This window comes from Mustela lutreola, chromosome 11 (assembly GCF_030435805.1).
Source record: "Mustela lutreola isolate mMusLut2 chromosome 11, mMusLut2.pri, whole genome shotgun sequence".
Taxonomy (NCBI): domain Eukaryota; kingdom Metazoa; phylum Chordata; class Mammalia; order Carnivora; family Mustelidae; genus Mustela; species Mustela lutreola.
The window spans coordinates 101,990,762-102,130,317 of NC_081300.1; the positions used below are offsets into that span (position 1 = coordinate 101,990,762).

At 61.6% G+C, this 139,556-nt stretch overlaps 1 protein-coding gene and 2 long non-coding RNA genes across 6 annotated transcripts; all 3 read right to left on the minus strand.

The window, feature by feature from the left end:
* Positions 1 to 3,391: 3,391 nt before the first annotated feature.
* On the minus strand, positions 3,392 to 74,389 carry GALNT9 (polypeptide N-acetylgalactosaminyltransferase 9). 3 transcript variants are annotated; one of them, XM_059139977.1, is made up of 11 exons: positions 74,008 to 74,389; positions 52,435 to 52,615; positions 38,486 to 38,652; positions 37,050 to 37,224; positions 33,175 to 33,372; positions 27,224 to 27,341; positions 12,373 to 12,558; positions 9,550 to 9,687; positions 8,316 to 8,411; positions 6,175 to 6,342; positions 3,392 to 4,335 (listed from the first exon to the last, which is right to left on the minus strand). In XM_059139977.1, the coding sequence occupies exons 1-11, from the start codon at positions 74,246 to 74,248 to the stop codon at positions 4,189 to 4,191; spliced, it is 1,815 nt and encodes a 604-aa protein (XP_058995960.1). In that variant the 5' UTR covers positions 74,249 to 74,389; the 3' UTR covers positions 3,392 to 4,188. The 3 variants fall into 3 exon arrangements, with proteins under 3 accessions (XP_058995960.1, XP_058995961.1, XP_058995963.1); XM_059139978.1 differs by lacking the exon at positions 74,008 to 74,389 and adding an exon at positions 59,888 to 59,944; XM_059139980.1 differs by lacking the exon at positions 52,435 to 52,615 and having other exon boundaries at positions 74,008 to 74,110.
* Positions 74,390 to 88,634: 14,245 nt separating this feature from the next.
* Positions 88,635 to 93,642, minus strand: LOC131811700 (uncharacterized). The gene is made up of 3 exons (XR_009346077.1): positions 93,418 to 93,642; positions 93,173 to 93,280; positions 88,635 to 90,398 (listed from the first exon to the last, which is right to left on the minus strand). It is a non-coding gene; the product is annotated as an uncharacterized LOC131811700 (long non-coding RNA).
* Positions 93,643 to 126,876: 33,234 nt separating this feature from the next.
* Positions 126,877 to 131,867, minus strand: LOC131811638 (uncharacterized). Of its 2 annotated transcripts, none has more exons than XR_009346030.1 (4): positions 131,366 to 131,867; positions 130,651 to 130,719; positions 128,152 to 128,549; positions 126,877 to 127,562 (listed from the first exon to the last, which is right to left on the minus strand). It is a non-coding gene; the product is annotated as an uncharacterized LOC131811638 (long non-coding RNA). The 2 variants fall into 2 exon arrangements; XR_009346031.1 differs by having other exon boundaries at positions 128,219 to 128,549; positions 131,366 to 131,863.
* Between the last annotated feature and the right edge of the window lie 7,689 nt (positions 131,868 to 139,556).

The window sequence follows — 139,556 nt, forward strand, 5'->3', positions numbered from 1 at the left end:
GCCCGGTGGTGCCCAGGGCTAAGCTCCCCCGGCCCCTGCCTCCCACCACCCTGCCCCCCGGCATCCTTCTGGGCTGTGCCTGGGGTGACGGTTCAGCCCTGCTGTCCGCCAGTGCCCAGAGCGCGCTGGGGCAGGACCCAAACATCCCGGGCCCCTCCCTGGGCCTGGAGCTGGGTCAGGGACCCCAGCACTGCCTGGGCACCAGGGGGCCTGCGGAGGAGGCTGCAAGCCCAATGCGCCTGCCCCCCCACCCCCCTGCCCCCCATCGCCCCATCCCCCCATCCCATTTCCTTGTCCTGAGGCCACTGCGGGGGAGGGGGGAGCATCCAGGGCTCCAAGCAGTCTTCTTCATCCCAGTGAATCTAGGGTCTGGGGCCAGCCCCAGCCAGGCTCTCCCCTCCCCTCCCCCTGCCCCTCCCCTCCCCCGCCCCCCTACTCCTCCCGCTCCCCGGCACCCTCCCCTCCACTCCCTTGCCCTGCTGCATGCTCCCCCCAACCTGCTCCCCCGCCCACTCCCCTGCCCTTCTCTTGGGGACCCCACCCTTGGGCCAGACCCCTGCTTCCCACGGAGTCCACGCGCTCCGTGGGTCTCAACCGTAAATGGAGATTCATGGGAGCCACGAGCATTTTCACGAGACACAATTAAGTTCTGATGTGCATTATCTGCGTCGAGAGCAAGGAAGCCATGTCTGTGCGCTCCGGCCTCTCATCAGAAGCCGCTGCCCGGCCGCAGCCCGGCCCGAGCCCGCCGGTCATCAGGTCCGGTTACCAGTGAACCGTTCTAAACGAACACATGGATTTTTCTGAATTCGTGGCAGAGCCCGTTTGTAATTGCTTTAGCAGAAGAAGAGGACCTGCTATTAAGTATCATTAAGTTCTACTTGCTTCTATCTCTGCAGTTCGAACATGACTGTCGCTCAGAAAGGGAGAAAACGATGCTGGGCAGCCAGGCTGGGTGCAGGGGCACCGGTCTGGGATGCAGCGGAACCGAGACGCGCCCCTGGACCTCCCCGGGGAGAGGGCGGGCCTGCCGCCCGGCCAGCTCGGTCCTCCGAGCCTCTGCTTCCCCGCCTGTAAAATGGACACGCGAGTTCTCAGCACTACTTAGGGTCATTTCAAGCAGGAAGTGGGGCTGCAGTTTTAAACCCATTTCTCCTCTCTCCTTCCTCCTTCCCCCTCTTCCTCCGCCTCCTTCCCAGAATGCTCTCCGGCCCTTCCCGGCAGGTTGGGAGAGGAGGCTGCCTGGCCGGAGGCCTTCTCTGTCTGCGCCGCCTGTGTCGCGGGGCTGGGGAGAGTCTGTGGGGCGCGGGCTGGGACGCCAGCAGAGGGGTGCTGGTGGCTGTCCCTCTCTGCAACCCCGGCCTGGTGTGTGGCGCGGACCGCTCCCACTGACGAGTGTTTCCACCGACGACCCTGGCCGGCCACCAGCCCGCCACCTGGGGCGCGCCCTCACCTGCGCCTCGGGACACGCAAATCACGGCAAGAGGGAAGTCAATGATGGGTTTCGAGGGTTGCTTGTCTTTGTTTTCAGTGGAGTTTATTGAATGGTAGGTTTGCATCATTTACTTTGGGTAATAGCTGCATTTCACAACCGGTTCACAAAACTCCTGAAAATGTAAAAATTGACTCTGCCAGGTGGGTCTGGTCCGGCTTGCAGACACGCCTAGAGGTGACAGGGAGGTCAGAGGGTTTGAGGGGCTGCGTTCACCTCAGGTCAGCCCACGGACCATGGTGGTGGGGCCCCAGCGGCGTGCGTGTCACCGTGAAGTTAGGACAGACGGGGACCTGCACGGATGGGGACGCCCACCTGCCACGGCCCGCCACGCGGTGACCACAAAACCGGGCAGGGACGTGTCGACAGCGCGACCTGGCGGGAGCTGCTTTGGCGGGATGGGCCTCTGGATTGAGTTATGCCCCTGGATTCCCGGGTGGTTCTTCTGGAAAAGGGCTGCTCCCGAGGCAGTCAGGGCTGGAGGAGCTCCGTGACACCGACCGTGCCTCGTGAAGAAGGTCGCTTTGTCCGTCGTGGTCGACAGAGCCCTCCGCTCCCCCAGCCGCCCCCCAGGGACCCGCGTCCCCAGAGCTGGGTGCCGGCCAGGACCCGACAGCCACCAGGCTTCCAGGACGTGCTTGTCTCCCAGAAGGACGGGAGGTTTGTGGAGAGGCCCCCGTCTTCTGTGAGGCTGCAGGGCCACAACCGGTGGCTTGGATGGGACTGTCCGTTTGCCTAACGAATCGTGGCACCGTGAGTTTTATACTTTGAGCGGCGACATTGTCCTATTTTAAACCACGGGCAACCTGCTTCACGTGCCAATGGCTGTGACGTGTCTCACCTTCACTTGGAAACTCCTGGATTGTTGTGTCCTCGGGTCTTCGGTGAGAGATGGACTCTGGCCAGCTGTTTGCCTCCACGTGAAATAGAGCAGGGCTTTGGGGGGACTTGGGTTGGAGCTGGGAGAGTTCTCTGGGGAGAAGCTGGGCCTGGTCAGGGCTTCCCCAGCGGCAGGAAGCAGGGGAAGAGGGGCTGGTGAGAGAGGGTGCCCAGGGGGCAGGGTGCAGGGGGAGGGGTCTCGGATGAGGGACAGTGAGGTGCAGACTGTCTCTGCGAGGCCAGAGAACGGCGAATGCATGACCCACACACCTCTCTGACCCCAAGAGTAGGTCAGAGCCCGCACCTTCCCCAGAGACTCTGACCCTGGGAGAGGAAGGGCAGCTGCGGCCCCAGGTCTGAGATCCCCGGCACCCCCAGAATGCCCTCGTCTTCGGAAAGAGCCACGGTGTGGGTGACGGTTGTGATGTTTTCCCTTGGGGAGGCAGCCGGGTGCCCTGCCCCCCCCCCCCCCGGAAAGTGGGCGGCCTGGCCCCAGCAGGACGACGAGAGGGGAGTCCCACATGCCCTCGGCGTGAAGCCCTCTTGTCCAGTCACCCTGGCAGCTGGCTCCAGACGACTCGACAAGAACGGGGAGTCACAGATGGGGCCACAGGTTCTCCCCTGGGTGACCCCTGAAGGGCATCGGGGACCCACACTGGGGGGACTGGGCGGTTTGGCTTGCGGAAGCTTGGCATCTGTCTGGGTGAGCCAGGTCAGCCTGGAGGTCCTGCTGCTGGACAGCCCAGGACTTCCACCCAGAGTTAGGGAGCAGCGAGGTGCCACAGGCCTCGGGGTACAGCCAGTAGGGGGTGCTGGTCCTATCAGGGAGCAGCTAGTGTCGGCGCACACGGAGTCTGATGGGGGACGGGGACAGGGCCCTGCAGTGTTCACTGCAATCATGGAGCATGGTCCTGCCCAGAGATGACGGTCCTGTCATCTCGGAGCCCCGGGACAGCCTCTGTGCTCCTGCCCTGGAGCAACAAGGCTGTGCCTGCCAATGCATGAACACGTGTGTGTGGCTATGTGCCAATAAAACTTTATTTAGAAAAACAGGCGCAGGGCCGTGGGTCATCATTGGCTGAGCCCTGCCTCAGAGCAACGAGGGAAGGCTCCTGGCCCCGGGCGAGACACTGCAACAGGGGCCCCGACCCCGGTTGACCCAGCAGCTGGGACTCCTGCGGACGGGACGAGCTCTGTCCCATTAGCTCTGCGCTGCGCTGGACCGAAGCAGCACAGTCTCCTTGTCTCCCCAGCCGGGGGCTTCGTGGGGACCACGGTGCCACGGCTCCCGGCTCCTGCTCCCCAGCCTCGGCGAGAGCACTGCTCTGCTCTCCTGGGTCTTGCCCTAGATGACCAGAAGAGGGAAGGGGCCACAGTTCTGCCTGGAGCGGACGGGAGCTCAGCCGCCCTCTGAGTTCACGGGGGTCATTTCCGTGAGGGGGGAATGGACAGGGGGCTTCAGCACATGCACAGTTGGCCGTCCCGGCGGCCTGGACAGGAATACTGTAGAAAAGGCACGTGATTTAGAGCTGGAGTTGGCTTCAGGGTCTGTGCTCCTGGAGGGGTGGCCAGTCCCTGGCCTCTGCCTCCGGAGTGCACAGGGAGGTCCCCGCTGTCCCAGGGTCATGGCCTGCGGGCAGCCGAGGCGAGGTCCCGGCCGGGGATGGGCAGGGCATGGCCGGGGCCCTTTGGGTTCCGGTGGCGCGGCAGGCGGGAGGGGCCTGAGTCCCAACACCCGGCCCAGCCGGGGAGCCCGCCGCCTTCCCCAGGTGCTCAGGGTCTGCGTCAGGGAGGGGTGTGGGGTGGAGGGCTGGGGGTCAGTGCCGCCCGTGCTTGATCCAGTTCCTGATGGTCCACTTCTGCCCCGAACACCTCTGTACCACCAGCCGCAGCCCGAAGTTGGCGTCCTTGGACATTTCGACCTCCAGGCACCTGCCGGTATCCCGGCTCACGATGGGGCCGCTCTGCAGGGAGGTGCCCCAAGTCAGCATGGACCCCCAGGGCTCCCGTCCTGAGAGCATCTCGGGAGCGGGGGTGATGACAAGCCTCACGCAGGTCACTGCACGACCGTCACCCGAGACGCGGGGGATGGTCCTCATTCCTCTGTCCCCTTCTGGTTCTTTTGTTTCCCTCTAGTTCCTCTGCCTCCTGGCCCTCAGTCCCCTCCTGGCCCTCTGTCTCCTCCTGTCCGTCTGTCCTCAGGCATCTCCATCCCATTACCCATGTCACCTGCCTTGTTCCTGGGGAGTGACTAACACAAGGGAGATGGGGCCCCTCAGATGGAGGCTCCCCCAGGTGCTTCCCGCCGACTGTCATGTCCAATTTGCCCCCTGGTCACCCCTGCAGACCCCCTGGTCCCCCAGACTCTGGCCCAAGCCTGAGAACCCCAGGACGGTACACTATACACTCTCCATTCTTTTTCAAACAGGTCCTTCTCGCTGTCTCGACCCCAGCCGGGCCTCCTGGGGACCTCTGACCCTTACAGGCTGTGCCTGCATCCATGACAGCTCATTCCACAGCCTCTCCTGCAGCCAGAAACCCCCAGACCCCAACATGGAGGGCAGGGTCGCCCGACAGTGTTTATCTGTCATGAGTCTGCTTGGTGGGACCAATGGCAGAGAGTGTGTGGGGATGAAATTGGGGGACAGAGACAGACATGTCTCCCAGAAGACACCTGCTGCCCATGGCGGGGAAGGCAGGAGCTCAGGGCGTGGGCCGGATGGTCGGGGGAGACTGGAAGGGGCTCCCTCGGTCTCAGAGTCCCAAGAGCCTTGCAACAGAGTACCATGGGCAGAGAGTTCTAGACAAGCAGGTCAGACACACCGAGTCCACACCCCAAACCCGGCAATGTGACCTTAGGGTCTGAGCAGCCGTGACTGGACAATGAGGTCACACCGGAGCAGGTGGCCCTCCTCCCCTGTGGTTGTCCTCGCCAGGGGAGACATGTGGAGACAGGGAGGGGACGCAGCAGGGGGCGGGAGGAGGGACTGGGCCTGGGGAGGCCAGAGAGGCAGAAGGGTAGACACCGGGCTTCACATGGAACTCCGGCTGCGTGAAGACGGCGGGAGCGTGCGTGTCTGCGGTCCTGTGCTGCAGCAGCCCCGTGAGGCAGCGGGCATTTCGGACCCAAGTGGGCTTGAGGGAGAGGGGTCGGGTGCTGCTCAGGGCTGGAGGGAGATGGGGGCTCCAGGCGAGGTCATGCGAGGACGTGTCCTTGGCTGACCTGGGGGGGGGGTTCACACGGGAGGCCATACCACGGAGCTTGAGCCGGTGGAGGCGACGTCCGGTCACCCAGAGAAGGGTGTGTGGTCCGGGGGGGGGGGGCGCCGTGCGGTGGGGGGGGGGGCTGAGGGAGGACAGAGGGCAGGAGGGGCTGCGGAGGGGCCGCCGGCAGGAAGGCCAGACGCACAGAAGGACAAGCAGGAGGCCGCCCACCGGCAGCCCAGAGCCAGCGGGGCTGGGAGGCGCAGGAGGCCCCCTCCCTGGGCGCGGGCGGCACCCTAGGGATCAGGGTGCGGTTCCCACGCAGACGCCCCCACCTGCCACAGGGGCCGCTGGAGTCTCTGCTCTGGGGCTGGATCTGCTCACCCCTCGTGCCCACAGCCCCAGGGCCCGGCAGGGGCTGGTTCCAGCGGAGCTCCGCCGGCAGCCGCTACGAGGCCGTCTGGGGGTCGCCCACACCCTGTGCCTTCCATCTAAACCCCGTCCCCGGGGGCCCGAGGAGGCAGGAGCGTGGGGCCGCCCCAGCGCTGTGACTGGACCGGCGGGCCCCTCCCCACGGCGGGCCCCGCAGCCCCGCTGACCTGGGTGAAGTCCCACAGCCGCTGCGCGGGCCGGGCCACGTCCTCGCACTTCTTCAGGGCGGGCGCGCGGGTCCTGCCGTCGTCCACCAGGCACTTGGAGTCGGGCAGGAAGGCGGTGGAGCCCAGGGGGCCCAGCTGCAGCAGCCCCTCCGCGCTGTACCGCACCAGCTGGGAGAGGACGTGGGCGGCCCAGGGTCAGGGAACGGAGGGGGGGGGGGCACCCCCGGCCGCCAGCCCGGGCTCCGGAGCTTCCTTGGGGAGGCCCAGGCCCAGGGGGAGTGGGGAGGGCGCACAGGGAGCCCACCTGCGGACGCCCCCCCAGACCGCCCTGCTCCCCCGGCCCCTGCCTTCCCCGAGGGTCCCCCAGCAGCACTGCCTTAACCTCCTTTCCAGAACTTTCCTCGGACCCCAGTTGCTGGAGAGAGAATTTCACACCCCCCTAGGGTGCTCCCTCACACAACCACGAGGTAAGCACTTATTTCCATGAGGGGAGCAGCCCCAAGTCCACGCATGCCTGGGTCCTACTTCACGTTTGCAAAACACCATGGGAAGGGCAAGCGAATGCTCAGGAAGAAAACCGGCCCTAGAGGTCCTGCCACTCCAGCTGCGCGGCCTGGGGCAAGCCACGTGACCCCTCCCTGCCTGGCAGCAGGCGGTCCCGAGGGCACCTGCCCGGCGGTGATGGTGGGGATCCAGGAGACATGACCCAGAGGTGCTCAAGAGTAGTGTGGGCTTGTCCGCAAGCAGGTGTTGCCTCACCCCTGCCCCTCCTGTCCCTCCTCTTCCCTCCGTCCAAGCACGTGCGCACACACACGTGTGCACACACGCCCGTGCGGCCAGTGTGTGCACGGCGGCTCCCCACCGAAGGCTGGGTGTTCCCACACAAGCCGCCACGCTGCCTCCCACCCTGCATGCCCCGCGGTGGGGACTTGGGCCCCGCAGGAAGGCTGGGGGTCCGCCGTCTCCCTGGATCTCTGTGGGGAGCGTGGGAGCAGCGAAGCGCCGCCGACTCCCGAGGCTGCGCGTCTGGCTCTCCTGGGGTGCACGCCCTCAGAACCGGGCGGCCTGCGCGGAGGCCACGTGGGGAGGGTCTGAGGCCGCCCGAGCTGAGGGCCAGCGCGCTCGCCGGCCGGGGGAGCGCAGGTCAGGGCTGCTGGAGCCGAGACTGCACACGTGAGAGCCCTGTGCAGAGGGGGTCTCCCAGGGCACGTGGTGTGCGGCATCTCTCCTCGGGCTGCGGGACCCTGGGGGAACCTCCGTCTGCCGGGTCACCTCCTGCGACTGCTTGCTGGTGTGTTCAGAGGACCCGGCGGGACGGGGCCTCTCGTGTGGGCTGCGGCCCTGGAATCGTGCATGGCCTCTGACAAGCCTGGTGGATTTCCTCCCAGAGGCCACGTTTGACTGCGATGGGCGATGGGTGATTCTGTCTTTGTCAATGCGGAAGCCGCCCAGCCGGGGTCCTGGGGCGAGGCGCGGGACGTGGGGGCGCACCCTCCGCCCCAGCCTCACAGGCTAAGTGCTCATGCCCGAGATGCACCGCCAGGCGGGCGGTGTGGACGGGGCAGCTCCTCGATGCCCGGGCCTGGCACAGGTCCCCGCGGGTTTCCGCTGGAGGGACGTGCGTGAGTGAGGCTCAGACCCTCAGAGTGCTTGGGGCTGAGCGAAGATCACTTGGGGAAAGCCCTCTGGGGCTTAATTGAAATGACACCAGCGCTCCTTCTGGAGAAGTTCTGTCTTTACCAGCCGGGATTCGCGGGGACCAGAGTCCTAATCTGCCCCCTGGGCCATCTGGTTCTCTAGGAGGCCTGGCGTCTGGACGTGGGTGTAGACCTTTCTAAAGCCCCCATCCCCGGGGAGGACCTCAGCGGTAAGAACCAGGGCTGACCCTTCTTCTAGGCAGCGCTTCTGGTTCCGTCCACAGGGTGGCAAACGTGTTCTTCCCACACGACCCACTGTGACCTACACGACAGCCCTGACGGCTTTTCACCCCAGCTGCTGGACTGGACAGAGGCAAGCAATGTGCCGTGCCTGCCCGAGGCCTGCCGGGCCCCAGAAGCCCTGCTCTTAGTCCCCCCGGGGCGGGGCCTGCCCGAGGGTCCCCACGGCACCCCGAGAGCCCACTCACAGCCTGCCGCGCCTACCTGGGAGGACATCCCGTGGCAGGGGTAGAGGATAGCGCGGTCATCGTCTTCCGCTCCCTGGTCCAGGCAGTAGCCGCTGGCTTTGCTGTTTCTCACCTACAGCCAGAAACCGAGGGAGAAACCCCATGGTGGGGGTTCCCCAAGGTCAGGGCAAGGCCACCCCATCCCCATTCAGGGACAGAGGGCCCAGCTGGGCGGCCGGCGCCTCAGGAAGGTGTGCGCTGTAGTCCCGGCCAGCCAGGACTGTCCACCCCGGGACCCCGTTCACTCAGCCTCCCGCTGAGCGCTAGCCCGGGGCCGGCGTGCTCGCATCGGGGCTGGGCTCCCCAGACAGCTGGAGCCCCGAGGGAAGGGAGGCCGCCCCCCCATAGCACAGACCAGGGTGACAATGTGTGTGGGGGGCACAGCACCCTCTTGCCAGCTTCAAAGAGACCTGTGTGTGTAGTCGTGCACGCGAGGGGGGCGTGACGTGCGCGTGTCTGTGCGGCTGCTGTCTCCGCGTCCGCGTGTGCGTGCTGTTTGCACTTACAAGCACGCACTGTGCCTTCCAAACACAACAGTTCACGTGAGTGTGTCGGTGTGTCTGGTAAAGGAGCACATGCTCACGCGGCAGCCGGTCTGGACGAGGGTGTCTGCACGTCTCTGTGGGCCCAGGCAGGTGGGCTTGTGCACGAGTGAGCTCTATCAGAAACCATGCACACGGGGCGCCTGGGTGGCTCAGTGGGTCAAGCCTCTGCCTTCGGCTCAGGTCATGATCCCAGGGGCCTGGGATCGAGTCCCGCATCGGGCTCTCTGCTCAGCAGGGAGCCTGCTTCTCCTCATCTCTCTCTCTGTCTGTCTCTCTGCCTATTTGTGATCTTTCTCTCTGTCAAATAAATAAATAAAATATTAAAAAAAAAAAGAAAGAAACCATGCACACGCAGAGTTTCACGTGAACGTGCACTTGTACACATGTGTACAGACTCTAGTGTATGTATACGGATCCATGTGTGCACGTGTGAACATGTGGGCACACTCATGCGTGGATTTGCGCACACCTATGTGCGAATGCGCGTACGTATCTCTGCATCTACTAGCGTGTGCTTCTGTGTGCACGTACACGGGTGGGTCTGGGCTCATCCTCTGCTAGGCACCAGGTATGAATGAATGTGCCACACCTATGCCTGCTGCCATCCTATGCCCAGGAACCCTTATGTGGGTGCGGGTCGTGGGGCCCTCCCGGCGGAGGCGGTACCTCTCCGTACGTGAGGGTGTCGTTGTAGGTCCTCATCTCCGGGTACACGTTCTCCAGGTACCACTTGAAGCTGCGGCATTTCAGCCGCTGGCGCAGGGCCAGCCGCTCAGACACGTCCCCGAAGTCCACCCCTGGGTTCTGTGAGCGGAAGTGAGGCAGGAAGGGAGTTGGTGTGGAGAAGTGCCCACGACCCAGGTCTCTGCTCAAGATGGGGGAGCCCCAGGCCCTGAAAGCAGCCCACCCCTCAGGGTGTCATTGGGGCGGCCTCCTGCCTCCTCGCTCCAGGGACCCTTGGAAGTCCGGGCAAGGGTGCTCCGGGTGCTCCGGCGGGGAAGGGCCTGCTTCTCCAGCCTGCTGGCCGTGCCCCAACCCAGACAGATTGTCCCTGGCTGTGGGCTGGCTTGTCCACAACCTGCAGACTCCAAACAAAAGACTTGCCCTTGGCCCTCCCCAGGGCAGGGAAGGTGGTGACCTCCAAAGTCTTGGAGCATCCCGCGTGGTTAGACTGTGGTTGTCTACTGGGGTCTGGGTCTGAGAGCCCCGGCTGCAGGGTGATGTATGGGGGGCTTTGGGCCGTGGTGGGCTCTCCGCTTGACTTCTTCAGGGGCTAGAGACTAAGGCCAGCCCTGTGGGAAGCTGGCCATGTGTGCATGGAGAAACAGAGGCTCGGTGGGCGTCCCTGGTTGGCGACATGCTGTGCACAGTGTCACACGGCATCACTGTGAGTGGTAAGTGCTGTCTGTCCAACCCCCGGGAGTCTGTATCCCTCACTCAAGAACCCGTAACCCTGAGCACAACAGCTTTGCTGAGTTCTGGGTCCTTCTAGCCCAACACTGAAACTGAGGTGGTCTTGGGGCCCCTGAGGAGGTGGCAGGCACCAAGTCCTTTGCGGGTGTGAGTGGGCTTAAGCAAGCGCCTTCCCCTGGCCAGTAGGCCCGGGGCAACCCTATTAGCCGTGGAAGGCGTGCTGCCCTGGGGGGCCCCCTCCCTCATCTGTGTGGTGGGCGTGGCCACAGAGGAGCCCCTCCCAGCCTCCCCTCGAGTGTCGGGTGAGCCGTGGGTGTGGAGGGCCCCCAGAGGGCCCTGAGAATGTGATGTGGGAGCGCGTCTGCTGGGTTCTGGCTCCGAGCCGGTGGCCCCTCCCCCACATGAGGCCTGCACCCGGGTTCCCTTTTGAGTAGTAATGGGCACATTTTGGAATCAGTCCCCTTGGTGAACAATGAGGCTTTACGAGAGATGGTGAGCCCTCCTGTGTCTGATACACGTGCGCGTGTTTCCATCCAGTCCTCATCGGCCAGAAACTGCCGCGTGAGGGGCCCGTGCGGAAGGAGGTCAGGCTTGAGCAGCCGCTGGTCCCTCCTCAGGGGGACGGTGTGAGCCGGCGGCCCAGCCTGGCGCCCTGGCAGCCTCAGCCAAACGCTGGGCACGCCCCGCCGGGGGTGTGGTGAGCCGGCTTAGGAGGCGCAGAGAGAAAAGCACAGAACAGACATGAGGGCTGTTTCTGTGACTTCTGTACGTGTCTGAGGCTCCGCATGTCGACAGGTGAGCGCACGGGCACAGACGCGCAGGTGTGCGCAGGGTCTGACAAGGTGAGCTCTTACTGGGGCTGACCCAGAAGTCAGTTCCAGCACGGGCGCAGCGGGGTAGCTGGAGCCTGGCACCCGCCCGTCCCCGGGAAGCAGCATGTGCGTGAGGGCTGGTGGCGGAGTGGGTGCGGGGGGGGCACCCCACATAAGGGGCCTGCCCTCATTACTATCATGGGGGCGGGGAGCCCATCTTTTAGGTTCCCAAGAAAAACCAGAATACGGGCTGTCTTTGGGAAATCAGTTGATCACCAAGTAAAGCAAAAGCCCAAACAGCAACCCCTAACTAGGTGTGGCTCGAAACTGCATGGACCAAAACCAAAGGCACAGGGAGCACCCCTGGCGTCTGCGGCAGGTGGGGGGGTCTACCGACGGTGGCCATGCACACCTTGGAATGCGAGTGGGTCACAGAACAAAAGAAGCGAGGACGCAGAGACCGACCCTGAGGACCCGGGGCTCAGCGAAGACGCTGGACACAATAGGGGCGACGCTGTAGGGATCCGTCTATGGGCCGCGTCCAGAACGGGCACATCCAAAGACAGAGCAGGCTGCTGGCTGCTGAGGCCTGGGAGTGGGCGAACCGGGAGCTAGCCGCTCCTTGCACACAGCCGCTCTTTCTGGGGTGGTCTTTGGAACAAGGTAATGTCCACGGCTGTCCGGCTCGCGCGTGCTCAGTGTTAGGGACCACGCGCTTTGAAAAGGCCCAAGTGGCAGACTTTCTTTCACATGTATTGGCCGCAAAACCCAAGGAGACCCCCGCACCGCCTGCGGGCTGACCGTGGGGCAGGTGGGGCTGCGCGAGGCCCCAGGACCGGCTGCGTGGGGGACGCGCTCCCTCGCCCACACATTTGTGGGTGCGTTTCTAGGTGGATGGGGGCAGCACCAAGTGCAGCGAGCTGGGAAGAGCCAACCCTCACTTCCAGCCATCGGCAGTGCCTTGTTCCAGGGCAAACATTCACCAAAAATTGTGGGGCACCTAACGGCTGGGCCCACAGTCCGGGAGCCCTAGACCGGGCCCACTCCCGGCAGGGGCACGGGGGGACCCCAGGCTGCCTGCCATGCGCCTGCTCTCTGGCGGGCTCAGCTGTGCCCAGGCCCCAACTCCTCCAGCTCTCGGAGCCCGCTCTGGGCGCCTTGGCCCCGCCCTCTCTCCCCAGCCCCACCCCCTGCCCTAGGCCCCACCCTCTCTCCCCAGCCCCGCCCCTCTCCCCTCTGCCCCGCCCCCTCCTGCCCAGCGTACTGTCATAGGGATGTTCCAGGCCATGTACACGTGGGACTTGAAGCTGTCCATCCACACCTCGGCTGCCCGCAGGGCGTTGCGCTTGGCATAGTAGTCGATGTCATTGTTGTAGGGCTTCTTGGTGCGCTCGATGTGGGCCACGCGGGAGCAGGGCAGCACCTCCATACTCCCGCCACACTGCCACACCTGTAGGGGGAGACCAGGGCGGCTGGGTGGCCCACGTCCCTGCTCACAGGCCCCGGGACACGGGTTCCAGAAGGCGCCAGCCTGGGCTTGTTCCAAGGAAGACGGTCCAAGAGGGGCTGTCCAGGGCCTCAGGCTAAGCGCCCCAGAGCCTGGGCAAAGGGCTGCCACCCCGCTGGGTTTCCTACCCAATTCCACCCCCCACCCCAGCCCCAGGCCTGCTCAGTGCACGGGCCTGGTCCCAGGGGGCTTCCACACCAGCAGCTGCCCCCTGCCAAACAAACTGCAGTCTAGTTTGAAAAGAGTGCGTCAGCCTCGCCACCCACCGCGATGCAGCACACACCACAGAACCCTGCCTCAAGCACCCTTACAGCTGCTCCCTCGACTGCAGAACCCCCTGAAGAGCCTCACCCGTGATGGCCTCGACGCGTGCCCTCATCTGTCTTGTCTCAGCGCGCTGCCTGGCCTTCCTGATGCCTTTCCAGGCTGCCTCTCCTCACCACAGAGCCCTGTCCTTGTTCAGGCACAAGGACAGCGGACCCCCGCCTCATCCCTCGCCTGACGTCACCTTCAGGAAGTGGAGGAAGGAGGGGGAACCCCACAGCTGAGGACGGGGGCTCTGATGTCACCCACAGCCGGACCACGTCACGTCTGGGCAGGTCGGATGCCCTGCATGTCGGGGGCAGACTATGGCATCCTCACGGTCTGGGCTCCCAGAGGCAGGAATTCCCAGCACGCAGTCACCACCATCTCTCCCTGCTGGGCTCCCAGCCTGCCCGCACCGCCCCTCTGCAGCCCGTGCAGAGCCCAGGGCACAGCTCCTTCACGATGCTGGTGCAGACCCTGCCCCTGGGACAAGGGCGTGGGCTCAAGTTTGCTTCTTTGTGTTGAGCGAGGGGATGAGAGGCCGGCCCTGTGTCCTGCTTCCACAGCCTGGTGCCAGGAGGACGTGGAGGGGGCACTTAAACCACTTCTGCTCACACGCCTCCGGCTGGACTGCCAGGACGCTGGGAACACAGGTGCACATGCGGTGAGCCAGGACTCTTCCAGAAGGCCGGCATGGAGGTGCAGGGACAGTGCCGTGCTTCCCGCACGCTCCTACGGCGGCCGCCGCCTCCCTCCATCTCTGGAGGGACCGCCACGCCCCCGCTGCTGTTCCTGCCGCTGGCCCTGTGCTCCCGGGGCTCCCGGGGCTCTCCAGCCTCACCGCTCTCTCTCCCTCCCCATGGCTCCAGGGCTTGTGCCCCTGCTGTGCCCTCTGGGGGCATGCCCTCCCTTGATTTCTGTGCCAGGCTGCCCACAAGGCTTTGCTCAGATGCCGCCCTTCGTGGCACCCTCTGCACCCTCTGAAGCTGCAGCCCCGCGGGGCTCCTGGCTCCCCTGGTCTGTCCTTCCCACTAATGTGTGAGCTTCAGGACCACCCCACCTGCCACTCTCAGAACACAACTTGTACCACGGCCGGGGCTCAGGGAACGGTTGTTCAATGAACGGTCGGGATGGCTGGACGGGCCTTGCCGCATCTGGCTCCGTGGCTTCAAGCTTTAGTCACGTGAGGACGGCTCATGTGGGCTCTGTGGGGAGTTCAGGGCCCTTCTGCTCCCCACAACTTTGTTGGGTGAAACTGGCCTCGGAGGGCGGGAAGGGTGCCGTGGCAGGGCGCTGTGTGGCCCCCGAGCCAGGACACCGTGTGCAGGAAGAGAGTAGGTGAGCTCTGGCTGGGGATTCTGGGCATGACCCCGCGGGCAACTTCTGGGGGGCAGGAGGTCGGGTAGGGTCGGTGGGGGCATTTCTATGTGGAGGTTCGGGGTCCTGGCTCCAGACCCTGACTCAAGCTGCATGTTCCTGTCCCCCCTGTGGCTAGAGGGGACCTGCCAGACCGTTCTGGCCTTTGAGATAAGGCGGGGCTTTTAGGGAGGCTATGGTTTGTGGACGAGAGGTCCAGGGGGTGGCAGCCGTCTTGTGGCCATGAGGCAGCCCACATGAGGCTCGTGGTCTAGACACCAAGGATGGCCAACGGAAAGCTAGAGCCTATCAGCTGTGAGCTCTGTGAGAGGCCTGGATCCCCACCCCGTCCGGCCTCCGCAGGGGTTTTCTGTCCCTGCGTTCCCGACACAGGAGGCTGGGCGAGGACGTGCTGCTGGGAGGTGCCGTGGGGGTTAATGTCGTTCTCATTACCGAGGTACTGTGGGTCATGAGACGGGTCCAAGGTCACACGGCAGCTTCATGGGTGGAGGGGAGACAGGGAGCCAGAACTATTGCATGACCCCCAAAGCTGCCTCTTCACCCAGAACGGAGGGGCAGAGTCGCAGGGGCTGGATGTGACCGTCACACCCATCTCGCGCCCCAACCACTAATTACGTCAATCAGCTTGCTTAATTGGCACCCAAACAGAAACCGCAAACACGAGGGGAGGACCAGGTGTCAGGGCTGCCACAGCTGCTTGGGGGGGGGGCGCCCTCGACACCCCCAGATCAGAGCTCCTCCAACGTCGAGCCCGTGTCTGATGGAGGGTTCCAGAGCTGTCCTCCGCCCTTGCAGACGAGGACTTTTACTGCTTCAAAGCCCGGAAACTGTGAGGGGTCAGCACAGATGCCAGGTAACGGGGCTCAGATGGGCCCTGCTGCCACCGCCGGGTGGTGTGAGCCCACAGGGCTGGGACGGAGCCCACGGGGGCCTGGCCGTCGCGGTGCCCGCACATCGGGACACAGGCAACACCTGAAGCGAGGTGCCCTGTCTCCTGCTTGGTTCTCTGTTCTCTCCGCGCCCCTATGATGAAAATGACACTTTCGTGGAGGGCCCCGCTATCTGAAGGCCAGGGCTTCCTGCGCCGGCGCGGAATGGGCAGACGGGCACCGCGGCGTGGCTCTGCCCTGGCCTGTAGGGCGCTGGGAGGAGGCTGTGCCCGCCGTGAGATGTTTTCCGGACCCCGACTTCCTTTAATTTGCACGCGGCCGCCCCACAGCCAGGAGCATGGCACCCACTGCTCAGTGATCCTGCACTTCTCAGGGAGCCCTGCCCGTCCTCACCTGCCCTGAGCTGACCTGAGAAGGGACACCTCGGCCCAAGCTCACAGAGCGGGGCGTCTGGAGAGCTGCAGTCGGCCAGCTGGGGACAGGAGCCCCAGACGTTGCTAGCCGTCAGAATCTGTGGGAGGAATTCAGTATCCTGTAGTCCAAGCCTCACCCTTGACCGGCCACTCAGGCACACCCACACTCACACCCACACTCACACGCACACACGTGTACACTCACCCCTCCCGGCCCTTCCTGTGTCTGTCTCAGCCCCAGCGGGAGCAGCCCTCCTGCCCCTCAGAGTGGACACCCAGGAGGCCACCGGGGCCTCTGCATTCTCCGGGCGGCATGGGAGCCCTGGGCCCCGCTCACCGGCCTCCGGGAACAGAGGCCGCCCTACGTAACAGCACAGCGGTGGCGGGGAGGCTGGAGCTAGGGGGTCGGGGCCTCCTTGGAGACTTGTGACTCTCGAGGCCTTCCGAGCTGGCCCTGTGCAGCATCGCTGTGGTCTCAGCAGGGGGCGGGGCAGTAGGGGTCCCGACGCCCCCGCCCCTGACTCACAGTGGCCCCCACAGGCCTCACCACCTCTCCGGGAAGACCTGATTGGAAATGCTGGTCACAGGCAACCAGCTCTGGCCAAACTAAACTCCTAGGGGTACAGTGGGAGGGGGTTCACGGAAGGGGGGTCCAGGGGAAGAGCAGTTGGTGTTGAAGCTGGGTGGGGGGCAGAGCAGCTCCTGGATACTCAGAGCAGCCTGGGCCTGAGAGCAGCACCGTCGGTCAGGCCCCCGGGTCTCCTCCATCAGGATCTGCCCTGTGACCTTGCAGAAAGCAGTGGGAAGGGGTCCAGCCCATGGAGATTACACTTGGGAGGAAATGCCACACAAAGGCACTGGGGTTTGTAGACCCAGCTGGGCCCGGCACCTTCCCAGCCACTGTGACAGAACGGAAGTCATTGGGCTTCATCCGTGACCTGCCCAAGATCCTCACCTCTTTCTCAGAGGATGTGCAGGTGACACAGAAGGGGCTTTCAGGGACAAAACCCATCCCTTGCTCTGGGCTGCGCCACCGTGTGTGCAGATACACGCAGCGTCCAAGCCAAGGCTGGGCGGAGTGCGTCTCCGTGCGCCCTGATGTGAGCTCAGGTGGGAAGGACTTTCTGAGCCCTCACTCCCGGCGACACTGAGAGCACGCCATTCACCCTCCTAAGGACACGTCTTTGCCCACGTGCTCCCCCTACTTGTCCATCCGCAACCATTCGTTCACCCAGCCAGCCACCAGCCATCCGTCCACTTCCTCCCACGGCCTCCCATCTATCCGTCTACCCATCCGTCCATCCGTCCATCCGTCCACCATCTACCCTCCACTTACCACCCCCCCCATCCATCTGCCTTGGTCCAAACAACCAGGCTGGAAATCCGGGTACGGTGCACGGCTGTGCATGAAGACGGCACACGAGCAGAGAGGAAAGCAAGCCCTGCCTCCCAGCCCAGACCTCCTGGCCAAAGGCTGGAAGCGGGCAGGAACAAGGCATCCGGCCCCCTAGGACATCTCGCCGGTGCAAAGCCACCAGATGCCCGGCCGCCATCTTCCTTTTGGTCGTGCAGAATCTCCCCCCCCCCAACAAACAAACACGGCCTCATACTCAGGAGGAAACTGCTTGTATGATTTCTGCAGATTTTGCATCTGAATCTAATTTCAAAAATCTATACTCTGCTCGATGTCCTTACAGTGTGGGCCCAACCCAGCCACGGGCCGACGCCTGCCCTCGTCACCAGGACCCTCACTCTGTAGGAGCAGTCCAGCTTCAGGGCCTGATGGACAAGTCTCACCTCCCAGGGCCTAGCTGGGCTCAATCCATCCATTTTTTATAAGAAAACATCTCTCTCGGGGATGATCTGTGTATACGCATACATGCCCCGACACAGGTGCTCCCGAGTCCCGTTCCCGGCGCCAGACCCCAGAAGCTTCTGAGCGGGGCTTTCATCCCCCAGAAGCTTCTGAGCGGGGCCTTCATTCCAAGCTCCTACTGTTTCCCTGAACGTGTCAAACACCCCAAACAAACGAGAAGTTAAAAAAAAAAAAAAAAAGATTGCCTTACTTCCAAACGAGTGGCTCTTAAAGTGGGACCCCCAGGCTGGTGGGGGCAGCCTTGCCCGGGGTGCCCTGGAGATGGGGGTGGTCGCCACTGCAAATCTCCGAATCGGAAACTCTGGGGTGGGCCTGGGCCGGCGGGCTGCGTTTTAACAAGGCCTCCAGGGGATTCTGATGTTCCTGGAGTTTGGGGGCAGCTGCGCTAAGGGCCTCCCTCCCCTCCGCCTGGCCTCTGGGTACCCTGGGCGTTGGGCACGGTCCTCTGTTCCATGGACAGTTTCTAGGATGGCGCTGCGTGTCCTTGCACGTTCGTCCTCCAGCAGGGGTGAGGCCGTGCCTCCTGGGTCGTGCCCCGGCACCGGCCCAAGTCTGAGCCCCCCGTAGCTGGATGAAACAACGGAGGAGGTAGGAAGAACCCCACGGACGTGGAGCTCTTCCCTGCCGCCCCCAAACACGCGGAAACGGTAGCTACGTCATTTAAAAGCTAAAAGCACACATGGCTCCCCGCCCCGCGGAAGGAGCAGACACAGGCCGGCAAGCGGGGGCTGGAGCTGTGGGGCGCGGGCGCCTGAGCCTCACGGACGGCCGGGGACGGAGTGCGGGGCCCTGCATGAGGCCTGGGGCGGGGCTGGGCGCCCGACCGTGACCAGAAGCTGCTCCCCGGTGGCAGCCAGACCCAGTGGGACAGGAGGAAGCAGAGGCGCACGGCCCCGGGAACCAGGAGACGCGTGTGACAGCCGGCCGCGGGTCTGGGGGTGAGAGCCAAGCCCCTCGGCTTCGCACCGGGGCCTGCGGGCCCGGCACCAGTAATCCGAGACGTCCACGCAGGGACAGGCAAACACGAAGGTACGATGCCCGTGAGCGCCGGGATCTCAGACGTGCCAAACGCACAAGGAAAGCCCAGGCCCAGAGGAGTCAGCCCCCAACCCCAGATGGGGTTCACGGAGGAGAGGGAACCAGCGGAGCGGGACGTGCGCAGACCGCGAGGCCTTCCAGAGAGGACGGAGGTGGGGAACCAGCCACGGGGAGAGGAGAGCACGAGTCAAAACCCACAGTCTACGAGTGGCCGCAGGTCACCAACAGGAACACACGTGCCGCACACATGAAACACACCCTCAGCGCAACGGAAACAGGGGCCCGCACAGTCGTCTGGACAGGGCTGAAGAGAGCACTCGTTCACTGGACATGGGGCTGAGGCGATCACCCAGGACGCAGGGCCCAACAGGGTAGGGTCGGCCCCCCCAGCTATGCGACTGGACCCCCGGGCCATGAGGTCACGTGCCAGGAACCCCGGCATTCTCCGTATTTGCGAAAAGACATCAGCCGTGGTCCACGGCGTCTACCAGGACCCGAGGAGAACACGGGGCAAGGAATGCACGGCGCGAGGGGGTCAGGGACCCAGACGGTCCCCTGGCCACTCCTGCGGGCGTGCTGACTGCCGGCAAGCTCTCGGGGTGCACAGACAGAGCAGGAGAGGCTCCGTGTTTCTAACGTCCCCGTGAAAGAGAACACAAGATCAGAGCCACGGAAACTCTATGGGGATGACAGGGAAGGACATACTCGCCGGTACCGCCTGACCTGCGACGCGGGAGCGAGGGGACAGGTGTGCGTGCCCCGATGGCACTGGGGTTGTGCAAAGGTGGCCCTGCCCGGCGGCGGGGAAGGGTGGCGTGTTTGATGAGTGCGGTGAGAAGCCCGGGGCTGCTACTTTCAAACAACAGAAGGAAAGATCACAGCCTTGCCCGGACAGAACATCCATCCTACGGGGATTCAAGCCTTTACTGTGCAGGAGGGACTGCAGGTGTCAGAGGTGCGGGTGCGGCCGGGCTGCTCAGACAGGCCTCTCCGAGAGGGACGGGGAAGACGCTGAGGACGGGGGACACGCGTGCCGACAGGGTCTCTGTCTGCGAGAGGCCAGCGGCACAAGGGGCGGACGGGACAGCCCCTGCATCACCCCGCACGGGGCCAGTCTCCCTAAAATCAACGGGAAACAAGGAACGCCGTCAGAACCCACTGGCCAAGGAAGAAACAGACGGTCAACACATGTACGAAAAAGGTCCGTGCTCACTAGCAAGTGAAAATACAAATTAAGCCAACAAAGACGTTTCCTTTGTGCCTGCCATCTTGGCGGGAAAAGTAACAGTATTTACTTCATTAGAGCCGTGTCCTATTCAGGCCTGGAGACTCTCTCCCTCACGCGCCGTGGCTGAGAAGATGTGTACAGAGACGGACACACAGACACAGGGCAGCGGGGACAGGTCGGGGATTTGGGAAGAGCTATCAAATGCCCTGAAAACGGGCATTCCGTCCGGCAGCGATCCTGTCTCCAGATGTCCATCCCGGAGGAGCGGCTGAGCCGTGAAGTGGACACCGGGCACTGACTTCTGTGCGGCGCAAGGTAGCAGAGCCCACGGATGGTCTGGAGCGCGCGCGGGAAGCCCAGGAGCCCTGGGCAGTGAGCCCGGCGCTGTCACAGGCCTGTGACTATGACAGCATCGGGGGGCAGTGTTCCTGCGTGTGCGCGTGCATCGGGGGGCAGTGTTCCCGCGTGTGCGCGTGCATCGGGGGGCAGTGTTCCCGCGTGTGCGCGCACATCCGCAGGCGATGCTCCCACATAGGTAAACCGTCTCTGAAAGGATGCCGCCTCTGGGCGCCGGCAGGAACTACCGTGACTTTCCTTCGGTCCTGGTTTGCTACTTCAGGGTTTTTCTAACAAGAGCTGGTTTTCGGAAGGAGGGTGAACCTGTGCTCAGAAATGCACCGTGTGTCATCACTGTTACAGTCGCTGTGAGCCTCGTTCAGGTGCTGTGAGCTTCCGTTTCACCAAATCCCTGCCAGCCCTGGAGGGTGGTCCTGCCACACCTACCCGTGACAGACGGAGAAGCTCAGAGAGAGGGCGGCTGGCTGGCCGGCAGAGGGCTCTCTGGAGGGTTTTCCCACCGAGACGTCCAAGTGGACGGAGGTGCTCCCCTGGCCCCGAGGTCTGACCCTCTGCTCAGCGGGACCTGGCAGGCAGCAGGGAGTGGACCGTGGACCGTGTCCCGTGGGCTGTGGGGAGCAGGAAGGCACCCTCGCTGTGCTAGGCAGACCCACCTCTTGCAACTAGAGCAAGCCCTTCCTGAAAGCCGCTAGAGCAGGACTTCACTGTTGGCTCCCCACACTCCCCTGTGCTCGCTGCCCATGGAGGAGTATCCAAGACTGGCCCCAAGCGCTCCCTGCACCCCTCTGACGTCCGGCGGCAGTGTGGTCACACATCCCCTGAGCCCTCCTGGAGTGACCGCAAGGCTCCGCCGCTCTGGCGAGACAGGAGCATATCTAACTCCCCTCTGGGATGACAAGGAAAGGCCTGCCACCCAGCCCCCAGGGGTTTGACACCCACATCCCACTGAAAAGGCCGGGTCTGAAGGTGCGGTGACGCGCCCAGCACTGTGAAGGCTTTCCCGTAACACCACGGAGAAGCAGCGAGTCCAAGAGTCTCCAAATAGGCGACGATTTCCAGCTTGCCTTCTGCCATGGCTCTCCCAGCTGGGGCACACACTGCTTGGTTTTGGCTTGAACTTTATTAGCCTAACGGAGGCTATGGGTTCATGTCCCCTAATGGCCTCGTGGACTCTCGCATTAGGAGGAACTGCTGGCATTTCCACAGTCACAGAAGGGGAGCGTGGCCCTAGGACCACAGAATTACTCCTCTGGGTGGGCCACCTTGCCAAGGACGGGCCAGAAACAGCGTGGCTGCAAGGTGCATCTGCGCCAGAAGGCAGGAGGAAGACCACGGGGTCATGGGGCTGCCTGCGGTCTTTGCCACGAGGGCCACATGCCTGCCAGGCACGCTCCTGCCTCGGGGCCTTTGCACATGCCGCCCTCCGTTGGGAATGCCTTCCCCTCAGCTGCCTGGCTTGCTTCCTCTCCCCTTCACACCTGCTCAGATGTGGCGTTCCTGCCCGGACTATCCCACGTAAACCGACAACTGGCCATCCCTCCCCTGCCCGTGTCTTTCCACAGATGCCACAGATAGCATGCCTTGCGCTGGATACACAGGCCTCGGGTCAGCAGAGACCCTGCGGAATCCTTAGCACCTGGGACTGTCTGGGAGACACCATAAGAAATTGTTCCACAAAAGGACAGCTCGCTTTCCCTCGACGTGTCCCCACCCCAGGCTCTGGCGTCCAGCAGGTCGCAGAGAGGCCCTCTCCCTCCCAGGCGATTCCTGTGCTCATTCCCAAGGGCATGGGACCCGGACTTACGGGGTCACCCGCAGCAGCCAATAGGCAGCGAATGAGACAGGCGCAGGCCTGGCCTTCCCGGACCTAGTCCTAGTCCAGCGGGGTGGGCAGGGGGAGGTGTCAGCGAGGGGCCACGGACAGAGCTATGTCACGGGAGGAACATGCTGTGGGGCCGAGAGCTGGGTTTGGAAGCAGCAGGGCTGGAAGGGAACCCTCCAGAGAGGGGCCAGCCGGGCCTGGCTGCGGGAGTGGAGGCCGGGCGGCTGACTGTGCGCCGAGGTGGGCGGGTGTTGGGGGGAGCCTGTGGATCCCGTTTGGGCTTTGTTCTCAGGGCGTGGGGAGCCCTGGGGCTCTGAGGGCTTGTGTAGGGAGCAGATAAGGGGGACGGGGTGAGGCTTTCAGAGATAACCCCCGCCCCCGCTCCCAGCCGTCAGCATCTCATGGGGACAGCGGCAGGTTCCTGCTCTGGGGACACAGAGGGAGTGTGCTGGTCACCCTGCCCTCGCCCCTCTGTGCCCGTCTTAGGCCCATGGAGGGCGGGTTTTGGGGCAGACCTTGCTCTAAACCTGGGGACAGGGCTGGGGCCCCAGGCTGGTGGCGGGTGCAGGTGAACCACTGTCCCGACCCCACCAGCAGCCAGTGGCGTCCACCGCGTCCCGACTGTGGAGGTGCTGGGGCGGGCGTGACTCGGGACCCCTGCAGCAGGCCTGTCTGCACCTGGGTCCTCCCCACTGGCTTGCGTCATATGTATGTAATTTACCTCATAAATTATATAATCTATATATAATCTATATAATCTACCTCGTCCGGCTGGGATGTTCCTGTTACCCGGGAAGCTACCTTGAACCCCGCAACAACAGAAGTAAAAAGGAACACGTATGAACGCACCCGTCCACGCGGTTTGTACGTGAAAAACTACGTAACACACGTGAAGCTGTGCTGTGTGAGCACACCCTCGTCTAGCATCTACGCTGGCATCTGCTCGTGCGTCTACACTGTACTCGTATCCATATCTGCTCCGCATCCACGCCACGTCACCTCCCTCTGCGAACCGGCCCAAGGCCCCCCGGCAGCGGCTGCCCCAGAGCCCTCCCCACACCCGGCAGGACCTGCACAGCCCTGAGTCCAGAGTCCACCATGCAAAGTGGACACCGAGGTGGGGGACGTTCCGGTCCCACCCATGGTCACAGCACCGGGGCCCGAGCACAGCTGGGCACTGGGGTCTCCTCATGCTGACACTCCTCTTTAAAGGTCCCAGAGGGCTCCTGTCCATGCTAACACCGCCTCCCCTGCCCCGTCGGCCACGCAGGTGAGAGCCGCCCTTCCCCCACCTCCCAGCACCAACACCAGCAGCGGCTGCTGGCTGTCACCTGCGGGCCGGGGGTGCTCTGCCTTTCTCTGTCACCCACGTGTTTGCCATGCATCAACCCCACTTCTGGACGTCACAGTGCAGACACCCCCTCCCTGCGGTCGCCTCTGCTGGGCGCCCCCTTCCCAGCAGGGCGTCCCTGTGCCACGGTTCCCCAACACGCCGCACTCCGCCTGTCCTCCGGGAGAGCCTCCCTCATGGGACGCAGCTCCTCCCCGTTCCCTGACCTGCCGGATTCTCAGGTACGACGTGCTGTCACCACGTCACGGTGACATCCAGGGACAGCTCCTCCCCGCCCTCCTGCCGGGCTCCGCTCCGTCGGGCTCCCAGGGGTCACTGGTTCCTGGCATCGTGGACCCCTGGTCTTGGGAGAACCACATCACACCGGTGTGGGGAGCTCAGCCTGCCCTCCCTGCTTCCTCTGGGGATGGGTTTGTCCAAGCCCCGGCCCCTGTATGACCTCACGCCTGGACCTCTCCGCTCTGTTTCTCCCTCCCTGTCCTGTCCCCCAGGCCCGCTGGGCTGGCTTGACCCCCCTCTACCCCCGGGGAGGGCCCTGGAGGGGGCTCTGCTCTGAGCAGGGGGGATCCTCAGGGTCGCACAGACCCTCCTGCCCTCAACCCAGCTGGGCTTGCCTTGGAAGGAGAGAGGGGAGCAGAACGTTCTAGGAGCGTCCCGCGGCCCTGCAACCCTAGCTGGATGGGGCCTCCCCAGCGCTGTCCCCCGCCCCACCGCTCCCTGGGCTCCCACTCCCCCTACCCAGCCGTAGCCGCAGGGGACAGCCGCAGCCGCCCCCTTGGAGTCTGCCGCGCGTGCCGACGGCTCCTAGGACCCCCTGTGTGTGTGCGCAGACCCGCGGCGGCCTCCCCGGGGCTCCCAGCCCGGAGCACGGCCCACACTGAGCTCGCTCCCCACGTGAGGATGGGGATCGTTAGTGAAGGATCCGTGTTCGATGACCAGCACAGTTGAGAAAAGTCAGCGTACGAAAAAACCTGCCGGTGTAGCCTCCTGCTTCCGTTTCTAACAGGCATGATTGAAGGTTGACTCTAAATTTTCTATTTAAAATTAGTCTGTGTCAGAGAATTAAAGAGAACGGCAAACATTTCTGAAATGCTTCGGAGAATCTGAGGTGTGGTAGACGTTCCAGGGATCAGATACGCTAGAACTTTCCAAGCACCTGGGGTGAGGGGATTTCTGCTGTGATATCAGACCTTCCAAGGGCTCCAGCAGGAGAGTAAACAGATTATATCTGTAAGTGTCATTTTAAAAGATCCAAGGGAATTTAATTAACTCAAGGCAGAAATGGAACTGATTGTTGTTTAACGGCATTTAATCTGTTCAACCCGAGTTAATCAAACATTAATCAGAGGGAAAGGGGAGGTGAGTGTTCTTACCGGATTAGATTTATAACTGTAATCATCGGGGTCCCGAGGTTTAACTTAAGAGCTTAGAGCAAATAGGTTTAGAAACGTGTGACTGCTACAGACTGTGTGGCAAGTTTTCAAGCCCAGCCTTCCTCTCCGCGAGTCAAGACTCCAGAAGCAAAGACAAACAACGCCCCCCAGAAGCCCAAACCAGCCGGAGTGCAGCCCCCCGAGCCCCAGCCAGGCCCCCCACCCTGGCTCTGCTCCTGGGCATTTGCGGGGTGCCGGCGCCCTGCCCCCCACCGGGTGTACCCCTCCGGGGTGGAGCCCAGGGGTCGGCGTTTTAAGGAAGCCTCTGGAGGCTGGAGGTGCAGCCCGGGCTCCCGCCCCTGCGCACTGACAGCCGTCCGGTCGTCTGGTCCCCGAGTCAGAGTCGCAGACCCTCGAGGGCCTCCTGTCCCGGCTGGGCCCCAAGTGAAGTTTAGAGAATCGCGGCCGCCGGGCTGTGGCTTCACGGCGCCAAGCACAGCAGGCCCCGAGGTGGACACTGTGGCCCCTGAGAGAGGATCCGGATCCCAAGCCCCACAAGCAGAGCCACTCCACAGTCCAGACCCGCGACTGAGTTAACCAGCAGCGCCGAGGAAGGGGTCTGCGCCCTGGGGGAGAGCGGTGGGGTGGGAAGTGGGGGGCAGCGGGGGGTGGAGGCTGGTCACTGAGGGCCCAGCCCGTCCCCAGAAGCCGCGCTGGTTTTCAGGAGTGACGGCCTGGGCGCTGCAGGTCCCACGACTGTGGGAAGCCGGCCACCCGGCCTCACCGGGGACACCAGCCTTCGAGCGCGCTGTGCACTCCAAATTAAAACCTGATTCATTACTTTTCAGACTGAAACGCAGCACTGAACCGTTTTTTTCTTGAAGCAGAGGAGAGTCAGAGCCCATGTCAGGCCCCATGGTGGGGAGGGACCCGGCCTCTGCAGGCACCGGGCTCCGGGAACAGCCGGTGTCTCCATCGCCACAGGGACCTCTCCACCTGCCCAGCTGCTCAGGCCAACTACTAGCAAGGCAGCTCTGACCTCCCTGAGCGCCCACCCCACCCCCAAGCAAACCCGGGGGGCGCTTCCTCAAGAATGCACCAGACCATGCAGGATCTCACCCCCCCCCCCCCCCCGGTCCTCACCACCTCACCTCTCTGCATCGCTCCAGAAGCCCTCATTCCCTCCACCCTGGAGTCCCAGGGGCCAGAGGAGCCCAGAAACACGGAAGCCAAGCCTGTCTCAGAGCCACCAATGCCTCCTGGCTTCCTCAGAGCAGAAGCTGACTCTCTCCTCCTCCGCCCTTCCTCTCAGCTCCAGCTGTGCATGTGTGTTTGCTTCCTGAGCGCATCAGCATGCTCCTGCCCCAGGGCCTTTGCCCCGGCCATTCTATCTGCCGGAAACACCCTTCCCTTCCCCTGATCATCCAAGCTCCCTCGTGGCACCTGGAGGTCTCTCTATAAATGTCCCTTCTTGGGGGGAGGCTTCCCTGACTGCCACCTCTAAAATTGCCGCCACCTCTGCACTCCTGCCCCTCGCTGCCTCCTTTCTCCGTTTGGTGCTTCTCACTAAATGACACACTTTCTCTTCTCACCTCCTCGCTGGAAGGTGAGCTGCAGGGAAACAGGATCTACGCCATCTGTTCCCTCCGTAGCCGGAGGCGGGCGCACAGCCGGTGCTCACAGAGCTGGTAAGTGAGGCTCAGCTCCCTGCAGGCACCGTGGGCTCCGGGGAGGAGGGTCTCGCCCAGCGCTGGCAGGGAGCTGGCTCTCTGAGCGCTTCCGATCTCCAAAGCCGCCTGCTCAGATCTGTCAAGTGCTGGTTCTGAGGGCTGTCCGGGCCGCTGCCCCTGAAGGGGACCTGTGTTCCCGCCACCGACATTCCCAAAGGCCTGAGCGACAAAGTGCCCTCCCTGGGGGCTAGGTTGGACCTCAGCTTCGGGCACCCACCCAAGAGAGAAGAGCTCTGCCACCCCAGAGACCCTGATTTGCAACCAAGATTCTTCCAGAACTTTCTATTAGTTCTCCAAGTTGCCAGGTGAGGAAGTTTGAAACCAGGAGGGGCCCCTGGGGTGCCGGGAAGAGGGTGGGAGGGGTGGGGGCCAGGGCCCATAGATCTCGGCTGGTGGCCTCCCTCGGAGGTGCCCCTGGCCATGCAGCCCCATGCTCTCCCCCGTGGGGCCCCAGGGGCCCAGTCCTGCCTGGGGCCTTTGCACAAGCTGCCTCCACGCCCACCGGGAGCAGCCATGGGGCCTCCAGTGCCCACGACCCACACCGGCACCCCTGCCTTCCACGTCCAGCTGAGATGAACCCAGACCCCGTGCACGGCAGGGGGGACAGCTCGAGGGCCGTGGTCCCACGGCGGACACTCGGTTCCCTGAGCCGAAGGAGCAGCTTGGAATGTTTCCAACCTCCCCGCAGCGCCATGAGCGCCCGAGAGCGAGTGGCGTTTGCAGTGGAGCAAACACAGCACGGTGTCCCACGCAGTGTGGCTCCTCACGCCGACTCCACGGGCTGCCCCTAACCGGTCTGCACACCCGTTCCCCGGACAGGTCGGGGGCCCCGTGCGGCATCACTTACCCTCATGCCCAGCTCGATGTTCTCGCCGCCATACACCTCCATGCCCGGGTCCAGCAGCCCGATGTCCGCGAAGTACTCCCGGTCCACCACGAACGAGCAGCCGATCATGGCGGGGGTCCTGGCGGGGGCAGAGACCGCTGTGAGCAGTGACAGGCATGCGGCCCCGAGCCCCGATCTGCTGCGGTGCTGGACATGGAACAGGCCAGCAGCTGGACAGCCCGGGACTCAGGATAGTGGCTTCTCACTTCCCAGACCCAGGCGGGCCCCCCTTGGGGTCATGCTTGTCCCCTTCAGAGCCCAGGAACGCTCCCAGCACAGGCCAAGTCCGAAGGCTAAGTGAAGAGCATCAGTGGACGATGAAAACCAGCACTCGACTCGGGCAAGGTAGTGTAGGGGATTTTACAGACACTAGTTTACTGAGCGAGTTGTTTGACTGTCCTGAACATCATTTCCCAAGCCCGAGTCACTTGCTTTCCTCCTTCATTATTTTGTCCGTTCTCTATGCCAGAACTCAGGGCAGCACTGGGCCGTGGCATAGGTTGTGCACTGCTCCGTGCTAAGGAACCTCACTGATATCAGGCTCTTTCTGAATGACACACCTTGAAGTTGTAGAATGCACAACCCGTGCAGCTGTAGACCACAGACTGCCATCTGTTCTATTATTTCTATAATTATCCACACCCACACATTTAAAAACTGTCAATCTTGCCTCGTCTGCAGAAATTCTATCTGTGGAATCAAGCATCTCTGTGCTACTTACATTCTCTCTAGTATGCCTCACAAATCTACCAGGGTTATGGGTCCCGAGGAAGTGGTCTTACAGAGCACCGTGAGTAGAGCGGGCACGGTGAGCCAGCATCACCGGGTCTGCTATCACGCAGTCATTCGCTCTTCATTCAATCACTAACGGAGGGAACAGTGAGCAAGTCCCAGGCAGTAAGGATAAAAAGAGAGTGCACAGTCTAGATGGCGCAAGGAAGCAGGACCTCTAGGCTTTGATGAAAGGTTTTTGCCTCAAAACACAGACGAGGCCCATCAGCTTGTAGGCTGAGGGGCTGGTGTCTTCCAGGCCCTGTCAGGAGGCAGCAAAGGCCTTCCGGTGTCTGCAAAGGCCCTGGGGCCGCTCCAGAGCCAAGCTGCTCCCTCCTCTTGCTGCTGCTCCTGCAGAGACGTCCCTCCTCACTAAAAACAACAGGGAAGCAGGGTCTCCATCACAACTCAGAGAAGCTTTTCTGCTCAGCGAGTGGCAAGTCGGAAGTAAACGCCCATCAGTTTAACAGAGGTCAGTTAACAGAGGTGTTAAAAAACAATTATCCTTTTATCTGTGCGAGGAGTCGATTTGCTTTGTCACTAGATTTTGGTCACAAATCTAACGGTAACGAAATTTTAATGCTGCTTTTGACTTTTTTTTTTTTAATTTTATATATATATATATTTTTTAAGATTTTATTTATTTATTTTACAGAGCGAGGGAGACCACAAGTAGGCAGAGAGGCAGGCAGAGGTGGGGGGAGCAGGCTCCCCGCTGAGCAGGGAGCCCGATGCGGGGCTCGATCCCAGGACCCTGGGATCATGACCTGAGCCGAAGGCAGAGGCTTAACCCACTGAGCCGCCCAGGCGCCCCCACTGCTTTTGACTTAATAGCAAGGGTTTGCCGGGTGAAGTTACAACGCACCGACGCATCACAGACACTTATCTCGTTTTCTTCAGGGCAGCGAAAATCTCCGTATGGGCTCTAGTGAATTAGAGTGCCAGATTCCCTGCCGAGTCTGTCGTAGCTGGTAATGATTTTTTTATTATTGCTCAGAATTCCAAAATAAACAGAAAATAAACGCACGAGGTGACGGGAGTGGAACCAGCGGCCGCGGAGTTTGCCGGCGTGAGGAGATCGTGCGGTGATCACAGAACACAGCAAGCCTCGGGCTGCTTTGGCTGAGGGGCTTCTGGGTCCCGGAGGAGATGTCGTCCAGGGGCACCCTTACCTTGGGCTGTCGTGTGACACGCACGGCCCACAGCTGGGGCCCCACTGAGGCTCCTGCCTCGTAACAGACACACAGACATGCACAGACGTGCAGACGCACGCTCCCAAGCCACGGGACTCCGGAGCCCTATGCGGGGGTGCTGATGGAATGAAGACCCCCAAACGTGCCCTTTGGCCTCCGGGAGACCAACAGGGGTCGGGGTGAGCCCACTCAGGCATCGAGAGGCCACATGCTCAGCGAGCGAGCACGGGGACGGCACCCAGGGTAACGCACGCATGCGGGCACACGGAGCACGAGGGCCCCGCCTGCGCGCGTTCCACGCGGGTGTGTGCAGGAACCGGTGTGCATGGGACCGGCCCTCTCGGGAAAGTCTGAAGCAACCGCTGGAAAGCCAGAAGCACCCCATGTGCCCCGAGAGGTGTCGAGAGCAGGGGGGACCCGGGGGGCTCTGAGCCCATGGGCCGTGTGGCCTTCCTGGCGCTTGGCTCCTTCGCCCACACCCCGCAGGCCGGACGCCGCCTCCCTCCAGCCACCCCGCCCGCCAACACCGACTGTAGAAGGTGTCTGGAGCCTGGGAGCCTCGGCGAGGACTGCTGTCGCCTACCCCACCATGGGCGTCTGTCTTGGGCACTAAGCTGGCGTGGTCTGCGGAAAGCGGCAGCACGGAGGAGGTCAGCTTGGAGGCCGTCCGCCTGGATGCTGCCATGAACTCGGGGCGGGGCCGTCCGCCTGGATGCTGCCATGAGCTCGGGGGACAGGACCAGCCACCCAGCCTGCAGCAGCAGGGACACCCAGCGCCCCTGCACGCACCTCTCAGAAGACAAGTGAGAAAGTCAGAGGGTAAACAGTCACTGTTCTTCCACGGGGCTTGGAGAAGCGTCCTGTGTGGGCCCAGGAGTGCATCTGTGTCTGTGCACGGATGTGTGTCTGCACACGTGTGCGTGTGGTGTGTGTGCAAGTGTGTCTGTGTGTGCAAGCAACTTTACGTGCGCGTGTCTGTGTGTGGTTGGTGCGTGCAGCTGTGAGTATGTCTATGAGTGTGCAGGGTATGTGTGTGCGTGTGAGATTCGGGCCCTCGCCCCGCACACACCTGGCTGTGGGAGGGGCCCGACAGCCGAACCCAGAGGGCTCCTTCCTGTGGGCCTGTCCTGGGCCCCTGGGCCTGCGGGAAGCCAGTTCATGCCCACAGGGCCCTCACCGTCCCCTGCATGCATAGGTGGAACTCTGCCCTGGTCCTGGGGACGGGAGCTCCAGCCCTGGCCACGGGCTCACGGCCACGGGACGCACGCGGGTTCCTGCACGCGGCCCCACGAGCCGTGCCCTGGGACGTGAGGCGGCAGCCGGGCTGACGCGCTTCCCCCACGTCCACTCTCCCTCCTCCTTGAGCTTCAAGTACAATGAACAGCAAGAAAATTTCCTCCAGTAAATCTTCACACGCCTGCCTCTCGGGCCTGGCTCTGACGGGCAGACGTGTCCTCAGGAAGGCCAGCGGCTCTTCCCATCAGTGACGTCGGCGGCAGGGACAGTTCTCAGACCGCTTTCCAGAAGAGACCGCATGGACCCGCATTCACCCTCCGCTGGGCTTGGGGAAGCGATCCTTCCAGTCGGGGTGGGTCGTACGACCTCCAAGAGATCCTTCTGCTGGGAGCCAGGCACAGCCGGGCTCTGCCCCGTGGGCAGCGGTAGGAAGCCGTGTCCGGGTCGGGGGGCCCGAGGGGATCCTCTCGGTGAGGACAAGGGTGGGGGCAAAGGGCTTCAAAGCTGCTCCGCGGCCTGGCTCAGCCGAGGGCTCAGTACTGCAGCGCGCCTCCAGCCACGCGAGAACTGGGGGAACAGCCCAGGGACCCACTATCCCCACCACCATGGTCCTGAGTAAAGCCCCCGTTCCCCGACATCTGCGGGGAGTCCCGCGGGACACGGGGTCTCCAGGAATTAAGTGCAGCTCCAAGCTGGCATGCAGCGCCCTGAAAGCCGGTGGTGTCTCCTTCCTGCGCCCCTCGCCGGCCCAGCCCGACCGTCCTGAGTCTCACCCCTGTTGTTACATGGACGACGGTTGGTCCCTTCGGCTCCACGACGGGCGCTGGCAGCCGGGCCCAGGCCGCTCAGCCTCCCGTTCACACCTGCTGGACGTGTGCGGCGTTTCTAAGACGGAACGGTGCGGCCACTGTGAGTGTCCACGGGGGTCTCTGCGTGGACACAGGCTTCCCGAGCTTCCAGGCCGACAGCTGCAGGACGGCGCGCCAAGCGGGACGTGGCTGCACCTTTAGGAGAAACCGCCAAACCCGTCTTCCGAAGAAGTGTTGCCAGTCCTGCCTTGGGGCTCGTGGGGGAGCTCAGCAGCGCCCAGCACGGCCCTCCCCACGGCCCCGGGCACCTCCCTGCGGTCCCTCCTGGCGGAGGCCGGCGTCTCCGTGACCTGCGGGCCTCTCCATCTCCTTTGGCAGCGCGTCTGTCTAAAGGCTTCGCCCGTGTTTGATTTGGAGTTTGGGCCTCGGGGTTTTCAGAAGCTCTCAGGTAGGGCCACTGACAAGGGGAGTTTGAGACAAGACCCCGTCTGGCTAGAAAATCCTGCTTCCCGGGCGGCTCGGGGCGTCCAGGGTTTGCCAAAAATTTCAGGTGCTTCCTCTCGGGCTGTCTTCACTGAGTCCTGCGACGGGAAACACTGGGCCCCGGTTTTGTGGACGAGGCATCGAGTGCATCTTGAATGAAGAAAAATTCCTTTCAAACCGCTGCTGCTTGCTCCGAGCGAGCCTGGGGGCCCGCTGGCCCGCCTCTGGGCACGGGTGGCCCTGTGTCCCGCGTCCCCTGCAGAGGCCCCAGAGCCCCAGTTCCTGCTCCTTCGGCTCTCGGGAGCACCGTGGCCGTCTCTGAGGACGCGGCCGCTGGCACAGGGCCAGGCCCCGGGGGGGCTGCTCTCCAGGTCCTGGGAATTACTGCTCCGGGCAGCTCTCTGTGTCGACAACACTATTTTCCTCAAAATCCATGAGCTGCTGGGTTCTGGCCGAGCTGTTCATCCCCAGGGTCCGCGGAACTCACAGTGGGTTGTCCCAGCGGCTCTCGGCCCGCAGCGGCTGCTGCTTGGAAGCCCCGGCAAGGCCCTCCTGGGGGAGAGGCTTTCAAAGGCCTCAGTGGCTGCCCGGCACAGTGGGCCGTTTCGGCGGGGTTTGGGCAGGGACATGCCAGTTTGAACAGAGTGGGGGGCGGGTGACTCCCAGCCCCGTAAGTCTCGAGCCCCTGTGGGGGGGCCCCGGAGGTCAGCGGGTGACAGGCACCCCCAGAACCGAGTTAGGGAGCCTGGATTCCCAGGGCTCCGGCAATGGGGGAGGGGCTGCCGAGGGCAGAGCGAGCTGCGGATGGACACGGCTGAACAGGAGGCAGCGGCTCTGGGGCGACAGGGCACTGGGGGCTGCAGCCGTTGGAGGCCGGAGCCTGCTCAGACGCGGCCCTGCTCAGCTCCGGCCCGTGGCCGCCTTGTCAGAGTGCGGGCCGCCCACCTCCCGAAAAGTGTGGGATCTGTGTATTCTCAACATGGAAAACTCTCTGTTTTCATGTTTAGGAATCGATTTAAATAAAGACACGCTGAGGACAGCTGCGGGGTCCCTGTCTGCAGCCCTGCTGGCCTGCCGCCCGCGCCCGCTGCCCGCGCTCCGTGCCTGGCTCTCCTGGTGTCTCTGCCCGGCTCCCTCTCTCCCTCCGTCTGGGTCTCTTTCACTGGTTCCTCCTTTCTGCCCCTCGCCTCTGTCTCCCTCCTGTTCCCGCCCACCCCCACACCCACAGCAGCCCCCTGTGCCCCCCACCACCGCGCCCCTGCGGCAGCCCCCGCACACCCCCCCATGGCAGTTCCCCTCCTGGTCCCGGCTCCGGCCCCCCTGCCCCCTCCCCCAGCAGCCCCTGTGGCCCCCACGAGTCCCAGCTCCTGCCCCCCCGCCGCCCCCGTGGCAGCCTCGCCCCCCCCCACCATGGGCTCACCTGATGGGTGCGGCCTCGTCGCCGCGGTCCAGCCAGTCCTGGGGCGGGATGATGTACATGCACCAGAGGCCCCAGTTGTAGCCGTGGGCCGCGCTGGCGTACTGCTGCACCTCAAACGTGTCGTATTTGATGTTGTCGATGGCCGGCAGGACGATGCGCCGCCGGTCCTCCTGGATGCGAGCGAGCGCCGGCTCTGCCCTGCAGGGAGGCGTGTGCCTGTGCGGGGGGCCACAGCGCCGGGACCCCCAGCTTGCACCTGAAGACGGGTCCGCCACCCACAGGCAGGGACGTGGTCAGGCCCGCCTGCCCTCTAGACGGCAGCCCGCTGCGGGGCAAGGGCGTCGGCCCTGGGAGCCCAGGGGCGTCTGGCCGCAGACCTGCCTTGCCTGGGGCCTTGACCTCACCTTCCTGCCCTGACCCCACCAACACCTGTCTGACCCCAAGGACATGAAGGCCACCTGGGCTCCGGTCCGTGACACCCCCTGAAAGGCAGCCCGCAGACTCTGCCACTGGCCTGGTTCACGGCTCCAGATCCTGCTCCCTGATCCTTCTGCTCTGCTCCTGTGAGAGGTATACGCACAAGCCCTAATCTAAGGACCAATTATGTGCCACACCCTGGTCTAACAAACTGGAATATATCCATGCCTCCGAGAGCTTATGGTCTGTTGCGAGGATGAGACAGGCTATTGGCCACTGTTGTGCAGTGTGCAACCGACACAACAGTACGCAGTGGTCCTGAGAGGGTAGGGGACAGACATCAACATATAAGGGAAGGTATAAGAAGGTGACAGGTATTGTGTAAGAAAGAGAACAAGGTAAGGCTGACTTGGGGGTTACAGTTTAAAATAGGGAGTCAGTGTAGGTTGCCCTGGGCTAGGAGCGGGAGGGGCGTGATGGGTGTCGGAGGGATGGGTGAGGGCACGGGCAGCACTGAGGCCCTGGGATGTGAGCCTGGAGTGGAGAAGCGGGGCAGCATATGCAGTAAAGCCAGAGAGCAGAGGGACCCGAGGACCTGGGCTCTTGGGTGACCTCTCTGGCCAGCAGCGTGAGTTGCAGACTGTGGGGAGTCCCTGGGGAAGCAGGGACTTGGACGTGCTGCTTCTCCAGCAAGGAAAGCACGAGACAGCGCCAGAAGCCGGGGCTCTGAGCTGGAGTTCAGCTGTGGCCATGGGCGGCCCGCTGCCTGGGGACCGGGGCAGGAGCTGCAGGGAGGGCCGGAAGGGCCAGGGCGCCAGCCCCAGGTGCGGCCGCTTGTGGGGCAGGTCCTCTGGTCCCACCTGGCGACACCGGCCACACGGCCTCTTTCCCATCCTGCTGAGCGACAGCCTGGTACTTACCTGCCTTCCAGCTTTGCGACGAGGATTAATTAATTACTGTTAGCAAAGCGCCCAGAGATGAAGAACCCTCTGCAAATGCCACATCTGCTAACAAGGCAGCGTCTTTGTGGAGGCCACTCCTGGGCGGGGAGGGCGCTATTTGCAGACGGATAACTGGGTTTTCGGTTGTGAAAATTAAAGTTACACTGATTTAAATTGCATTTGAAGTGACTGACTTGTAGCTCTCCCAGATGGCTTCCAAATGCCCAAGGGAGCTCATGATATGGTAGAGGGAGGAACAGCTACCAAGTATGGTTGTGCAGTGTGCAACCTACACAACCCCGTGGAGTGACCCTGGCGGGGGCAGGCAGTGGTCCGTAATGAACGATAGAAGGTGATACACATTGTGGGAGAAGAAGGGCTGTCTCACGAGGGCAGCAGAGCGGAGAGAAGAAGGGCCCTCGGAGGGGAAGTCAAGCAGAAGAAACTCGCATCTCTGCCAAACGTGCGGGAACAGAACCAGCCCTGGTGATAAAAGCATGGTCCTGGGGCAGCTGAGACGCTACAGGAGAGCAGAAGGAGAAGCCTCCACTGGCCTAGGAGATGCCAAGCCCCTGCTGGGGCCATCGGCAGCTGGCGGGAAACCACGACCTTGGAGACCCTGGGACGCCAGACCCTCGCAGACCAGCTGGGGACACAGAGCCACGCACAGCACCGGTCCAGCCCAGCCGCGCAGACTCAGGACTGCACCCAGCCTACGGGTCCCCAGTCAGCACGGCCACCACCGACCCCTCGTGTCTTGCGGCCAGTATCCCAGGGAATGTCGTAGGTTAGGCTTCGCAGTGTTTGAAAATACGCGTGGGGAGATTTGATACATAAATCGTGAGTTTTAGTTTCTACCGAAATAGGGCAAGCCGCCGCCATGGGCCAACTTCTCCCTGCGGCTCAGCGGGTGGGCACCACGGGCAGCCTCTGTTCGCTGCTGCCCCTGCAGGACCCCCACCGAAGGTTTAACCTCGATCACATCACCCTAAATCCAACAACAAGGACCTTCTTGAGAAGCAGAAGAGGAAAGTCATGGACACATGGGGAGAAGCCGTAGGAGGACAGAGGCCATGGGGCTGCGGCCACAGCCCAAGGACACCATGGACCCTGGAGGCTGCAGGAGACGAGGAAGGACCTCTCCTCCCCAGGCACCTTGGCTGACTCCTGTGTCCCCTCAGTGGACTTCAGGCCCCAGAATGGAGAGTTTCTGTTGTTCAAAGCCTCCTGGCTTCTGTGGCCCAGACCCCAGGACACCGAGACGCATGGTCAAACCTCCCTCTGCCCGTGGGCCACTCCTGTGGGCACATCCTGTGTCCAAAGCGTCCCCTGGGCTCCCAGGCCACCTCAAACCAGGCCGGCCCCTGGGGGCTGGTCTGCCATCCCAGGGAAGTTCTGATCTGACCCCAAGGCCCGGAGCCAGACGCCCGCGGGGGGCTCCTGGACGGCACTCACACAGTCTCGGCAGCAGCCCCCACCCCGGGCACACGTCCAGCATCCCACCTGAACAGGGGAGACGGGCGCGCCTCCCCCGCTCGCCCCCCGCCTCCCCTGCCTGTGCCGTGCTGACATGTCGTGCTGACACGCTGGACATCCCACCGTGACTGTTCCCTACCTAGGGTGTCCCTGTGGGATCGCTGCCCCCGCCCCCTCCCCCAGCCACGATAAAGCCCTCTCTCGTCTGCCCAGGGCACCCCCACATGCCGTCATCAGAGAGGCTAAGGGACCCGCTTGCTGTTGTCCAGAAAACTCCGAAGCACGTCCAGCTATTTGCTCAAGATGTCCTCAGTCACCTGCCCTGCGGACACCAGCACACCCCCTGCCTGGGGACAGTGGGGTCTGGACAGAGGCAGCAGGAGCAGCCCTGGGTCTGACACCCCCGGGCCTGGGCCTCCCCCTGGACTGGGGATGACACGCTAGGCTGCAAACACTGTTTTTAAGGCTGCTGCAGAGCTGCACCAGGCTTCTGGGTGACCCATGCTGCAGACCCGAGGCCCCACAGACCTGCGCTTCTGGCCACCCCTCAGGGGCTGCTGGGGCTGCTGGCCGGGAGGCCTCACGGAGCACCAGGCCGGCAGAGCAAGCACGAGCCCAGGGAGAGCGCCCCAGCCTCCATGCCAGGGTGCGGGGTCACACCTGCTCCTGACCCCCCGTGCAGCCCCACCGCTCCCTGGCCACGTGCCCTTGCAGGTGTCTGTTAGAGGCCCGCTTCCCACCTGCATGGTGCACAAGAGGGCTCCCCAGGACAAGAAACTGCTTCCAACTGGTGCTTGGGGCTTGGGCTGCTGACAGGGCGCCGGGTCCCCATGGGCGGCGCAAGCACACAGCTGTGTGTGCCCGTGCTCTCTGTGCGCGGTGACCCGCCAGGTGCATGGCGTCCTGCCATTGGCGCCTCACGAGCGGCTTTCGGCCCGGGAGCTGGACCTGGATGCCCCGGCCCCCAGGCTCCTGTTCTGCCGGCCCCCCAGGGAGTGCCCTCAGCCAGCCCCCGGCCCTGCCCCCACACCCCGCTCTCACCAGCCCGTGCCGAACTCCACGTGGGCATCAAAGAAGCCCACCACGGGGGCCGTGGCCGCCTTCCAGCCCTGCAGCCGCGCGCGGATCAGGCCTTCCCGACGGCTGTTGCGCACGATCTTCACCAGGCCCGGGTACCGCCTGTTGACGTACTGGTCCAGGCTGGCCTTGAGCTCCGCTGCAGGGGACACAGAATCGCCTCAGCAACCCACGCCCCGGGAGGGCCCTGCGGTCGCCCCAGGTCAGCGTGGGCAGGCTGGGGTGCTGTGTGCCCCAGGCCCATCATCCACGGCCGCTGAAGGGCACCCGCGGCGGCCGGATGTGCTTCGGGGGCCGGGGATACCGTGGGGCTCGCCCTCCCGTGCAGGCACAATAGGCAAATACCAGCAAACGGACTGATTGGACTGAGGCGCGTGTCACGGGAACAGGCGCCCCCGGGGGCTGGGTGCCTCCCCAACGAAGAGGAAGGAAGGCCTCGCACGGACCGTGGGCGAGGACACAGGTTGACCCACACTGGGCGGTGTTCAGCCGTGACGCCCGCTACTACACTCATGCGCCCTGAGGACGGACGCTGTGGGACCCCAGTTCCCCGAGGCCCCAACAGGCACCTCCTCCGGAGAGATGGCCGAACCTGGCTCCTTTCACAAGGTCAGCTTGGGGCCCCGCAGTGTAGACAAGGAGCCGGCCCTGGGTTGGACGCAGCACCTCCTGCCCTTGGAGGGCTCCAAAGGTGTCCCCCAAATTTCTTCCACTTCCCTCCCTCCAGAGGTGCAGAGGAGAGCCTGCGTGATGAGCCCATGGGACCTCAGTCTCGGGGCCACCCATGGTGGGTTCAGACTCCTGGTTCAGTCAGTGCCCAGGCGTCTCTGGACCCCCGGCAGGAGCTTTGAGCCCTCTGCGCCTGGCGGGCATGGGGTGCTTACGGGGTCCCCGCTGTGCGCGCCGGCCCAGCTCCCCCACCAGCAGACCCTCACTGGAGCCCACACCCCCCCACAGGCAAGAGGCAGGAGGTATGATCAGCAGAGAGGGAACTCAGCCTGCCTGGGCTCTTCTGGGCAACATCTGTAGGGCACGAATAGAGCCCCCACTTTAAGGTCATCCACAGCCTCAGAACGGGATGAGTTTCAGCGTAGGGTGTTTGTGGATGTAACTGGTTAAGGATCTTGAGGAGAAATCCTCCTGGACTTCCGGTGGGCCTCGTCCAGTGACAGGTGTCGGTACAAGAGGAGACACACAGGGGGAGGCTGCGTGAAGATGAGGCAGAGGGGGAGGGATGCAGCTCCAGCCGGGGCACGAGGGACACCAGCCATCCCCAGAGCCAGGAGAGGCGGGGAGGACTCGGTCCTGGAGCCCGTGGGGTGTACAGCCCGGCCCACCCTGACTCCAGGCTTCCGGCCCCCAGCTCCAGGCTGCTTGCGCTGTTGGGGTCCCCCACTCACCGCTGTCGCTGTTGTCGTCCACTAGGATGACCTCCTTGAGGAGCCGCGAGGGCGTGCGGTTCACCACACTGTGCACGGAGCGCAGGATGACGGAGAGGGCCTCGTTGACAAAGATGAAGACCACAGAGATCTGGGGTAGGTCAGTGGCATGGGTCATCTGTCTGCACCTGCGGGAGACACAGTCTGTGGTCAGTGGTCAGCGTGGGGTGTGCCTGCTCAGCCGCTTCTCAATCTGATACCGAATGGAAGAGCAACAAGGCCGTGGGGGAAGCCCCAGACTCAGTGATGACGTCCGTCCGAAGCCACAGGCTCCAGTGCTCTGAGTCTCAGCCCACTGTGTCCAGGCTGAAAGTCAGGGAATGGCAGTCATGTCAGGTCGTGGCCCAGTGGTAGGCGGGGCGCAGCCCTGAGCCCAATGCCATCGACACCCGGTTCCAACTGCAGGGGGTGTGCAGTGGGGAGTTGTGGGAGCAGCGTCCACAGTGAACCCTGTACCTTGAGTGTGGTGCGGAAAGTGGAACCCGGGTAGCCGGCGATGGGCTGAGCAGGGCCTGGCCAACGGCAGTGAAGGGTCACTGAAGTGGACATGAAATCTGCAGGGATGGCCTCATCATCGGGGCTGAAGGTAACAGCCCCGGCCCAACCTAAGGACTGAGGAGCACAAGGCGGGGACGTGTGGTTTTCCCAGGGGTCTTGATACAGGGGCTGGGCGCGGGGCGAGGGACATCTGGCTCCTCGATCTGATTAAATGATACACATTTGCTAAGGGGCCTACAGAAGGCAACGGGCTGTTGGGGTAATAACGTGGTGGAATGAATTCACCAGGAGCCAAGGGAGACAGACAGGAACTAACTTAGCAAACGGTCAAAAATAACGTGATGGAAAAAAGAAGAAACAAGAGCAAAGGAAACAGATACACGTGGAGGAGCCCAGTCATGTCCACTCGCTGCCACAATAAATGTAAACGCACCAAATCTCTCCTTAAGATGGCAGAGGCCACTCAGCTGGACACAGGCGCTCGCACACTCACTCATGCACATTCTCACACTGACCGCATTGACACAAGTTCTCACACTGACTCACACATTCACATACTCACACGTTCTTATACCTACTCACACTCACACATGTTCTTACACTGACACATACGCTTTCAAAGGACTCCTACTACATTCTCACACGCTCACACATGCTCTCACACTGACTCACACACCCTCACACTGACTCACACTCACAACGCTCTCACATTGACTCATGCTCACACATATTCTCACGCTAACTTACACACACACGTTTTCACATCGACACACACATTCTCACACGTTTTCACATTGACTCACACTCACATTCATTCTCACACTGACTTATACTCATACACAACCCTGCTCAAAAGGGCCACCTTCCCTCCTATGGAGTGGGTACATCCAGGGTTTGAACCTGAGCCAGCAGCTGTGCCCAAGGCCAGGGGGCACCCTTGCTCCGGCAGGAGAGCACCGGTGACCCCTCCTAGCCCACAGCACACTAGCATCTCTGCGCTTACCACAGCGCACAGACAAGAACAGTGGACATGGCAGCATGACTTTGCAGAGGAAGGGGCAGAGGCAGTGACCACACAGGGTCATGGGTGGGGACCCTGGGGCTGTCTCTAGACCAGGCAGCCAGGGAGGAGACTTGAGTAGCTGGCCAGTGAGGTGAGCCCTGGCCTGCTCAGCTTGGCTGCAGAACAAACACCACAGACATGGCGGCCTAAGCCACACATGTGTGCTCACGGTCTGGAGTCCAGATCCAGGGCAGTGCGTCTGGCTCCTCCCGAGGCTTCCCCTCAGCAGGCAGACGCGGTCTTCCCACCTTCCCACCGTGTCTCAGTGGCTGTGCCCTGTGTGTGTCTGCACCCTGCTCTGCTCTCCATGGGGACTCAGCCATAGGGGACAGGCCCACCTGGGAGACCCCACTTCACCTGTCAGCTCTGTAAGGCCCTGCCTCCACACGGTACATCCAGAGGTGCTGGGGGTCAGGGCTCCCAGGTATGAACTTGAGGGACACAGTTAGCCAGTAACGGACCCCACCGGGAGGAACCAACATGTGTGGTGGGGAACAGGGAGGTACCAGCAAGTGGGGTGCACTGGGTGCGCTGGCGAGGCGGGCTGTGGAGGGCAGCGAGCCCCTGCCCCAGGGGACACTCAGTGCCCCTTTCCGCCCTCCACACTGTGTACACACGCACCGCCGGCCTCCCCCGCAGCTCTGGCCACGAGTCCCAGGACTGATTACGGCGTGGCATCAGAGGAGGCAGCAGCAGGACACGGGGGCCCCTGCGAGGGGGCTGTTCTCACGACCTTCCACGGGGTGTAGACGTTCCTGCCGGCCACCTGCACTTCACCCTGGGGTCATGGAAGCCGCTCACCTTAGAACACGCCGCCCTCACTGGATGGAAAATGCTGTCTGTGCAGGCTCACGCCCCTGGGGGTTCCTGACACAGACACTCCGGGGAGAGCACAAGACCCCCGGGAATGCAGGGCCATAGAACCTTCCAGATACACTCTCCATCCTCTGCTCCGCGGGTACATCAGGCAGGAACAAGGCAAGTGCTGCGGGGGAGTCACTGGCTGGCCTCCGGGAGAAGTCCAGGCTGAGACTTTGGCCCAGGGGCTCAGAGGACATGGGCAGGACCACGGCCTCTTCTTGCTCCACAGCTTCGTGGGGCTGAGAGATGCTCTGGGGAGCACAGTCCGGTTCCCACCACAGGTGGGAAAGCCCCCCTGACTCCTTGGCTCTGATTGGGCGGCACGCGCTGCCTTGGACCATCACCGTGGCGGAGGAGACAGGACGCTCTGATTGGCTTACATTTGGATTGTCACTTCTTGAGTCCCAACCATATGGAACTCACAGGAGAGGCAGGACCCAGGCTGGGAGTCCGCAGGGAGCTCACGTTGGGGCACCCCTCCCCAGGCCCGGATGACATGCCCCGAGTGTCTAACTGACACAGCAGGGTGGTGTTCCCCGCTCAGCTCTCCACGGCCTGGACACACGTCTCACTGGGGTAGGTCGGTTCCCGGAATCACGCAAGCCCAGTCTATTCCACGAATTTAGTGCTGAGAGCCTGGATTCCGTGCTGGGCCCTCTGTGCCGTGGCGGCCCCCAGATAACCTCTCTGCCTTTCCGCCTCTGCCTTAGAAGTCACGGCCAGGAAGGAATTCTTCACACGAAGTGATGTTCCTTCTTGAGGTGTTTCTCACTTAGTTCCTCCAACAAGAATGAGTCTAGAAAATCCACAGGGTCATGTCTCTTATGAGACCTGGTGCTGTCCAGACAGCCTTTGTAAGAACAGCGTGACCATGGTCACGATGATTGCAAAGCACGGGACAGATTACCTTGGAGCTTGGCAAACAGACACATGTAATCTCGAAGTGACAGATGCTGGTTTCTGTGTCGCCGCGCTGTGGAGCTGGGGTCTGGGGCGGCCGGGGGCTGGGATGCCGGCAGCCGGGCCCTTCTGCCTCGTCACTGTGCTGAGTGTGGGGTGGTCCCCAAGCCTGCACGCACCGGCAGCCCCAGTGCCATGGCAGGAAGCAGGAAGGGGGGAAAGGTCCTGCCGTCCCCGCCCGGCACATGCTCCCCAAGTCCACATACGTCCCACTGACCACAGCTCGGCCCCCTGCGAGGTTTGCAGCCATCAGCCTTCCGATGGGCTTCGCCCAGCCACGTCTGGGGTTCCGTTAAGGAGGAAGAAAGGGAGAGAAGATGGGAGAGGTGCCTGGGGCCAAAGGGCTGCGGTCACTGGCCAGGACACGGCCCCTGTGGGAACGGCGGGCTCTGTGCAGGGCAGTGCCAGCCTTAGCCCCACACAGCGCAGGAATGTCAGCGTGGCTCGGGGCTCCTTCCCACCTCCACACTGGGGGGCCAGGGTGCTCCCCACATGAGCCCCACTCACAGCACAGAGCCCTAGGGATGCTGGGGTCCGTGGCACCTGACTCATCAACGAGGGTCTCCTGCCCTCGCCAGCCCCTCCCCGTGCTTGCCTGCCCCTTACAGCACCCCCTCAAGGCAGTCCAGGCTGAGTCCCCGTCACATAGCGGAGATGCTGGCCCCCTGAGGGCCACAGGCAGGACACCGTGGGCCTGACCGCTGTCCTGTCCAGGGGCTCGAGCGGGCAGTGGGGAGCGGGCGCACAGACAGTCTGCTTTGGGCACCCCGGTCCACAGCCACGCAGTTCCACGGGCCGATCTCTGCAGGCATCGTACGGATGAGTGTGGCTGTCCGCCTGCTGTGGGACGCTTAAATTAGCGCTTCTGAGAGCAGGGGCCTTTCCCGGGCACACCTGCTGGGCAGGGAGAGGCCGCCCTTGCCCGTGGCATTCATCTGCCCTGACCAGTCACCCCACTGGGAGCGTGTGTACTTCTAAGTTGCTGGAATTAGAAACGGCACAATGCATATGGTCCATTTTGTCCCAGTGCAATACTGCACTAAAATAGCCTCTTTGGGGAGCCTCCTACACTGTTGGTGGGAATGCAAGCTGGGGAAACCACTCTGGAAAACAGCATGGAGGTTCCTCAAAAAGTTGAAAATAGAGCTGCCCTATGACCCAGCAATCGCACTACTGGGTATTTACCCTAAAGATACAAACATAGTGATCCGAAGGGGCACATGCACCCGAATGTTTATAGCAGCAATGTCCACAATAGCCAAACTATGGAAAGAACCTAGATGTCCATCAGCAGATGAATGGATCAAGAAGATGTGGTATATATACACAATGGAATACTACGCAGCCATCAAAAGAAATGAAATCTTGTCATTTGCAACAATGTGGATGGAACTAGAAGGTATTAGGCTGAGTGAAATACGTCAATCAGAGAAAGACAATTATCATATGGTCTCCGTGATAGGAGGAATCTGAGAGGCAGGGCTGGGGGCATGAGGGACAGGGAGGGACAAAATGCAACAAGATGGGACCGGGAGGGAGACAAACCATGAGACTCTTATCTCGGGAAACAAACTGAGGGTTGCCAGAGGGGGCGGGGGTGGCTGGTGATGGACACTGGGGACAGTGCGTGGTAGGGTGAGTGCTGTGCGTTGTGTAAGCCTGACGACTGGCAGCCCTGTGCCCCTGAAGCAAATAACACCTCGTATGTTAATAAGTTAGAAAAACAAACCCTCTTCTACTCATAATGCGATCCTTATCCTGTTAGAGAAAGTTTGTGCTCAGCCCAGGCAGACGGAAAAGGCTGTTATAAGGGAAGGCTCGTGCCTAACAAAAAGAGGAGAACCAGGCCCCACAGAAGGCAGCCTGCCTGGGTCACCTCCCTTCGGCCTCCCCAGGGGACAGGCCATGGGTGCTGGGGTTTAGTGTGGCCATGCATCACCGGAGGTGGCGGCCCTCCCATCCGGCTCCCTCTGCCACGGGCTAAGTACCCACTGCTGCCGGGCTGCGGCTGCCCTCGGGACTGCGCGGCACAGGGACCCAGCCCCTGCACGTCCACGCTCCCCACGGTGGCCATCGTGGCCCCCCGAGACCCCTGCCCTGTCTCTCCACCCGAAGCCAGTTTGAGATGATCTTCTGCCACGTGCGATAAAGGGGTCCTGACCCGGTGCCGGCCCTGGAGCGCACATCCCCAGTTCGCTGTGCGGCGGGAGGGCTCTGCCTGGACATGCAGTGAGCTTCTCCCTCAGCAGACGGGACAGCCGGAACCAGCGGGCTCAGCACGGCGCTCATGGCCACGCATCTGACTGCCGCCTTGTCTCACAGAGGTTCTGTCCATGGGAGCTGGGGTTCCCTCGGCAACAGGGCTGTGTCCTGACCCTGCCCTCTGCCAGGACAGGCAGTCCCAGCTTGGGGCAGCAGCTCTGTGGGTGCAGGGAGAGGGCCACCCACCAACTTGTCCACTGAATTCTCAGCCAGCCCCCAGGATCTGAGAGGCCAGAGAGTGAGTGGACCGAATAGCACAAGCTCCTGAGAGAAGCAGACTAGCACCCCTGCCTCTCACAGCTCGCAGGCAGATGGGCAGACGGCCCAGGGCACACGAGGGAAGGTCTGTAGAGCCTCTGTTCTTAGGACACACAAGATGCAGACACGTATTTTTCTAGCCCCTTGGGAGGGTGTGAGAATGTGACACTGGGAGCTGCAGCAGCCACATTGTGACCATGAGGATGGGTGTGGCAGAGCAGAAAACTGGGGAGAGCCGGGGCCCTGACGCAGTCAGCCGCTGCAGTCAGGGTCCAGAGGCGTTCAACTGGCAGCTGGTTACAGAAGGTCAGGAACCCCTTCCTTGTGTAGCCACTTCTAGTTGAGGTGTGGGATTTTCATGTGACATTATTGTCACCCACAGAGAACATGCACTCTCTCTGTGGGACCCCAGTCCTCCCTGGGGTGTCATCTAGCCCATGTACCTCAAACACGGTGATGCGCGGTCTCAAATAGGGGCGGTAGCCACCATGCTTCCCAGAGGCCACAGCAGCAGGCCGCACCCCTGCATGCCTCGGCTGGGACCCTTCCACGGCAGCCAGCTCCCACCCACAGAGCGTGGTGAGGTGAAGCCACATGTCTCTGGGCAGAGTCACGGAGAGCAGGATCCTCTGTTTCCGGGGCCCTGAGGCACCACAGAGGCAACCCAACCGCCATACAGGGGTTCCCCGGTGGACAGCTGGGGTCGGCATCCACGCGTGCGACCACCCCAGGACGACACCAGCCCTGTCTCTGCCCCGCCACGGAGCTCCCAGCCATGGAGGCCCCTGACATCACAGCCCCAGCTGAGTCCAGAAGGTCCCCACGCGACCCATCTGATTCCCGCCTCCACATCTGTGACACCCGGTGTCCATGCAGCTGCGGCGTGGGGGAGGGCTCAGCAGGCAGGCGCTGGCACACCGTGGGGGCTTCCTGCAGGTGCGCGGGGGGCCGCACGTGCGGCAGGTGCCGGCTGGCCGGGCAGCTGAGCTTGGTGCACGGCGACGCCGGCTCGGGCTCCGCGTCCCCCACCCACAGCCGGAGCCGCAGGCAATCCTCAACCGCAGGGACAGCTCTGAGAGGATTTATAAACCCACAGAGGAGCAGGGCTGGTTACGAGGCCCTGAAGAGCCTCTTCCAAGGTCTCGGTTAGAGCGCGTGGCAGGCACGTCCCTGCTGGCCTCTCAGGAAACAGGGCCACGGCAGTGACACTAATGGAAATTTATGGGGACGCCCTTTGTGCCGCTGGAGGAATGAGCGCAGGACAGAGAGGCAGCACCCCTCCCGGGGGAGCGGCGGGCTTCGCCTGCCGACAGCAGGACACACATCTATCTCCCGTCAGGGGCGCCGGCCCTGGGGGCTGCGCCTTCTGGAGCCATGACAGATGTTTCTGGGAACGGCTGCCAGCGGGTTCTCAGAAGCATGTCACCCGGGGAGCGTTTCCGCCTCCCTGAGGACGCCTTCCTGGGGCTGGCCCCTGCCTGCTCTGGGGGACACGCTCCCACCCTCACAGGAGCGTGCACACAAACACGGAGATCTTGGCAGGCAAGGCCACACCTCTGTGAGGCCTTCCCGCTGGCCAGGCGGCAGAGGGGGCCGAGGCAGGCAGGATCCGGGGGGCCAAGAGGCAGAACGGCCCCCACCGCGAGCAGTGTGGGGCAGACCCGTGCGGCCAGCCTCCCGCGTCCACCTGTCTGTCCTGGCAGCTGGCTGCAAGACCTCCCAGAAACACGGAGCTGCACGCCCAGCCACGCACACATGCACTTGCTGGCTCATGCATGGCGCACACATACACACAACCACACACGCACACAGCATCTCACCTAGAGACCCGGGGACACACCGCAGACATAGACAGTCCCGGAAGGACATCAATGGCTCGTACTTTCTCGTGTGCAGAGTTAAGGGAGCACACATACTGTGAAGCCACTGGCGTGTCCCCAGACCCAGATGTGCAGGCAAAGCAGCCGCAGCTGACCTGTCCCCACCCGTCCTCAGAGAGACAAGGCCACGGCCAAGAGGCAGCCTGCATCCCCAGCTGGAGGGCCCAGACTCACTGCACCACAGGCTCACCGACACACAGGCTGGTGGTGCTCCATCCTCGGACCCCAGGAAGGCCTGTGGAGCCCAGCAGACCCACACACAAACCCCACATGTCAGAACCAGGGCACGGGACCAAGCGGGACAGTCGCAGGGGCTGTGGGGTCACTGCCTCATGTGCTGACGGGCTGGGCAACCATCCTGCAGCCTGGACACCTCCATGCACCCTGTGGGGGGAGCAGGCTGCGGGGGTGCCCAAGGCTGCCACGAATCCCTGGGCCATCGGTGCGGCCCGTGCCCTCCAGCCCCTCCAGGTTCGCCCTCAGACATCCTTGGGGTCACAGACCCACTGTGGGCCAGGGTCCGGCTCAGTATGGAGGACTTCTGTTGGCCATCAGCCCCCGCGGCCCCATGGGGCCTCTAAGGGTGGACGCAGCCCTCACCCCCTGACAAGCTCCAGAGCTTGGGGTGAAGTGGGCCCTGCCCCCGTCCCAACAGATCCCCAGCTGCGAGGGAGCCCAGGACAGGCGGCCTCCCCTCTCCCCATCTGGCTGCAGCGGGCTCCAGCCGCCCCCTGCCCAGCCTCGCTCGGGACCCCTGCCCTCCCCACAGGCACTTCCCTCCTAGGCACAGACCCCAGTCTCCGGGAGGGCAGAAGGGAAGCCTGTCACCTGCCTTAACTGACCACCCGCCCGCGGACACCCCGGGGCTGCAGTTCCGTGCTCCCTGGCCAGTACAGGAACCACATGCCTTCCCCTACAGACAAGACCCACCTACCTCACCCCACATACTCCCATGACGACTCCCCATCGGAGACACCTGCCTCCTCCAACCGACCCCAAACCCAGGAGCCTCAGGAGCCAGGACCCGGCACGAGGTACTGGATCCAGCTCCGCTCGCGGCCCAGGCACTCCATCGGACTCACCAGCGCCGGCCGCCGAGCTGTGCGCGGCGCAGACGGTTAACACGCACGGAGACTCTGCAAACAGGCAGCAGGGGGCACGTTACTGCACACGACGGAGGACGGCTCGGGCTCGGCCGCTCGCGTTTACGGTCCTGGTTAATTTGGATCCGCCAGTCTCCCTTTTATTATCCCGTGGGCCGGTCTTAATAATCAAGATCTATGTTATGTGCTTTGTGGCATAATTAAAGCTGCTGCTTAATTGGAAAAGCTACCCAGTCCAGACAGAGGGAATCAATAATTACCTAACGCAAGAAAGTGAGTGAGAACCGTAGTTTGAGAGCGGACAGAACCGTCGGTCGGGGCCGGCACGCACGCGGACACACACACACACGCGTGCATGAGTGCACACGCATTAGCATGGGGCCTCACACAGACATTAACACACGCACGCACGTGCACGCCCACACCCCATGTGTGCTTCTAGTGGCGGCGCCGGCCAGCATCCAGCACGAAGCCATTTCTCACCGGACGGGTGGGCTCTGCGGAGGCTGAGGCTGTTTAGGGAGTCGAAATCTGAAAGCTAAAGGTGGGCAAAGACGAACTTGGATTTACGTGTCTGTTCAGTTGGTCGTGCAGAGATGTTTGCTGGGGGCCTCTTGAGCTCACAAGGGCTCCCACAAACAGCCACCAGTGTCACAAACCGAGAGGTCAGCATTCTGCTGTGGCTCATCCTGGCCTTCTTCCCGCGGGCTCCTGTCACCGACAACGGCGTGACTACCTCCAGCCCAGATCCTCCTGGTCACGGCAACCGTGACCTGATTGCCCATAGCAGCTCCTGGAAGGTCACCGCTATGGGTCCTGGGCCGGCGACGGTGCGTGGCCATCAGGTGAGCTGGATGGGGCTGCGGGGGTGGCAGCGGCTGGCCCCGCCGGCCGTGCCCTCCCTGTGTGCTCTTGAGCCTGTCCCTGGACGCTCTGAACGGGCACGTCTGGGCTTCCTCCCAATACGGCGGCTTCAGGACAGGCAGGCTGCTTCTGGGGCGGCTCACAGGCCAAGGCCAGGGCTGCGTTGGGCAGGGTGGAATCCGTGGAAGCCCCACGACTTCACCTCTGCCCTCCTCTATTGGACGGCCAGCCCCAAAGCCGATCCCATCTAGGGGAGGGAGGTAGAGTCCCCGGCCCTTGAGGCAGGAGAGAGAGCAGATTCTGGGAGACAGTTTCCCTTCCATGCTTGGCTCATATGGAGCAAATGAGATTCTGGGGGGAAATGCACGTGGGGTTCATGCAAACTATGGCCCATGGGCCCAATCCGGGTACTTGACGCTTCCTGCCTCAGTTTCCCCGTCTGCAAAATGTGGGCCCTGTCTGTCTTCACAGCCTTGCTACAGGGTTGAGTGAGGCAGTGCCCGGTCTGTAGGCAGTGCTCTGCAGCACACTGGTCTTAAATAAGCCCCGGGGCAACGATCAGGCACCCCACTCACTGAGCTGCACAGGGTGTGGGTCTCCCCCGGGATGGCTGGGGCCGTGTTCAAAGCCAAGGTCACATGCGGGCTGTCACCGCATGACTATACACCAGGCCCAGGAGCCTAGCAGGAGAGCACGGGCTCAGGAGGGCTTCTCTCCGGCTTCTAGTTTGTCATCCGCACGTGCACGGGGCAGGGGTCTGTGCGTGTCACAATCATCAAAGCCTCCCCATTTGTTTTTGGGAAAGCAATGGATATAAATAAACATGTAAGAAAACGGGACCCACATTCTCTGTTACAAGGAGGCAGAGAGCTGTACCCCTTTCCATCGGGGTCCTGTAAATCAGATCTCCATCAATTAAGGCATATTGTACATGTCGGCGCTTTCAGAGTTTGCCTTGGTATCTTCTTCTGTAACGCGAGACTGAGAGGGAACTGGTCGCTCCCATCTGGTTTTATTTCGGCAGATGGAGCCTTCCTGAAGAGGGAGCCTCTGCCACGGGAGGGAAGGAGGGTGGCCTCAGTCCTCAAAGGGAAAGCCAGAGGAATACCTGCCCCTCAGGCAAATGCCAGCACAGTGAGGTGTCAGAGGAAAGTGCTCTGGGGACTCAGGAGTATGCAGGGTTGTGCTAGACGGAGCAGGGAGAGCCCGTTAAAAAGCAAGAAATAGGGCGCCTGGGTGGCTCAGTTGGTTGAGCCACTGCCTTTCTCTCAGGTCATGATCCTGGAGTCCCAGGATCAAGTCCCTTATCAGGATCCCAGCTCCATAGGAAGTCTGCTTCTCCCTCTGACCTTCTCCTCTCTCATGCTCCAACTCTCTCAAATAGATAAGAAAATCTTTTTTAAAAAATGCAAGAAGTACAATCCAAATATTTGAGCAAAAGATTTAAAAATATACGTGTGTATGTGTGCTAAGAAGTTTTCATTTATTTATAATTTATTGTGATATTGGCTTCAGGAACAGCTTGATCTAGGTGCTCCAACTATGGCCCTGGAACCTGATTCCTCCCTACCTCCCAGCTTGGCCACACTCTGCACTGGGTTTTTCCTTGAGTTCCGCACGTGGGCTACGGGAGCCGCAAGCTTTGGGCTCATAATCGTGAGCAGGTCCCCATGTTCCCGTGTTTGCAGTTTTACTTTGACGGAAAAGCCTGATTTTTTTCCCCAGGGACCTCAGGTAATTCGAACATGTACTCTGATTGGACTGGCCCAGACCACATGGCACCACTGAGCCGTAGATGTGGCTGGTGGACATAACGCTCTAATTGCCGTAATCCTGAGTCACGTGACCTGCCCTGGGGCTGGAGCGGAAGGTTTGCAGGGGTTCCCCTGTGGGAATGAGGAGCTGGAGCCCAAGGAAAGAAAACCACATTTCACGGCAACCAACAATGGCATCCATGACACACACTCACGTCTGCTCTATGCTCTGATGGCTCAGGACGCAGCAGGACCACCAGGAGAGCCTGCCCCAGCCCAGGGCTGGTGACGGCCGGACAGAGAGGGCCAGCGCTCTCTCTGGCACTCTCAAGTGAGTGCCACTCACTTGCTGAGTCAATACTAGCGCATGCACAGGAAGGGGTTCACACAGCAGGCTGGCTCGCCTGTAAATACCCTCCCTGCATGGCAGAAGTCTGGGACACCGTGCGTGACCAGAGCGTCACTGCTTACAGGCATCCAGGTGACCATCGGAACACCATTGGTTACCACGTGGGGTGGTCTGTGCTGCAGAGCCGTCCATGCCAGAGCTTGAGCCACAGGGTCAGCCTGACTCTGGGGCCTGGGGACCAAGGTCAGTCGGCCACCGAAACCCTGGACAGCAGGGCCATTGTCATACTTCATGGGGGCGGTCACTCGCCGGGGCTGGGAGGGCTCCGCGCCGTCTCTGTGGCTGCCCTGGGAGGGGCAGCTGGAAAATGCCTCCTATACTCCCCACCCCCGCCCTCTGCACTCCTCTGCGTGATGTCATTCTGTCCTTCCACAAAACACAGCGGGAGTAAAACGGGGCTGCCCAGGGCGGAGTCACAGAGCCTGGGTGGTCCTGGGGGGACTCCGGAGGCTGCTGTGCACCCAGAAGCCCAGAACCAAGAACTCAGCTCCAGCCACTGAGTGAGCCTTACTGCGGCCACGCTCCGGAGGTCACGGTGCCCTGGGGAGTGCTCAGAAAATGCCACACACAGTCACGCACAGTCACAGTCACACACCACACATGCCCACACACACGCGCACACCATTAGAGCACAGACTGGGTACGTCCGGAACCCGAGCCCCTCAAGCCCGCGTCGGTGCCTTTGTCACGTCCATTTCCCTCTTTGTCACTTGCGTTCCCCACTTCGCGTGTTTCTTCAAATTGGCCTGTTTCATGCAGAACCGCATTTTTTACCCAGACAAGGAACCTGTACAACATCTCTCGAAAGGAAAGCCAGCATGGCTTATGGTTTGATGGTACCCGTGACATAAAACCACGTTCTCTCGTGTGGTGCGGGGCTGAGGCCACGGGGGCACGTGTGCTGGGGTCTGCCGGGACGAAGGGGAACTCCTCTGGGATGACGTCCCACAGGAACAGGAGAGGTGGACGGTGACCTCTCACTTGCAGACGGTGCTGTCCAGGGAACAGGCCGCTCCTACTGTCTGTTCCCGAAGCACAGGGTGAAGGGAACCCCAGGGCCGGGCTGCAGGAGGCCCACGCCGTGCCCCCAGGCTCACTTGGACCCCTGGCCCAGGACAGCTCACTCCGTGGTCTGGGGAGTCTGCGGTGAGTTCCCGCAGCCCGGCCTGGGGGAGGGGCATCGCACCTGCGACTGTGCCCCACCTGGACCGCCCCCGCCCCCACAATGCACCTGCTCAGGCCTCCCCTCCCTGGGGCGGGGTGGGGGGCAGCGCAGTTCTTCCACCCAGCTCCCTGGACCACTTCCCGAACACAGTCTCAAACACATTCTGAAAACACCCCCAAGCCGCTGTGCTGGGGTTTGCTCCAGGGCTGGCCCCACCCACCCCCACTCGGCCCCGCCCCCCACTGCCAGCCCCCAGGGTCCCCTCTGCCCCAGGGCTTTCCACAGACAGAGCCACAGCGAGGAGCCCGGCCAAGCTCCTCTTTCCTTCCCAGGGCCCACGTGCCAGCCTGAGGGACTTTTTTCAAGTAATCATGTCCACTTAATACGGCATTTTGTTCAAACGTCATCCCCGCCAAGGTACCTAATGAGCTTTCAAACAGGAGGTCATGTCCTGAGAGGCCACGAGGGAAGGCCACAGCCAGGGGCAGACTGGGGGCAGGAGGGCCAGGGGCTCGAGGGTGGAGAGCGCAGACAGCTTTAGGTGGGGGTGCCGTGCGAGCAAGTAAGCCCCGAGGTCCCTGCGCTTCACCGGTGTCCTGGCGTGGAGCGGCGACAAGTCTCCACCGGCTCCCAGGCCCGCGCACGTCTGCGTGGGCCGGGTGCCCGCGACCCACCGACAGCAGAGACCCCAGAGCGCAGAGCGCAGGCAGGGTGGACACGCTGCGCCGGGGGTGCCTGCCTGCGCGTCCGTGCACGGCCGTGTCCGTGCTCCGGGAGCCCACAGCGCACGGGGGCTGGGCCGGGGGGCGCCTGGGAGGCGGCCCCATACTCACTTTTTTGGCCTGTAGTCCGGGATGGTCCTGTCCAGGGAGATGCGGTCGCTGAGCTGCGCGTTGTACCCGTACTCCTCGTACTTGCTCTCTGTCTCCTGGCTGTCCGCGTGCAGCGAGGCCGCCATGCCGCCCTGGCCCAGGCCCCCCGGCCCCTCCACCAGGCCGATGGGCTTGGCGAGGCCTGGCAGGACACGGGAAAGGAGGGTGGTCAAGCAGGTCCCCGGGCCCTCCCGCGCCCCCAGCCCGTCCCCAGCCTTGGGCTGCCACGTCTCCCAGGCCCAACTCCAGGAATTCAAGGGAAGTCTATTAATTCAAAAAACATTTTTCAATAAAAATAAGTTAATTTTAAGAATGCAAAGCGGTTGCCCACCCGCTCCCGGACCCTTGACGCTGTTGGTCTTTGTGACGTCACGCACGCATACGGTGGGGCTCGACCCGGTGTGCCCACGGTCCTCCGGGAGCGCCGGAATGCCCCACGCAGAGGACTTGGCACCGTGGGGGCCCTGCCTCGGAGGGCCGAGAGGGACGGAGCTGGCCTGGGAGACCAGGCAGGAGAGGAGGCCTGTGTGCACATGGGCTGCCTGGGAAGGTCAGGCCTGGGGCTTGTTGTTCCGGAACGTTCCCTGGAGTGGTCACATGTGCCAGAGAGGAGCAGGGCCGGAGTGCCCGCTGCGCGCGGGGACGGCACCCTGGCTCTCTGGGACGGGTGACTGGCACATGCTGGTTCCGGGAGTGAGGCCCCAGGGCACTGTCCTTTAACGGGCGGAAAGGCAGGCTGGTCGGCCCCCACGTGCAGGCCCCCCGGTGCACGGGCAGCAGGCTCCTCTCTGCGCCAACCACCCCCTTAGGTTTGTGACGTGACTGAAACAAGAAGGCTGCGCCTGTATCGGGCCGAGGCTGCCCGACAAACCCCACTGACCGGCGGCCCCTCCCCGGCCAGCCGCCAGCCTGGCAGAGCCTGTGTCCCTGCCCGGGAGCCACACACACCTTCCCATTGGCCTGCGCCGGGACCCCGCTGAGTCTGGGAGCAGGAGGGGAGCCCCGGCACCTGGACCTCAGTTTTCGGAAGTCTTGAACCAGCAAAACTGTGTTCGTGTTTATGTGGGACCAAAGGACACACGTTGCATATAAAATTGAAAAATTGCCTGACGCAGAAATCACTTTCTCTTATTTTAATATACCAAAAATACATATCTAATCATGCTACTTTTAAATGTCTGTGCTGGATTTTCTACTTTGGAAAGTCTGTAAATAGCCACCTCCCAAAGGCAGATGTGCCCTCAGACCTGAGGGGACAGCAGTGTCCACGATCGAGGCCGGGCCCCCCCAGAGGGCTCTGGGGCCCAGGGTGGGGACCTGGGGGGTGGAGCCGGGGGTGGGGGGACCCAGAGTGGGGTGGGACCTGCGGTGGGGGCCAGTGTGGGGGAGCCCTCGGGGTGGGTTCTGGGGGGTTGGGGGCTGAGGGTGGGGGCAGGAGGTGGGGGCGGGGGCGTGGGGGATGGGAGGAGCCCTAGGGCGTGAGCTCCAGCGGATGGGGCCTGAGCATGGGGGCAGAGCAGGGAAGGGGAGGCTGGGGGACCCTGGAGTGGGGTGGGTCCGTGGCTAGGGTTGGGGCGGGGCTGGGGCGGGGCCTGTGGTGGGTTCCAGAAACCCTGGGGCCTGAGGGTTGGGGCTCCCTCCCCCGCGTGAGGTGGGCCGCAGCAGGGCAGACAGGCTGGGGCTGGAGCAGAGGGAGGACCCAGCTTGAGCGGGGTCAGGCCCTGGAACTCACGGGGCTGCTTCCTGTCGCTTTTTCGCTTGTCACAGTGAGACACGCACATGTGAGAACCTGCAACGATGCGCAGAGCTACGAGAAGGAGGCGTTGGGGCGTCCTGGGCAAGCCCCTGCCTGCGAAAGATGGGGCTTCCCTGGTTGTTCCCGCACGCGGGGTGCTCCGGGCGGACAGCGCCCCTGCAGGGCTGCCCAGAGCCTGAGGCCCAGTCGCCCGCCCCTCCTCCCTCTACTCTTCCCGGCTGCGCCTTTAGCCTCCGGTATCCCCGCGGTGACTTTCTGACCTCAGAAGGAACGCTTTCGGGTCTATTTCTGGAAGTGTCACGTCAGACAGCGTCTGTCCACTTCCTCGTGCGCTAAAGGAAAGCGTTCCCCCAGGCCTTCCCCTCGACGGGGGTTGCTCTCATTTATAGATTTTTTTCGGCTGCGGAGCCGTCGGAACCTCCAGGGGTAAGCTAGAGGTCTGCCGGACGTCACCGCGCCTAGTCAGCAACACTTAAAATTTTGTCACAGAGGTAGACGGCACGGTAAGTGTTCTCACAATAATAAAAATTTTAAAAATAAGCCGTTGAATTACCCCCAGAGAGACAGAAATAGCTACACCGTGGCTTCCACATTGTCAGCCGCTGGCAAATTCACTTAGAACAGCTCATTTTGCTGCACCACCGCGACCCAGCTCCCCACGGCTGGAGGCTGCTTCCAAGAGAGGAGCGAGCCCACCTTCACCACCCCGTGCCGGCTGCGGGCGGGCCTCGGGCGAGCGAGCCACGGAGGCCACGCGGCCCGGCCTGACCACCCACTCGCCCTCGGTGGAATGTCCAGGCAGCCTCACTTGCCCTCCAGACACGACTCATCCCCCCAAATTATGTGCATCTTCGTTGGCGTTAGGCTTGGATCTTGACTTTCGGGGCACTTTTCAGGGCAGAGAGGTAAGGATGATTAGTAACAATGTCCATACAGCTCGGGCTTCGGACACGGGGCTGTGGCCAGCAGCCACGCGCCGCCACGCCCCGGGCCCCGGACAAGAGCCGTGTGCTCGGAGGAGGCCGGCCAAGTCCAAGGGGAAGGGAGGCGGGAAGCCCGTGGCACTGGGCAGCCCACGACGCCAGTGTTCCAGAAAATCTGTGAGGCTTGCGCATGAGTGTTTCCTCGTTTTTGGTGCTTTTACAGAAAGTAAAAGATGGATGCGCGTCATGAGAGAGTCCCCGAAACACAGACGTGGAGGCAGGCACAGATGGCAAGGCCCTGGGAGCCCCAAATGTTCCCAGGGCGCCCTGGGGTTGGGGACCCTCACAGCCAGAGGCTGAAGGCTGGACTGGCATCTGGTCTGGTTGGAGGCTCACGGCTGGTCCTGAGTGCCCGGGGCAGGTGGGGGGCTGCTGGGGCCCCTCACCGGCTCTGAGAGACATCCCAGATTCTCCTCGGTGGGGATCGAGCTAAAAATCCCGGAGCGTGGAACCTGCAGACACCGAGCCGTTGCTCCCGGGGACACACGGGGTCGGGTTCCCGCGAGGCCCTGGTCGCCACATTTCCATCCACCCGCCAACAAGCCACCTGGTTTTACGTGTGTTTCTGTAAACGTCCCCTCCCTGAATACGTTCTGTGACCTCGTTAGCCAGCGGCCTCTGGCTCACGTGGGAACCAAACGCTCGTGACGCCCGCGAGTTCTCAGCAAAGGCACAGCGTCTGTGCTCGCGGACACCTGCCTCGAAACAGCGAAACACCAGCAAGAACAGGACCAGGCGGGACCTTGAACGGAGGCTGGCCCAGGTGGGAGCGCTGAGGCCCAGACACGCCTCCTCACCACGTCACCACGGGGGCGGCCTCAGGCTTCCTGCCACTCGGAGAGGCTGTCCCCTAGGGCAGGGGGCGCCCCTGGGTTGCCCCAGCTCTCTTACAGCTCCGCCCATCAGGGCTTCCCCCCTTCCCCCCCGGGGCTCTGGGGACCCCATCTTCCCTCCTTCCTGGGATGCCCTTCGTGGGCTCCTGACTCTTTCACAAAGACTTCCTTCTGAAGAGGCAGGACTGCTTGATCCCTGAGTGACGAGGACAGGCAGAACCACAAGAAACTTGTAAAGACTGAAAGAGGCCCGGCCGTTACTGGGGGTCCACAGCCCGAGCACCGTGAAGGCCCCGGGGTCGACACCGACATCTACAGAACCAGCTTTTGTCCTCAGGTCCCGAAGTCCTGGCTTCCCCAGCTGGGCCTGGTGCCGGGCAGGGCAGCGGCACAATGTCCCCTGTCCTGCTGCCGGCCTCAGGGGCTCATCTCTCATCCCATCCGTCAGGCCACCGGATGGGGCACAGGCAGGCTCTGCAGCCTGTGGGCTGAACAGTGGCGAGCTCTGGTCCTGGCCTCAGGCCCTGCGGAAATGGAGTTCCTGCAGAGTCACCGGCTAAGACAGAGTCATCCTGAATTGGGGTCGGGTCCTTCTAGGAAGAGGGGATTTTGGACACTGGCAAAGAGAAGATGGCCGCATGACAACCCCTGACAGAGACTTGTGGGCCGAGGCCACCAGCCAGGGAATGCAATGGGTGGCCAGGAGCTCTAGGAGCCCCCTCCCCCGGGGCCCTGGCCTCCGGGAGCCTCCAGGCTGTGGAAGAATGAGTGGCTGTGGTTTCAGCTATCCAGAGCTCCTGTTTTGTCCGGGCGGTCCTGGAGACCCCAGGCTGACCTGCCGCCCCCGACGGTGACAGCTGGACACATGGATGTGAGCTGTTCAGTCGTGTGGGGCAGCCCTCCGTCCCTCTGGGGACGGTGCAGGGACAGGCCAGATCACAAAGGTGCCCAGGGCCTCCGGAACGGGAGGGAGAGGCGGCTTTTCTGGTTTGCAATGTTCCACTCCCTCCTGTGGGGGAGTCGGAGCCCCAGACTCTCTGTCCCCGTGAATGAGAAGGGATTTCGAGAACAATGGGAAATGCATGCGTCAGCCCGGCCTCTGGAACGTCCACCCGCCTGACTTCTCCGACAGTGAAGCAGAAACCACTCCTGCTTGTTACGCTGGGACTTGATGAGGGGGTCACAGGCTGGTCGCGACAGCTGGCGGTCATCAGGCTGGTCCCCGGGCCGTGGGACCCACTCCCGGTGCTTTTATCCCCACATTTCAAAGAAGGACATGACACCCCCCCCCCCCGGCTCACCGAGGCTGCACAACCTCCTACGCACACGCTTTCAACTTCAGATCACCTCAGTGAAGGATTTTAGAGGGAACCGGGAAAGGTCCCCAATTTCGCATTTTGACATCAAGGACGTTAATTACAAGGGCTTGTCACTTCAGCACCATTTCACGCCGCGCGGAGGCAGAGGCAGGAAGGACCCCCCCTCGCGGCGGAGCGTTTTAATGGGTGTCCCTGGGCTAAAACCAAGACTTTCCAAGACAGACGACTCTGAATATGAGCAACGTGTTCACGTTTTTTTAAAAAATAGCATTCAGTTAACAGAGAGGGTCTCCATCTGCCAGCTCGGGGTGGCAGGCCACGGAAGGCTACAGGACAGCTCTCAAAGACACCCCGTAATTGGGGCTTTGCAGACGGGATCACTGTACGGACCCTGAGATGCAGAGCGTCTGGGGCCATCCAGGAGGGACCTATGCGCCATCAGGAGCCCTTAAAGCACAGAGTCTGTGGGAGGTTTGACAAACACGGTCGAGGGGACCGTGAGGTCTGAAGGCAGAGCCCGTATGGACGGGACGCCTGGGCCCCCGAAGCTGGAGGGGCAGGAAGGATCCACCCCAGAGCGTCCAGAGAGCCCAGCCCTGCCCACACCATGGTTCCAGCCCAGGGACACCCATTTTGGGCTTCGGAGCTCCAGGATGGTAAGAGAATAACTCTGGGCTGCTCTAAGCCCGTCGGCATGTGATGATGGGTCCCGGCAACCCCGGCACAGGGCAGAGCACCCAGGCAGAGTGCAAGCCATCGGTGCGGCCTCCCACGGGCATGCCCAGGCCGGGAGCAGACTTCTAGAGCGGTGTGTAACCACTGCACCTCCTGCCTTGGCCCCGGGTCTCCTGACAGCGGCACAGCGACCTTGTGGACACCCTGCAGTCCCCCAATGGCTTCCCCAGACCTGGGTGCTCCCAGAGGCAGAGGACCCGAGGCAGGTGCAGGGGTGGTTCACAGTGACCACATTCAGGGCCAGGAGGATAGATCCGGATTCGTCCGTGGACCCGCAGAGTGGTTGCCCCAACAGCTGTTCCTACCGACGGCCCGGACGTTTCAGAGAAGAGCAGCCCATGTGGAGGGTCTGGGAGGGCCTTGGGGCTTAGAGCAAGTCTCTGGGCACTGCCCAATGAGAGAGATTTCAGGTGCAAGCCCGGGCTCCCAGCTCCTGTGGAAGGTTCCAGCCGCCTGACGGCACGCGTGTGCTTGGGCACAGGGCCCTACACCGGCACAGGCGGTCAGCTCCCTGCCCCCAGGCTGTTTCTCACGGCTGCCTGGAGGCTGAAAGGTTGTGCCCCTGGTTGAGACGGATGGGAAGGTGGTGGTTCGGATAGAGGCCCCAGAAGCTGGAGCCTGTGGGGTGGCCTTCCTGGGAAGAGGGCTTTTGCCCGTGTGACTCGAGTAAGGCTTTGGGGTTCGGGTGCGTCATAAATTCAAGGACGTGTCCTGGTAACTTAGAGGGCGCTCAGAGGGCCACACGCAGAGGAGAAGCCTCGTGATGAGGGAGACAGAGACGGAGTCGGGTGTCCACAAGCCAAGGATCGCCGAGGATTGCCAGGAGCCACCAGAAGCTGGAGGGACGCCTGGAACCGATTCTCCCTCCGAGCCTGGGGAAGTATTCACCCCGATTACGGGGTGTCTTTGAGAGCTGCCAGCACTGATTTCAGGCTTCTGGCCTCCAGACCGTGAGAGAACAGATCTCTGCTGTTTAAGGCCACCCTGTTTGCGGTCATTTGTTACGGCAGCCAAGAGGGCACTCGCGGGGCAGGGGGAGGAGATGAAGAGGAGGGGGAGTGAGAGGTGTGGGGGGAGGGGAGGGGAGGGGAGGGGGGATGGGGAGGGGAGGGGTGGGGGCACGGGCGGGGATGGGGGTGGGGCGCGGAGGTCAGCTCTAAGGCAAGGGGCAGGGCGGACCCTGGGCAGGCTCGGCCGGCGTCTGTCCTCTCCGGCCCTTCCGCGGGTAGCAGCACAGTCCATCTGGGTGGACAGGAGTTCAGCGGAAACGCGCGGCTCCCTGGGCCGACCCTGCAGCCGGCGTGGCGGGGCACCAAGATCTGATCGATGAGACTTAAGTGGAGTTTGCTGGGTGGGATTTCTGGGAGACGCGTCTAAACGGCCCAGTCCGCTGGTGTATGTGGGTTCCGTCTCTTCCCTGCAGTCCCTCCCTGTCTCCTGCCTGGAACTAGGACTCCGTGCCCAGGGCTGGAAAGCCACCCTGTGACCACGAGGCCAGAGGCCACTCACCAGGAAGGGAGAAGCTGGAAGCAAACGGGTCTGGGCCCCAGCGCGTGTCGGCTGAGGGCAGCAGACCCCAGGGCCGTCAGGCCGCGTGCTGGGGCTGCGAGTAGACCCTGAAATCCTTCTCCCAGAGACGCAGGGGAGTGGGCCCTGAAGGGGGGTGGGGGCGGGGGGCTCCCTGCGGTGCCCTTCCCCCCATCCTGGGGCCCCTTCCAGCCACCCTCCCCAGAGGAGTCACGTCACACCTGCGACCCACGCCTTCCAGACAGGGGGCCCAGCACATACCGGGGGCTGCGAGGGTTTTCAGCGCGGGAGGAAGCGCGGCTCCCGGGCTCCCGGCTTCCTTGAGTCACGGATTCCATCTGTCACCGTGACGTCAGCCAGGAGACAGTCCCACTGCAGACGCTGCCTCAAAGGCAGAGCGGAGGGCCTCACGGGCGAGGCCGGCCACCGCGCCCTCGGCAGCCAGGCCCTCCACCCCGCACCCTGCAGCCGTGGGCCAGGCCAGCAGACGGACCACCGGCCTCCCCGGAGTCCACCAAGAAGCTCAGATTTCAATGAACACCAGTACCAATTGCTAAAAAGCAATAAACATCTCTGGCAAGTAGGAAGAAAGGACACGGACAGACGAGAGGAAAACTGGGAATCTGTGAGAATCTGTGCTTCTGCGGAAGGGCGGGCATCGTCCCGAATACCGCGCACATGGCGTCCGCAGATGCCCCCGATGTGGGGCGCGCAGCCTTGGACGGGGCAGGAAGGCCCACTCACTGCCCCAGGAGCCCAGAAGGGCAGAGGCAAAACTCCTGTCCACCACGGGTCCAAGGATTGACCTTCCCTGACGGCCACCACACCTGTCACACACACCAGGGCCCCCACGCTGAGGCAGAGGACGGGCTGCCCACACTGACCACACCAGCGGTCTCCCGTACCTCAGGTCGCCCGGCAGGTGGGACTCCGAGGCCCGTGGAGCACAGATGGCTGATCACCTTCGAGGGCCCCGGGCCAGGCCCTCCCGCACCCTCCACCTCGGCCGCTGCCTTCCCCAGGAGGGCGGGGCGGAAGGAGCAGGGAGCGGGACACCCGCCAGCTGCAGCCCCTCTCTTGCTTTGCCCTGTGAAAATGTAGGCCAACCCAACACGCCTGCTATTAATTGTGACGATTGCATCGTCAAAGCAACAGGCCCCGCCTGGCTTTGCGGGCGCCGGCTCCGCCCCAGGTTCTGCGTACCCACGTTCCCCACGCGCTGCAGCAAATCCCATCTCTGGGGCGTCTGTTAAGGACCTCTGGGGACCCGAACTAGCGTTGAGCTGTCAATAGCCAAAGACGGACCGGCCTTCTGGAACCGTGGAGCCATGAATATCTTGCAGGACGTGGCGAAGCCTGTGAGATACATTGTCACGGAGACCCGCCGGGCGCTGGGTACATCTTCACTTGCAATGGCAATATTTATGGGGCCAAAGCAGGAAAAAACAAGGAGGGAATGCAAATATCCGGCAAAATGCGTTCCCTGGCTGCCTCCCTGTAAGCCTGCCCTGTGGCCTGCTCCATCTGGCTCCGGTTTGAGTCTCCTGATTGCTGGGGAGTGAGCACAGGGACAGTCGGGTGTCCTGTCCCTCAGCAGCCACCTGGGTCCCCGTGCGGCTGCATGGTCAGGTCCCCGGCCTCTGACGATAGATGTGCTCTGGCTGCGCCAGGCTGGGTTCTCTGCTCAGGTCCCGACTGCTGAATGTCCTGGGAAATGCGGGGGATACCAAGAACAGGAGGAGACCGAGGGCCCGAGCTCTGGGGACAGATGTGGGGATGTAGGGCCGAACCCCAGGGAGCGGAGGGTCTGGCTGGCTCTGGCCGGGTGCCCCTTCGGGTGGGGACAGAGGATCCGGCTCCTCCTTCCCCGGGCCTCCCGACCCCGGGGGGCGGCGGGAGACTGCCTGCCTCTCTGGCTGCCCCAGCCCCAGGACCCGGTCCGCAGCAGGTGCAGGGAGAGAATGCAGGCACGCGTGGTGGAGTGACTGGGGGCAGGCAACTGCGGGCTCCCAGTTTGAAGGACACAGAGCCAGAGCCGTGGGTACTGCTCCCAGGACTCCACCCAGGGCAACGGTGCGCAAGCACAAAGTGTCCCCGTCTCAAAGTCTCAGCCCGCCCAGGCTGCCGTAGGAAACACGCACGCGGGGTGCCTGCACGCCCTCACTTCTCCCAGCTCAGAAGGCCGCGAGTCCACAGCAAGGCCCGGTGTGCCTCCCGGTCAGAGCCTATTTCCGGGCCTGCTCCCTGGCCGGAAGTTCTTGCCGTGTCCCCCACAGTCTGTCCAGAGTGAGAAACGGACATCCGTCTCTTCCTCTTCCTGCGAGGCCACCGACGCCCCCAGGGAAGGCTCCCAGGGCGCATGGAGGGCCCATTGGAGCCCGCCCCCTCTCAGAGACCCGCCTCCTCAATGCCGTCCCACTGCACGGAGGGCTCCCCTGGCGGAGTCTGGGGCACGCACCTCCGTCACTGGAGTCCACCTCTGGCCCCCGGAACTCGTGCTTCTCTCAGGCCAAGTGCACACACCCCGCACTCCCCGAGGTGTCAGTCATCCCGGCACCAGCTCTGCAGCCTGAAGTGGAAGCCTGAGCCCGCCACGCACGCCTCCGCTGACCTGAGCCCAACGGGCTGCAGACGCCCCTCATGGCTGCCGGGCAGGCGTCTGGGCTGGCTCTACCTGGCAACCCCACCTTCACCCACGTCCTGACTGTGCTTAAAATACTTAAGCTTTGTGAGCGTCGGCTTCCCCATATGAGTTAAGGTGTGGCTCTCTCATGGGACCCACACACCCCCAGGGGCGCCCCTCTATTCCCCAGAATCCCCATCCAGGCACAGGGCCTTCAGTGGTGGGCCGTCCTGGGCCAGAAGAGCTGTCTGTCTGGGGCGAGGACAGAGCAAACAATGCCTGGTCTAAGCCCCCACTGAGTGCCCTCTGGCCCCAAAGGCCCCTCGACAGGGACAGAGAGGCCGGAGCTGGGTGTCTGCCCTCCCAGCGACTGGCAGGACCCTCAGGAGAGGGGAGATGGGGAAGGTCTAGAGTCTGGCCCCATGATTTCTGCAGGACTCAAACACCTAGCTGTCTCTTCCCCTCACCTGAGCTTCTGCAGCTCTGGGAAGGAGAACATTGCCCACACCCCTGTTCTCAGGGGGAGCTGAAGCCCTGGGTGGTGCCTACAGTTCCATGTCTCTGCCCCCACTGGGAACAGCCTTCTGCCAGAGCCACACTAGACATGAGGCCATCAGACCCACACTTGCGCCTGACAGGCTCTTTGCACATGGGAACATCTAGGTCTGAGTTGCCTTCCTGGCCTTCTGTCTTCCTCCTGGACAAGTATCCTCCGCCATTCAGGAGACTTGTTTCCCTTCTCAATGCTTGGCTTTTCTCACTGTGCAGGATCTCCTCCCAAAGCCATCCACCCTCCCACTCATCCACCCATCCATCCAACCATCCATCCATCCAACCACCCATCCACCCATCCATCCAACCATCCGACCACCCATCCATCCATCCATCCATCCACCCACCCGTCCGTCCATCTGTCCGTCATCCATCCGTCCATCCATCCGTCCATCCATCCATCCATCCACCCACTCATCCATCCATCCATCCATCCACCCATCCGTCCATCTGTCCGTCCATCCATCCATCCATCCATCCGTCCACCCACTCATCCATCCATCCATCCATCCAACCATCCGTCCGTCCGTCCATCCATCCATCCATCTACCCATCCATTCATCCATCCATCTACCTACCCATCCAATCATCATCCACGAACCCACCCATCCACCCCACCCATCCGTCCGTCCATCCATCCGCCCATCCATCTACCTTCCATCCATCCACCCACTTATCCATTCATCCACTCACCCATCCACCCACACGTCCATCCATCCAACTACCCATCTACCTACTTATCCATCCAACCATCATCCATCCATCCACCCACACATCCACTCATCCACCACTCAAACATCTTTCACCCATCCAGTGAACAAATATTTATTAAGAACCGGTTATGTGTCTGGCATCATGCTATCCACCTGTCCAAATACCACCCAATTTCAGCTATTTTTCTTCCTTTGTCTTTGCTCACATTTCTGAAGACCAACCATGTGTCAGGCACTTTGCTAAACACTTTGTATGCATTATCTTTTTAAAAAATTATTTATTTGAGGGTGAGAGAACGCACAAGCAGGGGGAGGGGTGAAGGAGAGGGCGGTGCAGACTCCCTGCTGAGCAGGCAGGTCTCAATCCTAGGACCCCAAGATCATGACCTGAGCTGAAGGCACATGCTTTGCCAACCCGAGCCACCCAGGGGACCCATTCATATGCATTCTCTCATCTAATCTCCTCAAGATCTAAATGCAAGAGGATAATCATTCTTCCCCTTTTCACTGACATGGAAACCAAGGCAGAGGGAGGAAGTGACCTGCTCAAGGCCACCCAGTTGGGTTTTGGACCCAGATCCGCCTCCTTGTACAGCTCAAACACCTACCCTTCCATAAAGCCCCCCCGACCACCCCATCAATGTCCCCCATTCTCCCTCCTGTGCACCGAATTTCTGCACTACTGGTAACTCACTACCTTCCACCTGACTGTAAACTCTCAGAAGGCCCTGTATCTGAGCCAGCTTTCTGTGAAAGAAGTGTGAACTGGATGAAGCCCCTCCCCGAGGCCCCCCACAGCTAGCCGGGGAAGCCCAGGCACCATGCACCGTGGGCTGCAGCAGGAGAGGAACTCCCAGGTTGGTCACTGGGGTTGGCTGGGAAGATGGGTGCCCTGGAGATGAGCAGGCCGAGCCGTGGCCGCGGCAGCCTCTCATCGTTCTGAGTGGAGCCCACAAGCTGGGCGGCCCTCCAAGGGCTTACCCCTCGCTCTCTTCTGCAGACATGACTCTGACCCCCTTGTGGGGGAAGGAGCTGGAAGCAAGGAAGCAACCTGACCCAGGCGGGGAGGGGCGGGGTGGCGGCAGCCCACGTTCTAACCACAACAGCCTCCTCCTACCAATTAAGATAAGCGTGTTTGCTTCTGTGTCCACCGCTGAGTGCTCAAGCACGCAGAATATTAACAGGCATTTTCCACAATCTGCTTGAAATGGTGTGAAAATAGTCCCTGCATAAGCCAGGCCGTTTCTCTGAAATAAAGTCAAGGCTTGCTGGTTTCAGACCCGGGCTGCATGCAGAGCCCATCTGACCGAACCATTCTGTTAAAAATAAAAATAGTCCCTTTTCCTGCTGCAAGAGGCAGGAGCTGTAATACACGGCGCCGATCTAAGCTCACGTCTGCTCCCGTCTCCTGCGGGGTGCACAGGGCAGGGCTCCTAGAGCCAGACATGTCCGACTCAAATCCCACCTCGGCCAGCACCTGACCTGCCCGGGCCCAGGTGATGGGGAGCTCACCTTCCCCCAGGTGGCTTTGGGGGCGGCGTGGTCGGGGCCCTAGGCGCTCTGCGGCTGCTGTAAACACCAGGTGTGCCGGACAGAGTCCAACCAGACCCGATCCTGGGGTCTCCCTCAGCCACGTGGGGGCTGGGAGGGGCCAGGTGTGGGGAGGGGGGCAACCTTCCCCTGAGAAGGTTCCCCGGGAGCCCCACCCTGGCCCAGGAGCCTGCTGCATCGCTCCCCAGCCTCCCACCTGTGCCCCCAGCAGACACCTGGATGGAACCGCCTGGATGGGGGTGGAGGCCGGAGACACACTCCTCCCCAGATGGGGGGGGCAGGGCGGCCGAGCGGCCCCCGCTCCCTGCTCCCTCTGGGCCTTCTCCTAGTCTTCCTCCCCACCCCGTCCCCCTCCCCTCACCCCTACCACCATTTCCATCTTGCAGACCGGGCCATCCCCCAGCCTCCCAGGGTCCCCGTCCGTCACCTGACACGCACTTGTCGCGCCGCTGCTCTGAGAGGAATCGCGCAGACTGAACACAACCTAACACACACGTGCTTTTCAAACATGCGTTTACGGCTGCGGCCCGACCTTAGAAAGAAGGAGGGGGGGGTGTGGACCTCCACCTCCGGCCGATGACCTGGCTTCTTGCCTCCCTGAGAAAACAGCAGAATTGGAAGAGAACCCCAGACTTCCCACCCTGTCTCCTGCCCCAGAACCGGCCCCGAGAGCTGGGGTCTCGCCACCATCACACGCTCGGGACATGCTCCTTCCCTGCACCCTCGTGCCCCCGCTGTCTGAGAAATGCCACCCACCCCTGACTTCAGGCTGACCTGCGTCGCCCCTGTTCAAGGCGAGCGGGAGTCCCCCAGGGACACTGGACACTGTGGGGAGGGGGTGTCCTTGACATCACGGGTGGAGGCCAGGGTGCCATTTGGCACCCTGCTCCATGCACATGGCAGCCCGAGCTGGGAGACGACACGGGCGGAGAACCATCTGCCTGCTCCTCCTCCCCATAGAGCAGCACGTTTGCGGGGTCTAACTTCTCCCTGCCCGCCCCTTCCACTCAACAGACCGCCGGGTCATCTGCACCCTGCGAGAGGGCGGCAGGACTGTGCGAGGACTGACCTCACAGAGGGAGAGACCAGGACCGTGTGCACACAGAGGAAAGGCCATCTGCAAGCCAGAAAGAGCGTTCCCTCCGAAAACCGGTCCTGCCAGCACCTTGACCCTGGACTACCAGCCTCCAGAGCCATGAGACAAGGAACTTCTGTCGTGCACGCAGCCTGGTCCGGGATAGCAGCCTGAGCGACAGCCACAGCTCCCTGATGGGTCTCCAGCACAGACTCCCCCAACCAGCTTTCTAGCCCTCTTGCCAATGCACTGAGCCCACGCTGCCCCAGGACCTTGACACCTGCTGGGCCTGGAGCATTTCCCACCACCCACGCATGCTCTGCCTACACTTCAGTTTTCGTTTACAAGCCGGTCTGTCTCCAAAGCCTCGTCGGGCACCGAGCGAAGACGCCGGTGTCTTGGGGACGCTGTCCTTCCCCACCTTAGTTTGCTCCTTAGCGTTTCTCTGGATGGTGGATAGTGCGCCTCCTGTGGTCGGCCCAGAGGCAGCCTCCAGCTCCAGAGCCCGAGGACAGCTCAACCACGTGGTGAAGAGAATAGGCTGCTGGTCAGCTGACCCCGGGCTGGGGAGGTGGTCCTGGCTTATGGGGGTTGGGCGGTGGTGCTGAGGCCCTCGCGGGGCCTTCAACGTGGAAGAGAGAGTCCGAGGAGGGAGAGGCAGGGAGGCACAGGGGCCTGGACGCTGGGACTCCTCCCCCCACACCTCTACAAGGAGCCAGCCCCAGAGACACCCCGATTTTGGTGCAGGGAGAACCGTGGTGGATTGCGACCGCCGGAATCGAGAAAATTTGTACATGCCGTGTTGAGCCACCACATCCGTGCTCACTGGTCACAGCAAGAGGAGAGGAAATCTGCCTGTGTTTCTGCCTCCCGTGCCTCCTCACCGGACGCGGGAACTACGAGGGGGAGGTCCACGTGGCACGTCGCCTCGCAGTGTTGCTGCCTCTGGTTCGGCCTGGAACACACTGGAGGGATCAGCTCAGAGATTGCCCGGGGGACCTCAGCAGAAGCCACAGTGAAGGCCTCTGCGAGGCTGGGGCCAGAGGCGAGCCACCCTGGGGGCCCCGGCACCACCGCCTCAGGGGACCTGGGGACATGCATGTGCCTGACCCTTTTGTACATCTTGGGCAAAAACCTTATGATCTTCCCAGGAACACTCTAAAGATGTATTTAACACTGTGAAAGACATGATTTGTGTTTACACAACACACAGTTGGGTTTCGGCTCATGCTGCCCAGGTGCCGGGCCCGGGCTGGGTGCTGTGGACACGTGGCACCCCCGTCCGCTGACCACCGAACGCCCAGGGGCCTGCTGCGTGTGACCGGTGCCCCACCCTCTGGAGCCGGTCAGGTCAACGCTGTCCACTTGTGCGTCGCTCTCAGGCCAATGCCACGGTGGGGGCCGCTGGGCAGCGTCCCCTCTGCCACCCCAGGGCCCTCGCAGGGCTTCAGAGGACCTGGCCTGCCTTCGTCCACAGCGTGGAAGCGGCCCTCACTGCCTGAAGGACGGTGCCGCTCGGCGACTCTCCAGCCCCCAACTCCTGGACCGCCGTCCTGCAGAAACACGTCTGCGAATGCCCCGTCTTCTCAGGAGCAGCAGGACGCAGCAGGCGTCGAAGATCACGGCGGTCTGGGGAGGCCTCGACCTGCTTGCCCTCGTCCCCTCCTCCGATACACCTGGCAGGTCACAAACTGGTCGTGCCCACAGCCCCTCTGGACATCCCCGGCATCGTGGCCAGGCCAGGCAGCCACCCGCACGGCCAAGGCCTCACCCACACACTCGCCCCCTGTGCTCGGCACCCCCGTGTCTCCGCCTTCTGCCACACGCTCCCACGCCTGTGTCCCACGTCCCACCACTGCAGCCCCCACCCCGTGTCCTCTGTGCTCAGCATCCCCCATTCCCCACTTTCTAGCACACGCCCCCTGTCCTGCTTCAACCACGTGCCCCCCTCCCGTGTCCCTGCCGACCCCCGCGCGTCCCCCCACCCCTCACCCAGTCGGGCCCCGCAGCCGGGCCCCACTTCTAACCGGGACCTCACAGGTGCAGCCCCGTGAGGACCCACCGCTGGCCTGACGCCTCGCACACCACGCGGTTTCCCTGGCACAGTGCCGGGCCCTGGGACAGCATTTCAAGGAAGGAAAGCACTTTGCTTATTCACTGAGGAATAACACGCCGACTGCTGAGGCCTCTGGGAGCCCACACCCACGGTGGCAGGAGCGAGTCAGGACGGACCTGACCCCGAGGACCAGGCAGGTGGGCCCGGGAGGCGGGGCCGCTGGGAGCCCACTGGGCCCTTTGGCAGGGGAGAGAACTGTGGTCCTAAGACGTGGATCCCAGCCGAGGATGCCTCTGCGGGACACCGGATAGGGAAACATCTAAGAACTTATTTTCGTCGTGTTTCAGGCAACAAAGGATAAACTGTCCTTTCAGAAAGTAGAGCCTTTGAAATATGCAGATTGCGGAGCTGAATTGTAAATGCAATCACTTAGTCCGCTCCTCCGAGCCTGGGGTCACCGCCGGCATGAATTATTCCTAGAAGTGTGGCTGCGGATTTGCAGGCACACGTCTGCACACAGAGCCAGGGCTGGGGGGTCCGCCTCCTACCCCGAGAGCCAGGAGAGGTGTTTATCACGGGCTGGAGCATCTTGCCGCCTGCTGCTCCCAAACACAAGGGCCCCGGTCTGCCAGAGCAGAGCCCTGAGCCCAGGAAGTGGCCTGGGCCTCCCTGCCTCATCTGTGGCTGGATGGGGCCGGCAGGCGATGCACGGGGCAGCCGGAGGGGGACAGAAAGGACAGGTCCCACCAAACGGCAGGCGGCCCTGCCCTGGTGTCGGCGGGAGGCCTGGCTCTGGGCAGATGCCCCAGTTTCTCACTCGCCGTAGGAACTCAACAGTGGCAGAACAGGAGGGACACAAGGGGCATGAGGGACGCAGACCTGGGGACAAAGGGCCTGCCGAGTTCCTGCCGCCACCACGGTGAAGCCAGACCAGCCAGGACCCCCCAGGCCTCGCAGACACACCGCGCCATCTCTCCGGCCACAGCCAGCCACGGCCAGTGTGCAGAGCAGTGCAGCTCCCAGGGCTCGGGAAGATGAGGACCAGGAGCTCAAGCTCGAGAGGCCCCTGGACCCAGCGGGAAGCCGTCGGTGGGATTGAAATGCAGCGAACGGGAAAGCTTTCCGGCGGAATGCACACTCCCTAACCCGGGGATTATCTTGGAGCATTTCCCATGAGGACCTGCTTCTGTGCACAGAAAAGCCCGGAACCTCCCTCCAGAAACCAGCACCTTTTCTGCACGCGGGGCTCCCAGGGGACAGTGTGCGGGCAGGCAGCCGGTGGCGGTGAGGGTGCCTGCCCGCACACTCCTGGCAGCTCCAGGAACCCTTGGGTGTCCTCAGACCCCCCAAGACTGTCTTCTGTAGGCTCTCAGGGCCTGATTTACTCATCACTGGAGGATGCAAACAGAATGCGCCGGGGGCGTGAGACCCCCTTGTGGTCCTCACACAGCTTCTGTTCCTCAGTCAGGGCTGTGGCGGGCCGAGACCTCCGCCCGCGACGCATGGTTCACCGCAGCGTGGAGGGTCTCCAGACAGGCTCCCTACTTCCGCTTCCCAGCCGTGGCGTGGCCAGTCGGTGAGGCACACAGCACAGCAGGAGACACGGGACACCTACACGTGGCTCCTCTGCGGCCCGACGCACAAGGCCAATGCTGGGTCAGAGTCCGCCGTCTCAGTCCACCGTCTCTGCCTCGCCTCTGCAGCTCAGCGAGGGTTTCATTATCAAAACAGCATGCTCAGAGCGTTGGTAGGATTTTGGCCTCCTGGTCAGAAATCGGGGACCCTGCAGCCACAGACACGCGCCCCTTAACACCCGGCCACCCCTGTCCTCCAGGGACAGGGGGCTGCTCAGATGGTCCGCCACAGACCAGGCTTCCCAGGGCAGAGCCACAGCCCAGGCAGGGGCCACACGCCGGACAGGATTTTTGCCAAAGAAGGACACAGAGTTGAGTGACACTGACTGTCACCATGAGACTTATTCCCCTCTGCGGTCTGTCTCAATCTCCCGATCTCTGCAAGGACAGAGTCTGGGTTTCTGCTAATATCTCCCTACACAGGCCTTTCACCGGAGCATGGCACTGGGCTCGGAGCCCCGGGGCAACAGCACGGCCCAGCTGGACTGGACCTGAGCCCACGTCTTGTCTTCCTCATTCTGGTCACCGCCGGCTTGTGGGTGTGGGGCTGATTTGTAGCTTTTTAAATAAATTCACTAGCACAGCAGCGAATTATTCAGAGAAAGATCTGCTCACTCGCTCATTCGACAAATATTTACAGAGCACCGAGAATACGCAGGGTCCGGCCAGGGACCCCGGGGTTAGAGGTGCACACGAGCAGGCAAACCCTCAGATGAGTTCCAGGCAGGCGTCGCGCACAAATAGGGTGAAGACAGCGTCAGTCACACGCGGCTTTCGGAAACTCGAGGGGAAGCAGAGTCAGAATCATCTCTTTCCCAGAGGAGGACGAGTGGCTGGCAGTGAGGGCTGCCCACACCCTGGAGGCCTGAGACCCACTGGACCCTCTGTTGTTTTAACTTGACCGCGGGACGAAGTAGAGACGCAGATCATTTTAACATAAGTGCTGCCCTCTGCCGCGGCCACCGCTGACTTCGGGCAAGCCTCGCTCTCCCGCAGGCTCTAGGCTTGTCTGTCTGCACACCAGACCTGGGTCTTGCCCTCCAGCTGCACAGGCTTGGGCAGGGCTGGGTCGAGATAGTGGGGGTGAACTGAATCATAGAAAGTACCTCCGTCTACAGAGGCCAGCCACCCATGACGGACAGCTCACCCTCCAGGGTCCACACGGGTCAGACCCACGCCCCCTAAAGGTCAGAAGAACGTGTCAGGAGGCACGAAACGAGGAGGCGGCCAAGTGACGGGCACCTTCTCCCCCACAGAGAGGAGGCCGCGTCCTGGCTGGGCAGGAGGCCTGTTAGCCAGTGACGCTCGCACCCTGTAACGCCCATGACCACAACGGCAGAGACATGGGGCCACACACTTTGCTTGGTGGCAGCTCACCTGCGAAAGAGAAGTGAGCGTGGGTTCTCCCCTGCCCGCCCCGCCCCCGGGACGGCTGCACTCCTAAGGACAGACGGCTTGCTGGCCAGGCAGCCAAATGAGGACATGCCCTCCCCGATGCCCTCATGGGCTGGAGGCTCTCAAATCCGCAATCACGAGACGCCCCGCACCAGCCACGCACACACGACCGTGGAAGCTGTACTTCATGTGCGACGAACATATCCAGAAGGATGAGTTTTGGGTATAAACATTTTTTTTTCTTGCCTTGAGCGCTGAATTTAGAAGCCAACGTCTCATGTACACACAAGATGTGACTGCATCACATTTCCTGAAAGATGATTTTCTCCCCAGTCCTGGGGTGGATGATTTCCACCCAGACCCTGGCTGGGCACACCCCGGTCGCCAGGTCTTTGTTAGGGCATTCAGACATCGCAGAGAAGAAAGGGCATGGGGAGAGCCTCCTGCTTCCAGACACCTCGCCTTCCCCCCAGCTCCCGTGAGCCAGGAGAGACGTTTCCAGGAAGCACTCAAGGCTGAGGAAACAGAAGTGACGTTCACTTGGTTTGGATGTCTTCCCTCTTTCCCACACTCGGTGGAGACTCCCAGGGGTCATTTCTAAGTGGGACAGGCGGTCACAGGAAGCGCGGCTGCCCGCAGTACCCATCACACGGGAGCCAGCACGGGGCTGGGGGGCTAAGCCCTGCTTTCAAAGGGCCCCTTGTGGGCAAATGTCCACTCATTCCTGCACTGGCTCTCCTTAGGGACCAACCCCAGATGCAGGAGAGACTGGCTCTCCCTGTCTCCAAGAACAGATACCGAGTGACTCCTGGGGGGGACATTGTGTTGGGTACATGGCCTAGAAGTGGGGAGCAGCACCCTCATTAGAGAGGAGCGGGCAAGAGGAGGAGGGAGAGAGAAAGACAGACCAAGACACAGAGACAGATAGGCACATACTACGAGAGTCAGAGAGAGACAGACAGAGGGACGGGGCAGAGAGACGGGGACACACTTGGAGAGAGAGGTGGGTGAAGGAAAGAGAGAGGGGAGAGGCTGGGTGGGCAAGGGTCTCTTCCGAAACCCTTGGCGACATCCTGCTACTGTCAGGACCATGTGTCCGAGGCCCCGGGCTGCGCCACGCGGAGCTGGCTTCCTCTCACCTTGAAGGGCGAGGCGGGGAGCCGCTCGCAGCGCTGAGCTGGGCGTCAGGATGTTACACAACCCAGTATGCTGCCAATGTTTTTATATAATCCTCCGGTTCTCCCCATAAAACAGACCATAACACCCTGGCAAATACACTTCAGTAAAGCTAGGTGCTGTCAGCGGGCCGCACGGCTTCCAGAGATCCGTCACCCCGCCACAGCAGCCAAGTGGCAGTCGGGCCAAACTTTTCTCCCCTCGTGGCTTCGGCTGCACAGGAGAGATCAGAAAAGCCACAGAGCTCACTCACCAAAGGGGAAGTCACGTCTGGAGGAGAACCAGGAGCCAGGGGCTGGGGTTGGGAGCGGGAGGGAGCCCAGGACTCAGAGGACGCTCTGCTCCCTCCCAGACAGGCAGTCGGCTGCATGTGGACAGTGCCCTCCTCCACTGTGTCCCCAAGCCCCTGGGTCTCGGGCTGCTGCTTCCTCCCACAGGAAGCCTCAAGAAGACCCCCATCCGGCAGGAAGCACGCAGACCCCCCACTGGTGCAGTCCAGCTCCCAGGCACCCCCGCCCAGAGCCTGTTACCCACGCTTCCGACGAGCTTTGCTGGGGCTGCCGGTGCAGAAACCAGAATAGCACAGAACAGAAGGAAAAAGCCCACTAATGAGGTAAACACACGAACTTTTCTCCTTCCTCCTTGTACCTCAGCACAGAGAGAGCCCAGGAAGTGGCAGGGACTTTATTCCGTCTGCTGCATACCAAAGTGGAAAAATACCCGTTCCTCCCAGCCTGACCCAGCCTGACCCTCAGTTACACTGACGTGGACCCTTGCAAGGGGCCCACACCTCTGGGGAAGAAGTAAGGAGCCCATCCCAGGAGCTGGGCTTGCTGCGGGAGCTCCGAGGGCTGTGGGCCTTCCATGCATCACAGCCCAGCGTCCCTCTAGGGAGTGAACACTGGCCAAGCCCCTGCTGGACCCCTGACTCTCTCTGTCCAGGAGTCACCAGCCCCTGGCCTCGTGCTTGCCCCACAGCAACACTTTCTGGAGGAAGTCCTGCACCTCCCCAGGATAGGAGGTGGAACAGGCCCAGGGGTCCCAGGGAGGCATCTTTCCCCACCAGCATTCAAGACACCACAACAGCAATCTCCGAGGGCATCCCTGCCCTCCTCCAGGCTCCACATCCTCCAGGAGGGAGAGGAGAGGCTCCAGGCGAAGACCTCCTCTCCCACAGCTTCTAGGAAAGCCGAACGTGCCCCCTCACTCTTGGACCCGGGCACTGCCTGCTCTTAAAGCAAGTCCTAGACCCTCTTGAGAAGTTCTTTCAAGTTCTCTCAGGGAATAAGTTGGAGACATTGCATGTGTGGTTGAGGGGTTGGTTCTCAAGGGTCCACTGGGGGAGTGAACGAATGAGTGGCCATCCAGCCAACGCTCTCTGCTAAAGGGACCCCTTCTCTTCCTTATCTGCCTCCTACCCAGTCTCCACCCAAAGTCACACGGAAGGAGTTTGATCCTAGCCCCTGCTGGCCATTAGGCCCTGGGGTCAGCGAGGGTTTCAGTGGCTGGAACACACGGCGGCATCCTCCGCGCCGTGTGCCAGTCCCCCCCCCCCCCCCGCCCCGTCCAGCCCCTTTGTTCCCAGCGGGACGCTGCCTCGGCTCACCATTCAGCTGGTTGTAGACCACCTCCTCCAGGTGGTCCAGGCGCTGCAGGATGGCTTCGCGGTCCACCAGCGCGCCCACCTTGGCGTGCCGGCTCCGCACCCGGCGGTCGGCGCTGCGCACGATCTGCACCAGCCCCTCCGAGCGGTCCTGCAGGCGGCAGTACACGGAGAAGAGGATGATGCCCACGAACACCACGATGTTGACCGTCAGCAAAGTTTTGATCTTCCTGGCCACCGCCATGAACGCGGCTGGAAGCGGGGGGCTGCCTCACCCTCGGGGCATCCCCGTGGGCCCAGCGGCCGCAGCAGCCTCCGCCCGGCCCGCCGCTTCGGGGACCATGAGCCAGCCCGGCTGACCGCGGGGCGGCGGGGGCGGCGGAGGCTGCGGGCGGGGTGGGGGAAGGGCGCGGGCGGGGGTGGGGCCCGGGGGCTGCGGGCACCGGGCTGCGGGCACCGGGCTGCGGCCGGGGGGCTGCGGCCGGGGCGCGGGGGCTGCGGCCTGGGGGGCTCGGGCCGGGGTCTGCGCGCTCCGCCCGCGCCGGGAGCTGTCCCTTCAGCACCACCCGCGCCCGCTCGGCGCTCCCGGCCGCCGCCGCCCGGGGTCCCCGCGCGCAGGGGCTGCCCGGGGCCGCGCGCAGGGGGCAGCCGGCATCCTCCGCAGAGGGGCGCGGCCCCGTCCCGGGGGGCGGCGGGCGGGCCTGCGGGCGGGAGCGGAGAGGGAGGCGCGCACCGGCGGGCGCTCCGGCTGCCGTGCGGCTCCTGCCCGCCCCGCAGCCACGGCGCCGGTGCGGAGTGACGCGGCCGCCCAGCTCATCAGCATGCACGCGGGGCCTCCGCGCCCGCCCCCCGCCGGGACCGCCCCTGTCGGGACCGCCCTCGGCCCCCTCGCCGGGGGCGCAGAGTCCGGGGCGAGCTCCGGCTGCCCCGAGCCCGCCCGCGTGGCGGGAGGGGAGGGGCGGGGCGGGGCTACGCGCTCTGGAGACCCGGACCAAGGGCATCAGGGCGGAAGCCGTGGGGGTGGGGGATGCTGCGCGGACCCTCCTTCCCAGGCCCCTTTTCCCCAAATAAACCCGAACCTTAACCCCAGGAAGTGAGGCCTAGGGCAGTGCCTGGTCAAGGCCGCCTTGTCTGTGTGAATGGGCCTGGGGTGGGGTCGCCTTTGTGGGGAGGAGGGCGGGCAGCAGGGTCAGAGTCACCTCCGCGGTCTCCCGGTTCACCTAGGCCAAACGGAGTCAACTCCCCGCTTCCTTCCCCCCGACCTCCACCCCCCAGTCCCAACCCCGTACCCCTTACCCCCAGCCCTGCAGTCCCCCCCGATACCTGTCGAGGAGCTGAAAGGGGGGAAAAGCTGAGTTCAAGGGCGGGTGGACGGGGAGCCTGGGATTCAGGGGGACCTAGAAGCCCCACCAGGCTGTCCCTGACACCCTACTGGGCTAGAAAGAAGGTTCAGACCACTGGGCGTCAGGTTCTCCCGTGCTCAGGGGAGAGCAAACCTGGCCGTCCCCCACGCCCCACCTCCCTTCCTGGGGATCCAGCCCCTCGCAGGCTTTTACAGATGAGGCAGCTGGGCCATGAGGGGGGAAAGACCTGCACAAATCCCACAGAGCGGGCCGGTGAGCACCCCCAGGCAGGGCTTCCTGTCTGTCTGCTTCTGGCTGCCTTCCGGTGCTGGGTCCCCAGTGTACAGGGGTGAGTACAAGGACCTTGGGCTTCGGGCAGCTCTGGCTATGTAAGCCTGTGCGCCTGTGTCTGTGTGTCCGTGTGTGCACTTGTACGGGTGTCTGTCTTGTAGCTGTGTGTCAGGGCATGTTAGGGTCTTCGGACTCTTGACCCCTCCTGTCTTCTCTAACATCCATGCGTGACCTCAGGCAGGCCGGCCTGCCCAGCGTGGACATTTGTGCCTCCTGGTGGATTCTGGTGAGAGCGGCGATACCCATTTCTCCTCGTCCTCATCCGTGCTGTCTCTTCTTTCTCAGGACATTTGTCTCAAGAAAGTCAGAGGACCGACCACCAGCAGGAAGGAACCAGCTGCTGGGCCTCGGGGCCAGCTGTCTCCAGAGTGTTTACCGTGTAAGGCACTTGTTCCGAGAGGAGCCTGGGAATTCTGTTTTTAATTATCAGGAGAGTCTTACGATGCAGCTAGTTTCATGAACACGGGTCTGTTTTTGAAAAAGAGCCAATCCCATGTCCCTTCTGAGGAAATGCCATATTTTTTTCTGTTTATAAAATGCCAGGTGGTAAGATGCTTCCCAATTTTACAAGGATAGCTTTGAGAATAATAATACGGAAAGCTCACACTCACACAGTGGTAAGAGGTACCAGGCACCGTTCTGGGTCCCTCATGGCAGTTAACACACTGAGACTGACAGCAGTCACATTCCCATGTAACCTGGTATCCTCTAATTCTACAAAAGTGGAAACTGAGTCACCAAGGGGACCAATGCCATGCCCAAGGTCATGCTGATGGCAAAGCATGGATCTGGGATTCCAGCCCAGACAATTTGGCTCCAGAATCCAATTTATTAGCTACTGTCGCTCAAGAAAAAAATCAAGCACTTTTCATTATATGTTTATTGAAAGTGATTTTAAAGTGGTTTTGCAGGAGAAAACATTATTTCACTCATGTAAATACACTGTACTGCATCCTGAAATTTAGCAGGAAACAATACATCCAAACTCTGCATCGATGTTCGGCTAAATATTTCATTCCAGATACAAGCACTTTGAAAATGTGGGGTCCCGGGGCGCCTGGGGGGCTCAGTGGGTAAAAGTTTCTGCCTTCGGCTCAGGTCATGATCCCAGGGTCCCGGGATTGAGCCCCACATCAGGCTCTCTGCTCAGCGGGGAGCCTGCTTCCCCCTCTCTCTGCCTGCCTCTCTGCCTGCTACTTGTGATCTGTCAAATAAATAAATAAATAAAATCTTTAAAAATAAAAAAGATAATGTGGGAGACCCTGCGGAGAGGGAATGAGTCTGGTAGTACAGCAAGCCGGTATTGGGTTGTCAACCACACTGATGCTTGCCATGAGGTGTGCCACAATCCTATGGGAGGAGGCAGTGTCCATGGAAGGAGAGGCAGACCCACTGGGGGGCACCAGTGTCTGAGTACACACACCTGCTCGTGGTACACGCACCCCTCCCACCACCACAAAGCCCTGCCTCTCAGGGACCTCAGGCAGACAGCCAGCCCTTCAGGAGCCCCAGGCATGTCCGAGGTCCAGAGTGCTGCTTTGTGGGTGTAGGACAAGGTCTCCTGGTATTGCCAGTGTCCCATGTGAAGGCATCGACGGGTCCTGGGAGAGTTGCCGTGCTGGTGCAGGGGACGGGAAGATGGGGTAGTGGAATGTAAAGAGACACCAGTTCAGCGAAATGCCAGGGTCTCTGATGTTAAAGAGGTCCTACTGCCCTGGGAGTCTGGCCTTGAGACCACACGCAGGTCTGAACGGAATGTCCTCTGAGCTGGGCTGCAAATTGGGCCCCAAACTGGACCATAAGCTGAAAATTGGCGGAACCTAAAGCAGTTCCCTCCTGCCTCATGGAAAGCAAGGCATTTCTTTTTCCCAGTTCAGCCCATGCATGAGGCATGCCGTGTTCACTGTCTAGCACATCGGCGAGGATAGGTCAGGTTCTGCTGCAGTGACAAGCGATCCTCAAGTCTCAGGCCCTTGAACAATGTGAGGCCACTTCTCACCCATGCGCCATATCCCCTCTAGTCGCTCTGGGACCAACCTTCAGAGAGTAGCTCCAGCATCCCCAAGGCTCTGCCAAAGAGGGAGGAGAGCCTATGCAGCCCTCGTACCGACCATTAAGTGCCCAGCCTAGATGCGATACCTGCTATTTCCTTTCATGACTTCTAGCCCAGAGAGATGTCACATGAGCCTCCTCAACACCAACAGTGGGGCTAGGAAGTGAAATTCTACCATGTGCTTTGGAGACAAGCACTCATGACCACACAGCGTCCCTCCAGATGGTCAGGATTTTACTCCAAATTCACCCCAACCCCCAGATACCAGGCTACCCAGAGTAGCAATACATGATCATTGTTAAACCAAAATTTAATGCAACCATCACACAGCAGGGAACCCTAAAGCAAGCAATGACTGCAATGAATCTTGATGTAGACACAGTCATTATTTTTGGACGCTTTGTTACAAATTTATTTTTTTTAATTTCCTCTTTTAACTTAAATTCAATTAACATATAGTGTATTATTAGTTTCAGAGTAGAGGTCAGTGATTCATCAGTCTTATATAACACCCAGTGATCATTATATCACGTGCCCTCCTTCATGCCCAGCACCCAGTTACCCCGTCCCCACAGCCACCTCCCCTCCAGCAACCCTCAGTTTGTTTCCTAGAGTTAGGAGCATCTTATGGTTTGTCTCCCTCTCTGATTTTTTCTTATTTTTCTCTCCCTTCCCTTATAATCCTCTGTTTTGATTCTTAAATTCCTCATATCAATGAGATCATATGATAATTTTCTTTCTCTGACTTACTTCGCTCAGCATAATACCCTCTAGTTCCATCCACATTGTTGCAAATGGCGAGATTTCAATTTTTGATGGCTGCATAGTATTCCTGTGCGTGCATATGTGTGTGTGTGTGTGTGTGTGTGTGTGTGTGTGTAAAACATTTTTATCCATTCTCCTGTTGATGAACATCTGGGCCCTTTCCATAGTTTAACTGTTGCAGACATTGCTGCTCTAAATATTGGGGTACATGTGCCCTTTCGGATCACTACGTTTGTATCTTTAGGGTAAATACCCAGTAGTGCGACTGCTGGGTCATAGGGCAGCTCTATTTTCAACTTTTTGAGGAAACTTCATGCTGTTTTCCAGAGTGGTTGCACCAGCGTGCATTCCCGCCAACAGTGCAGGAGGGTTCCTCTTTCTCCACATCCTCGCCAGCATCTGTCGTTTCCTGACTTGTTGATTTTAGCCATTCTGACTGGTGTGAGCTGGGATCTCACTGCGGTTTTTATTTGAAATACCCTGATGGCTAATGACATTGAACATTGTTTCATGTGTCTGTTGGCCATCTGTATATCTTCTTTGGAGAAATGTCTGTTCGTGTCTTCTGCCCATTTCTTGACTGGATTATTTGTTTTGGGGTGTTGAGTTTGATAAGTTACATATAGATTTTGGATACTAGCCCTTTATCTGATACATAAATATGTAATATCATATGTAAATATCTTCTCCCATTCTGTCGGTTGTCTTTTGGTTTTGTCGACTTTTTCCTTTGCTGTGCAGAAGCTTTTTATATTGGTGAAACCCTAATAATTCATTTTTGCGTTTGTTTCCCTTGTCTTGAGACACGTGTCTAGCAAGAACTTCCTGAAGCTGAGGTCACAGAGGTTGCTGCCGTGTTCTCCTCTAGTATTTTGATGGATTCCTGTCTCACATGGAGGTCTTTCATCCATTTAGAGTTTATCTTTGTGTGTGCTGTAAGAGAATGGTCGAGTTTCATTCTTCTGTCCATATTTCCCCAGCACCATTTATTGAAGAGACTGTCTTTTTTCCATTGGACATTCTTTCCTGCTTTGTCAAAGATTAGTTGACCATAGAGCTGAGGGTCCATTTCTGGGCTCTCTATTCGGCTCCATGGATCTATGTGTCTGTTTTTGCGCCAGGACCATGCTGGCTTGATGAGGACAGCTTTGTAGTAGAGCTTGAAGTCTGGAATTGTGATGCCGCCGACTTTGGTTTTCTTTTTCAATACTCCTCTGGCTATTTGGGGTCTTTTCTGCTTCCATACAAATTTTGGGATTATTTGTTCCAGTTCTGTGAAAAAGGTTGATGGGATTTTGATAGGGATTGCATTAAATGTGTAGATTGCTTTAGGTAGCATAGACATTTTCACAATTTGTTCCTCCAATCCAGGAGCATGGAATGTTTTCCCGTTTCTTTGTGTCTTCCTCAGTTTCTTTCATGAGTATTCTACAGTTTTTAGGATACAAATCCTTTTCCTCTTTGGTTAGGTTTATTCCTAGGTATCTTATGGGTTTTGGTGCAATTGTAAACGGGACCGATTCCTTAATTTCTCTTTCTTCTGTCTTGCTGTTGCTCTATAGAAAAGCAACGGATTTCTGTGCATTGATTTTACATCCTGACACTCTCCTGAATTCCTGGATGAGTTCTAGAAGCTTCGGGGCAGAGTCTTTGGGGTTTTCCACATAGCGTGTCCTGTCATCTATGATTGACCCAGTCGGCGATGAGGCTGTGTCTCAGGCCTCTGCTTCATGTTCCTGAGCCCAGAGCATGAAGTCAAGCTCCCACGTGGTAACAATTTCTCCTCCTGCAGGTCCCCCTTGGAGGCCTCATGAAGTGCAGCCAGGGGCTGTGCCGGCCACATTCTCACCCCGTAACTGACCTCCAGAAACCCACTGGCAGCTTGGACCCATTCTGAAGACAAATTAGGGTGCTAATGATACCCAGAACCCCAGCTTCAATCCTATCCCCCCCGCCCGGCTTGGGCCACCAATCTGACCTCTCATGGCCCCACAGAGCTAGCAGATATGTGTGTGAAATCATTCATTAGCCAAGGACACCCCTCACCGATGCCCCCCTGTGATGGCTGCTGGGCCCACAGCCCATTACCCCTGCAGGTGTTGCGGGTTCACAGTGTGCTGAAGATCGGGGGTTGGGAGGCCAGGAGAGTCCAAGTCTGCAGGCCAAGCCACCAGCTGCCTTCCCCAGGAAGGTTCCAGTCAAGGAAAGGAGAGGTAGTGCCAGGATGAGAATGTGCTCGTGGGAGGGGGACAGAGGGTGAGTGTGCCAGTGTGCATGTGTGAGAGGGGTGTGGAAGGGGTGCGTGGCCTGTGTGCCTGTGTGCGAAGGACGTGTGCATGTGCACATGTATCTACGTGTGTGTGGTGCATGTGTGTGAGGGGTGCACGTGTGTGGGGGTGGATGTGTGTGCATGTGTGGGGTGTGCATGGGAGAGGCGTGTGTGTGCACACATGCGTGTAAGGGGTGCTTGTGTGTGTTCATGTGTGTGCGTGGGGGGTGGGGACGCTTACATGTGTGAGGGTATGTGTGTGTATGTAAGGGGTACGTGTGTGCGTGTGTACATGTGTATGTATGTGGGGGATGGGCGTGTGCCTCAGAGCCCCTGGGAGCAGGGCAGGTGGGCTGTGTGGCCAGGACCCAGTGCCAGCAGCAAGACCTTGGGCCATGCCCCTGCATCCACACTCTGGGGAAGAAGCAAACCTGGGCACCCCCAGCGAGGGACCTCCATTGTGAAGGACCAGGCTGCCGGCTTCACCTCTCCTGGGGGGCGGGCATCCCGGTGGCTGATGGCTGGGGGCGTAGGGACGGTGGGGGCCCACCCATATTTCAGGCCCGGCGGGGTGGGGGTGGGGAACAGGTCTTCATGCAGGGTCCCCGCAGCTGGCAGCCCGGGCAGGGACATGACCTTGGGTCTGGGCATTATCAAAGAGCACCGGCACCTCTGAGGGGAAGCAGCACATCAGGGACCTGAAATCACCGTCCTCGGTAGAGACATCTTTGATCCTCTCTCTGCTAGAGGGAGAAGTAGCTCAAAGCTCACAGAGAACATTTCGGCCAGAAAAAGGCTGCTACTGGATGCTCTTCCTCTGTCAGAGAAAAAATAGTCATCAAAATGGCTTTCATTTCCAACGACTCTGGCCTGGCCTCCCTCATCTGCGTCCCTTGAAAGGTTTCGATGACCCAGCAGCCCTGAAGGTCCACCATGGTCCGGGGCCGTGGTTCCCGCAGGTTCACTGCACAGGCTCCGTGAGGTCCTGTACAGCTCACTGAGACCCCGCGCCTTTAGAGGGCAAACAGCGCGTGGGGCAGCCCCGCCACACATGAGCTCCAGGCATTGGGCCGCCAGCCACCCACAGCCCCCGGGAAAGAACAGGCCCAGGGGAGCGCACGGACGGTGTCCCCACACCGCAGACCGTGCGGCCTGTACCTTCACCAGCAGACGGACGACACCTGAGCACTGGGCGGGTTCCTTCTCCCGGGGACCAGCCCACAGCTCTGGCCCAGTGCCGGTGCCGTGGTTACCACCAAAGCAACCGGCCGCAGGATGTCTGCACAAGAAGACCTGTGTTCTTCAGCTTTATGGGGCATAACTGACAAATAAAAATTGTAGATACTTAGGACGCATGATGTGACGATTTGATACTTCTTGAGCCTGTCACTGAAGTTATGGTGCTTCTCCCTGGTTACGGTTTTGTGCGTGTGGTGAGAATAATTCAAGTCCCCAGAACGTCTCTGGGGAAACATGTCCCCCCAGCGCCCGCCCGCCCAGCCCCCAACCCCTGGCCCCACTTCTGTGCTTCTGGGAGCTCAGCCTTTCAGACGGCACATGCAAGGTCCTGCAGGGCTGGTCTGTCTGGGTCTGGCTTATTCCACTGAGCATCCGTCTTCCGGTGGACCCATGGGGTGGCAGAGGACAGCATTTCCTCCTTTGATAAAGTCGAACAATGCTGTACCGTGTCCGCGCCACACATGTTCTCTGTGATGCGTTTTTTTTTTTTTCCACACTCCATAGGAACACACAGAAACTCATCGGGAAGGACATGTGTCTGATGGCTCACACAGGGGTGTGGTGCAGGGGGACAGCAGGTGTCTGTTTGTGGGAACCACCCTTCACTCAGCCTCACTCCAGGGTCCAGGCTCCGGCTGGCACCGAGCGGCCCATCAGATTAGCATTACCCTGGCAGCTACAATTCACTTACACATGACCCTGGCCGAGCTAGGAGGTCTGGTCAGAGCTAACCCATCATTTTCGTTTGAGTGACAGGCAGAGGGATTCAGGGGCTGAGCTGTGACCGTGGAGCTGTTGGTCATGAGGTCAGTGTTATTGAACCAACAGTGTAGATTAAAAACGTGTCTTGAAACAAACACACATTAAACAAAATTATGTATCCATTAAATTGATGGAAATTGATGTGACCAAAAGCTAATAGGAATCTAATCCTGCTTTCCCCCTAGGAGCAACAATTTAGTATCCACTAAATAAGTACTTGCAGTGACTTTACAGAGTATCGCTACTAAGGATAAAGAAATTACCACCCCCCAACACACACACAATGGCAGACTGTGAGGACATCACATAAGCCCCTGGATCCAGCTATGCCTGAGGCTGCATCCATCACACAAACTCCACTACAGAAATCAACATGCTTCCTGTTTGGGTTAAGCTTGTGTGGGCTGGGTCTCTGCTGCTTGCTAACATAATCTCCCTTAATGGCCCAAAACCCCACTGGCCCTGCTCCCAGCAAGTGCCTTTTTGTTCTAAGCTGTGGTCCCCGTGGATGTCACAAAAGGACGTTAACTTCCCAAGGACTCTTTCCAAGCTGGCAGCAGGAAAGCCCAGCACTGTCGGGGAGGCTGGGGAGCAGTGAGCAGCAGGAGTGGGGCTCGGATGCAGGCAACCCCCACCCCTACAACGGACATTCCTCTCCCCCACCCCGCTTTCTCGTCGAACTCCCCATAGACAGGCCACGAAGCAAGGCCACCGTGCGGACAGATTTATGACAGCCATCGGTATACACAAGTGTACCTGCAGGCAAGGCGCCCCACCACCACCTTCCCATTTTATTTAGTACGAAGGAGCAAGCTGTTCCCAAACCACATTTACACATCCCTCGTAAATCAGACCTTGTGGAGTGTCTCCCGGGAAGGGCAGCTCCGGGAACCGGGGTGGGGAGACCCTGTGCAGGGCGCGGGGCTCCACGCCTGCTCCGTGGTGCATCCCAGAACCCACCATGGGCCCCAGGGGTGTGCGGACGGAGGAAAGGAAAGGTGCAGCCCCTGGGCTCCTCGGGACTGAGCTTCCACCGCCCATCTCTGCCTGACTCGGGAAGCGTTTACACCTGAATGTCTGGAAAAAAAAAACCCAGTGGGCGCCCCCATCTGCACCCCTGCCTGCTGGGGTGTCTCTGACCTGAGGGACCGCTGCCGGGTTCTTACACAACTCGCTCCCACTGTGCAGGTCCCAGCCCTGATGTCATCGCCCCCCAGAGCGTACACGCTCGGACCGAGGCCCCCCACGTCCAGCCCGTGACGGTCCTCATCATCCAAAAGCAGGCGCCGTGGGGCTCCTGGGTTTCGGCGCTGGTGCCCTGCCTCGGTTCCGACACGGCTCCCGGGCGGGGACGGCACCTACACTTGGGGGAAGCGAAACAAATGCTCGCCTCTGGTTCCCAGGGCCCAGAGGACAGGGGGGCCGCGCACGTCTTCCACGGAGGAGCCCGTGCACGAGGCCGCGCACTGCCCAGCGCCGAGTGCAGGCGGCAGAGACCGGACCCCAGCAAGGTCCCCGCAGCCGCTGCGGACTTCGAGGGTGGATGCTTACCTCTGGGAAGTTGCTCCTTCCTGGCTGGAGTTCCGGGGTGTCTGCACACGCAGATCCGGAAAGCAGGGGCTGGCGCTGGCCGGGTGCGCTCCGGAGAGGCGAGGCGAGCTCAGCTGCCTCTAATAAGACCTCAGATGGGGCTGGGCTGGCAGAGAAGGGCATGCTGGGAAGGGCGGTGGGGACAGCGGCCAGGCTCCGAGCTCCGGGAGACACCTGGCCTCCTACACTGTCCCAACTCCACGAATTCATTTCTCGGGGAACTCACTGCTCTTCTGTGCTGGCAAAGAAGACATTTCTGCAGCTCTTCCCGCCCCTCACCTGATGGGATGTGTTTTGGCCAAAGCGGCCCCACCTGGTCCCCGCCCCACAGCCCGCACACCTGCACGTACACGTGCACACTCCCGGGGTGCCAGGAATGCCTCAGGCGACCGTTCCAGGACCTGTCAACGCAGGTCCTGTGTCCCAGGCTCTGCCGAAGGGGACTGGCGCCACAGTGCCTCTTGCACAAAGCCTCCAGGCCGGGCGCCTCCAGGCCGACCGCAAACAGGCTCCCGGCGGTAAATAAAGCCGGAAGACGGAGGCTTTGGGCTGCCCCGAGCCGCTCCGCGTCTCTAGGCTTGTCTGCAGACTGGGGGTCCCAAGGAGGTGGGGAATCGGGGGCCAACGGGGGCCGGGGCCCAGGAGAGCCTTCGCCACTGGCACACACCACGCGCCTGCTCAGTGCACCCCCCGGCGGCGGTGAGGCCTTGGGGTGTAGGGACGCCACCTGCACGCTGTTTTAAACAGACCAACTGGAATAACCTATAACAACCCCATTTTCAAAAATAAATCCGTGCCGGCGTCAAGGCCTTCAGGGGCCAGGAGCGTGGGCTATTCAAATCCTGCGAGCTCTGGCCTGGGCCTTTGCCAGCCCTCACGACTGTATAATTTAATCTAATTGATCAATTAAATCCGAATAATTTTTAAACAAGCTGCGCTAACAGTTATATAATTTCAGCACGACATATAATTTTCTTAACGACTTTACCAAAGGAAATTGCTCGCTGGGGTTTGCCGGGTGCCTGTGGAAATCGCCGTCTCCCCGGAGGCCCACGGGTTTCTGGAGCAGGCTGTCCTCAGCGCTCACGGCCCGGGGCGGAGGTCGTGACCCCCCCAGGGCGGAGGCAGCCTCCGGTCGGTCTGACTCGGTGGTCCCTCTGGGTCATTCTCGGTGTCACGTGCTGGAATGGATCGGTCCCCCGACTGCGTGGAGATCTGGCGGTTTCCCCGTCTGGTCGGTGGCATTACGGATCTGCTGGCTATCTCCCGGGCCAGGCGGAACCCCAAGGCCCCCAGGAATTATTTCCATGGGCTCACCGGCGGCCGGTCGGTTCTGGCCTCGGCTGAGCTCCCGGCGCGGCTGCGGTCAGCTGCGGTCCGTCGTCAGTGCGGCTCCCTCACGTCTGCGGCCTCGGCCCCCTGTAGCAGACGCGTGTTCTGTGGGTGCTCGCGGACAGCGAGGGAGGTGCGGAGACGCCCACAGGGCTCCCAGCTGTTGGCACCGAGGGGGCTCCTGCCCCAGCCGCCAGGGTCCTGCATCCGAGGGGGAATCGCAACATGTCAGGCCACGGCCTGGAGTGCGGGAACCATGCCTCCCTCCCCGGGGCCACCAATCTACACGAGGTTCCCTGGTGGCAGGCGGCAGACTGATCCAGAAGGACGGGAGTAGGGACTGGGATGACCTGAGCAAGATAGATGGGGGCTCATGGAACCGAGCTTGGACAAGGGCCAGGAGCATCTGCACTACGAGTTGAGGAGACAACAGGGTCGGAGGACAGTGGCTTCAGGCTGTCTCGCCGGTTGCAGAAACATCACCTTTTTCAGGCTCCAAGTACTCTGCCCAGGAGCCAGATCCTAAGAAGAAAGAGGCTGATCGGCTTCTCTGCGGAGAGCAGGAAACAGTGTGGACCGGCCCCTCCAAGACCTCACGCCCCGGGGAGCAATGACCCCAGAAGAGAAGAGGGTGTAGCATTGCACATCAGTGATACATCATTGAAAAGAGACACACACAGAGACAGAGACAGAGAGAAAGAGACTGAGAGGGACACAAACGAAACAGAGACAGAGAGACAGGGCTAGAGACAGACAGAGGCACAGAGACCGGGAAGACGGGTTCAGTCCCCAGGAGCAGAGGAATGGGTAGCATCGCACAAACGACAAAGCCCCATGTGAAGCCGTGGGCGCCAGCCGCCCAGACCCCCTCACTGTCTGTGTCTCCTGCACGTGTGTTCGCGGGTGAGCACTCCGTCGGGGGCCCTCCAGCACGCAGAGAAGGCAGTCGTGTGTGTGGAGGGGAGAGAAGCCCCATCGGGTGCCTCCTGCCCAGCCCCCAGCTGTGTCTGGAGGTGCCTGCCTTGGAGACCCCACGCCCCATTCTGGGGGGTGGGAACAGCTGGGGCCACCACGGCACAGTCTGCCTGGCTGCCCTCGCCAGCGCCGCGCACAGACGGCGGGCACGCAGATGCGCGCTCAACGCTGGACGTCGGAGGCCCGGGCTCCTCCTGAGGTCGGGGGCAGAGTCCGCACCCTCCTTCTCCAGCTGCTGGGGCTGGCAATCCCCTGGGCTTCCTGGCCTTTAGAGGCAAAGGAGAGGCCACCCCAATTTCCGCCCTGTCTTTGTGCAGCCTTCTCCCTACCTGCGCGTCTGTGATCAAATCTCCCCTTTTCAGAAGGACACAGTCCTGTGAATTGGGGCCCACTCCCATTTTAACTTGACTGATTACATCAGCAAGGACTCACAGTGGGGTCACATTCTGAGGTCGTGGGGGGTTGGGATGTCAGCATACGATTCAACGGGACCCGTAACAGCCACCTACGAGAGCGTCGGGCAGATCACGTAAGCTCTCCGGGGCCCCCTTCTTCTCTGAGGAACATCACCGCTGTTCTGGCGGAGGCTGCTGGGGGGTTTCGGGAGTAAACCCCCCTAAAGAAGAATAGTAGGGCCCAGCGGAGGAGCTCAGGGCCTGCTGGCCATCACGGTCTCCAGTCGGTTCGAGGACCAGCCTCACAGCTCCCAGATAAACCCCAGCGCCTCTGAGCTCTACCTCCCGCCCCTGTCCCTCCGGTCACCTGGTGGCCAAGGCCAGGGGAGGTGGCATCACTCCCGGCCAGGCCCACGGGGGAAGAGCTCCTGCCTTTCCGGGGCTTGGCCTCCTCATTAACCTTTCAAGGGCCCGGGGGCTCTCAGAACACCTCGCGGTGGAATTTCCAAGGTTTCTCCTTAAAGTCTTCCGTTCATTCTCCGTAAGTGTGAATGTCTCCACAGCTGCAATCACAGGGTCCCGTGGAGCTGAGCTTTCCCAAACAAACCCCATTTTCCTCTGAATATCAGACACTTTGCACAGCCGTTCTCTGAGCTGCCCGCCCCCCCCAGACAGGAAAAGCCAGGTGCCCTCGGACCCTTGAGCCCCGGAAACTCGGGCCTTGGAGATGGAAGACAGACAGACTGGGAGAGAGGCAGAGGCCTGGTGGGGACCTTGACCGACCTTCCTGGACGGGGGCAGAGGCCATGCATCTTGCTCCCCAGGCCCCTCGGATTTTGTTCTGTCCCTTCTCCACTGCAACTTCGCTTCAAGGGAGCTTGAGGTATTTCCAGCAGATCTGTTTTCTTTAGCCCACCAACACTCTCTTCCAAAATCTGAGTTATTTGTTTGTTTTGAAAGTCAGATTTTTTTTTTTTTTTAAGGAGGATCCCTTTCCCGCACAGAGCTCTATGTGGGGCCCAAGCTTACCACCCTGAGACCAAGAGTTGGATGCGCAACCCACAGAGCCACCCAGGTGCCCCAGATTATTTCACATCCGAAAGGATTTGTGATGTCTCTAGCAGTATGGAGAAATAGGGCCCTAGACTGCTCCTGTTTCCTCACGGGAGGGGGAGGGTCCTGGGCAAGTATGGCTCCCTTCGGAAGGACGTGCACAACGCGGTCTGCCACATTCGCTGTCTGGCCCACGTCAGGTATTTATTTTACCTCCCTGGCCTCTGTGTGTTTAAATTTAGAATCACGTTTTTAGACCCCTGACTCCCCTTCAAGTATTCTGTGCCAGGAACAAAGTGCAACCACCATCACCACCATCACATCACCATCACCACCACCATCAGCAGCATCACCACCATCACCACCATCACCACGACCACCACCACCATCACCACCACCATCACCATCACAACCACCATCACCATCACCACCATCACCACCAACACCACCATCACCATCACCAACACCACCATCATCATCACCACCTCCGTCAGTTCACCCAACACGTATGTAAAATACACACATAGAGATTTTCTCTCTCTTTCTTCGGATTCATTTCTTTAACTCAATTCAGTTAACTCAATTCAATTCTTTAATTCAATTCACTTAACTTAATTCATTTCTTTAACGACCGCTACCCGCTACAGGTACAAGTGCATGCAGCTGGGCCAGAGCTGCTAAACGCAGGCGTGGGTGGCGGTGAGGCTGGAGCCTACGTTAAGAACGTCCACCTTGGGGGCGCCTGGGTGGCTCAGTGGGTTAAAGCCTCTGCCTTCGGCTCAGGTCATGATCCCACGGTTCTGGGATCGAGCCCCACATCAGGCTCTCTGCTCAGCGGGGAGCCTGCTTCCTCCTCTCTCTAAACATGCTTCTCTGCCTACCTGTGATCTGTCTGTCAAATAAATAAATAAAATCTTTAAAAAAAAAAAAAAAGAACGTCCACCTTGCACGGAGCTGAAGAAGATGCGCTGGAGAGTAGGGCTCACGTGGTATGACCCAGGCTCACAGCTAGCCGTGCGAACCGTTTGTTTCTGTGACAGCTGTGTGTCACGTGGCTGGGCCCGCATCCGTGTCTCCTCCTCACACAACTGTTCTCCAAGCTTCCTTGAGGAGTCGCCTATTCTAATCTATTGATTGATGTGGGGGAGCCCCCACTCCCAGATTCAGAAATAGCCCGTGACGCATCTGGCCAGTTAGCACGTTCCCATGCCTCCCGTCCAAGGACTGGTTTGGGGCCGGATGCATCGCCCAGCACACAACCACGAAACTCAGTTCTTTGAATTTTGTTTTGTGGAAGACTGGCAAATGGTGTTTTTCCCCACGACGCTTACACCCCTGTGGGACATGGGTAGGAAGCCCACGGGGTTCACCTTCCCTGGCCGCCGAGGCCCAGCGGAGAATGAAGAACTCAGCAGAGAGAGGGGCCCTACGAAGCACGTGGACCCTGAGCCCAGCTGTGCCTGCACCCAGCTTCAAGACCAATGAACCTGCTGTCTGCCGCTCTCATCCGGGTTTCTGTCACTTGTAACCAGAGCAGTCTTGGTGCATTCAGATTCATTTCCTTTCCCGGAAGATGTTTCTGGAAATGTCCCAGCTCTGCCTGGCCTCTGCAGGGCTCACAGGTCACTAGATCCTCTCAGCTTCAATTTCCTTCTCCAAGAAACGTTAGGTAAAGCGCACCTACGTCCGTGAGGAAACACTGTCCTCCAGAGGCCTCCTCGGCGCCCGCGGGCAGTGGGCGCTCAGGGTGCGGTTCTGCCGTCCGCCCAGCTCTATGCCGGGTCCTCTGCTTGGGGTTCCCGGGCACCAGGACGAGCATGATCTCCCGACCCCCGTGTCCAGTTCACCCATCCTGGCACAACCATGCCCTCTGGGGACAGACTGCAAAGGGTACCTGTTCCTTGAGAGTTAAGGCCAGACCTCCTGACACAGCCCTAGAGGCAGGCACGACAGGAGTGCCCAAAGAACCATCCCGGTCCCTCTGCCCCCGGAGTCATGCAAAGGCCCCCACAGCCGTGGATGAGCGAGTCCCCCAGGCTCCCGCCGACTCCCGAGGGCATGGGTTTGACGAGGCATCTGTGCTCCCTTCCACCTCCTGCCCCTCTGCCGGGGAGCCTGACCTCTCTTCCCTCCGCTCAAGTGACCACGATACCCTCTCCAGATGGCTTTGGCTTTTCCTGTTGCTTCAGAAGTGCTGCTCCCAGGTCCTCACTCCCTAGCTGGGTGATCTTGGACAAGCATCAGATTTTCACATCTGCAACAGGGGCCTGAAAATCTAAGAGTGAAAATTTGAGAGAGGGAGAGAGAACTTGTCCTGCTTCGCACAGTCCACACACACTGGCCACAATGAGTGCGCTGACACACATGTGCGTAGGATTAGGGCCCCCACGCGGATCTCTTTCAGGTCTTAGATCCCCCCCGTGGCGAACAAGGCAGAGAGGGCAGTGATTTCGTAGATAGAACTGATTCCCGAAGACCGACCCAATTGCAGACCCTGCAAATAATTAGAAACAGGAGGGGAAAGAGCCCGGATGTTCTGCCTCTGTGCGTGGCTTCTCTTGCCACACGGTGACCCAGAACCCGCAGACCCTGAGCTGCCTGCCATGTCTGAGTCCCCAAGCCAAGAACCGCGGGCCCGCGTCCTTCCACAGACCCCACAGGGACCCCCGCACGACCGCGCCCTCCCCTTCCTCATGGTCCGTGCTTCTCCCCAGGGCCCCGGCACTACGCTCAGTCTCCCGGCAAGAGAGGCGCTGGAGGGGACGAGGGGCATTGACTGAACAAGTGCCGCACGTTCCTTCCCAAACCGCTTGTCAAGTGGGTGGAGGCAAACCTCCTCTCTCCCTGCCAGTACTCGGGGCGCAGCATTTCCCATGCCGGGGATCCAAACGCTTCCTTCCTGGCCTCGCCCTCCCCACCCCACCCCCAGGGCAGGAGGGAAGAAGGCGGTGAGGCAGGAAGAGGAAAAAAAAAAACAAATAAACGGGAGAAGAATGTGAGTCTAAAGCAGGTTTGGGGCTCCGAGCCCTCATTCTCCTTCCTCACCGGCTCCCCCCACGAGGAGGAGGGACTGCGGCAAACGGCATGAAACCTGGCTTCCCCGGAGAGAGACGGTCTTCCTCGGGTCCGTGGCCCTGCTGACAGGCGGCGATTAGATGGCGATCCTGAGGCTCAGTTTCTAAGCTCACCTCCCCTCTCCAGACAGCCGCGAAGGTCCCAGACGGCGCCCACGCGCTGCTCCAACACCGCACTTGGAAATAGGGGACCTAGCAGCTCAACGGTGGGACGGCTCCCCTCTGCCACGTCTTAAGTGTCTCCTTAAAAGCCTGCCCGGATGTTCCCAGAACCTGCTGCCTGCTCCTATCAAACCGATAAGCCCCCAGGTATGCAATGCTGCATGACCAGGGCTGTGTGGAGACGAGCTTGGGGCCCAGCCAGCTCCCGTCCAGGGTGGAGAAGGGGCCAGGGCTTGTGGTCCAGCTCTGAGCGGCAGCCCAGCCTCTGGTAAGAAGCGAACCCACGATGTGTGCAGGTGAGCTGCAGCGCTGGGCAGAGCCCACCTTCCCCTCTCTTCCACCTCGATGCACAGCTGGACAACGTTTCCCAGACTCCCCAGCGGCAGGGTGTCGCCATGTGACCGAGTTCTGACCAAAAATGATGGGTTTCCCTTCCAGGACCAGACCTGATCCCTGCTCTGTCCCAGCTCCGTCCCCAGCCCCTGCTGAGTGGAGAGGCTCTCGGGGCTGAGAAGAGAAACAGAGCCACGGGACTCAGACGGGCCTGCGTCGACCCTGCTCCTGTCAACCAACCGGCCCCTGATGACCTACACTGGACAGCAGCACGAGATTTTAATGTTGAAAGTGAACACTTTCTGTATTAAGCCCCGGAGATTTCATAGTTGTGGCTCTCTGCACAGTGGGCCTCTTTTGCATCTGTTAATATAATGCCCCAAGTCCATATCTGCTGGTTGGTCAGGACTTTATCTGTGGCAAGTAATAGAAAACCCAGCATGAAGGGGCTTGAGCAGAATAAACAGGGTTTGTTAGCTCCTGTAACTGGGAATGGGGGGCAGGCTGGGTCCAGGCACGGCTTGATCAGGGCTCCAAAGCAGCCCAGGGAGCGAGTGTCTGTCCCACTGTAGCCCTCCAGGCTGGATCCGACTCAGCGAAGCTCCTGTCCACAGGGGCCAAGGGGGCGCCTGGCCACATCCAGGGGGGGGCGTCCTCAGGGTTCTCCTTGTGTCTGGAGGGGTCGCACATCCAGGGGGACACGTGCTCCCACTGTCCCAGTTGAGGCGCCCTGACCCCTCCGTGCAGGGTCACGGGGCAGGGAAGCACAGAGGAGCAGCTAAAGGCCAGTCCCTGGACAGTCATGGGGACGCTACTGCTGGTTCCCAGAGACCAGGGGGCACAGACGCAGTGGGAGGGACTGTGCAGGAATGGCATGTGGGGTGTGGACACAGAACACGACCCTCCTCCTCTGGGCCCCTACGCTTTCGGGAAACACCGGTGGCCTCCACGTCCACAATCATCCCCACCAGCCAACCCCATGTGGCCTGCATCTGCCCTGAGATTTCCGTTCTGTATAGGGGATGGGGGATGAGAGCAAGGCGGGCCAGTGACAGGTGCTGGGAGCATGTCCGTGGGAGGGCTGCTGCAGAAGGGAGTGAAGTGCTGAGACACCAGACCCCGGGGCTGGAGGACCCTCCAGTCCCGGACGCTTCCAGCACAGCCCCCCTCTGCCTGCCGGTTTGTGGCTTTTCCAACACTCGAGGCCAACGGACCATGAACGCTACAGGCTAGTTCCACAGACAGCATTTTTCCTTCTCTGCTGTGATCAGATTTCAGATTGATCTCATTAAGTGTGACCCTACGTGACACAGACCTGTGCTGGGGAACAGACCCCCCCCCAAGGGCGCATGGGGCCAGGCCTGCCCCAAAGGAGTCCCTGAAGTTTGGCCTCAAGATCCTGCCCGGGAGCCCCTCTTCCTCCCCAATGCGTCCCGAACCTACTCCCAATCAGAAATATCGCAGCAACTCACCCGCCGCGGACAGCGGACGCACTGTCAGGCTCACGCGAATTTCCTCCATTGCATAGAAACGTAGCTTTGGAAATGGTGGCTGTTTTCGGGGTCTCTGACGCACAGTCACTATGTGAAAATAGAGTTGCATACTGTGATCTGGTCTCTCCTCTTACCCAAACGCAGATGGAGCCCCCGCCCTCCCCTCTGGGCCACCCAGAGCCAGCACTGCCCAACGCTCGGAGACCTGCGTGGCCCCCTCATACCTTCACCCCTTCAAGCAGGGGTGAGGACACCTGGCACAAGCAGCAGCCCGCACCACTACGTCATGCCCACAAGGAGACAGAAATGCCGGCGACTTGTGTTTCCGGCCCTTCACGCAGCCTCTGTTCGGCACGGCAGTTTCCAGCTTCCGAGGGAGCCGGTGCAGCCCAGCCATCTGGAACGTTCTGACTCCGATCCGTTGCTGTTTACTTTCTAAAACTTTGCATTCCTGGGGCCTGAGATGGGGAGCAACTGTGTGTGGAAAATATGTGCTTCCTTTCATATGTTGCTGTGACACATGACAGCTTGCCTTCAGTCTTTTAAAAAACACAAACCAAAAAAAGAAGGAAAGAAGGAAAGAGGCGCCTTGCCAAGTGCTTTCCTCCTAGAGGAGAGACCCTGGGGATTCTGGAAGAACAGAAATTGTTCTGAAAGGCGGAGACAGCTGCCAGCAGGCGAGCTTTCCAGGGGCCTGGGTGGTGCGGAGGAGGGTCCCATGCGAGCGCCGTCGGGAGGGGACAACATCACATTCATTCGAGGTCAGCAGGCCCCGGCCAGCAGGAAGCCCACACGGATCCGTCTGGGCTGCTCTGAGATTTGGGGCTGGGGGAGGGGCGACCGAGGGCGAGTCCCTGGGAGTCATGAGAGGGGTCCGTGGCGTCTCAGCACCATGCTGACCCCCTCGGCCCACGTCTGTCCAGGCTCTTGGTGGTAAGTGGTGGTAACCCAGTTAGAATGCGGTTCTTAGAAGCTGTAATATTAACCCACGAAATCTGACTTTGTGGAATGGCAGGTGAGCCTCTGTTTGGGTCTCGCCAAGCCCCTCTCTCCAACCCACGCCTTGACTTTCTTGCCTCCCTGGCTTCCTCCATGCCAAGCTTCCAGACCCACACTCCGTAAGGCTTGGTCTCTGTGGCTGTACTGCTCTAGACTGGCCCTCTCAGTCCCCCACCTGGCAACAGAACCCAAGGGTCCATGGCTGCCAGATGAAGACTACATTCCCCAGACTGCCTTGCAGCAGGGTGTAACCATGTGACACATCCTGGCCAATCAGCTGTGATGAGGTTGATTCCAGATGGCCAGTCCGATGTCCTCCCTTCCCAGGTGGGAAGCCATCCTTAGGACCACACAGGTGCAGAGGGAGAAAACACAGCCAAGAAAGGAAGCTGGATGTTGTGGGGCAGACCTCTCCCCATGAGAGATCTCGCTCAGGCCACAGCTGACCTGAGAAATGTCCCAGCCGGACACGGATGAGCCAGTAAAGAGTCCCCTCAGAGTCCGTCTCCCTAGGTCTGCGATGCTTACAAAGTCTGCAGAAATGTGACCCTGTGACCACTTCATGAGTGTCTTTCCTTCCTGCTGGACTGGAAGGTCCCCAAAACCCCAACTGTACACCCCGCCCACCTCCACATCTCCAGAGACCGGTGTTTGTTGAGTGAATGAAGGAGGGGTATGCAGGCAGACAGCCCACTCAGACGCCGGCGAAGCGGACTGGCTCTCTGTGGGTCCCTCCGCGAGGAGTGGTCCCAAAGCAAGGGATTCGCCCTCAGGTCGGAGCCACCGTCAGAGCTGAGCGAAGTTTCTGTCGGGGGTCTTGACACTATACCAGGTACACAGTCATTTTTAATTCAACCCAAGTTGCCCATATGGAGGAGCCAGGAAGCTCGGCTTCAAGGAAGGATTCATCAGACAGGACATCTCTCGTGTCACCTAGGACAAAGCGGTTTAATTGTTTCCATTATCTGTGGTCTTTTATTATCCTGGCTATTGATCTTCCCTTTTAATGAAGCCCATAATTAAGCGGCCAGGAGGCTTGCCTGGTCTTAATGAATACGCTCTCGGGCCTGGCTCAGCCAGGGAGCCCCGGCGGTGGCCAGGGCGGCCAGGGCGGCGGGGAAGGAGAATCACCATCTCCTTGCCGCTCCTGACCTCTGCTGGTCCTTGGCTGGCAGAGGGATGAAGGCGGAGGGAGCCCTGGGGCTGCCCCAGGGACACTGTCATCAGGGGGCATCGGAAGGAGTAGAACTCCGGAAGGAGTAGAACAGAGAGGCAGGACAGGCTCCCCCCTGACCCTGGTGTCCAGCGAGTGGAGGCTGGCTGCAGCTTCCAGACCCAGGTGACAGCAGTGACCGTCTCTCATCTTCTCTTGTTTCCGGCGACCCCTCCCTCACGCCCCTGGCCTCGCCCCTTGTGCTCCTCTTGCCGGTAAGAACCCAGGGAGTGTCCCTGTCGTGACCGCAGACAGCTTTCCTCTGTGAGGTCCTCAGCGTCCCCTTCTCTGCTCCCAGGGTGGAGTGACGACCAGGACAGGGGATGTGACCTGGCCAGGCGAGCTCAGGTGTGATCATTGTCTCCGTAGCCTCTATGGAGAGAGACGCTTGGAGGCTTCCAGGCCTGCGGAGGGAGCCAGCCCAGGAGAGGGCCCGGCTCAGAGCGGCGGAGAGAAGCCCCCCGACAGCACGGCTCCAACCTGGAGAAAGCGGAGCCTGAAGCTCGGGCTGTCAGACGTGTCAGGGTGAGGTGAGCCCTTTTGGGCCGGACCCAGTATGAGCTGAGCTGCTCTCAGGGTAGAAACAGGGTTCATGGTGCCCGAGGCTTTTCCCGCCCCCCAAAAGCGCAGCGGACAGAGAGGTCCGTTCCCAGGGCAGACCCAGCTCCAGAAGCGGGCGGAGGGCAGAGGTAGTGTCGCTGCACGCGGACCCTGCACGGCCCCCTGACACCCGTGCCCAGCCCGTGGTCCCAGCCTGTCCTTCAAGAGGGCCACTAGGAGATGCCCTCCAGCCCCCCAGTGTGCCAGGCCCGGTGACAGGGCCAAGGCAGGGTCCCCAGCTGTGCCCGGAGCCTGCCTCTTGCACGGGATGCCTCCCCTTCCCTGCTCTCTGCGCATCTTCTCATTCTAGGCTCTTAAAGCCGGTTGTCTGTGCGAATTGCTAAAAAGCTTCCATGTCTGATAAATGGGCCCAGAGGTGACTGTTCTTCGAGAACAGCCCCCACTCGTCCCCTCACCCAGGCCTCCATCCTGGAGGGCCTAGGTTCCACACACATGCGGCCACATCCTCCCAACGAGGCGCCTTGAGCACACGCTGCCTGAAGGCCACCTCCCCTACCACCCACCCCCACCCCACCCCCCCCGCCAGGCCTGGGGAGCCCACAAGCTTACTCCCTTCACAATCAGAGGCCAGGAGCAAGTCCTCCTATGAGAGGTGGCCTCCCCGAGCTGGCTTGTGCTGTCCAACTGCACAGAAAGCTGCTCTTACCACAAGTGGGACAGTCCCCTCAGACAGACGTCCTGTCGCACAACATGTGGGTGGAGGCAGCCGCTGTGACAGGGAGGGCAGGACATTAGGCCAGATCACCCTGGGGACGGCTCCAGCAGAACCCCCAAGTCTAGACCGCAGACACCCCCTGAGAGCGCCCCGCAGGATCCAGCCGGGAAACGCTGCCCCCCCCACGCAGCCCCCCCCACGCACCCCACGTTCTGCGCTCGCTCCCCCACGCTCCCCGCGGAGGCTCCCTGCGGTAAGAGCTGGTGCATCAGTTTAGGATGCTTCTGCAAATTGCAAGGCAAATATAGGATTCCTCCCCCCTCAAATTATGGGTAATTACACCTGGACTAAGAGTAATAATTACAGACGAAGCGCTGTTGATGCAACTGTCAGGGACAATGTTTACTCAGCAAAGCCTGCCCTGCCTCCGAGGAGGAGGAGGCCGGCTGGAGCCGCAGAAGAGAACAATAAGATTGCACCCGAAATATTTCTGTGGCCCGCCTCTAAGGAGAGAGATCAAGCTGTGACACCTTCTCTCTATCAGGAAGGGCTGGGCTGCTTCCTGGAGGGGTGCTGCAGGACGGGTGCCTGGGGGTGGGGGGACACTGTGCTGGAGGGAGGGGACCCCCGCTGTGACTCCAGGCAGGCAGGGCAGAGGCTGTCCCCCGCAGCAGCCGGCGACACAGACTCGATGCTGCTCTGCTCCTGGGGCCGCCTGTCCCTGGGGTGACCTGGTTCACACCTCCTTGTGCCAGGTTCCTCTTTGGTGAAATGGGTTCAGTAACACCTCCTTCCTCGTGGGGCTTTGTAAACACGGAGTTGGTACGTGCGTGGGACATGTGTAGGGCAGCAGAGCTCCTCCGCCATCCTGGCAGAGTCCTCCCTTTGTCCAGACCCACAGACTGCGCACAGCAGAGCAGAGCTGATCGTTGGTAACAATGTGTTAATGCGGTTCCATCCGTTGCAACAAAGATGCCACGCCAATGGGAGATGTTAACTATAGGAGAACCTTTTGGGGGGGTGCATAGGGGAACTCTGTACCTTCTGCTCCATTTTCTGTAATCCTAAAACTGCTCTAAAAAAAAAAAAACCACCCAAATCTATTAATTTTTAAAATAAATCCAAAAATGTGAATTTCATTTACTCAGTGCAGTTCCTCCCACACTGGTCTCCCAACTTTGTCTCATGGCCCCTGCCCATCTGGTCCCTTTCAGCGGGTAGCTTGGTTCCCATCCCGTTGTATACGGGCCAGTGAAGCCAAAGGAGATGTCTCCTGGGGATATCTGGGAAGGCTGTTGTGTTTGTTTTGTTTTTTGTTTTTCTCTGACTTAAGTGTTGCCTCTTCTTCCTGTTTGGAATATAGATGTAATGCATGGAGATACAGCAGCCATTTTGTGCCCATGAAATCAAAAAGACATACATTAAAGATGATGGGGCAGGAAGTGAGTCTGAGGTCTCAGGGACATCCTCAAGCAGTTGTTTGAACCAATATGCCCTCCTTGGCTTAACCTGCTATAGTCAGCTTTTTGTTAGATGCAGTTGAACATAACCCCAAATAATGTGTACTGCCTTTGGGGCTGGCCCGTTCAGGTCTACACAGCCTGGTACATAGCCAGATGCCCTTGTGCCCATGCCTTGACCTCAGTGCCCCAGCCCTTGATCAGCAGCCAGGTCAGTGCCAAGGAACCCCCATGACTTGGGGTTTCTTTTTTTTTTTTTTTTTTTTTTTTTTTTATGACTTGGGGTTTCAATCAAGTAGTGGGATTGCTGAGTGATCAAGACTCAACAAAAGAAAAAGATTTTCTGCAGCAGGAATTCTCCACAGAGCTGGGGCATGAGGGAGTACCAGAGCAGGTCCTCAGGATGGGTGTTGGTCCGTACAGGAAGGGAGGGAGCCACTCGTTCCAGCTGGACCTGGAAAGCCCCCCGCTCAGCCTGGAGATGCTTGGCCAAGCACCTCTAGGTCATCCAGGAAGGCCCAAGACAGAGCTGGTGAGTGGGTCTGTGCCCGAGAGACATGTAGATGCACCAGGACGGGACGCAGAGGTGAGAGAGAGCCTTCTGTGGGCACCGGGTCTGTGCGGCTAGGCCAGCAGATAGACACACAGACCCACTTCTTAATTTGCTTAATTTCAACAAAAAGGAAGTTTTGCATTTTCTGGGAACATTTGTGCCTCCAAGACCCCCTGCTGGGCCCAGAAGCTCAGCAACATCATGGGCTCGGCCCCTCTCTCTTTCGCAGAAGAAATGTCTTCTTTCAAGGCAGCTCGTGGAGGGCCAGACCTTGAGGCTTTGAGCCCTGCAGAAATGACTTCAAGAAGCCATCCTTGAACTAGACTGGGAAGGTGCTGCCAGCAGGCGGGGTGTAGACGTCCCGCGTCCCTCGTGTAGCAGGGATGGCAGGAGAGGCCTCCCGAGGTCCCGAGCGAGTGGCAGCTGAATGCTCCTGGCCCACCCCCGGCCGTGTGGAGAGGCCGTCAGGACAGGAATTCCCACACTACATGAGCCTTTCCCGGAAAAAGAGGAGGGAGATCTCCCCAGCCCTCCTGACCAGGCCGGCGCCATCTCAATGGTGACATGGACAAGATGACAAAACCAAGCAGCTTCCCAGGTGATGAGCCCTAACTGGAGGAACCGCTCTCCACTCCTGGACCCATCTGAACGCAGCTGGAAACCCAGAAACAGAAACCCAGCGGAAAAGCAGCTAGAAGGATGAGGGATTAAAGGTCTCTCATCCGTACCTGTGAGCGCAGCTGGCTGGGGGCGGGCCGAAGGGAGGCTGGGCAGGATTACTCCGGACCCGCAGCCATCCCTGGGCGTCACCGTCAGAAAGCCTCGGGGAGCCCCTCCTTTCCTCCTGCCCCTGCTCAAGAGCGCAGCCTCCCAGCAGCCCGTGGCGGTCTCTGCCTCAGCCCCATCAGCCAGGCTGGGTGACGACTGACAGCTGACCCCCGGACGGCTGACCCCCGGGGTGAGGGGTCCCCGGTCATCGGCACAGCCGAAAACGTTGCAGGATCAGCTGCCCGGGACTGAGAATCAGCTGCGGGCTGGGGAGGGCTTCCTCCCTGAGCGCAGTGCTGCTGCCTGAACAGAATTGGGGTTTGGAGAATGTTGCCTGGCAACCAAGAGAGCCAGCCACCTTCTCGTTCACTGCTGGGCCTCAGAGGTGCGAGGGCAGGAGGGCAGGGCCCAGGGCCAGTCCAGGACAGCCCGGCGGCTGCGTCGGGAGAGCCGGTGGCCACGCCCGAGATCGCCCTCCTGGGTGCCCAGGGCGAAGCCCATGCAGCCTGGGGCCATCATTCGTCACTCTGTCCCAAACAGCAGAATCTGGGGAGGGCTCCTATCTCCCTTGCACGGGGGTCCTCCTGAGTCCACCCTCTGCCGCCGAGAAGAATGAGGCTGGGCCCCGGCCCCATCCAACGAGGGAGGGAGTCATGCTTGTTTACTCTGATCTGCCTGGGTTACATCAGGGTGCGGTGAGAGAAGTTTCCCTCAGTAAATACCTGCTGGGCGGGTGCACGCACACGCACACGCACACCAAACATGCACACACGCTCATATGTGCATCACACGAGCACACACACACCAAACATGCACGCCCGTGCCCATGGGCACACACACACGCATCACACGTGCACACACACCAAACATGCTCGCCTGTGCACATGTGCACATATACATCAACGCGCCAAATGTGCGCTCACACGCACATGCACACGTACACATGTGTGCACCTGCATGTGTCCATCACACTCACACATACACGTGTGTGCACAGACATGCACATGTACACACACCAAACTCACACTTGTACACACACATGCACCTACATCACACACATGAGCCCATACACACATGCACATGTGCATTACACACGCCAAACACACACTTGTGCACACACACACTCGTACACACGTGCACCCCCACACACGTGTGCACGGGTACACCACACGCACGTGTATACACACATGCACATATACATCACACACGCATGCGCGTGCACACATGCCACTAACATTTAGATACAGACTCACAGAAGAAGCTAATTTATGTTCCCAATTATCAATATAATTACATTTCTGAATCCATTAGCATGACTATTCTCGAACGTGTGACTCGCCATGTGGCAAACAGAGATGAGATTCATGACTGCAGATGAGCCAGCGCTGAGAATTTTAATTCTTATTTTACTTGAAATTCAACCCCAAACAAGAACGGTGCCGCTGGACCGAAGGCGTTTCCACGTTCAATTAAAAGAGAAGCGATCATCCTTAGCGGGACCCCTGAGGCCGTTGGCCTAGAGGCTGTGCGATGGAGCCTCGGGGAAGGGCGAGGTCCTCAGGGGGTGGGGGGCAGACCCTCGGGGAGAAATCTCAGAGGACAGGAAGTCGTGGCTGTCAGGCACAGCTAGTGGGCACGTGGCCCCAGGGGCCGGACCCGTGGCAGGCTCAAAGTACAGCAGAGGTCAGGACGCATTTCTGGGCTCAGGTGAGGTTGGGGGAGATTGGGTGAGGAGCCGACTGGTAGCCCCTGGGCTTTCAACTTCTAATTCAACACCATCCCATCGGCCACAGGAACACAGAGCTGGCCTTGAGGACGCCCCTAGAGCATCACCCCTAGTAGAAAGTTAGGACCACGTTCTGTGACTTGCAGACTCATGGCCACTGGCCATGAGGACACACCTCTGTGTGGCGTGAGGGCTGGGGTGGCTGGCTGGCAAGCCTGTGTGCTTTGTTCACATGCCCACTGCCCCCTTTCACTGGCCCCCAGGCTCCCCTAGGGCTTTGTGGGGGTGCAGGGACAGGAGGGCACCCCCAGCCAGAGTGAGCCTCCAGGCACGCAGACGGAGCAGTGCAGGGCCGTGTGCCCAGAGCCTCCAGCCCTGGCCTGGGAGACAGTAGGACAAGCGCCGTCCAGGAGGCTGGGGCCACATACACATGGGCATCTCCCTGCGGCCTCTGCAGATGCAGCCCCCCCATCCCCCTGGGACCCCAGCCTCCTCCAGCCTCTATCTCTGTGCTGTTCATCTTGTGTCTCGACCTGGCGACGCCATGGTGCCCAGCGTTGCCTCAAAACCAGTGTAAATGTTACTGCAGGGTAATTTCCGGGTGCGAGGAACCCTTTTAAATCAAGGTAAAGTACGCATAACTTGAAAACTAGCATCTTAGCTTACAACTTAAGTGGACGGTTCGGGGGTACGAAGCACATTCACACCGTTGTCAGCCACCGCCAGCGTCCACCCCCAGAACTTTCTCGTCTTCCCAAACTGACGCTCTGTCCCCACTAAACACGGACCCTGCCAGGCCCTTGGCCCCCATCCGCTCCATCTCTAGGAGTCCCAGGGCTCTGGGGCCCCTGGGTAGGTGGGATCACGCAGCGTGTGACGATGACCGGCTCACTGCCCTCAGCGTTGAGTCCCAGAGCTTCGTCCACGCTGAGGCCGGGGTCCGAAGTCGCTTCCTTCTGAGGCTGAGCGGTAGCCCGCTGCGTGTGCGCCCCATATTCTGTTCATCCTCCGTCTGTCACAGGGGTGCAAATAGAAGCCACTGAGCATCTTCTCAAGTCCTTACCGTCCACTGTATGTCTTCTTCGGAGAGATGTCTAGTCAAGTCCTGTGTCCATTTCTGAATCAAAATTGTTGGGGGGTTTATGTTACTGTTGTTGGGTGTTAGGAAGTCTTTCTATATTCCGATGTCAGTCCCTTACCAGATGAGTGATGGGCAAATATTTTCTCCCACCCTGGGGGCTCCCATTCACTCTCTCAAAGGTGTCCTCTGATGCCCAGAAGGGTTTTGTCTTCGGGAAGTGCAGTTGTGTGCTCTTTTCTGCTGTTTGGTGTCCTGGCAAATCCAATGTCACAAAGCTTTCCCCTGTGTTTTCTTCTCAGGATTTTATAGTTTTAAGTCTTTGATCTATTCAGGGCTAAGTTTTGTACATGATGCCTGGCACGGCCCCCACCTCTCTCCTTTGCATGGAGAGACCCAGCGGCCTGGCACACCTTGTGGAAAAGGCCGTCCGTCCCCAGTGCTGGGACCAGCACTCCCAGGATGGGACCGGCACCCCCGGGATACGACCGGCACCCCTGGCAGACCCATTCTGACCATGAGGTGAGGATTGGTTTCGGGGCTCTCCATTCTATTCCACTGGCCTCTGTGTGCATCTTTAGGTACCATCTGGATTACTGTAGCTTTGCAGAACGTTCTGAAATCAGTGTGAGACACCCCAGCTTTGTTCTTCTTTTTCGAGAGTTTTGTCGCCCATTCAGGGTCCACGGGGGTTCCATAGGAATTGTAGAAGAGAGTTTTCTATTTTGGGAGGGAAAAGACTGACATTTCACTCAGTAGACTGTGAGTAAAGCAGATTAGCCTCCAGAACGTGGGTGGGCCTCGCCTGATCCGTCGAAGGCTGACGGGTTGGGGGAGGGACTGAGGTCCCTGGGGGGGAGGGAATTGTGCCTACAGACTCAAGACACAGCACCGGCACCGGCTCTCCGGGGGAGGAGGGAGGGGGAGGAGGGAGGGGGAGAGAGGCAGGAGGCTGTGCAGGGTGGGAGGGAGGCGGGAGGCAGGACCAGGAGGAAGGTTGGCCCCAGCGGAGAGGCCCTCTCGGCAGGAGAAGAGAACACGCGGCGCTGTGGGGAACCGGGGCGTCACTGAGGGAGGCGGGCGCCCGGGGTGTCCCCAGCGTCCCCAGCACCGACCTCGCTCCGGAGCCGACAGCAGGGGTGGGACCCGCGAGCCCACAGCCGGCAGCGGCTCCTCCGACAGTTTTCCGTGTCGCGGCTGGGGCCCTGGTTCTCCGTAGGGGTGAAGCCCAACTGGCCGTGTGGCCCCACACCCTGGGGGTGGCTGACCTGTGGGACCACAGAGTGTGGTGTCCTCCCCCACCTCCCACGGCCTGTGCGACCTCTCCCTGGGGCGGGTGGTGACAGCTCAGGTGTGCGGGGCCTGAGGAACCTCCCATCCCCCTGACCACCCCGGGGAGCAGTGGGTCCGGCCCCATCCAGCTTTCCAGGCCCACCAGTAGCCAAGGGGCCACCCCATGAGACCCCAGGCCGGGGCCCCTGCCAGGGCTCTCCTGAAGTCCCAGCCCCAAAACCGTGTGAGGGCGTAACCGCCCACGGAGCCGGCTGCCGGTCGGGGTGCCCGTTACCCTCGTGTTCCGCACCCTCGGTGAAAAGAGCTCCTTGGTCAGAGGGGCCCGGAGCACGGTGGCTTGTGGCCCCCACGCCATAGTCTGGGGACAAGACTTTCCTTTTCCATCTGTGGTCCATCATGGGCTAGACTGTGTCCCCTCAAAGCTCACCAGTTGCAGTCCTAGCCCTGGCCCCTTAGAGGGTCCCTGCAGGTGCCGTCAGTTCCGATGAGGTCATGCTGAAGAAGGGGGGACCCAATCTGACTGTGTCCTTATCAAGGGGGACATTGGGACACAGAGACACAGGGAGAAGGCCGGGTGACCGTGAGGGGTGCCGCGGACGGCTGGCCACCAGCAGGTACCCGGGGAGCAGGAAGGACCTTCCCCCGGAGCACAGCCGCGAGAGGACACCCAGACTTCAGGCTTCTGGGCTCTGGAACTGTAGGGCAGTGTGTGCCTGTGGGTTAAGCCCCCAGCTCCGTGGGCCTTGTCACCGCAGCCCCCACCACCCGGACCAGCGAGTGGTCGGATCCCATCTTTCCAGGATGCTCACCACGGTGTTCCGGCTGATGCGGGAGACGGGATCACCACCACAGGGATTTGCTGGCGCTGCAGGTGAGGCCCTGTGCTGGCGGCCACAGCCAGGGTCCCACGTGGGACAAAGGTGTGAGTGGAAGCTTCTGGAGCCTGGGAGTGGCAGAGCCCATTCCTGTCCCTGCACGGATCCCGGTGGCCCGGTCAGGACTCGCTGCTCAGCCTGTGTCCAGGAGGGAAAGCCAGAAGGGACCCGTGTTGGAATAACCTGACCTTGTTGGAAGCCGCTGACGTGGGGCGCCTGGCCTCGGTGACCCATGCACCAAAACCTCTGGGACGGGGAAACGTGTGACAGCGAGACAATGGGGCATCCATTTCCACAAGAGAACACTCTCAGGTCACTACCATGAGGGAGAGAAATACGACGTGTGGGACACGTTGCACACGGCAGACTCGAGGAGCACAGTTGTTCCAGAGCCCAACAGCGGGATGTCCGCTGGGCAGCAGCCTGGGGGCCACGCTCGTGCACGCCTCTGCCTCCCAGCATTTCTCCCATAAACGCAATCTCCCGACACGATCAGGACAAAGGATGCTCGACTTGTACACACCCCCAAACACAGAGAATAATAGACATGTCAGGAGGGGCGCGCCTCCTACACGCGCCTTCACTGCGCCTCCCACTCCACACCTGCCCCCAACAGCCCCCGGTGCGCAGGCTCATTCCGGCCCGGCTCAGCGAGAGTAGCGGTCAGGACAGATTGAAGCTCATCTCTCTTGCCAGACAATGCATTTAAGAGCCTCCTAAAATCCACTAACGTCCAGGCGGAAAATCACTGAACTCAAATGAGTTTTTGCAACGATAAAACCCGAGATCATCTCTCCGTCTGGGAGAGAGCAGACCCGAGTGGCGGTCCCCGTCCTGCGGGAGGCCGAGCAATGGAGCAGCCGGAGCCACGCCTTTTCTCCGGAGCCGGCTCTGCGTCCACAGCCCATGCAGACATGCCCAGAGGCACCTCCCGCTGGCTAGTGGCATGACCCGAACCGCTGAGTTCCCTCCTGCAGATCCTGGCCTCCCTGAGCTCCCCGTGCATGCACACGCCGACCACTCCCCGTGGAGCTGGGTCCCCGGAGCCCTCCCGTGTGGTGGGGGAGGAGGTTCTCCATGGCTATCCGCGGAGGGCAAAGTGCACGGACCACATCTGCAGCCGGACGCCTCTGTGTTCCCAATCCTCTCCGCCCCTGCCACGGGCCTCGCGGGGTGGCCTCCAGGCTTTGCATCTGCCTCAAGGACTCCGCCATCTTCTGCCAAACACGCTTTGTTACAAGCTATCCTGAGCTCTTTGTTACAGAGCTCAGGCCCCGTGCCTCACTCGGGTCAGAGTGACAAACTGGGGGTTTAATCCTCAGCAAAGGGCTCCAGGGCCACCGGAGCCCCTTCCTTCCCCCTTCCCTGGGGAGGGGCACTTAGGGATGACCCGTAGTCTTCCTCCAGCCTCCTTCCTGCTCCAGCCCTCTCCTAGTTCTCGGCCTCTACCCCCTACCCCAGCTCTGGTTGTGAATTTGTGTAAAGCAGAGGCAGGCATCCTGGTCCCGTCTGAGAGCAGCTGCTGCTTCTTCCAGATGCTGCGGGCTATGCCCGAGACCCCTGTGCCGGGGGCTGGGTGATGTCCGAATGATGCAGACAAATTATATGTGCTCCAAGAGACAAGTGGACAGCAGTTCTTGGCTGTAATAGGTCAGGAGCAACACCCTCCGGGTGATTATTGCCATTTTGATACTAAAATAAATGATTTTAGCGGCGCCTGGGTGGCTCAGTGGGTTAAGCCGCTGCCTTCAGCTCAGGTCATGATCTCAGGGTCCTGGGATCGAGCCCCGCATCGGGCTCTCTCTGCTCCGCAGGAAGCCTGCTTCCCCCTCTCTCTGCCTGCCTCTCTGCCTGCTTTTGATCTTTCAAATAAATAAATAAAATCTTTAAAAATAATAATAATTAATAAATACATAATTTAATAAATAATTTTACCGAGAAAGACTGGTGAGTTAGCGAAGTCCTACACGTGCTCTTAGACATCTCATCTCCAGAGGAGCAAACCCTGGGGGTCTCTGTATTTTCCCCTCCTTCCAGCGGGGGCCTCGGGACGGGGCTGGCAGCCCCACGGAGAGGCAGGAGGGAAGGAAGGAGGCTCGGGGCCACCCAGGGAAACGCTCAGGAGACCCTGAGAGGCTGCAAGCCCGACGGAGGGATGCCGGGCCCGGGGTGGGGCTCAGACTGGGCCCCCCAGGCCAGTAGCGCCGGCGACCCTGTGGATTGCCTTTAGCTGCACTCACTGCTGCACAGAACAAAGCCCAGGTTTTGCAAGAAGCGGCAGCATCTGAAATACGCACAGCCGCCCTCAAAAGTGCGAGTCCCAGGGTGACCCCAGGGGGAGGGGACAGCAAGTCTGTCCCTGGTCCCGGGGGCAGAGTAAGAAATCCCTCACGTCACAGCAGAGACAAGCAAGTGACCACAAACACGCCCAATCCGCCCCAGCCAGGGTCCCCCCCACACCCACCCAGGGAGACCCCGAGAGATGGCACGACCACGCGGCGGACACGGCCCGGGGAGAACCGACTTCTAGGACTGAAGGAAGCTCTAGTGACTTTTCACGGTAAAATGGTCGTGGTATGAATTCAACAAGAAATGCGTAAGGCAAGAGAATGAAATTGCCAAGTGATCCGAGGGGCAGGAGAGCAGATCAGAGAGACTCACACGGGGACGGTCTGAGAAACCACCCAGCGCAGACGGAAGGCAGGGGCGCCCCCGAAGAGGGACGCTCTCTGACTCCGGGCCCTCCTCTATCCCTAACCAGCCCCGCTGTCCCTACAGGGCCGACGGGGCTGCCCTGCAGAGTATCGGGAGACACACAGAATTAAAAAACACAACTTCGAGTTCCCACCCCCAGGGGTCTTGGCCACCTACACTGGCGGCACATCTTTCCAGATCCTTCCTCGCGCAGATCGGTGTGCGTGCGTACATATACACGTTTTTGCACAAACTGAGACCATACTGTACGTTTTTGTCCACTACCTGCCTGCATCAGTCGGTGGTTTTCATCTTCCCGTTTCACTGCGTTTTGCCTCATTTCATCCCCAGACCATGTCCACGTTTCCTGAGCAGCCCTGGAGTCGCCCCGCGCTGCTGCCCGTTGAAACCATATCTGGGGCCTGGGTGCATCGGGGGTCAAGTCCCTTGAGGGTCCTCAGACCAGGCACGGTCTCCGTCTGACCAGCGTGACCACAAGGGGCCCCGCCTCCCCTGCATGTCTGGGAGCCACGCCAGAGGCCTCACGTGTTCCAGGAGGAGTCTGAGGGGTTCACGTGACAGACACTGTATGTGCAGGGGTCCTAGGGAGCGCTCTGGATTCAGGCAGTGACCATCTGATCTCTCCGCTGGCCTTGTGTCTTTTAAGGTCACACCCACAAGGGTATCTTCGTGACCTCAGCAGGGGACGAGACGAACCCGTGGCTCCTTGTCCACCATTCTCTGAACTGTCTCAACAGCACTTTCTAGTCCTGGCCTGGAACGGTAACTTCGTGAGCGCGCGCTAAATTGTATTTGTCTAATTCTCTCGCTTCCGTATGTATGACACTGAACGTCAAGTTTTTGCCACCGAAGGAAGAAACCAAGCAGAGCACAGATGAACAAGACAAGAAAGAAGCTGATCAACGTGGGAGACGTGTGAGACAGAAGACCTTCTACTCCCAAGGAGGCGGTGTCCGTGTGTCCTCTCTCCCTCCTGCTCTTGCCTCTCCGCCGCCCGCAGCTGCCACTGGGCTCAAACAGGAGGGGTCATGCACCCCTCAGTAGGGAAGGACCCCTGGACCCCCAGCGGGGAGGGGTCACACCCCCCCACCCCCTGCAGGAGAAGGTGGACGCGGCCCGCGGGTCAGAGCATCATTTATAAACAAGCCTGCGGAGACGGGCTTCCTAAAACCACGGGAGGAACAGGCGCAGGCGCAGGCGCCGGCCACCTCCAGGCGTCCTTCCCGAAGTCCAAGGGCGCGCTGGGAAGGGCAGCCAGGAGCACCGACCCCCTCCCCCAGGGCCCCGGGAAGCAGACCTGCTCAGGTTCAGTGAGAAGGAGGTGCACCTGGCTGGGTGGCCCCGGCTGGAGCGCTTCCACGGCCCCCGCCCTGTGCCCCCAGAGCCAGGCGCCACCCCAGCTCTGGCTTCGTAACACACGTGCGAGAACAATCGGCAATCGGGCAATGGCTCTCTGTCCACAAGTTGAGATTTGATTACTTTTTTATCACTAAATTAAATTCCTTCTCTTGCCTGTCTCCTGACATTAAATCTCTTTAAATCTTAATAGACTGCAGCTTCTCCCCACCACTCAGGTCACTGATAAGACATGCGGGGCTCTAGAAGCCCGTGGCCAGGAGACCGGGAGGGGGGCAGGTGAGCCAGGGAGAGAGGAGGTGCCCGGGCTCTGGGAGGCTGCGAGGCTCTGAGGGGCTTCAAGCTCCTCACACCCAGATGAGTCTTGGTGTCTCAGAACACAAGCTAGGACAAGCTAGGACACCACAGAAACGGCCGGGCGGCCCCCACACCTGTCCCCACCTGCCCTCACTCGCCTCACCTGGCCTCACCTGGCTTCACCCACCCTGCCCTGCCCCTGCCCGCCCTCACCTGCCCTGACCTAGCCACTCCGATGCGTGGGGCATCGGGAGCTCCCTGCAGGCATCAGAGACTCTGCAGAAACTCACCCGGAGGTTTGACGTGTTTACTCCGACAAGCGACAGGGGTCGGGTTCATTCTCAGCGCTTGGCTGCCTCAACTTGCTGCGAACCGAGGGCAGGCCTTGCCCGAGGTGCCTCAGCGCTCACGCCCGCCCTGACCCGGCGTGTGCGCAGCTGCCTGGGAACCGCGTTCTTGCGCTGGGACTGGGCGCATGGGAGAGCACGTCGGGGGCAAAGCTGCCTCAGCCTCGGGACGTCGGCTCACAGGGGCCGAGCTGCTCTGCGGAAGGGGGGGGCCATCTCAGCTTCTTCCTGCGGGGGCGGCACGCACACCCCTCGCTGCTGAGCCTCCGCTTCCCGTGGGGGCATCCGCCAGAGCACCCCAGCACCATCCACATTGGTTGCACTGACCCCACGGGGCGGGAAGAGCCCAGAGGCCGGACCCAGACGGGACTCGGAGAAGCCGGGAGAGGCACGACGTCCAGATGTCAGAAGGCAGCACGCGGCCTGTGCTACGACGGCCGGAATCAGAACGGGCCGCCAAATTCCCACGTTGGTCCCTCCCTGCCTAGGGGCTGGGGCTAGGGGCGGGGAGGGCTCGTGAAGGTGGAGCCCCAGGACAGAGCGCTCCAGAGAAGACACCATCCGTGTCCGCGAGCCAGGAGGCAAACCCCGCCAGACGCCCCGCCCGCAGGCAGCGAGCTCTGGCCTCCCGGACTCGCAGAAACACCTGTTTTTTTTCCAGCCCTGGGCTGTGGGGTTTGTGGCTGCAGACTGAGCCGACATGGACAGAGACTGCCTGAAGGTCTCAGGGGACAGATGGGGACCTCAGGACAGGGCTGGGCTCTGTACCCTCGTGGCCCAGCAGGGGCAGAGGAAGGGAATCCGTGCATCGGGATCCATGCGGAGGGCACTGGGCTGTCCGCGTGGGTACCTGCCGGCTGATCTCCATGAGGAGCCCTGAGGCCGTGACCAGAGCCTCTTCAGGGGGACTTTGGCCGTGAGCCACAAAGGGTGTGACTACCAAGGACCCGGGGATCTGATCATCGTTGGCACCCGTCTTGGGTCCCAGGAACGCTGTCCTCTCTTGGTGGCCTCCCTGAGGCCCAACGCACCTGAGAAGATGGGGCTTGGTGTGCTCAAAATGCAGACGGTGGGTTAATAAATTACGCCCATGTTTCATCCATAGCTCGGGACCTGATGGATACCCACGCGCCCCAGGTACAACCACGTATTTGTGCGCCCCTTCTGTGTCCCACGGCGTCCTTAGGGCAGGACAGGGTGTCATTCACCCCTGTGGCTCCCAAGTTGAGTGCAGTCGGGTCAGACGCAGCAGGGACTTCTGAGCTGCCAGGGGTCTGGCCACGAGCCGAGCTCCAAGCCCGAGACACCAAGGTGCGGCCAGCACGGTTCATTCCCCCAGAGATTCTGCAAGTAACGACTGCACTGGAGGCCTTGGAACAGAAAGAGGCTGTTTTCTCAGTTCTGGGGCCACGAGTCTGAGATCCAGCCTGGGCCACGGTCCCTCCAGAGCCTCCAGGGGAGGGGTCCTTGCTGCCTCTCCCCGCCACTGGGGGCTCCAGGCGTCCTGGACTCATGGCCGTGTCCCGCCCACCTCTGCCTCTGTCCCCACATGGCTTCTCCCCAGCACGCCTGCATCTCTCCCAGGAACACCAGTTGTTAGAGCGAGGGGGGTCCTCATCTTGCCACCCTTAACAGGGTCATATCTGCAAAGACCTTATCTCTATGTAAGGCCACATCCCCAGGTACTCAGGGCTAGGGCTCGGATGTATCTTTTTGGGGTTCACAGTTCAACCCACTGCATCGACCCTCGGTTTAGTGTGACCATCCTTGACCTGTCAAATCCAGGGAACTCCTGGCCACCCCCACGTCGTGGACAGGGACAGGAGGACCTGGACTCGGTAGGGAGGAGGCGCCGGCCCAACCCCACCCACAGGGCGATGGTGCCTAGCTGTCCGGAAAGACGCACGACGGTAGCACCCCCCACCCTATCCCGTGTAGCCATGCTTAGTCGGAGATGCCCTACTGCGTGCAGACACTCCCCGGCAAGGCTGGTGCCCTCAGCACGCATCTTCCGGGGAAGGCGGAGCGCGGTGACTGTCTCTCTCCACGGGACACTGATGGTCACCCACAACCTGCTGCTCCAGGTTCAACACCAGAACACTCTCCGCCCGGGATGGTGCAAAACGCCACACCTCCCCGTCAGCTGCACCAGGCTCCCTGGGACGGACACGCCCACCGGCATCAACAAGCGGAAAACCGGGTAAGACTGCTGTCTGCAGACCTCAGGCCGCAGGCGCTGAGCCCGCCGCGGGGGGAGCTCCCTCCACGCACAGCTGTGTCCCTGTGCTGAGAGGACCCAGAGCCGAGGTCACGGAGGCGGAATGTGCAAGGTGAGTGTCCCAGAGGAAAGCTCCGGAAAGCTTCACAGGGTCCCCCGAGTCAGACTGGGGCCAGGGATGTGAGTGTCCACAGGGACCCACCGGGCTGGGCCAGGGAGAGCGGCCGGCGAGTCGCAGACGCCCCGCGCAGCCACGTGACGCCAGAAGGCCACCATGTCCAGCGTCCCATCCTGTGGGAGTCGACGCACGAAGAAGCAGGAGCCGCGGAGAAAGACCAGCGGATAGAAGCTTGTCCCTGGGCAGCGAGGCTGCTGCCGGTACCGTGGGCCCTGGGCCGAGGCCCGAGGCGGCGGTGGGCGTGGGGCTGAGCAGATGCAGCGGACGGCAGCGCTGCAGTTACAAGTGGCCCGGAGACGGGGCGCGCGGTCTCCCAGCGACTCTGAATCCCCCCGCCGGGCCCCCTCCTGTGGTAGCGGCAGCTCCGGCCGGGGACCCCAGGCCTGGGAACAGCTGAACCGTTGGAAAGGGACGGCATGGCTCTCGGGAACAAGTGAGGACCAGCTTCTTTCCGAGCTCAGGGCCGAGCTCTCCCCCCCACCCCGGGCCCCGCGGGCGGGCTTGCACACTTGACATCGCGCGAGGTGCGCAGGAGCAGCTGGTCGTGGCTTGTGCCTTTGGGGCCCCGTCCCCGCGGGTGGGTAGGAAGCAGTCCACACTAAGACAAGCCGGGACTTGTTTTGTTCTCGGAGCAGGCTGGCTGCCGAGGCCCCAGAGCCTGGCATGTTTGCCTCGGTTTGAGGCAGTAAGAGTGTGCCTCCCACTCGGGCAGAGCCCGGCCTGGACGCTCCCGCTTGGCAGCCTCTTGGGCGTTGACCCTCTCACAGCCCAGAGGCCCGAGGCCCCAGATGCCCCCGAGGCTGCAGGGGACACCGTCCCGGCCCCACAGGGCTCCCGCTGTCGCTCCCTGGCCTGCCCGCGTCCCTCCCCCTCCACGTGCCCTTCTCCCTGAGCACCCTCAGGCCCTCGACCTCCCCTTCTACACCACGGGTCTTCGGATCAGCACCCTCCACTCCCAGTCCACGAAGACCTCACCTGACCTGCTCACGCCTGCCAAGCTCTGTTCCCACCTGAGGTCAGCTTCATGGAAGGTCAGGACTTGAACGCGTCTCTACGGTGGATTTAATTCTACCCAGCTGTTACGGCCTGAACGTTTGTGCTTCCCCAAAACTCGGGTGTTCACACTGACCCCCCGGGATGTCGGGAGCCGGGGCCTCGGGGGCGATGAGGCTGTGGGCATGGAGCCCCAAGAGGGGACCGGTGTCCCTATAACGGAGGCTCTGTGGAGCCCCGGCCCCTTCCACACCGCGTGGACGCAGCGAGGATGCTGGCGATGTCCTGGAAGACGCCTCCCAGCAGACCGCGACCGTGCCGGGTCCGACCCAGATCCCCCGCTCCGAGCTACGAGAAAGACGTGTGCTGTTCCTCAGCCGGTCTGCGGCCTCTGTTACCACAATCCGACCACACTCGGACCCGGTGCAGGAGGCTTTCTCGGGAAGGGAGGCTCGGAGGACACGACTGTGCCCCACCAAGGTCACCCCAGAAGGTGACTGTGCTCGGAGAGGGGGCCCTTCCAGAGGTGAGCAAGGGGTTCAGCCGTCACGCACCCTGATCGCTGTCCTTGACATATATTTTCTTTCTTCTCCCCGGTGTTTCTACTCAGTGCCGATGGTTTAGTGTCTTCCAACAAAGTAGGTCAGGAACAAAGCGGCTCTTCCAGAAGACAGCAAAAGCCTCCGAGTCTGCAAGCTTCCGTCACAGCCCCGGGCACGCTCAGCCCCAGGGGCGCCGCCCCGTGTGTGACCGGAGAAGACCCTGGGGGCTGGGTGCCCCCCACCCTGCTGCTCAGGGCCCCACGTGACTCCACGAGCAAGGACGCGGGGCGCACGAACCCCAGTCCGGAGGCGAGGGACAGCGGGTCGGCGCCACTGCATGCATGCTGGGTGGAAATCGGAGTCTGCGGGGGTTGGGGGGCAAAGCTTCCAGGAGGAGTTGGTGATTGAGCTGTGACTAGGGAGCAGAGCAAGGTCAGCTCCATGATGGGGGCCGTGTGTGCTGGGAGGAGCCAGGCGGAGAGGCTGGCAGAGCCCCGGGGATGCCCCGCACTTAGAAGTCAGGGAGACAAGGACCAGCTGGGAAGAGCCGAGGCCAGAAGGGGAATCGCAGGGGTGAGGCCACCCGCGTCTGGAGGAAGCCGCGCCCTCTGCCGCCGGTGGGGGAAGATGGAGTCGCAGCGTCACACTGGGGGACACAGGGGACACAGGGGCAGGATGCGAGGTGTCCCACGTGGGACAGCCAGCACACAGCGTGTCCTCCAGACCCTGACAGGGCAGGAGGAAGGAGGGAGACACAGCAGGGCCCCCCGGACAGGGCAGTGGAGAGAGCGCCCGGGATCCGTGAACCGTGCTGACCACGGGAGAGAACGTGGCATTTCCCATGGTGCCCGCGGCCCTCCTGGCAAATAGAACCCCAACTTTGTCCAGGACAGGGAGGGCAGTGGGCAGCCCCGCAGCACAAAGTGGGAACTCTGCCTGGCCATCGTCAGGGGCCCTGAGAGGAGCCTCAACCGGACATCTCCCAGGGGACCCACGTGGGACATGGCAGGGGCTCCACTGACCCTGACAGTGAGGTATGTGCAGAGCTAGCCTGGGGTGGGGGATGGGGTGGGTGCAGAGCTAGCCCTCTTGCGTGGTGAACCCCTCGGCCTACAGACCCCAGAACCTCCTCCTGCGTCCGAGGGCAGCCTGCACACCGTACTAGGCCAGTGGCAAAGCACCTTTTCTCCAAAGGCAGCCTGGGTGTGTCATGCGTGTCGTACTGATTGTAAGAAACGCTCCTCCCTCTTGTGGATTTGCTGGGTTACTTGGGCTGAGGAGCTAGTGATTTCTATAACTCCCATTAAATGCTTACTGTTCACTTCCATGGTCTCCTGAGACTTGTCTCTATTCAGACAGTTTTCTTGGTGACCCCACATAGATGCCATCTTCCTGAGGTCAGCTCGAGAGCTGGACCCAACGCCCACAGCAGAACTTGTCTGTGGTGTGTCCTCTGCCCTGCCGTGGGGACCCAGGACCAACCTGCCCAGTCACTGTCCGTTCCCCTGTGGGGCTCCCTCTCTTGGGCCACGTGGTCCCGGTCCTGAGCTATCCCTGCGCCAGGTGACTGGGGGGCTGGCCACGCGCCCCCATGGGAAGCCAGCCCTGCTGGACTGGGTCCCAGGAGCTGACTTCCTGGGCTGACCCAACGGGATTTTTCAGGAAATGTCGGACAGAGCACGGCGGCCTGATGAACCGGGGATGGCCTCACAGGTGCACAGCAGGGAGGGGTCCTCAAAATACAGATGGTCTCCTCCAACTTATGATGGTTTCACTTGTGACTTTTCAGCTTTACGATGGTGCGAAAGTGAGCCGCATCCAGTAGGAGCCACACCGGAATTGGGAATTTGGATCTAGTCCCAGGCGTGCTGTCTACGGCCCATCATCTCCCAGCAGGCTGGGCCGGGCCGTGACAGCCGGTCAGCCAGACCCACAGCCCGCAGGGTCCACAGCTGATAACCCCACAGCCGTTCTGCTGGTCACTTTCAGCACAGTGCTGGGTAAGTGAGGGAGCTGGTCACTTTATTATACACGGGGCTCGCGTCATGATTCTGCCCAACCACAGGCTGACATCTCTGCTCCTGCCCTGTGCGTCTCTGGCAGGCCAGCCCAGCGGCGGATGCCCTGTAGGTTATGTGTGTCCCGTGCATTTCCAGCTCATGGTGGGTTTATCGGGACAGGGGTCGAGGGAGGCTGTGTATCCGGAAGTTTTGGGACGCGTCTCCCCTCGAGAGGCAGGGCTGGCCGCGTGGCACCAGCAGACAGGGTGCAGCAAGGCTGGCGGTCCCTCCGGCACCGCGGCTTCGGGAACCGCTCGCCATCTGGGATCCTAATCTCCGCCCACTGACGTGCGGTGACAGCCTTGGCCCCCAGCCCGGAAGAAGCAGGGGTGGGGCAGGAGGGCCCAGGAGCAGTCCCAGCTGTAGGCTCCAGGCACCCTGCCTGGGAGGCAAGTCCTGACCCGTGGTCTCTGCCAACTCCTCCAGTGCCCAGGAGGAGCGAGAAAGGGGCACGCCGCAGGCTACTGCTCCTCTCAGGGAGGCCGGGCCCCCTTGTGGAGGCGGAAATGATTGAGAATAATGTGACTGGAGAAGGAAGGGGTCCCGGGTGCCCTGCTCAGCCCTGCCCCTCCCCGTGAGCCCTCCCCAACCCTGCCCCAGGCACAATGTCACATACAGGACTGGTGGCTCCCAAACATGGGGAAAAAGTGGGACAAATTTATTTCCCAAAAGCTCAGGAGAGACCAGTGGGGCAGCCAAGGGACATGGTCAGAGGCTCCCAGCCCCCGCGTCTGCTTCTAAGAAATCCTCCTTCTTGGGGCGCCTGGGTGGCTCCGTGGGTGAAGCCTCGGCCTTTAGCTCAGGTCACGATCTCAGGGTCCTGGGAGCGAGCCCTGCCTTGGGCTCTCTGCTTGGCAGGGAACCTGCTTCCCCCGCCCCTCTCTGCCTGCCTCTCTGCCTGCTTGTGATCTCTTTCTCTGTCAAATGAATAAGTAAAATCTTTTTTAAAAAGAAAGAAAAGAAATCCTCCCTCTTAACTTCCTCCTTATGTCTTTATTCCCTGGGTTCTGCCTCGTGTTATTTTAGACTGAAACACGTAACCAAATAAGTCCCCTTTTCAATGAAAGAAAAAAGAAAGTGGCATCAATTTCAATGATAAAGATGTACATTTAGGGTGAGGGAAACCCGCCCCTATGGCCAAAGGAGAGGCTCCCCCGCCACGGACATGCCACCCGTCCCGTGGTCAGGTGCCCCGCTAAAGTCAGAGTAGGCAAGAGGCATATTGGGGACCCTGCCCCACAGCCGTGTAGGGAGACGGAGCCGTCCTGTTCCTGATGCGGAGGCAAGCGCACACTAGGTCTCCGTCTGTCCTATAGCAGAACACGTACCCTGGGGGCGTGGGGGCGCTCGTCAACACACACTGACTTCTCACGGTTCCGGGGGATGGAAAGTCCAAGCCTGGGGGCCCGCATGGTCACGCTCTGGAGAAGGCCCTCTTCCAGGCTTCCGGCCAGGACCACTCACTGGAACCTATTAAAAGGGCTCCAGTCCCACGCACGGGGCCCCACCTTCAAGGCCTCGTCACCGCCCCAAGACCCCACCACCATCGTCTCCCGACATCCGGATCCAACGCCCGAACTGGGGTGGGCACGAACGCTCAGACCACCACAGGCCAGACTCTGAAGGAGGAGATCTCGGCACGCGTGGGCAGGAAGGTGTTTGAAAACCCAGAGAGAGAACCCAGGAGAGTGAAAGCCATTTCCTCTCCAAGCCCAGCCAGACCCCCAGCAGGCCAGGGTCCAGCCTGTTCCAGTCTCCAAGTCCTCGGGTGATGATCCTCTCTGCGTCCTTCCTCATGCCCGGCCCCATAACTGAGGGAGCCCTCTCCCTCCCCAGCGGTCCTCCCCCACCAGGGAGACCAGTTCTTCTGGGGAATTCGCTCATTGCTATTTGCTGAGTGGGAAACACGGAATTCGGACAACAGAGTATTTTGTTTTCCTGCCTCTGACAGAGCTCTCCCCGCAGGGCGGGCCGGGCCCTACTGGGTAGCCTGATGCTGCGCCCAGGTGCCCGGTGACAGCAGGCTGCTCGCTCCGGGCCCTGCTCCCTGCCTGCCCCACGTTACCCCCTTGGTGCAGCGCCAGCTCCCTGGGTCCAGGCCAGTCCTACCCCAAGGCTCAAGGTGTCCCCTTGATCTACCCCAGGCCAATCAAAATCAATGTTGATTTGGGGATAGACAGGACTGCCGTCCAGGCCCCTTGGAGACACCTGGAACTCTCGGGGAGACTATGGGGACAAGGTGCTCCTCCTGCTGGGCTGTAACCTGATGGGATGTATGTCTGGGGGGCTGGGAGCCAACTGCACCCCCTTCAAAGTTCTCTGGAGGATGAAACCAGCCCAGGAAAAGAGCCACAGACCCTGACATCATGGGCGTGGCGGAAACCCGTCGTGATGTCATGGGCATGCCGGGAACCCGCCGTGACGTCACGGGTGGGACAGGAACCCGTCATGAGGTTATGGGCATGCTGGGAACCTGCCATGATGTCATGGGTGTGGCGGGAACCCGCCGTGATGTCACGGGCGTGGCGGGAACCCGTCGTGGGGGAGACACAGGCTTCAGTGACCTGTGCAAACAGAGGGAGCGCCCACCGCCTTTTTCTTAGGCTAGTCCGAGTTGTATTCCCGTCCCTTGTGACTACAGAGGCACCGTGAGCTCGGACGTTATCCTGCGTCACCAGAGGGACATCCCGGCTGGTGCTGGGGAGTGGGCCAGCTGACTAAGACACGAGGCGGGGGCAGGTGCATGGCCGCGGACCGGCACCCAGAGCCTAGGCCCTGGTAGGGCGGGCTCCCTCCTGTCCCCAGGGGAGAAAGCAGTGGCCCCGCGCCGGCAGGCGTGTCCAGACGCCCTCGTCCAGGCAGCACAGCGTGACGTCCTTGCCTCTGTCGGTGCCGCAGACCCGCAGACGACCCAGGCCCCCGAGTGCCTTGCTGGGGTTCCAGCAGCTCAGCCGACAGGACCAGCCCTGCTGCCAAGGGCACAGGTGAACCGAGGGTGGACCCAGGCAGTGCGGAGGGCGGCCTCAGGCAGGGTGAGCAGAAGGGTGCGGGGGCCCAACCCCAGCCTGCGAGTCTGGGAGATGGGTGTGCGCACTGCCCGGGGACAGCGTCGGGGACAGGAGCGAGGCCAGACACGCTTGTGGCCTGGAAGCAGGAGAGCCGGGCAGGACTGCCTCCACAAGCCCCCCACCCTTCCCCCGCCCCCACTCATGTGGATTCCACCATCCCGAGCCACAGGCCTCTGCCCCCCAGGTGAGGTTGGGGTATCCAGCTCTGAGGGAAGCTGGTGTGGACGGAGCTCTTAGCTCTGCTGGGAAGACCACTGGCCAGGACCTGGTTTGCTGACTGGCTTTGTCAGCCCGAGGCTGGGGGGCACCAGAGGGGAGCTCAGGGGGCTTCGGGCGGCGGTTGGGCGGCATCATGTGGGAGGTCGGGGGCATCCGGCTGATCACAGGTGTGCTTCTCAGAGGGCTGCATAGTGAGCGTTCTAGGGAGAAATCAGAGGGGTCCCAACGATACGTGGGCACACACAGCACACCCGGGGATTTCTGATCCTGAGGCCACAGCCCCTGGGCTGGGTGCTGGACGCCAGTCCTTCTGCCTTCGAGGGCTTTCAGCAGAAGCTTGTGGGATAAGGGCTGGCTGCTGGGGCCTCCAGTGGCCAGCACCAGGAGTGAGAGCCTGGGGCAGGCCGTCCCCGCTGGGCCCTGGTTCTTCACCCAGACCAGAGGACTTGGAAGAGTGCCAAGGGCAGTGCTGGACGCATCCCTGTTGGAGACAAGGACTGGGACCAGGACCTGGGGGCAGCAGGCTCCACATAATGGATGTCGTTTGACAACTTGACGCAGACAAGGACAGTGCCGGCCACACCCCAGACACTTTTCCTACAGGGGCTTGTATGACGCTTCCAGCAGCCCTGTCCACAGAGGCCGTTTCCACCCCGTACTGAGATGGGCCCTGACGCAAGACAAAGCCAGTCATTGACCCAAAACGGGGGGACCTGAGCTTGAATTCAGACCGTCTGACTCGGGTCTGGAAAGAGGGACAGAAAGAGACAGAGACAGAGAGAGACAGAAAATGATAGAAAAGGAGATGGAGAGAGAAACAGAGAAAGAGAGAGACAGAATGAGACAGAGACAGAGACAGAGAGACAGAGAGACAGAGATACAGAGAATGACAGCGAAAGAGAAACAGAGACACAGAGATGGAGAGATACGACGACTAACAGAGACAGAGAGAGGGAGAGAGCCGAGCTAGAGAGATACAGAGACGGGACTGAGAGACAGAGCGTGGCAGGCAGGTTGCCTTATGAGGAGGCCCTCCCCTTGTCCCCCAGGTCCCCTTCCTAGCTGCCAACCCCGGCAACCGCCTGGAGGAAGGCCAGCGCCCCAGCCCCGCGGCCCTGACCCGGCCCCGCCAGGGTTGGAGGGGTCCAGGCTGCAGGGCGCTGCTGCCATCTAGTGGGAGCACGTGGTCCTGCAGGACTCAGGGTGCACCCACCCGGCTCCCCTGGACATCCTCCCTGAGCGTGGGAAGGCTCACCCTTGACCCCCGACAGTCCGCGGTCAAAGCAACGAGTGACCACAGTAACTGCCGTTCCCGAGACGAGAGGCCGCTTCATGCCTGCCCTGTGCCCAGGGCCCACGGCACCGCCTCCCGCCGAGTTCCTTCAGCCTGTGCCAGGCCCTCACGTCTGCAGCTTTGAGCAGCGCTGGTCAGGGGTTCCCAGACTGGCCTCAGTCTGTCCGGGTTGCTCTGATGCTTTCTCGTGATTCTCTGTGGGTGTGGGTTTGGGGACGATCCTACAGAGGAGAAACACTTTCCCATTGGGACACCTCAGGTTCGTGTTGCCAAAGTGACCTTGACCCCAGGGCTAGGGCCCCTCCTATCTTTCAGAAGTGAGTCACGTCAGTCAGCCCACCACACCCAAGAGGAGGGGCCGTCACCGTCACAGGGTCCCTGACTCCGGAGGGGCCTCCGGAGAGCCGCAGTGAGAACGTGGCTCTCCCCAGCAGGAGCGTCCCCCGGAGAAGTCACGTTTTGGGCTGAACACGGCTCTGCCACATCCACAGAAGACCCAAGTGGGAACAGGAACAGAGCAGGTGGCGAGAGCAGACCGCTGGGTCCTGGTGAGGACCTGAGCAGGAAGCCGTGTGGGGCCAGGGGCTAGGAACGTCTTGGACAGCTCCCGAAACCAGAGGAAGCCTTGCGTCCCAGCGTGGGGACACCACTCTTGCCAGCCCTGCCCCCACCTGGCTGAAGCTGTGGAACAGCCCCCACACCCAGTATGGGCGAGGGTCTCAACCCCCCATCCCTAGGCCAGGGCGGGCGCACCCTGGGTGTAGAGCACAGCCGGGCCGTGAGTCTGGGGTCAGGACTCAGTACCCCAGGTGGCCAGACTTCCTGCAGCCTGTGGTGGTCTCCTGCTAGTCCCCCCAACAAGTAGAAGTTTCTGTGAAAGTCACAGCCACTGGGCTGGTAGGGGTGAGGGTCCTCCCAGGCTGAGGGTCCTCCCAGCCCACGGAAGCACGAGGAGCAACGTCCCCTCTGTCCGCTAGGTGTCGGTGTTGGCCGCGCTGTGTGCGGGGCCGCGGCAGCAATCCCGAAAACCTGGAGGGACCACACGAGGCCTGGAGCTGGAGCACGGTGACAGCCCCCCTCCGCGGGCATGCGCCCGACTCTGTCCCCAAGCTATCTCCGCAGCAGGCCGGCTGCTTGGCCAAGCTGCTGCCCCCTGGGCTGCCCCTCCCGCCCCCGGTAAAGAGAGGGGCTCGGACTGGAGCCCATGGAGCACCCCCACCCCTCGCACCCCTGCTCCCGGGGAGGGTCTCCCGGCTCATCTCCAGCCACGCCTGCCCAGGGCCTGGGTGTTTGGGACTCAGTCTCCCAGGCGGCCAGGCTTCTGGGATTTCAGGTCTGCTGTGGGCTGTACTCCTACAAGCACCTGGGGTGCTCCCCACAGAAGCCCCGAGCCGGTGGACACGGTGTCTGCCCGCCCTCGTCTGATGCCACCCAGCGTGAGTGCAGTGACCTGGGGAGGGGCGGGATCCTCCGGGAGCTAGAGGCCCCAGTTCTCCGTTAATCCGTGCAGCTCTGGGTGTGAATCGCGGGCCTGGTCGGGTCCAGCGGAGCTTTGACTGTGGTGGCCTCAGGCCATGACTCCCGCCCAGGGCCCACTGACCTTGGGGAGGAGGAAACAAAGTCTGGTTGATCTGGTCCTGGGCCCTGAGCGGCCCATCAGTCACGGAGCACGCAGGCCGCGGACACCCGTCCTGAGATGGGGCGGGGCTGGGGGGACACGCAGAAGGATGAGAGGGAAGGAGAGAGGCCGAAGCCAACCTCTGCGGCCCCCAGCCTCCCCGTGCTCCCCCGGGGGCTGCTCAGCCCCCAGGGGCCCCCATCCCTCGAGGCCAAGACACTTTGGGGATCGCTTTGGGGCAAAGCTGCCCCCATGTTACAGGGGAGCAGGCCAGACCAGAGCCCTCGGCAGACCCTCCAGGTCCGTCCTCTGGGGAAACACACCCTGTGGCCAGACTAGCTGGCCTCCAGGATCAGCGAGGAAGGCAGGGTCTCCGTGGTGGTCGGGTCTCGGCTCCCCACAACACAGGGGTAGACTCCGCAGGCTGAGGGCATGTGCTGCCCTCCAGGGCTCGGTGGACAGGGCCCCTCACTGTCCCGCTCCCAAAGGGGACAGAGGCAACGCTGGTCTGAGGCTCAGACCTACAGAACGCCTGACCAGCAGACTAACTAAAGGCCTGGGGAAATGGTCTCGGGGCGTCCGGGGGCTCTGACCCCAGCCAGCCTCACTGCCCTGCTTCCTTGAACAGAAGCGTCGCCAAGGGCACACTGGCGGCGCAGTCTACCACCAGGCCCGGCCAAAGATCGTCTGCACATGTGGGTCAGAAAGACAGCGTTTTGGAGAACCTGCCGGCACTCCGGGGTTCCTGACGGGTCTGTGCGTCTCACCCCCTGCACACTCTGTGCGACCCACGCTTTGCACCAGCGGCCTCGAGCGGGCCAGGGGAGCCGTCGCCAGTCACCGGGGTCCAGCCCGAGGGACCCGGCGGCCAGGGGCTCTGCTCCGGAGAGGCCAGGGCGCGCTGTCCCCACCTTCAGATGCGTAGGAAATATCTGTGCCTTCCTTCATTTATTGGAGGAGGCAGGGACTATTATGGGTCATTTCGTCACCGTGGCAACACCGGGGGTCGGAGCGCTGGGAGAGACCTGATTAGGCCATCGTGACTGTGGTGACGGGAAGTGACAGGGACAGCAAATCAATGGGTCCTGATGGCTGCGCCCAGCTGGCTGCCGGGAAGGCTCCAGGCAGGGGGTTAACAGGGTCCCAGCGGCAGCTCACGCCCGACGGGAAGCCGATGAGGCGGCGGGACACGGGGGCCTGCCCATCCGCCCGACCACCGTCTGTCCAGTAACAAGCCTCCTGCGGGGGAGGGGGGATGGGGCCGCTGCCCTCGCGGGACACTGCCCCAGCGCGACGCTGTGCATCTCCATTGGGGCCCTCCTCACCGACACCCCGGTCTCCCAGGACCTCACACGCCTCGTGAGAAATCAGGAAAAAACCCACACGTGTTACAACATCGCTAGCGGCCCCTGAGTCCAAGACGGCGCCCCGTCCTGTTTCAGGGTCACCTTGTTCCCGTCCTGTCCCCGGACGATCGTCCTTCTGGGTACGGACAGTAACACGGGCCCTGCTGACACTGCTGTGCTCTGTGCCGCGGGCGGGTAACCCGACGGGTACAGTCACTCCCTGTCACCTGGAAGAGCAAACGGCCCGCACGGTCGGTGAGGGCCGAGGGCAGAGGCAGCTGGCCGTCTTGTTGCTGACTGGGGGGTCCATGTGTGGCCGCCCGGCCTGCGGTCCTACCCTCTTCGGTCCCGCACTCGCGGGTGGCGTCCAGCCCCAGGCAGTATCCGTGGAAGGAAAAGGGGAAGCCGTCCCCGGCTCTTGCAGCGGCGCCCAGGAGTAGAGAGAGCGGGTCTGCTGGGGGCTCACCCTGGTCCGCGCGCCCCCGGGCCCTCTGGTGGAGCCTCTGCTCTCCCGTTCACAGGGCAACAAATCAGGGCTCCAAGCAAAGCAAGAGGGGGGAGGCCGCCCCACAGGTCTCGACGCCTAGCACAGGAGTGGCCAACTCTCTGCTGGGCTCTGGGGGTGGCGGCCCTTGGGCCGGGCCGGGGGCTGCCCAGAGGACCCTGACCGAGGGGACGCCCCAGGACGGGAGCGAGGGCGCATGCTGCAGCCTGGTCCTCTCCTACCACGATGGAGCCGTGACGGGTGACCCTGCAGATCTGGGGAGACCCACGACCCCATGGGCAACTTCCGCGTCCCTTCACAAACACCTGGGCAATGTCTGGCAGTCCCGAGCGAGAGCGCAGGACGGGGGAGCCCCGCCGCACCCCTGCGGACTGTCAGTGGGGAGCCTAATAACTCACCATCAAATCCCGGACGCTCTTCTCTTTGTACCTAGTCCTGGTGGGGGTCCAGCCTCTTCTCTTCCTCCCGAAGCGTCCCTACTAAACTTGTGTTTCTGAGTTAGGTGACTAGAAGGAGCCATCTCTGCATGTGGTCCCCCCGTGGTCCCTCCATGTGGTCTCCCCACGTGGCCTCTCTGTGTGGCCCCTCCACAGTCTGGGCGGCTGAATTCCTTACGTACCAATTCAGGGCTCCCATGAGGGCACACATGGAGGCAGCCAGACCTTCTGAGCTGGCCAGGGCGGGGGCGGGCAGGGCCCCGACAGAACAGTCTGGGCCCCTGGGGGCTGAAGGCGCCAGGACCCAGGGCCCCAGACGTACCTTGACCTCTCCCTTTGACTCCCGTGTTTTTCGGACATGCGCACACTGTGGCTGGAACAGGACCGGGGTCCCAGAGTGGCCGGGTTCTGTTTGGGGTTGAGTATGCCCAGACCCAGCCCTTGCTGGGGGCTCCTCTCCTGCAAACAGACAAGAGAGAAGACACCGCTTGGCCCAGAGAGGTGCGCACAGCCAGGCGACCTAAGCAACCCCTCATCACCCCAGACCTGGCTAAATCCTAAATGGGAGGATGGGTTAGACCATCTCGGGAGCTTGGGACGGGCAGCTGGGGGTCCCCAGGCAGTCGGCTCTGTGGCTTCCTTCCCTGAGCCTCTCTCCTGGGGCTCACTCAGAAAGACGGTCACACCGAGCTCTGCAATCTCCCTGAGCCGTCCTGGTGAGCTCACGGTGCCCACGGGAGTGGCCCGTGAGCCCAGCCCCTCCTGCTCCAGGCACCGCGGGGGCACACATACCCTCGTGGGCACGTGCACAGAGGGGCAGGCGTCACAGCACTCAGTCATGCAGATGCTGAAGCAGAGCAGGGAAATCGCGCTGCAGAGGGGACCCCGAGCAGCGTCCCCACACGCCAGTCCCACCTGCTTGCTGCCCTGGGACAGCCCCTCCTGCCACCCCCCGCGCAGAGTCCCAGGCCCGACTTCGGTTGGTGCTGCATGAACCCCGAGCTCACCCACGGCTCCAGACGTTAGGCACTGCTGCCAGCCCCGAGGCTGGGCAGGGGCTGTGTCCACTCAGTGCCCGACTGGCCCAGAGGCAGTGGTGGTTCTAGACGGGGACCCTGGAGCTCTCAGCAAAAGGGTAAGCACGCTGGCTGCCCATGGAACCGGGCAGGATGGTGCAGTGTCCCCAGGAGCTCACAAGAGTCCAAATCACCTCGGGGAAGCGCTTCCTGGCTCGGCCGCCGCTGTCGGGCCATGGGCGCCTTACTTACCAGCTCGGTGCCTGCTCCCCACGTGTGGAATGGGGTTAAGAAGAGACGTACATCTCAGGGACCCGTGGCGTTCAGTGACCGGTCTGTGAACCACGCTCGGAACATGGCCGCTGTCATCACGGCGGCGAAAGGACAGACCAAGGACAAAAGCCACGTAGCCAATCCATGGGGCTAAGGCGCCGCCCAGAATGCCACGGAGAGACGCGCCCCCTCGGCTGCAGCCCAGGGAAAGGTCAACAAGCGCGTCGGGGTAGACAAGGCACGTCCTCCACGGCCACTGCTGGAGGAGAGGCGGCGGCGGCCACGGCTGGAGGAGAGGCGGCGGCCTCGGCCCCAGTGCCCAGGAGCAGCCTCCAGGCCCCAGGCTCTGTGCCCCCTCACACCTAACCAGATTTCCTCATCAAGAGAGAAAAGCTGTGACTTTGTACCAGCGCATCTTTGTCTGCAGGGCTGAGTTCCTAAGAGGGGAGAGCCAGACAGGGGGCTGATGGGAAGGAGCCGGCGTTGATAGACTCCAGAGTCAGACCCCGACAGGCTCAGATTGACTCTGCAGCCTGAGAAAATCAAACGCACGGGGAATTGGATTTATGCCCTGTTACGTGTCGCTGCTTCCTGGTGTCTATACCCAAAGCTGTTAGAACAGTGATCTTCAGAGATGCACGGAAATTGTGTGTGAACAGACCAGCGAGCCGTCCCGGGGGGCGGCGCGGGCTCCTTCCGCGGCAGGCGGGCCCGAGGCGGCACCTGCGTGGCTGACAGCGGCGCGAACACCTTGCATTACAACTGTACTTTAATCAGAGCGTCTAAGAGTACAAGCAAACCCCAGGCTTGGAGCCACTTCTCCAAGAGTGGGGTCACTCCGGCTACTGGGAGCCCCAGAGGCGGACTCTGGGGCTGCCGGTCCCGGGGGGCTTGGGGTTTGGGGTGCGGAGGGCAGGATCCGCCTGGATCCAGGATGCGCTCAGAGGAGGATCCGCCCCTTCCGCAGGACAGGGCCCACGGGGTGCCCATGACCCGGAAGGCTCGCATGCCCGTGGGGTCAGAGCCGTGCCCCCACCCCAGCTGTCTGGCCCTGCACCCCTGCGGATGCCCCACTGTGCCTCTCCCTGTCTCTGAGGGGCCCAGGAGTAAGCAGTTTTGAGCCTCCCCAAGGAACAGCCCCACGACCGCTGCCCTCAGACTGGAGGGGAGAGGCAGAACCCGGTCGTGGCGGGGGGTGGGGGTAGGGCTCACAGTGGGGCTGCAGTAGACTCTGTCCCCCGCACCCCGTGCGTGCACACGCCACCCCCTCCTGCTCCCCCGTGTCCAGACTCAGACCGCAGAGGCTTTCACTCTGCGTTGGCCGGGGAGTCGGGACCCCAAGCTGACGCAGCTCTCCACCATAGCCAAAGCGGGAAACGCCGTGACTGGGACTTTGAAGGCGCAAAGCTGTCCACGCAGCCAGGCCCAACTTCAGGAAGCAGGGGCACGCGTCTAGAGAAAGAAGCCAAATGATGTGCGAGCAGCTCCAAAGACTCCGGTGGTCCTGTTCCAGGCCGGTGAAATCCTGCCGGCGTGTCCCACGTGTCGGCCGCACGGAGCCGGGGCCCGCGGCGGATGCCTGCCTGGCGGGGTGCTTTCCGGGCCCACTAGGGGCACCTGCCGTCTGAAGACCCCTCAACCGAGAAGACACACTGTTTCCTCCACCCGCTCGGTGCCCCGGAATGTACGTGAGCCCGTCTCCTGGCTTGGGGCCAGGGGCGCGTCCCAGTGCGGCACGGTCTGGGGCACGACCCACACGCCCTCAGGCCTGGCTGGATCTGGGGGTCTGGAGACAGGTCGGTGGTCCCGGCCCCGAGGGGCGCAGTGTCTGCAGCCTCCTCGTCCCTCCTGCCTGCTCCAGCTCGGCTGAGCAGCTCGGCTGAGCCTGGCTCCTGCGCAGCCACAGCTGCACCCACCCTCCTCACCCCCACCTCCACCCGCTGGCCCCGGGCCCTGTGGCCGGCCTCCATCCCTGCCTCTGGCCCCACCCCCTCTCTCACTGTGTGCGCAGACCTTCCTCTCCGTCTGCCACGTGGGCGGGCGTGCCCTGCCACTGTCCAGGGTACGCCTTGATCAGTGCCCGTGCCTGCACCAGCCAGGGTGAGCTAGGCTCCATCCCCGGACGTCGATGACTTGAGGACTGCTTCTCGCTCAAGCACAGCGGGTCCTGGGGGCGCTCGGACACTCGGTCAGCACACCCCGCCACAGGTGTGGGGCCAGAAAGGCCGCGAGGCCCCCACCTCCCGGGCCCTTGGGTTTCCCTGCACTCACGGGCCCCAGAGAGGGGACTCAGGAGGCAGGAGCCAGAGCCAGTGGTTTTTATCAGCTCTCTGAATTTTTTGCAAGAACGGATTCAGGCAATAAGTAGCGGAGGTAAAAAATGCTTCTCGTGAGTTTACAAAGAGAAAACGGGGAAGACAGGTTGGGAGTCGCTCGAGGCTGCAGGGTGCTCCCCCTGCACAACGGGGCGAGCGGGGAAGCCGGAGGAGCCGGAGGGAGGCGGTGCCCCCAGCGGTCAGGCCGGCCGTGTCCTGCCCTCTCCTTGCTTCCTGGCTCTCAGCAGAGCCTCGCGGGAATAGACACACGGGGCAGGCCCGCGGATTGTTTCCTCCGGTGGGCTGGGGATTTCGAGTCCTTGTCCGCATCCTGTGGGACACAGAGACGGGGACCACCTGACGCCCGCTGAGGGCCCAAGACCCCCTTCTGCGGGCCGGGCTGGATTCGCCCTGTGCCCCCGTGCCCCGTGTGCTCCCAGCTCTTGATTGAGGGCCTGCTGGAGAGGATCCAGAGGCTACAGATGCAGCGGTGGGGAGGGACAGGGGCGCACATAGACACCCCCGTTGTCCCCAGAGCACGGGAGGAGGGGCGATAGAGGACACAGCGGGCGGGCGGGGATGGACCCTGTGGGTTCCAGCATGCAGGAAAGGAAGGTGCCGGGAGGGGGAGGTTAGGCAGGCGACCTGTGGAGGTGAGCAGCGAGCTCCCCTACCGCTCTGGGGAAAGCACCCCAGGCAGAGCCAACAGCCCGCGCCCAGGCCTGGAGACAGAAGCACGTGGAAGGTGGGAAGACAGTAGCCACGTCTGGGGCTGGGAAAGAGGGCACTCAAGGTGGGCCGGCCAGAGGGGGCTGCGGGAGGGCGTCTGCTGGGCTCGGGGCAGACAGGGGCTGGGACTGCTGGGAGGGAGTAGGGGGCCCGTGTACGGTGGTTATTGCTGCTGGCAAATGACCCCGAACCTGGCAGGCGGTGTTGGGGGACCGAGGTCCACCTGGAGGCTCCACCGGGGAAGCAGGCCCTGCTGACCTGACCCATAGGCCCTTTGGCAGGGTTCAGCTCCTTGCTGGCCGGCAGCAGGACGCTGTCCTCGGTCCCATGTCTGTAGGCCTCTCCCAGGGTGGCTCTCAAGGGGGTGGCCACTGGCTTCATCAGACAGAACAGGACGCAGAGCCAGAAGGAGAAACGGACCCAGCCAGTGTTTATAAGGTGACGCGGGAGTGAGGCCCATCGTGGGCACCATGGCTGGTCATCGGTCCCCCACACACGGGATGGGCACCGCCCAGACACGGGGCAGCAGTGGGTCTCCTGAGAAGAGCCTGGAACTTGCGCGCATCTTGGAGGTGCTGCAAACAGGATTCTTGGGCCAAGAGACCAAGAGAGGCGTCTTGGCTTTCCGCCTGGTAATGAGGCCGCGCTGACCTGAGCTGAGGCCAACCAGGCCCCCCCATCTGGGGTCCCTCCCCACAGAGGAGAGAGGTGCGGAGGGGCGTGGAAAACCCCAAGACCCAGAGCCCCCGAGGGCAGAACCCGCCCAATGCCCCTAACCCGCCAGTGGCCTCGGACCTCATGACCACGGTCCCTGCAAGTAGAAGAGTTAATCTCCACAGGAAGGGGGAGCCGCAGATGCTTGGGGGAGGTGCCTGGATCCCTAAACCAGCTGACCCTCTCCCTTAATCCGGATTGCAGACCGGAGGCCGTAGCAGGGTAGGGAAGTGGTTGTTAGGTTAGGGATGACATCTCCACTCCCGCAGTCGCCCAGGGCAACAGTGGGTGCTGGATGCTGGAGCCTGGATCCCTGCCCACGGTGCGTCCAGACGTCCAGGCAGTGGCCACTAGCCTGCTCTGCCCACCCCGAGCGGGAATCTGGGGCTGCGGCCGCCGGCGGCCGCCTGGTGTAGCTTCCATGAAAAGCAGCCCCCAGACCGAGTGTTGAGCCCCCGGCGTGGGAGACGCGATTTCAGGGAAACTGAGCCACGGCAGCACCCTCTTTGACCTCCGGAGGCCAGAAAGAACAGAAGCAATCCTCCATGGGAACGCCAGTCCCGGAGGGGCGGCCCCCAGGCAAGCTTTCTGTCGGCTGCACCTGTGTGCTCCCCGCCCCCCCCCCCCATTCTGCAGGCGGCTCCCACTCCCAGCCACCTCCCTCCCGGACCCTGGTCACTCCAGGGCCCTTGCACTGTGCGGGGCCAACCTGTGACAAGCCTCCCGCCCCAGGATGAAGGTCCCAGAGGCCCTTGTGTGTGAGTCACATCCCAACTCCTAGGGAGGAACTGGGGGGGGCGGGGAGGGCATGTGGGGTCACGACAGGAGGGGGCTGAGCGTGGCGGGAAGCTCTCGGTGGGCACCGCTGAACCACATCAGGCCCTGGGGGGCAGAGGCTGGTTAGTCCCTGTTCTCAGACACAAGCCCAGCTGCCCCACCGGCCCGGCCTGCCAGCGCCCAGCCCGGCCCCACTCTCTGTCCCGTAGGCCAGAGGCTGGTCACCCCTACACCCCAGACCCGTGCACCGTCCACTGGGGAGGGAGCGGCTGCTCGTAGGGAGAAAGTCCTCGGGGCTGTGACCGCTGGGATGGGGTCTCTCCTTGGTGGGGCCTCTTCGTGTGGCGGGTCTGGGCGTTCCCAGCCCGTGGGCTCCAGAGGCTCCTGAGTTCTTCCCAACAGCTTCTGGATGACGGTGCCCCACGCAGGTGAAGCAGGCGGTGAAGGAAGCATCTGGGCCAGAGCCAGCGTGAGAAACCCCTGCCGAGACCACACCTGGGCCTGGAGAAGCCACACGTGGCCCAGGTGCCCAGAACTTCCCAGGGCTCGGGCAGCGACCACCAGGTGGCAGTGTGGGGACATCCCGCGGGGCCCAGCCTCTGAGCCCTGGTGGGGCCAGGCCCACTCCGGGCGGGACACCGAGGCCTGCAGACGGGGACCCGCGCTCCGTGGGCCGTGGGCCGTGGGTCGGCAGGCCTCCCGCTCCAGGCTTTGGCAGCAGGAGTCAGGCCACGCCGCAGTGCATGCATTCCTGGGCCTGTGCCCCTGAGCACCCCTGGGACAAAGGCCCGGCTCCACCCGGCTTTCTGCACCCCAGACGCTGGCGCCTGGAACTGCCACCGAGCTGGGAGGAGGCCCAGGCCATGTGGGAGGCCGGTGTCCTGCTGAGGCCGCCGCTGACAGCCAGCTGGCTCTCACAGAGCTTGACCCCAGGATGCAAGCCAGAGCCACCCCCCCCACGCCCTGCCCAAATCCACAAACCGGGTCAGTGCCGGTGCTGCTGGGTGCTACCAAGTCTGGAACCACAGACAAGCGCGTCTGCTCCCCACGGGGCTCCTCAGGCACGTTCTCCACATCTCTGCCCGTCCCACAGGGCGCTCGCGTGGGGAGGATTCAGTAACTATTCACGTGTATCGCACGGGGTTGTACGGTCTTCCCCACACCGGTGTGTCCCCTGGAATCTCAGAACGTGACGTTACCTGGAAAAGTGTGTTGCAGATCTCATCCGTGCAGATGAGGTCCTCCTGGATGAGTCCAGGAGCGGGGTCCTACGAAGGGAGGAAGCAGACACACGGGGAAGGCATGGAGAGTCGCCGCGTGTCCCGGGGATGGGAGAGGAGGGGTGCGTCTACAGGCCAGGGAACACCAAGGCCGCCTCAGCTGCCAGGAGCCGGGAGGGGCCAGAGGGACACTCCTGGAGCCTCCAGAGGAACGGAGTCCTGCCTACACCTCGGTTGAGGCTCTGGCCCCAGAATAGCAACCGTGACGCCCCCCTGAGCATGAGAGGCCATGGGATGGTCCCTGCCCTTCGTCCTGAGCCCACGAGAACTCTGCCGCTCTGGATTCCAAGTGGGATGAAGCAACAGTAAAATCCAGCCTGCTGTTGGGTCCACCAGCTCCCAGCAGGGAGCACTAGAAAGCCCCTTCCTCCCCAGGGGTAGGGTACTGTTCTCCCAGTGGGTTTGCACAGCACCTGAACCCGGCGACCCCCCCCCCAGGAGGATGCAAGCCCTCAACCAGCCCAGGGGGTCACACTGCCACTGGCCAGTTCCCCAGCTGCCACGCCGAGCCCCTGTGCCAGCCACGAAGCTCTGCCTGTCGGGTGGGCATGGCCCCAGACACCCCCACCGCAGGCCGGCCGGCAGCCCACCCACCCACCTCCCTTTCCTGGGCACAAGCAGGACCCGCCCTCACCGCCTGCATCTCCAGAACCAGGGCTCAGAGGCCACCCCCCCTCCTCTGGAGAGACGTTGCCAAGTGGGGCCCGGGGGGCTGGGCTACAGCTGTGTGTGGGGTGGGGGGCTTTCCTTCCAGAGCAAGGCCTCTGAGCCTCACTTCCTCCCTGCCGTTGGGAGTTGTGCCAAAGGCACTGAACGGGAGCCCCGCCTCTCGACCTGCCCCCACCTCCCAGAGCAGAGGCCGGCGGTCCATGCCCAGACAAAGCCCGGCAGAAGCCAGGGGCCAGGCCCCCGTGCGTGTGCAGGTCCGTGTGCTCCGACAGAAAGGCCCGCCCAGGCTGGATCTTCCGAGGTCCAAGGTCAGGGGATGTCTGTCCTGCCAGCTCCCAGAGTCCCGGGCTCAGCGCCGCACAGCTGGGCGCCGCTCACCCCGCCCCCACCCCGCCCCGGCCGGGCAGGAGGGACACATGCTTCTCCAGCGTGCTGGGGTGGGGAGGCCAGCCCCAGGGCCTGCCAGAATGCACTTGTGCCCTGCAGAGGCCTTTCTGGTAGCCCTGGCCTCCCCCACCCCCGCAGGCATCTGTCTCTGCTCGGAAGGAAGCTCCAGCGGGAGGAGGAGCAAGCCCAGAAAGAAAGAGGAGGGAGAAAACCTCCGGAGAAGTGGGGCATGTGCACGTTAGGGCCTCTCCCGCAGCGGGCCGGCCTTCTGCCCCAGCCCTTGTGGTGGTGAGAACAGCCCTACTCACCAGCCTCCCTCGGGATTAACTCAGCACCCCATGCTGTCACCGCAGCAACGGGTGTGTGAATAATAGTGATTTGCCACATTTTGTGTATTATGTTGCCCACCTGCCGTCATGGCTCGATGCGGGGCTGGCGGCGGCTGGAGGGCTGAGTCATTAACCGCTGATTAACAGTCTTCTGCAAGGTAGTCACAAGCCCCCCAGCCTGGGATCGGTGGGCCTTCCTGAGGTCCAAGGGTGGGGGCCCAGCTCTCCCGGGGTAAGGCATCCAACGGGGGAGGGGGAGCTTCCAGGAGCTGGATCTGAGCTCACGGGCCCCTCTGCCTGCCCTCCTTCCAAGTAATGACCCCGACTCCTCCAAAGGAAGATGGGATCCAACCCTGAGGTTGGAGCATTTAAAGAGCCCTTTTTGAGGGTATCATCCCCAAGTCCACCCACCCCAAAACTGCAGGCTCTGGAGGGCCACGGGGATGGGTCCTTCCTGGAGTGGGCTGGCGCGTGGCGGGTGAACACAGGCCCCGACTTGTGGCCAAATCTCATCTTCGGCTGCCCTGCTGTTTGGGAAACACTCCAGGGCCACCTCTCTCAGACTCCCTGCCCACCGTCTGCCACGCTAGCCAGCCAGTCCTGTGGGGTGTCCCCCAGCCCCCGGGTCCCCAGCCTGCGCGGGCCACAAGGAAGGAATGCTCACTGCACATTGCTTTCGGGGATACGGGGCTTCCGGCTCTTGCCCGTCTGGGTGTCCCAGCTTCCCTGGGCCTCGCCTGCATGGCTGTAAACCCTTTGTAAGATTTCTTGACTTGGATTCTTTACTACCGGGTAGCTGGGGAGAGACGGCAGGAGCCCAGGTCCTCGCTGAGTCCTCTCCCGGGACACCTCGTGGGCATCTCCTCTGCTCCGCCCAGCCCACAACACCTACACCACCGTCAACAGCGCCCCAGATCCCAACCCAGAAGCCACCGTCATCCCCACGGCAACACCCCCGGCCCTGGAGCCACCCTGTCCGGGGAAGGGGGTGGTGGGGGGACCCGCCGTGCAGTCCGCGGGACCCAGCGCACAGGAAAACAGTGCCATTATGGGCCCCGCATGGGGAGTGTCTCTTTGTTCCCCGTCCTGTCTGCTGTTTCCCACTTGGCAGTTCATGTCATTCTCACTAAATCAAAGAGTTACAATTGCTAGCATGGATTTTGCCATCCAGGTTGCTGTGAGGTTTGCCAGCTTTCCGAGCCCACATGGGAGCGTGTAACCCACACCTCAGGTCACTGAAACCCCAGAGTTCACTGTGCAGCTCGGCCCTGACCGTGCCTCCAGCTGCCAAAGAGAGAACGCAAGCCTGTCTGGGGACAGTCACGGGACGAAGACGTCCTGCAAACTCGGAGCCTGACGGCTGCTGGCAAATATCGAGGTTTTGGGGTTTTGTTTTTGTTTTGTTTTTAAATAGATTTTATTTATTTATTGAGAGAGAGACAGTGAGAGAGAGCATGAGCGAGGAGAAGGTCAGAGAGCGAAGCAGACTCCCCGTGGAGCTGGGAGCCCGATGCGGGACTCGATCCCGGAATTCCAGGATCATGACCTGAGCCAAAGGCAGTCGTCCAACCAACTGAGCCACCCAGGCGTCCCAAGGTTTTGGGTTTTTTTTTTTAAGATTTTATTGATTTATTCATCTGACAGACAGAGATCACAAGTAGGCAGAGAGGCAGGCAGAGAGAGAGAGGAGGAAGCAGGCTCCCCGCTGAGCAGAGAGCCCGATGCGGGGCTCGATCCCAGGACCCTGAGATCATGACCGAAGCCGAAGGCAGAGGCTTAACCCACTGAGCCACCCAGGCGCCCCTGAATACAGCGAGTTCTGATGGGAGCTGTGAGGCTCAGTAGGCCAGCGGGGCAGGACACAACTGCCACCAAGGAGAATGCGTTCCCAGAGGCCCAGAGGTGGGCCACGCCAGGCCACACGGGGGCTTTCGCCGAGGCCACAGGGTTGCTCACGGTAGGGGGGCGGGTCTGGGAGGGCTGGGTGGTCTGCACACAGAAGGAGCCCCCTGGACGGGCTGCTCACTACCCTTGGGAATCGGCTAGTCCCGGGAGGGACGGCCCCTCCAGGGTCAGCGCGCGTCTCCCCCTATCCTCCGTCATACAGAGAACAGAAGACATAGCGGGCATGAGGGAGATGTCCGTGGGACCCGTGTGGACCCTCCCAGGGGCCCAGAGCCCAGCCCTCCCACATGGGCCAGCCCTGGGACCTGACCATCACCAGCGCCTGCCAGCAGGGGCAGAATGGGGGGGGGTGTCGGACGAGGCATCCCTCCTCCCGCAAGCTCTCATCACCATCCACAGCAGATGGGTGACCCCTAAGAAATTAAACATTGGGACACTTGTGTTTCCTGCATCAGGATGTAGCCTCCTGACCCCCACCAGCCCTGCCAGCAGCCAGGGGAGGGGCAGTGCCTCCCCGAGAAACTGGGGGAGGGGTACCCCGACCCCTCTGCTCATACCCAGGCCCCTGTGGGGGAAGCCAGCCAGCATCTAGGACCCCAGGAAAGGGAGCCAGTAGTCAGGAACCTGTCCCAGGGAGGGCCCTGGCCTGGGCACTCTCTCCTTTGTCCCATCAGACTTCATCACAAAACAAACACCGAGACAAAATCAATCAAGTTTTCATGACTTCAACCAGAGAGCACTGAAGTCCAGCAAGATGTCTTCAAGGTGGGCTGTGTGCTGACCCCGGGGGGGCGGCTTTGGAGAGATAGCTTGGGTTAACGATCCCAGGAGAGCTCTGGGTCCCCACAGAGGAACCGCCGTGCAAAGACCCTGTGGTTGCAGGGGGTACAGGGCGGGGAGGGGGATGCTGTGCGCTAAGAATACTGCCAGAGGCAACAGGTGCGCCCAAAATGCAAATCGCAGGGCAGCTGGCGGGGGGTGGGGCCAGGGAGAGGTGCCTCCAAGTGTCGTGGGAAGGAGCACGGAAAGAGACCACAGCAGGGCAGGAGAGGGGGCTGCTGGCCGAGTGCTGGGGTGCGGGCAGGAAGCGGCCTTCCTAGGAGCAGCCGCCAGCCCTCTGCAGGGGGGACGGCCACAGGCCGCTGCAGGATGCACCCCGCAGGCCTGGGAAAGCACCCCCCCTCCCCCGCCCCGCCCCGTCCCCGCAGAGCCTTCGCTTTTGTCCCTGAAACAGGAAGCAAGGTCTCCTGGGAGTGAGGGTGGGGGTGGGGCGGAGGCCACGGGGGAGGGGGAGGGGAGGAGTCCTCCGGTCCAGGGGCCACCCAAAGCTCAGAGGACTCCCGGGAGCTCGGCGGCCGAGAGCCTAGAGTGAGGCCAGTCAGCGCGGACGTGCGAAGCCAAGTGAGAAGAATAACAGGGCATCTCCCTACTGCACACAGCCCCAAGACAAGCCCTTGGAAGGCACAGAGTGACCGTCCTCTGGGAGCTCGCGGCCTTACCGTGGACACTCTCCTGAGCGCAAAAGGCAATCCTAGGTTAACCTTAGCCCCCAGGGTCCTGTACGTCCACTTTAACATATAGAAATTCTTCAGAAACTTCCTTTATCTCCGCCTCCAAGATAGGTGTCGGCATCGCCCCCCCCCAGCATACGACCCTCCTGTACACGTCGGAGGGTCTCATGGCTGAGTGTTTACTAAACAGTAATAAATGACCTTTTCCAGCAACCGCTCGCCCCCACAGGGTCCCGGAAACCCTGCTCCCAGATTCCTCAGAGACTCATGCTGCCCCGACCCCCTCCCAACTGGGCAACGTGTTCCCGCCCAGCGTGTTCCCCCCGGGCCCCTCTTCCCGCCTGCGGGTCCTGTCCCTGAGCTTGAATAAAACCACCTTTTTGCACTGAGGATGGCTCCGCAATTCTTTCTCCGCCTTCGGCTCGGAACCGCCCCTAGCTTACTGTCTCTGCGGTGTCTCAGCGGAAAGATGCAAAAGGGCAGGAAAGGCGCAGGATTTCACCAGCGTCCGATTTTCAGCAAAGAGCGTCAGGAGTGTGAGCCGCGGGACAGGCTGATGGGGCGCAGCCCGGGGGGCGGGAGAGGAGGGCCGCTGGCGGTGGCGGGGCCGGGGATCCCGGTGGGGGCTCGAGACAGGGGCCGAGGGACCCAGCAGAAGCCGGGAGGAGGGCCAGGCCGGCTCACACTGCCCACGAGGTCCAGTCTAGAAGAGTCCAGGGAGCATGGGAGAGGTGGCCGCTGCCCACACCAGCAGCGGAAAACAGTGGGGTTAGGGGTGTCCCCTGGGCCCTCCTAAGGCCCTCCCAGGGTCAGAGCAGGTTGAGGGTAGACCCCATGCCTGCAGGCCAGTGAGTCCCAGGTTTCTGTGGACCAGATCCTGGGCACACACGGCTGACTGTAATTCCTTCCCCGTCACCTGCAAAGTTTGGGGGGCACAAGGACCACCCTCCTTTCTGATGGTCATGTGTAATATGCATTCCCTTTGTTCCCTGTCTCCTGCGACAGGATGGGGCCACAGGCAGGGACACCCTGTGTCTGCAAAGGGCTGCTCCGTGGGCTTTGTGGAGGGGCTGAGGCCCTGGGGGACGGCCAGAGAAGCCAGAGGGCGGACTCACCAGGGAACAGGCCTGCACCCCTTCTCCATGGGGCTTGCTAAATTCCCTCCTGGCCTCTCTGCTCAGTCCTGTTGTCTGGGCTCTCCTGTGGCCATGTGACCCCCGCTGGGATGGACACCAGGGGAGGAACCAGATGAGGGACCTGCTCTCGCAGGGGCCTGTCCCACATCTGATGGGCCCACGGGTCAGGATCCGAGGCTATAGGCAGCTGCTCCCGTGGGAGGAACCAGCAAAGGATGGCCCCATAGTCCAGTGAGGGCCTGAATCAAAGCCACGGAGCTAGCGTCCCCAGGAGACCCTGGTAGCAGCTGCCTTCTCGCCGGCTCTGCCCACGGGAGGCACAGCAAGGGGCTGCTTCCGGTCGGTGAGGCCTTGCTCGCTGCGCAGCCCGGCCAACAGTCGCGGCCCATGCCAGCCCCTCTCCCTTCCCCCACCAGGGGCAGGCCGCAGCTACCAGTCCCTGGACACCGCTTCCCCTGGGCGGCCCCCAGCCCTCCCAGTGCCAGCATCCCCGGGAACCCTCAGAGGCTTCTGACTGACACGGGATCCCAGCTGCAGCTCCCATGGAGGGTCCTCTAAGGCTTGTTGCCCTGAGCCCTGAGGTCACTGTGCTCCTGTCGCACAGCCAGAGTGCCAGGAACGACCCAGACCTGGTCTCGCCGCAGGTGCAGCACCGGCCAGACCTCTCCACCCAGGCCACGAGCCTCGGGCCCTGGAAACAGCCAGCAGACGCTGCTTGTGACCTCAGCCCCAGGAGAAGCATCGCCCACCAGACCCACCAGAAGACTCCGTCTCCTTGCAGCGATGCATTACCCCACGGGCCCAGACACCCGGCGCCCCTGCTGGGGAGTCCCCCATGTGCCCTGGCGATGTTCCAGGGGCAGCGGGCATCCCCACACACTGCCGGGCCCACTCCTGCTGACCGAGGAGAAGCCAGGCGAGCCCGGCTGGGAGCAGCGGAATCCGGCATCAGAGGCCACGGGCTCCCCTGCGCTCAGCGGCCAAGCATGCATCGGTCAAACACCGGGCACGACCTCCAAAATTAAAACACAACCCACTTCTACTCAGCTTGCTGCAGCAAGGGGCGCCCTCCGGGACGGGTAACTCACATCCGGGAAGGATTTCCAAAGCGGGGTCACCTGAATGGGGAGCCCCTGGGCTGTGTGAGGGGCTCAGACCCCTAGCCCCGCTGCGCAGACACCACCGGGTGGGGATTACCGCAGACCACCCTGTGGAAGGCCCCCAGGAGCTGGGCCAGGGCTCACCACCCGTGGGACCCCCACCCCCACGCCCAGTGGGAGGAGCTCAGTGAGCTCCTACAAAGACCACGCTCCAGGACTGGCCGGGCCGCTGCGTGGTCCTCCCTCCATCCGGCAGAGGCTTTCCAAGGGGCCAGACAGGGCCCATCCGTCCCCTCTAAGCCCTGTGTCCCAGCCCCTCCGGAGGCCAGTGGATAGAAGGACGAGCCTGGTTTGGTGGCCAGAGGGCATCAGGCATTTGAACTCATGCTGGGTCAGGGGCAAACCTCCTGGGAGCCTCCAGGGCCTGCCCTCACCCACCCTGAACCCCAGGGCACACCCCCTTTGTCCCTGCTCCTGCCTGCTGTTCCAGAAGCGTCTGGATAAGGAGCACTTCCCAGTGTGTGATCTCCGGGGGCTTCTCCAAAGGTCTCATTGCCTTTCTTCCTGTAGCTGCAGCCTGAAAATTCTCTTCAACGGGAGAGACTGGGCTGAGCACTCCCAGAGGCCGCTGGTGGACGGGGCACTTGGGGGGTGACCCACTAGCCATGGGCTGGGGAAGGCGGGGAGCAACCTGGGCTCGTCCAGAGGGCCCACAGGGCACTGGGCTGAGCATACTGGAGGGCCCAAGGCCCACAGAGGCCAGATGGATGGCTTTGGAGGTCAGGCCCGGGGGTCCCAGGACAAGATGTCTGCAGCTGCTGGGCCTCCCAGTGGGGCTTCGGTCTCCTGCTGGTCCTTCCAGCCCCTCCCTGGAGCCCTGGGGACCCTGGGGACCCTGGGGACCCTGGGGACCCTGGGAAAGGCTTCCAAAGCTGCGCTGCTGTGGGTCTCAGGGAGCAGATGTGGGGTACGGAGGGAGGGCCCCCAGATCTGCTCCGAGGCGTCACCCCACACTGTTCCTACCATAAGAGGCTGCTCAGCTTCAGGTCTCCCCCCCTTGTCTGCGTGCCCGGGAGTCTCGTTTCTTGGGTGAGGCCAGGCGTGTGCTGGTGTCTGTCGGCACGACGGGCACCGCTCCTCGGCCGCAGAACCCATGACACGGTTCCTCCAGAACATGGGCTCTCCCTCACCTAACGAGGTCTGGAGCATGGACACACAGGCCACAGAGAAACAGCGGCGGCTCGTGTCCTGGAGATAGTCTCTGAACGAGACAGCAGGCTGTCCGAGGGCTCCATGCAGAGACCCAGGCGGTCGCCCACCAAAGCAGCCCCTTCCTCGCTGACGCGCTCTACCGTGGGCTCGTGCACCACCCAGAGGCTCCAGGCTCTGCGACCTCCATCTCACACGGGGTCGTCCGTGTCTCCTCATCTTACAAAGACCTCCCCACCCTAACCCCATGTGACCTCATCTTCACTAAGTGCATCTGCAAAGACCCGTGTCCAAACAAGGCCACGTTCCAGACCCCTGCGGATGTGAATCTTGGGGGGAGGCGACTCCACACTGCACACGGCCCGCACGGAGGGGTGGGGATCCCGGGAGAGCCAGTCCCAGCAGCCGGGCTCCCGACTGACCGGCCTCTCCCCACGCCTGGCTCACCTGTGATGAACCAGGAAAGGTGGACCTGTGCTTTGTGGGGCTGGGCAGCAGGCGGACACCTCAGGCCTCGTTACCCATCAGAGGAGAGGCTCTGTGGAAGCCAGGGAGGCCTGGGATCAGTTAGCTACAGGC

Coding starts and splice junctions, on each gene's coding strand:
- GALNT9 (XM_059139977.1), bottom strand. CDS start 74,248: ATGGCGGTGGCCAGGAAGATCAAAACTTTGCTGACGGTCAACATCGTG. Junction 27,342..33,174: donor GACGAGGCCGCACCCATCAG/GTGAGCCCATGG, acceptor TGCCCCCGCCAG/GACCCCCGCCATGATCGGCT. Junction 6,343..8,315: donor GCCACGGGATGTCCTCCCAG/GTAGGCGCGGCA, acceptor GTCCTCTCCCAG/CTGGTGCGGTACAGCGCGGA.